Genomic DNA, 144,179 nt, shown 5'->3' on the forward strand with positions numbered 1-144,179 from the left:
GAACCGGTGAGCTGAATGGGGCGGCAGGGACCTTTCTCCCGCCGACGCCCCCACCCCACCCCAAAGGGTTAAAACCTCCTGCTGCTTCCCACTCTTCACCCCGCCCCATGACTAGGGATCCCCGCACTTTCCCCAAGATAACCCTAGTCTCTCACCTTCACCCTGCCTCAGCAACCTAAGCTCCCTGGGGATAGTTCTTTTTTTTAAAAAAGCTGCGCTAACCTCGGGGTAGAAGATAAAGGTTAGGAGGGATGGAGGCCGGGCAAGGGGTCCTCCACCTTTCTGATGACACTGGGGCTTGGCAGCAAACTCACCCCCTAGCCCGTCTTGCCTAATCCATCTTGCCCTTCTTGGCTGTTTCATTGTGTTTTGTTGGTTGCTGTTTTTAATTCTAAAAGGCACCACTAGGCCAGAGGGCAATGCTAACTTGGGGGCTAGGACACACAATTTTCTGGCTCTTGGATAAGGCTAGGATAAGTCTCTTCTTAAGCAAGGTTAACTTTGGGAGACACACCTGTGGGAGTTGGAATGGGGTAGGGTAAGAAATTTTCTCCTGGGAAACTAGTGGTGTTTGAGTCCCAAAGTGAATCCCAAAACATGTTACTACTTTGTCTCTTTCTGCAAATCCAGCCTTTAAATCTCAGAGTATATGTGAGCCTCAAAACCCAGAACTAGTTAAGGTGAATTGAGAAGGATCACAAAGTAGAGATTAGAGCTCACCTACCTTTTTCCTCAATCATTCTCTCCTGCAAATCTGCTTCCCATATCTTGAGGAAATAGAGAAATCCTCTATATTGCACTCCAGTGCAAATGTCTGTCTGATCAGTCAATCAAAAAAGCTTTTATTCGTTGCCTCATATCCTATTAGGCACCTTTGCCTAATCTTGCCTTTTCCCCCATTCACAGTTCTCACCTTATTCACCCCATATTAGGAGCAGCTGGGGTCACATTTTTGAGCTGGGAAGGGGAGAAGAAAGGTCAGTGACTTATTTGAGTTCTCTTGGGAACAATAGAATCCAGAAATTTCAGGCTGGTCTCTCCCTCTCTCCCTCTCTCCCTCTCTCCCTCTCTCCCCAGGGTCCAAAAAATGGGAGATCCCATACCAGGTGTGCCTAATAATTTGTTGTCAGCCCCTGGGGCCTGGAAAGTACCAGCTCTAAACTGGTATTCTAATCTCTAAACTAAGGCTCTTTGGGATAGGTAAGAACTAGCTTGAATACTAAACCCTCTCTCCGTGGTTCAAACTCAAACCTTCAGAAACTACTTGATGCCTAATCTGGATTTGGGAAGGCAAATAGTTGAGGTGTGCCTCTTGTCCTTTAGTAGTCTCCAGGAGGTGGCGGCCACTCAGGTTTGTTTTCTAGAAAGGAGAACACAACTTGGTCAATAGGTAAGAAGAGAAGGGGAATCCCCACATTTTTGGACGTAAGATTCAATGTTCCCTTTTGAATCTGACTTTTACTTTGGTATCTTTGTATGAAGGACGTGGTTCTCATCGTATCCCTATGTTCTCTGTAGGTTTATAGTGATGTGTACTTGAAACCCATAGAAAGGGCAAAGAACAGGGTGTACAATCTAGCATTGCACCGCATTTAGATAAGGAAGTGTCAAGGAGAGAAAGTCAGGAGGATAGAATACCTTATTGGGGAAAAGACTTTAGGAGAGTAAGGATTATGTTTTCCTTAAGCTATCCTGTGTGGATCCAAGCAAAGCAGGTAAAGAATCTGAAACTCTCATCCAGAGAGCTAAGACTAGGAAGCCTCTCCTTTGGCTTCAACTAATTTAATTCTATATGTAGAGTAGTAATTGGCTTTAGAACCCTCAGGATAAGGATAGGAGGGTCTGACTACTATAAGTTTTTTCTGGAAACATGGACCTGGAAGGCTCTGTTTACTATGCCTGTTCTTCCTTTATGAAGAAGAAATCAGCTTCTCTGGAAGATATTAGATAATGCAAACAGGGGAACTGAGTCACCCAGTTCTTCCTTTTCAGTAATTGCAATGCTATAATTGCATTTGGCCCTGCTTAGGTAGGTATGCCATCAGCTTGTCTCTTGGAGTAGTCCCAGACAACCAGATGGACCTGTTTTCTCAGGCATTGCCTCCACCGATGGGTAGAGTAACATAAGTCAGTGAAGATCGAGTTCAAGTTCTCAGCCTGAGTAGGCAATACTGTGGGTGATCCATCACACCAACTTGAAATAGCTGAAATATAAGAACTGATTTGTGAGAGGGATGCTGGCTATGAAAAAGTCCTGGTGAGCAAAATAATCCTTATGTCTGTGTAGGATTCTTAAAGGGAGTTTGGAGATGAAGCTTCAGAAAAAGCCTAGATGCATTAGGTTTTTCACTGGAAGAGACCTGAAAGTTCATATGGTCTAACCTCACTTTACTGATGAAGAAACAGAGGGAGGAAGTAATTTTTTCCAAAGTCACCCAGCTTGTAAGAGATAGAACTGGGATTCAAAATCATATCTTTTGACTACATATCCAGAAAAAAAAAAAAAAGGAAGGACAGGGGAGAAACATGTTAGGAGAATATGAAAAGGGGATAAAGAGAGGGGAGAAGCAGTTTGAGGGCAATGAAGATTGACAAAGGCCAGGATGGAAGGTATATTGGAAGTTTCTAGGAACTTAAAGCTGAGATTTATCCAATCCTGAATGGGATCTGGAATCAGCTTGGGAGACCCCTAAGGACCAGGGGGTTGGAGTGGCAGCCAAAGGTGGGGCAAGAGTGAACTGGATCCTCCATCCTTCCTGACCCTAAATCCACAAGAGCTGTACAAAAGCCAGAACCTTCCAGCTCCTAAGAACTGGAGGCTCTGGGCTGAGTGTTTTCCTTCCCTTCTAGCCTTTTAACCCATACCCCAGGAGCTAGAAGTCATAAGAACAAGATCCAGTGTATCCTCTTCTACATCTTCCTCTACATTTCCTGTGTTGCCTCCACCCAGCTCTGAATATCATTTGGGTTCCAAGTCCCTACATGCTCTTTCCACCTCTCACCTCCCTATCTCCCAGTCTGCTTCAAAATACTTTTTGGAGTAGTGATAGAACTCATTATTATATTATATTCCTCTACTCCACCTTCTGGAGTGGTAATAGAATTCATTATTATTTTATATTCTTTTACTTCACCTTCTGAAGTCAGTGATATAATTTATTCTATATGAATAAATTTTTTAAAATCCACCAAACACAATGAAGATATACTATAAATTGAGAAGTCCAAGAGGTAATCCTAGACATAGTAACTCCCTAACAAATACTATAGTAGATGCCACAATGATTAAAATGACTGGAAGAAATGAAACAAGATTTTTTTCAAAGTAAAATTTGAACTCTGGAGGAAAAAATTCCAATAATAATTTGGAATAAAAGGTGGAAAATCTTATCCATATAGTGGATTTCTTAAAAATAGATTCCTTGACTAATTGATGATTTTTTAAAAATTAATCAATTGAAACTTACTCATTAAAAAAGTAAAAGGTACAATCAGAATTCAGTGACATAAGAAAATACATACTTTTTTTTGATTTTATGGATTCTTTAATTTTGGAATCATGTATAATTAGCATATTCACTATAAGAACACAAATATGGCTACAAAAACTCCCAATCAGCACTATGTTGCTGAGAATTAATCGATATTTATGGAGGACTTTAAGGTTTGTACTTTACAAAAATCTTCATTTGATATTCATAATAACCCTCTGAGTTAATTATTATAGGTATTATCATTGACATTTTACAGAAGAAATTGAGGCTCAGATTCATCCAGTGATTTACTTAATAAACGTTTTGTACAGAATTCCATCATATACCTTCTGGACACACACACACACACAAACACACACACACACGGAATGGGCCACACTGAGTATTTTATCCATCTGTCTATAGTAGGAGATGACAAATTTTTTCAAAAAAAAGTTCAGTATGGAATTCTAGTTCCTGACCAAAAAACAGTGACAATTAGACCAGTCACTCACAAGAGCAATAATAGCACTTCCACTTCAAGAAACAGATGTCTAGAATTATTTTACATATATGTGTGTGTGTCTATATGTGTATATATATGCATACATAATATGTGTGTATATCCACATTTATGTTTAATGGTAGCTATTTTAGCATGTAAGTGAGACAGAAAAAAGGGGAAAAAGAAAAAGAAACTTACATAACTTTATTGCATATTAAAATGGAACAGTATATAAAAGATTTGTAGATCATTTTTTAAAAATGTACTTGTTATAATGGAAAAATTGTTTTATCCTTAAAATAAAATAAGTATTTTTTTAAAAAAGGAACAAAACACCTAATCCCTATCTTATAAAGCAAGAAAAAAAGACCCCAGAGACCAAGAGGAAGAAAGATGGAAATGGCTTCTTTGTTAGGACCAATAAAGCAATTCTATTATCTTCCCTCCTGAGGAAAACACATATTTTAATAATATTATATATTATTTAACAATTTCAAAAGATTGAAAAAGAAAAAATGTAAGCATCTGCTATCAAAAACAATTGACTCAGAAAATAAATCCTTTTTAAAAGCATCGGCTTCCCTGAAAAATCATGACCAAACAAAAAATCTGGTTGCTGTATTTCAAGAAAATCATCCCAGGGGCAGCTAGATGACAATGGATAGAGCACTGCCCTTAGAGTGAGAAAGGCCTGAGGTCAAATCCAGCCTCAGACACTTACTAGCTATGTGGCCCTGGGCAAGTTACTTAACCCCAATTGCCTCACAAAAACAAAAAAACAAAGAAAATTTTCTCAGTCTATTAGAACTAAAAAGACAAAGTGAAAGTAACATTGATATACTGAATGACAACTTGAAAGAAGTCCTAAACTGAAGATACCCTGGAATGTCATAGCCATAATGTAAAGCCTAGTCAAAGGCAGCTAGAAAGAGTTCAAGTACCAAGGAACTAGTTACAAGGACAGACGACTATGCAACCAGGAAAATCTTGGAATTTGATATCTAAAAAGACAAAAGCTAAAGACTTAAAAAATAAAAATAAGAATAACAATCTACAAAACTGAATAAAATCCTATGAAGGTGAGAAGGAAAAAAATAACTTTTAACAGAAAACTTTCAAGCCGCCTTAATGAAAACATAGAAAATTTTAAATGCAAACATAAAGTCAAGATAAATTTAGAAAGGTAAATGCATTTCACAAATTTGGAAAAAGTTAAAATGATGAAGTGATCACATTCTAATTGGAAAAGAAGGGAGTGCCTCTTCAGAATTTTAGTGCCTTTACAAGTCACAGCGGGAGCTAAGTAACTTACATATGGACCCAGAATATTTTTTTCCTGTTCTGTTTTGTTGACATTCAAGAGAAAAGAAAAAGAAGTAAAGAGAAATATACTAGAAAACCAGTGAGATAGAAAGAGGAGGAACTACTTTTCTTAATTGGAATGTTTGAGAAAAAAGAATTCAAACATGAAGGAAGAGGAACATGAGAGCAAGAATCTTGTTATACCTCAACTATATCTTATATTGATTAGAACACATACATATACACACAGAATTTGGATGAGAAATATATTAAACTCAACAAGAAAAGAGAGGAAGAATAGTGAAAGGGATTTAAAAGGAAGGGTAAAACTGAGAAGGGAATAGTCAAAACCAAAACAAACCAATTCCTCTAATATCTTTCTATGAGCTTTTATATATGTCACATATCCATTTGGTACTTATTGTTATATATTATGTGAGATGTTGCTTTAAATAAGCCACTGAGTGTTACAGCAAATTTCTACCAGACTGCTTTCCAGTTTTCAAACAGTTTTTGTTAGTGAGTTCTTATCCCAATAGTTAGAATCCTTAGATTTACTAAACACGATATAATTATGTTCAGTGTCTTTTGAGTTTTATGTACCTGGCTTGTTCTACTGATCAACTTTTCTATTTTTTTTTAACCATTATCAGATAGATTTGATAATTACTGTTTTGTGGTATAGTTTGAGATGTACTGCTATGTCCCCTCCCTTCTCATTTTTTCCCATTATTTTCCTTGAGATTTTTTACTTGTTATTAATTTTGTCAGAATTTTTAAAAAAGTAGTTAGAGACAATCTTCACAGCAAAGGCTGATATACATATATATTATAACTGATTGACTAAACTATTTCAATATGTAGATGGTCAAAGGACATGAACAAAGTTTTTAAAAGAACGGCAAGATATCAACAGCATATAGATGCTCCAAATTGCTAATAATAGAAATATTAATCAAAACAACTCAGAGGTCCTACTTCAAACCTATTATATTGGGAAATATAACAAAAAAAGAATAATGATAATAGTTGAGGACCTGTGAGAGGATAAATTGATGTATAATTGATGGAGCTGTGAATTGTTCCTTCCATTTTGGAAACAATAGCAAAAAGTCACTATGCATACCCTTTGATCCAAAGATACCATTACAAACAGTTCTTACTTTATGTAAATTTACATTATGCAAATTTAACTTTATGTAAATAATTCTGAAAGAAATCCTTATTCCAAAAAAAAAAAACAAAAAACCCCAAACCCCTAATCAGTACCATTTCCTCTCTCCCACCCCCATCAAAAGGAAAAACAAATAAACCAACCAGCCTCCAAGTGAAATTAATATATAGGTAAGTGATGAGGTTACCACCTTGGCTACAACCAGATCAGGAACTTAGTTAGAGACTTCCATCACTCAAAAAGACCTTTTTCAAACTCTACCAGTCCTGAGGGCCCAGCCCCCACCTGTCTTTCCACAGTCCTGCCCAACCTGTCACCCATGTTGTTCTGTCTATGTGCCTCTCCTACCTCCACATATCTGTCCCCTTCTTGTTCTTCCACTGCTGTGTTGTTTTATCTTCTCAGTTTTCAGACCCCCACATGTCATCCTTGCTTTTCTTCCTCCTTCCCTTCCCTATATGCCCCCCATAATTGTTTTAAGTAGAGGTCTGTGGAATGATCCACTTATATAAAGCAAGAACTGTTTGTACTGTTCTTTTGTCTTTTTTTTTAAAGGATCAACGAAAAGAACCATATATGTGAAAATATTTGTAGCAGCACTTTTAGTTTTAGTAAAAAACTGGAAACAAAATGGATATTTATTAGCTGATGAATGGTTGAACAAAAGTTAGCATAGGAATATGATGAAATATTATTGTGATATAAGAAAAACAAAGAGGGCAAATTCAGAGAATTCTAGGAAAATTTGATAGAGTCGGGAATTGATGCAGTGAGGTACAATAAGTACAAAATTGTAAAAAGAAAACCCCTGGGAAAGACTTGAAAAGCTATGATATCGATGTGATGACCAGACATCTCTTCAGAGGACTGATGATGAAATTTTGTCTTCTGACTTTTTATAATTGAGATGATTGACTAGAGCACAAAAAGAGATTTACTTTTTAAGACATGGATAGTGTATAGATCTGTTTTGCTTTACTCATTTGTTACAAGAGGGACTTTTTGGAAGGGGGGCATAAGGAGAAGTGAGACTGAAACCAAAACTCTGTGTGTGTGTATATGTGTATGTGTGTTTATGTGTGTGTTTATGTTTATACAGGTAGTTCAGAAGGAGCTACATTAAGAAATAGTGTTGGAACTACAATGAATTTAATATATACCTTAAAAATTGTGCATAATATTGCTATTATTTGTATGGTGCTTTAAAGTTTGTCAGGTATTTTATAAATATCATTTCATTTTATCTTCACAACTCTTGAAGGAAGGACTATTATTATCATCCCTTTTTACAGATGAAGAAACTGAGGCAGACCAAAGTTCATAATTTCACAACTTGTTCATAGTTTTCACAACTACTAAGTCTCTTAGCCTGGAACTGTACTATCTAGTCATTTATGCCATGTTGTTCCATCATTTTCCAGTTGTGTCCAGTTCTTCATGATCCTATTTGGTATTTTCTTGGTAGAAATACTGGGAATTTGCCATTTCCTTCTCCAATTCATTTTTACAGATGGGAAAATTGAAGCAAATAGTTTTAAGTAACTTACCAGGGTAACACAGCCAGTATCTGAGGCCACATTTGAACTTTCTGACTCCTGGCCTAGTATTGTAATTTATTCACTGTGCCACCTATCTGATCTTTATTTTTCTACTCTTATTTATATAAAAAAATTTATATTTGCTAAGGTTTGTCAAGTTTATATATTAAATAAAAACTATAATAAAAAGGAGAGGGAAAGAAAAAGGGGCAGAGAAGGTAGATCAGAGAAGCTGAAATATTAAAGAAAGGTAGGGCTGAGTTTATAGACAGGCTAGAGTAAACCTGATTAACAATCAGGGCAGGAACAGAGCAGGGATCAGCTGATGGCCCTTGACCTTTCAAATTTGCTGAGGAAACAAATCCTAAAGTAAGTGAAGGGAGAGTGAATGCCAAAGAGTAGTCTGCTCCAGTCACTGGTCCTTGGGATGGGGATAGCTATGGGGGATGAGGGGAAGAGGAATGGAAGGGCCTGTAAATTAGAAGCCAGGAGAATTTGGTAATGAACCGATCACAGACACACGTACTCACTCACCTGAATTGTGGAGAACTTAAGATGTGCATTGGGCCGATGGTATGGATATTGTATCTTCTTATCACTTCCAGGATCAAATAAAAAATGTTCTGTTTGGCTTTCAAAGACCTTAGTCCCCTTAGTCTTTTGCCTTTCTCAGTATCTACAATGCTTATCATGGTGTCTGATACACTGTAGGGGCTTAATGCTTACTCTCTGAGATAGTGTTGGTCAAAAAGTAACAGATTTGAAGATCTCAGAATATTTAAAGAGCTTCAGGATAAGTGGTATCTATTCCCTCTTGTCTCACTTGTAAAGTGAGATAAGTGCTGAACTGGGACTTTATGGGACTCAGAAGTTCTGAATTCAAATTCCAACTCTGTCACTTAGCACCACTCAATGAGGAATCCTGACTACTAACTTCTTGGATTCCTCCTTTGTAAAAATGAGGGTATTGAACTAAATGATCTCGGAGATCCCTTCTGGGCTCTTCCATAAAAGCTATAACCCTAATATGTTTGTGCTCTACTCAGACATACATCTGGTATCTTTAACACAATGTCTTATATATGTAGGCATTAATAAGTGTCTTGAATTACATGTTGTCACAGATCATCATGAACATAATTTTTGTACACATCTATAATCTCATCTAGCAATGCATCTGGTTCAGCAAAGTTTGTTGAATAAATAAATGACATGTAAATTCACAATGTATTTTTGGGCAATGGGATATAGAGTGACAAAAGAATAATAAAAACTGGCATTTATTTAACCCTAAGGGTTACACATATATTTAACCTATTTCAAACCTATTGCTTTGTCTTAGGGAGGACAGAGGTAAGTGGGAGAGGGAGAAAATTTTAGAACATAAGAGTTTTATAAAAATGAATGTTGAAAACTATCTTTACATGTATTTGGACAAATAAGACTTTAAAAAAAGTTACACAAAGCTTTATAAATATTCTCTCCTTTGATTCTTACAACATCCTGTTTAAGGTCCAGTTTTAGGCATTAATGAATTATGTTTTAAGAGTGATGTGGAATCTTGGAAGAAAGAGGGTGAATTGGAGAGTATTTCAGTTTTAAACCTTATTAGAATTCAAGTAGAATCAGAAAAGAGTTTAGAGGTTCTATAGTAGAATAAAGAAGGAAACTGAGGCTTTGGGAATACATGCTTTATGGAAGTGGGGGGGGGAGAAGTTTGATGAAGTTGTCACATAGCTAGTGAGTGGCAAAACCAGGAGTTTTAAAAGGTTGGTAAGTACCCATTATAGGAGTAATTTTAAAATTGGTTTTCCCTGGCATTCTCAAGATAAATAAGGGTGAATTTTACAGCTATAGTTGACTTGCTTTAGCAAATACCTGGAAGTGAAAGTATAATGTGCTTTAGCATAATGAAAGCCTGGAGGTTTATTTTGCTTCCTTGCACACTTGTGGGCTTGGGTTCAGGAGTGTGGTAGAGTGAGTGCCCCTTTCCCTGTTAACTCCAGGGTAGTCTGAAGTCAAAAGACTTATACTCAAATCTCCCCTCTGTTTCTTACAACCCATGCACCCATAAGCAAATGCTTTCTGCTCAGGTGACTTCTCCATTAAATGATAGCGTTGGTCATGATTTCTTTTCAGCTCTAAACTTTTGGGAGGAGAGATGGGTAGAGCACGTAACAACCTTAAAGGGCCCCATTCATCCCCCTGACATTCCTGTTCCCACTCATTCTCTACAGCCTCTCCCTTATCTCTTCCTGTTTACCTGGCTCCAGGAAATCAAAACAGAATTGGGAGTGCCACTTTCTCTGAGGGTGGTAAGCCCTTAGGGGAATCTGGGTGGCCCTATATACTAGGGCTAGAAGGAAGGACAGGTTTCTATTGAGGTGGGGGGGATCAATCATGCTCTTCCTTTGAATATGGCCAATGGCCAATAGGAAGGGCAAGCTGCTCAGGCCTCCACCGACCTGGCTCCTGACCTCTTCTTTTTCCTCCCAGACCCTAGTGAGTCCTGTAGGAGAGAATGCATCAGGCCCAAGAGCAGACAGAGAGCAGCTGGTCTTGGGTGGTGCTGCTGGCCACCGTGGTAACACAAGCCTGACACTGGCTTCCCAACTTGTATTGGTATCTTCTTCACTGACCTCCAACATGATTTCCAAGCCAGCAATAGCGAGACATCCTGGTTTCCCTCCATCCAGATTTCATTACTTCATGCTGGAGGTGAGTTCCCTTGCAAGGGGGCGGGACTGGAAACATAGAGACACAGACAGACCATGAACCTAAAGAAGTGGGGTCAGGGGCTTCATGCTCATTTGAGTCCACACTCCTAGGACCAAAGAGTTAGAGCTAAAAAATGACTCTTAGAAATAAGTTAAATTAACTCCATCTTTATATTCAAGTAAGACCTGAAGTCTAATTACTTGCCTAAGATCACACAGCTGGTTAGTGGGATGAAATACAGAATCATAGAATGTGAGAGCAAGAAGGGACCTTAAACCAACTAGATACATGAATTAGGAATACTTGCGAATACCTTTATATATATGTATATGTATATATATATATATGTATATGTATATATATATGTGTATATATATATGTATATGTATATATATGTGTATATATATATATGTATATATATATATATATATATAATATATATATATAAATCTCGTTTGCTTTTCACAGAAACCTTGCATATCAATATTTTAATTGTCCTTTTACAAATAAGCAGGCTAAGTGACTTGTCCAAGATCATTTAGCTTGTAAGAAGCAGAGCTGGGCTTTGACCCGAAGTCCAGTCTAGTCATCTTTCTCCTCAGGATCTGGTGCTAAACTTTCTGGCAAAGGTCCAAAGATCCTTTTTCTTTCTTTGTTTTTCATTTTAATACTTTATTCCCTCCCACACTTAGTAAAGACAATTTTTAATATTTATTTTTTAAAATTGTGAGTTCCAAATTCCATTGCTCTCTCCATTCTCTCTCTAATTGAGAAGGTAAGCAATTTGATATGTTAAAAATGGGGGAATCATGCAAAACATTTTTTTCCAAATTAGTCATGTTATAAAAGAAAACAGACCAAAAAAAAGAAAAGAAAAAAGAAAAAAATAATCTTTTTTTTTTTTTTAATGTGCTTTTATCTGCATTCAGACCCCATCAATTCTTTCTCTGGACATGGATAGCATTTTTCATTATAAGGATTTTGAAGTTGGATCACTGTATCGTTGAAAAGAGCTAAGTCATTCATAGATTATCATAAAATAATATTGATGTTACTGTGTATAGTTTTCTGGTTCTGCTCATTTCATTTTGCATCAGTTCATATAAATCTTTCCAAGTTTTTCTAATCATTTCTTATATCACAGTAGCATTTCATCACAATCACATAACACAATTTGTCTAGCTATTCCCCAGTTGATGAACATCCTCTCAATTTCCAACTCTTTGCTACCAGTAAAAGAACTGCTATAAATATTTTTGTGCCTATAGGTCTTTTCCATTTTTGTTTTTGATCTCTTTGGGATACAAACCTAATTATAAGTGATATTACTAGCCTAAGATCCTTTTTCAGCTTTTATCTCCTTGCCCTGCCCTCACTAGAAAAAAAATTCCATAAAATATCTTCAAGGAAAGACATTACAACACCGAGACATTTTTGCGGTGGAGCACTATGACCATGGAACATGGCATATAATCATAGATTTGGCTGGTTGGGGTTTTTTTTGGTTTTTTGTTTGTTTGTTTTTTTACTGCTCTGTTTTTTTCTCTTTTTTTATTATAAAGAAAGGATGTTGGAAAATTAAAATATCAAAAACAAGAAATTTCAATAAAAATTGAGAGACAAAATTTTAAAAATTTAACCTCCTATTTTTTTTATTTAGAATTTTTTCCCCACAGTATATATGCATGGGTAATTTTTTTATACTATTATGCCTTGTATTCATTTTTCCAAATTATTCCCCCCCTCCACTGCCTCCCCCCGATGACAGGCAATCCCATTTTACATGTGTTACAATATAACCTAGAAACAATATATGTGTGTAAATACCATTTTCTTGTTGCACATTAAGTATTAGATTCCAAAGGTATAAGTAACCTGGGTAGATAGACAGTAGTGCTAACAATTTACATTCACTTCCCAGTGTTCCTTCTCTGGGTGTAGTTGTTTCTGTCCATCATTGATCAATTAACTTCCTATTTTTTAAAATATGACACATTAAAGTTCCAAATCCAGATTTTTTCAAATGCAATACTTGATCTGGGCTTTCTATTGACATTCTATCAGGCTCTCTTGCCCACCTTTAACAGATACAGATGATTCTTTCTCTCTATTAGACTGGGTTGGTTTTGGGCTAGAGGCAATTAGCGGCATTGCTCAATGCTACTGAGTCTTGTGATTTAGAGGACTGGACACTGGAACTGATTCTCTACTGAAATCGGGGTGCCATAGATATCACCAGATTTAGTCATAGAGTACTTGCCAATATGCTGTAATTAATTTTTTCAATAGTAATTCATTTTTTCCAAATACATGTAAAGATATGTTCATTTTTATAAAATTTTGTGTTCTAAATTTTTCTCCCTCCTCCCAAGATAGCAACCAATCTGATATAGATTAAATATGTACAATCCTTTTAAATATATCTCCATATTTATCATGTTGTATAAGAAAAATCAGACCAAAAGGGGAAAAAATGAAAAAAAGAAAAACAACCAACAAAAAAGGCAAAAATAGTATGTTTCAGTCCTCATTCAGTTTCCATAATTCTCTCTCTGGATACATCCTAAATCTATTGGAATTGCCTTAAATCACTACATTGCTGAGAAGAGTAAAGTCCAACACAATTTGTTATCACAAAACATGTGACTAAGTGTTCTCTTAGTTCTGCTCACTTCATTTGCTAAATAATTATTCTGAAGATTCTCCAGTTGCCTACAATATCACTGAATTTGGAAGTCACAAAACCTAAATTCAATTTTCAATCTGCCATGTACTACTTTGAGTAATGTCTTAATGTCTTTGGGTCTTAGTTTTCTCCTCTGAAAATTTAGGAAATTAGATTAGATGGTCTGTCTCTAAGGTCCCTTCAAGTGCTATTTCTTTGAACTGGACCTTTGAGCTTATGATCCTTTTGTCCCTTGAAGTGTTCCCAGAATTATCTGTAGTCAGGGATGAGGCAGTTTATTTCAGGAGGAGGTGAGAGCCTCCCAGGAAGTAATTACTATGACTGTTCTGCATACAATGAGAATTCTTATCAGTGTAGGAAGAAATAGTACATAAACACATGAAATAGTACATAAACACATGAAATAAATGGAGCTAAGAAATACAGTTCTCTTTGGTACTTTTTGGAGAGCTAGGGAGATGGAAGAAAGGAAATAAGCATTTAAGTGTGGGCTATGTGCCAGGTATTAGCTTAAATGCTTTTCTAAAAGTTATTTCATTTGATCTTCATAACAACCTTGGGAATTAGGTGTTATTATGTCCATTTTACAGTTGAAGAAATTAAGGCATAGAAGTTAAGTAAGTTGCCCAGGTTCCCACAGCTATTAAGTATCTTGGTTAGGTTTAAATGTGGTCCTTTCTCCTAACACCAGGATAGCATTCTACTACTTCTGCTAGTTGCCTCTCAGCTTAGATGTTTGTTATTGTTCTGTTGCATCTAATTCTTCATGATCCCATTTAGGGTTTTCTTGGCAAAATGGTTTGCCATTTCCTTCTCTAGCTCTTAAAACAACAGATGAGGAACTGAGGCAAATAATGTTAAAAACAGGTCATACAGCTAGTAAGTGATTGAGAGCAGATTTGAATTCAGGAAAATGTCTTTCTGACTCAGGCTGGGCACTCTGTCCACTACAACAGCTAATTGCCCCAACTTAGCTTTGTGACCTCCTTCCTGATCTCAGGCAATTCTAAGAAGTTTCCAGGGAAGAACAGGGCAAGAAGCCAGGATCTTCAGAATGTCTAACTGCCAGCTCTTTTTTTGTTTTCATTTTTTAAAAATATTTTAAGTTTCAAATTTTCTCCATCTCACTATCCCTTCTCCTACCCATTGAGAAGGTAAGAAATATAATACTTATTTTATATGTATATATATATAATCCAAAATAGATTTCTACATTAGCCACATGAATAACTTTATTTTTGGTTCTTCCCAATGGAGGAATCGGGGTTGGTATGAAATAAAAAATATACCTAGAAAGCAAACAAATATGAATAAGATCTGATACAGGCAATTTTATTCCCATGCAGACTGAGAATGCCAAGCAGTAAAGAATCACAGAATAATAATAGTCTTTCAAGAGTCTTCATTAAGACATTTGCAACATTGCTACTTATGAACTATTTCACATTTTACCTCCACTGTTTATAGACTCATTAGTCCTAAGTGAACTCTTTAATTATTTCCTAAAACTGTTTCTTTGTCTATGTGAGACATTCTCTCTTGGCTGGCTGGTCAACTTCTACTTATTTATGTCCCAAGTGCTCTAAAAACTGGTACCTTAATGCCCCGGTGCTTAGGAAAGAGCCAACTGTTTTTGGAGATCTCACAAGTCCATATACCAAAGTAGAGAAGATACAAAGAAAGAGGCAAACACATCCCAAATAGATGTTTCTCTAAGAGACTATAAGCTTACAGTTTTCCATCTTGTAGATGAAAGGCATCTCTGAGCTAAGAGTCATCCTTACATCTGGCAGCCAGCAGAAATAGGAGCCCATAGAGTTAGGGATTATCCCTTTAGTGGGAGTTCCAGTACAGCAGCCAATTAAGAGTCATCACAACTGACAACAATCAGAGAAAATCCTCAATGAGAAGAGTGAGGAGCCCCTCCATCACGCATTCCCACTTTACATTGCTGTACAAAGTGCTTTGCAAACTATAAAACACTATATAAATTTCAATTATGATTGGTTTAATCTACTTCCCAGAATTCTTTTGAGGATCAAATAAAATAATATATAAAGCATTTAATGATGGGAATAAGAACTCTATTTGTGATTTCATTAATATGAGAACTTTCAGATGAAGAAATTCCTTCAATTCAAGTTAGCATCTTCTCTACAAATTGTAGCCTTAGAGAGTTACTTAGACCTCAGAGAGGCTAAGTGACTTACCCTTATGTCTCAGAAGCAAGACTTGAACACAGCTATTCCTGGACTGGAGGCTGACTCCCTGTTTACTATGATAGACTGCTTCTCATAACTTTATAGTATGATAGATTTATTTAGGCTTTTACAAATGTAAACCATTTCTCCCTCTCACATCCTGAAATCCGCCTTTGCTGGGACTGTTCTTTTCCTTAGTGGTCCCTAGAGGTTCCCTCAGTAGCTGTTTCCTGGCAAAAGTATTGGTTTCAGTTTTTGTCTTAATAATCTCCTCCTAGAAGGGGATGCCTCATGCCTGACCTCAGGCAATTCTAGGAGGTCTCTATGAAAGAGAAGGGCAAGCAGCCAGGATCTTCAGAATGCCTGAGAAGGAAATCACAGCCCTCTTTCCCCTTTCAGTCTGCATACATGCTACCTCCTTCAGCTTGGCTCTAAAGAATGAGAAGGATAACTGAGGCAGGTTCAGGTTTCTTCTCCCTCCCTTTTTTCCCCTCTCACTTGGACCAGAGCATGTTATACTGGTTCCCCCGGCTGTCTTCCAATAACCAGGGAATGTTTGCCTTGCTTTCTCATGAGATTTGTTGTGGAGAAGTGGATTATCAGAGCTGGCAGAGAGATGGGAACAGATACTGCTTGTTCTTGGCCTATCCTCTAGCAGCCGGGGTAAAGACCTTAGTCCAGGGAGTCTCTTGGCAGGAGAAGAGATGACTTTCTGACCCCTTATACAAAGGAATGATGGCTGGGAGAGTAGACTGAGGGTCAAAAAGCCTTGGATTCACAAGTCTCACTTCTGACATATATTAACTTCATACTAAAAGTATACATATTGATGTTTCCATAAATACTTAACAGTAGATGCAACACTGGACTTGGCATTAGAAAAACCTAAGTTCAATTCTTCCCTTGGATGCTTACTAGTTTTGGGCTTCCTGAGCAAATCACTTAATCTCTGTATGCTTTAGTTCCTTCATCTGTAAACTGAGGATTATAATAACATCTCTTTTATAAGATTGTTGTGAAGATCAACTAAAATATCTGTTCAGCCTTTAGCACAATGTTGGGCATCTATATAACAGATCCTTAAGAGATTCTTATTCCTTCCCCTTCTAATCAGATGTAAATTACTTGGAGGTTAAATGTTGTTTTGTTTTTGTATTTTTCTTCCTAGCACATATGCCCAGAACATAATAGCTATTTAATAAGTGTTTGTGGAATGTTGAATTAATTAGTGGGGAACAAACTGATTGACTTATTCCACTGCCCCAGAAATACACATTTAGCTCTCTGAATACATGTTACAATTGGTATGTATACAACAATCAGGTTTATTATATTCATCCCCCTATATAGCCTTCCATACATTTTATAAAACCCAATTTATACACATTTTTATATTTCTCTTAATACTTTTAAGTTTTCATTGAAATTTTAATTTTTATATCTCCTACATTTCTCAATCTATTCCTCCTCATGCCAGAAAAACATCTCTAATACTAAAAAATAAAAAAGATTTTTAAAAATTGGTTCAACTAAACTAACCCATACATGAACCAAATCAGATGTTACAGGTATCCATATCCATAATTCCCTAACTCTGCAAATCAAGGAAAGAAGGCCTGATAATTATAACTTTATAGCATCCCATTTTTTATTTTATTGTTGATCTTTTTCCATTTACGTTGTTATAGCAATTGTATACATTGTTTTCCTAGTTCTTGTACTTTGCATCAATCTGACAGCACAATAATTGGTGCTTCTCAACTTGTTCCACCATCTCCTTTGTTTCCAGATCTTTGCTACTGCAAAAAGTGCTACAGTAACTATTTTGGAACATATGAGATGTAGTTTTTTAAATTACTGACCTCCTTGAGGGAAGATGTCTAGCACCAGCATCTCTGGATCCAAATTGACGTTTTAGTAATTTAGCATAATCCTAAATTGCTTTCTAGAATGATTGGACCAATTCATAGTACTTTGACCAGTGTTAGACAGCTCTTTACTTTTACGGACTTTTCCATTCATTTTATCATTTAATTCTGTGAACAATCCTATGTAGTAGATAAGTATTATTTTCCCTGTTTAACAGATGAGGAAATGAAGTAGCTCAGGGAATTCACCTAACTTCCCCAAAGTCATAGAGCTAATAAATTACAGATTCAAACCTCAGATTTGCGATTACAACTTTGTGCTCTCTCTGTTATTGTACATATATACCCTTCTTTTTTCCTCCTACAATCACATATGATTGATTACATACATACACCCATATTATCATGTCTATATACCCATACCCTCTTATACATATTCATACATAATCTCTCACATTCACATACACATTCCCAATTCACCTCTAATCTTATACATTTATAACCCATACTTTCTCACATTACCAGGTCACTGGGAAAGGTAACATTTGAGAAAGCCCTGAGTCATAGTAAGAACAGGAACTGGATGGCTGGAAGCTGTATGAGGTGGGGTTGGAGGTGCTGTCCTGGTTAAATGTTCTACAGCAGATAGTCTATGGTAGATAAATAGATAGATCATTTCCTGATCTCTATGTCTTAGATTGGGGGATGTCCCCATTGGATAGAGAAAAAACTGGATAAAGGAATAAGTTAGAAGATTTCCCCTTAAGAATATGTTAAAGCATTTAATCAATCCTTGTTCCAGAGTTCCATGTTTGAAGATTACTTACATAAATACTTTTAATCATTAACTCCATGCAACCTAATAAGCTGTGTAGGACACAAGAACAGATAGCCTTAGAGAATAGAACTAAAAATAATTGCAAAGCAGCAGCTTTAGACTTTATAAAAGGAAAAACTTCCTAAAAGAGCTGAATGAAAACAACAAATAATAACAAAACAATAATTTGCATTTATGTAGTGCTTTAAGATTTGCAAAAAACCTTAAGTCATTTTATCCTCACATTAATCCTATGAAATAAATACTATTATTATCCTCATTTTACAGCTGGGGAAACTGAGGCAAACAAAGGTTAATTGACTTGCCCAAACTAGAAACTAGAAAAATATCTGAAACTGAATTTAAATTCAGATCTTCCTGACCCCATATCCTACACTCTATTTACTGTAGCACTTAGGTGCTTTGTGGTAGGATAGGCTGTTTCAGCATGATTTCAGGAATGTTGCAGAAAGGATTTCTGTTCAGGGAAATGGAAGATGCTAAGATTCCTTCCAGTCTGGAGTTTATATATTCCTATGGGGTGGGTTAGGATGAAAGAGGTCCCTTTGATTCAAATATGCCCTTTCAAGAATGTTACAGAAAGGATTTTGGTTCAGGAAAACATCAGACTGTGAGATTCTTTTCCACTTGGACCTTGTCTGATCCTATGGAAGGGGATTGGATGAAGGAGCTCCCTTTGGTCCCAATGTATCCTCCTAGGATGCTCTACAGAACTTCAGGCTCTTCCTCTGGCTCCATCCCTAACCTGCCCCACTCTCTTTTTGGTTTCACCTCCCCCAGGGCCCATTTGCAGTATGCTGGTGGAGCGCTTTGGTTGCCGTGTGACAGTGATGCTAGGGGGAGTCCTGGCCAGCTCAGGCATGGTGGCCAGCTCCTTCTCCCGCTCCCTTAGCCAGCTCTACATCACAGCCGGATTCATCACAGGTGATAGCCATCAACTGCCTTTTCTCTTTCTCCCCCTAACCTCCTAAGCCCAGGGTTTGGTGGGATGGGGATTTGGAGGAGCAATGGCAGGAGATGGAAGGGAAGATGGTGGATCTGAGAAGTGTGGTTGGGGAGAGAAACAGATGGGCAGGTTGTTTGAAGGCAGGGGTGCTGTGTTGTTCTGGCTTGCTCCAGAAGTGATCTCTGGCTTGTTCCCAGGGGGCTGCCTCTGTCATGGGCTAGAGGCCATGCCAAGTCTTAACTGGACTAGCTAAGTGGGTGGGGAAAGGGGCAAAACTGCCACTTTAAGGAATTGTTGGTGTGGGGAATGGACCTCAACTCTCATCAAAGCTTGAGAAGACATAAGTGGATGGATCACTGAGATGGCGTCTTTTCCTTCCCCCTTCCTTCCCCTGCAGGCCTAGGGATGTCCTTCAGCTTTCAGGCAGGCATCACAGTGTTGGGATACTACTTCTCCTACCACCGGACACTGGCCAATGCACTGGCCTCAGCTGGGGTCTCCATTGGTATAACGCTCTGGCCCCTGCTTTCCCGCTACCTCTTGGAGTCCTTCGGATGGAGAGGCACCTTCTTGATCTTTGGAGGGGTCTTCCTTCATTGCTGCATCTGTGGGGCTGTCATGAGGCCTGTGGCACGTAAGGCTGAGTCAGCCTACCCCCTACCCAACAAGGTCCCTGAACCAGGCTGTCTGTTGACTTGTGGCCAGGCTGTGCGGCGACATCTGGCCTTTGACGTCTTCCTTCAGAACCAGGGCTACCGCTTCTATACCCTGGGTGTAGTGTGGATGCTGATGGGCTTCACAGTACCCCACATCTTCCTGGTACCCTTTGCCTTGAGCCATGACGTGGAAGAACACAAGGCTGCTTTGCTTATCTCCATCATTGGCTTCAGCAACATATTCATTAGACCCATGATTGGGGTAGTCGCTGGCCGGTCAATGTTTTCAGGTCACCGTGTGTTCCTTTTCGCCCTGGCAGTCTTGTTAAATGGGCTGAGCAACCTCATTTGCGTTATCTCAGCCAGCTTCACTGTGCTAGTTTTTTATTGCTTGGTGTACAGCGTCTCCATGAGCGGCATCGGGGCTCTCGTCTTCCAGGTGCTCATGGATATAGTGCCCATGAACAGATTCTCCAGTGCCTTGGGTCTCTTCACCATCCTTGAAAGTTTCACCATCCTTGTATCTCCTCCATTGGCTGGTGAGGATAGGGAGGCTGCCAGTTGGGGAAGGAGGCTGGGGCTGGTATCTGGGAAGGGGAATTCACCCTGGGAGGGGAAAAAAAGAAGGTATAGGTAAGTGTGGTATCATGGAAAGAACACTGGATTTGTTTTGGATATTTACCATCTTTGTAATCCCAGGCAAATCATTTAATCTCTCTTAAACCTATGTTCCTCATCTACAAAAATGAGATAAGTAAACTAGATGGCATCTAAGGCCTCTTTCAAATCTAAATATTATGAGCCTATGGCTAAGTCCCCCAGTGAAGGGAAATTGCCATATATCACTCAGACTGACTTAAGTTGATGACATAGTAGGAAAAGCATGGAATTTGAGTCCAAAGACTGGGCTGAGATCCAAGTAGCTAGCTGTATGACCTAGAACAAATTTTATTTCCTCAACTATAAACTGCTGATGGTATCATTTGCCTTGGATATTTCCCAGGATTGTGGTGAGAATCACTCTTTGTAAATGGGAAAATGCTATGTCAGTTGTGTGGTTTTTCATCATGACCTAGGAACCTGTCAGGGAAGAGGAGTCTCAGAAATAGCTCATAAGGTCCCTGCATCCCTCACCTCTCTCAACTTGGCTTCCCTGTCCCATGCAGGTCTACTTTTGGACACTACTGGCAACTTCAGCTATATTTTCTACATGTCCAGCTTCTTCCTCATCTCAGCTGCATTCTTCATAGGACTCAGCTTCTTCATCATCCTGAAGAAGAAAAAGAAAGAGAAGCAAATAATGGACACAGTCCATGAGGAGCCTATTGTAGAAAAGGAGCTTAACCTGAGAAACACAGAGGAGCCTGTGACTCAGTCACACTCAACAGTTACATATGTGACCTATGTGACAAGCGTCTGAGCCAAGGAACTCTAGAGGGCAAAGACCATAAGTTCTTTCTAATTTCAGGTCCTTCTGTTCTAGCCTTCATTTTTTCATGTCTCTCTGGTTTCACCCCACTCAAGGCCCATTGAAGCACTAGCTTCTTGAGCTCACTTACCCTGTGATCAGAAGGTTCCTCTCCCCTCAAAGAGGTCAGAAAGAGGAACTTATTGTATGTTTTCCCAGTCCCCTGTCTCTTCCACCTCTTGGGAAACAAGAATTCTCAGAACTAGGAGAGGCTATGAACAGCATTGGGAAGAGGGAACCAGATTTATTCTAGCAGAGACCAAGAAAAACAGTATGTTTGAATTACATGAATTACACCCAAAGACATTGTTTCCTGGAGCAGCTGGCTATAAAACTCGTTGAACTAATGGGGTGGATTAATGAAGCACAGAAAATAGGTGTGGGGTAAGTGCTATTCCCCTTACCTTGTTTCTTCTTTTTTTTTTTTTTTCTCCACTTGGCTGGAGCAGTCTGGGTGGAATTTTTTTTGTTGACTTGACTGGATTAAGTTTCCAAAAAGAAGCTTTCTCAGGGACCTTTAAGAATTGATTTTCTTTGCATGACCTGAACTTACTCTCTGTTCTGCTGCACACAGGCAGGGATGGAGTGCCATGGCCCTGATTCTGCTCAGCAGGAGTGAGTCAGTGCCCTCATTGGCACCCTCTATCATCATCAAGTAAATGTGGACTTACTCTGGATCTTTCTGCTTCCCTGTGCTAAAATCCCACCTATCTGTGCCATAAGGCAGGGATGCTTCAGGCACAAACCTTTGTATTGAACTATTTTTCCTGATAGGGCAGAAGGAAATTCAGATTCATAGAATATTTGTCAAGTGCCCATTGTATTTACCATCATGGAAAATATAAAGATGAGTTTAAAAAAAAAACAAAACTGTCAGAACTTAGGAACTCATGATCTAATAGTAGGGGAGGCTGGGAGTCTGGCATGAGCCATCAGGCAGATAAATTTGCTGCTAAGTACCAGGCCTTACAAAGGTTTTTTTGTCCCCTCCCCTTCAAGGTTTGGAGGCAGCTAGGTGGCTTAATCAATGGAGTACCAGATCTGGAATCAGGAAGACTGAGTTGAAATCCAGCCTCAGACACTTAATTGTGTGACCCCAGGTACTTAAGTCTATTTGCCTTAATCCAGTAGAGAAGGAATCACAAACCACTCTAGTATCTTTGCCAAGAAAACTCTATCAACAAAATGGTGTAAGCGGTTCAGAAAGAATTGGTGTGACTGAACAACAGCCCTTACCAGGGGGAACAGCCCAAAGGCTTAATAGAAATCATAGTTTACTTGCACAAAAGTCTCTTTCTCCAACCTTTAAACCCTAGGTCATTGCTTTCCTCACCAACATTCCTGACTCCACTCCCACCCTCACTTTCTCATGGGGACAACAATGCCAGGGCAAGATAAGGACCAAGGACAGAGAATCAGTTTGCATAGTGAGAAGCTCTATAAGGTGGGGGAAGGTGACTTGCAGAAGGAAGTAATTTAATTTTGGAGCCACTTCCTCAAATTCCATTATTATCTCAATTTTCCTGGGGATTTCATAACTGTGGTTCAGTACCACTTCACATTTAATCTGGATCACTTGTCTTTTCACCCACAACAAAGATCTAGAGGATCTAAAACAGAAAGGTGGGAGATTCTTGATCCTTCAATGTCCTCTCTTTTGAGTGATAAGATCCAAGTGGTATATTAATCCCCTGAAGAGGCCAGCCCCAGTAGTTGCAAGAGAACCGTGTCTTTTGGCAAGAATAAGGCTACACTTGATTTGAAGGAGTGGAAAGGACAAAGCAATGGTCTTGGTCCAATGGTCTATAGCTGTAGAACAGATTTTGAGATTCTCATTGGGTAATATGTGCAGAGTTCTCTTCTCAACCTTATGCTAAGAGGGTGACTTTGTCAACCTACCTGTCTCATGGATAAATTGGATGATCTATTGGAGTCTGTTTCTTTATCTGTCCCTGATATACTTAGTAGTATACAACTGTATCAGATAAAAGAGAAATGATCGAAGGAGGCATCATCATTCAATGGGAAGAGGTCTAGCCTGAAAATCAAGGTGTAATTCTGATTCTGTCTGTTAGTGTGTGATTGTGGGCAACTTCTTTTAATGAGAATATTGGAGTTGATCTCCTTTCCAATTCTAAAGTTCATTGTGAGGAAAGCTTCTATATCCCCTTAGATTTGCACCCATTCTTACTAAACATTTTTTGGGTCCAGATATATACACATGAAACTCACAGACTATTTAACTTTGGTTCCCTCTGCCCCATTGTAAAACAAGGGAGGATGAGCCCCCAAAAAGTACCCAAATTTTAGACAGCTAGGTGAAGTGTGTGTTACCTAATTGTCAGGAAGATGCATAAAAACAGATTTAATCTGGATTTCATGTCTTACCACCCAACCCCTTGCTCATATGCTACTAGACTGGCTGCTGAAGCAAATAGGATTCTATGGAAAAATCATTCTTCAATGAACATTATCTTTTACTAAATTGTAAGTTTCTTGAGAGCAGGGACTGTCTTGTACATCTCATTTTTATCCGTAAGTGAGAATTTACTGGTTTCCAAACACTTTCTTCACATGAACCTTGGGAGGTAGACAGGGCAAGGATAATTCTCCCCCTGAGCCCTAGAGAAGGAAAAATAGCTTGTCAAGGTTTTGAATCCAGGTCTTCTGTCTAAAATCAAGTGTTTGCTGCTATACTATGTTGTCTTTCTTTTTTTTTTCTTTTTTCATTATAAGTAAGGGCTTTGGGGAAACAAGGCAAGGCAGTTAGGGTTAAGTGATTTGCCTTGGGTCACACAGTTAGGAAGTGTTAAATATCTGAGATCAGATTTGAACTCAAGTACTCCTGACTCCAGAGCTGGACTATGCACTGTGCTATCTAGCTGCCCCTTGTCTTCTTAATATTATCTGTACACAGTCCTGCTCATAAGATATTCTTGTTACACATTTATTGAATGAGTCAATCAGCAAGGGTTTATGAAGCACTTGCTATTTGTCAGGCACTGGGATAAGTAGTAGATATACAAAGACAAAGCACAAGAGTCCCTGCCCAGAAGCTTACATTCTCTATTTGGGGAGACATAGAAATAGATACAAAATTTTTTTTAAAGCAGACCAGTGATTTTATTTTTAGAAGGAATTCTTGATAAGGAACCTACTCCTACATATGCAGGTCAAAATCTATTCTGCAACTTAGTGTTAATGAGCTATCTAGAGATACTTAGAGGTTGTGACTTGCTGAAGGTCATATAGTGTGTATAAGAAGAGGACCTGAATCCAAGGCTTCCTAACTCTTAAGACCATCTCTCCAAACTCTTCTGATCATGTAACACATATCAAGAATTTGAGCACAATTCTAATATATGTATATTATTTATAATAATAACATGTACTACTAAATTAATAATTGTGTGTATTACATAACATACACAAAATAGAAATTTTTAAATGAGTAAATAAAATATTTTCAATATGACTTCATTATTAATGAGCTAAATACCTTTTTCATTGTCATGATAAATATTAATATTAATGTTATATTAATTAAACAGGTTTTTAAGTGTTCACTATGTCAGGAAATATGTTCAGTACTGGGGTTACTAAGAAAGGTACAATATGATTGATTGAATATGCTTCATTAAACATAAAAATCTTATGATACAGCAGTTCAAAGGTCTTGATATAAGTACAGTTTATTTGGATATTCTAAATGGCTGAAAAAAAATACTTCACAAGAATATATATGGCTTCAAATTCAAGAAACACATTGTTGACTACACTTACTAAATCATGATCTTCATTTTTCAGTCCTTCCACCAGTGATAAGCAGTGGTTTTTGTTGAATATAAACCAGCAAATTTCTTTCTTAATATCAATCTCACAAACTAATTGCATTTTTCTACTTTTAGCAAATAGATTCAAAATCCACTAAAAGTCTTCATTAGGAAAATTTTTTAATAGTTCAGAATATTTCCAATTTTAAAAAAAAAAATTTAAATGTACAGATACAAGCATAGCCCCTGCATTGTGATATACATGTTACACTCAAGCAGATGCTATCACCACAAGCACCAGTTCATGATGGAGTATGTTGGGGGATTTCTGGGAAGAGGGAGCTGAAGAAAATAAACTTAAGAATTTAATCTCCATCTTGAAACCAGCAGGGGCAAGCCAAAATTGAACCAGGTGTTGAATCAAAGGGTTTGTGCTCTCTTGCTTCTCCTTTTTGAGATGAACAGACTGTCATATTGCCACTACTATTGCTGCAGTTGTTTTGGGTGGACAAAAGTGGGGTTAAGAGACTGCCTGACAGCTAAAATTTAAGACTGGCAAAATGGTAAAATGTTTTCATCCCTACTATTTTGTGGTGGGAATGGGAATAACATCCTATAGTTGCTCAGCCCTTACCTCCTTTCCATGAGGGGTTTAAAGAATTAAAATCAGCAGCAGCCATTTTTGCTCTGCAGCTAGCAGCATATACATCTGCTTCATTCTATCCAAATGAACTGTTCTCCCCTTTGCCCACTCTCCTTTCATTGGTACTTTTTATTCTTCTTCATGTAAAAGAAAACCTGGCCGTCATTAGCCCATGTTGTGTGATTAGTGCTAGGGTGAATAGAGATTTGAGGAAAGATGTAGATCTAGTTAGAGAGAGAGAAAAAACATTTCAATTCACTTGTTAGGTGCAGAGTAGGAGAGAAGAGCAAACTGAATACCTGGGGAACTTACAATTAAGTTTCATCGAGATAATATTCCTAAACCAGCCAGCACAAGTTTATTATAAAGGGCAAGACTGGAGTCAAGCCAATCCATTAGTTTAGATTCAGTGTTGGAACAAAATGAGTCATTTGACAGTGAAACACATGATCTATTTAGCCACAGCATACATCCAAAGAATATTCACCAGCTAGTACAGCGCTGAATTTGGGGAGGTGGGACTTTCTCCAGTCTGTATGGAAGTGTACCTAGTCGGGGAAGGGTGTGGTGAATTATGGTGTTAGACATTTTCCAAGTCTGAAGGGTACCAACTCCATCTGGATGAACCTTCTTATGCCCTTAGATGACCTGGGAGCCACATTGTCTGTCCAGCTAGAGGTCAACAGAAACAAAGGCTTGAGCTTTAAGCCCCCTGGCTGTAATGTTCTCCTACAGCAGGTTAATATTATAGATGTAAATTGACCACCCAGACCTGATTTTAAAGGCCTTGAAGCAGAGGCATGTTCTGGAAAAGAAGGGGAGTTCTTCATTACTAGGTATACCTTACACATGGTATTCTTTTCCAGTGCTTACCTACACATAGAATTCTTCCTATTAAACCTGCAACAATGCCCATGTTTTCTTGTAAAATGATACAGCAGGAGATACTCCTCTTATTTTCCTTATGCCTTTTATATGTATAATACACATTCCACGAAGGGTTAGTGCCCAGCTTCTGAGGGCTCCGCCAAGTAGTCTTTCAGCTTTACAGGACAAGATTTGCATCCTATTAACTCTATTCTGGGGCAGCCTCTTGTATTTGTTACGGGGTGAATATAACTTTTTTTTTTCTATTTCCTTACTTTTTTTTTTTTTTTTTTTTTGAGAGGTAACATACCTAGTTCATTTGCAGAAGGAAGAGATTAAGTACCTCTTAAGATGTGGTCAAGGAAAAGGTGTGTAAAGTGAGGCAAAGAGGTCAAGGACAAGAACTGGGGAAAGCCCATCAGATTTGGAGATTAAGAGCGCATTAGAAACTTTGAAAAGAACAGTTTAAGTAGAAAAAATAGTCAGACATAATGGGGTTGGCAGCCTGGGAGACTGGGAAGATGATCGTGCTCTAAGAGAAACAAGGATGCTCAGAGAGGTAGGTCGGCAATACAATAAGATATCAAATGCATAGCTACGTTACATTCAGGCTATATTAATTCATCCTATATTAGTTTCCCCCCTCCCCCCCAAAAAAAGGCAAAGGGAGAAAGGGAGACTTTGCCCTGGATGGCAGAGCCACCTGCTGAAGGGATGTGGGGGCGGGAGTGCGGAGCGCACAGCCCCAGGTGTAGGTTATGGCCGCTCTGATTAAGTAGGACATACTGGCTGCAGGCCGGGAACAATGGAACAGGACCTGTTAGGCTTCCTAACCTCTGATGGGTTTTGTCCCACCCTCAGTCAGACGTCATTGTTCTAGACTATTCTGCCAGCTCTAGGTCAAGCTTGCCCTCATACAAAATAAAGAACATGTAGTGGAAAGAGGAAGAAGCTAATGGAATCAGGGTTCACGTAGAATAATGTGCTTGGAGTGAGAGCGGAAGGAAACTAGGCCTGAGGAAGGCGAAAGTGAGCGGGGAGACAAAGGAGGCTCCAAGAAAAACGGAGGTCTGTGTGTAGAGGCAAGGGAGTCGAGACTGAATAAATAACAGGTTATGCAGCGCTTTCCAATGATTAATTTCATTTGAGATTAACATTTGGTAATTAACTAATCCCGACAAGAATCCTGGGAGTTAGGCGCTGTTATCCTTCAGTCTGAGCCCCCCCAAGGCGCCGGGCTCTCGGTCTCGCGTCTGGTCCAGCCTAGCAATCCCGTGCTTTTCTCCCTCAGCTATTGCCGCGTTCTCCACCACACGGACGCCCTTCCTCCCCCTGGCATCTGCAAAGGGCGGTGCTTGGTCACACCCCTTCCGCCCGGCTGGGCTTGGCCACACCCCTTCCGCCCGGCTGGGGGCGGAGTCAGCGCCGCCTTCCGCTCGGGAGGGACGGAGATGCGGCGAGGGTGTGGTAGGTGCTGAGGGTTAGGGGCCGTAGATGGCGGGCCCCTGCGTCTGCTTCGCTTGTCCCTAGATCAGTCCCGAAGCGACCAATGCCGGGGACCCTCTGACTCTGAAACCCGTTGCTTCTGCCCATGCTCCTGCTTGAGTGTCCCTGCCCCCTCCCCCGTGGCGAGATTTAAAGAAATCGAGTCACGGTTCTATTGTGTGTTGCTTTGCTCTTTATGAGACTCTGTGGGCCGGGAAAAGAGATTTCCCCAGAACGCTGGCTCCTGGAGCACCCATGTTCAATCAGTCAGTCACCCAGCCTTTATTGTGCTCCTGCTGTATGCCTCCCGCTGGGAATAATACAGAGCGGGGGAAGTCCCTCAAGAGTTTACCAAAAAAAAGTGGGGTGCTGGAGATGGAAAAGATGTACAAAAAAAAGTGGGGTTCTGGAGATGGAAAATAAGTGTATGCAAAATAATTAACAAGGGAGAGGGGAGTCAGTAAAGGGATCCTACAGGAGTTTTGAAGGAAATAAGTACAAGCCAAGTTAATAAGCAGTTAGTAAGCACGCATTGTATGCCAAGCACTGTGCTAAGTACTATGAAGGTAATTCCCGGCGAGACTCGGGGATACAGCGTGCGAATGACTTCGTACAAACGAGTTTTATGCGGAGTGAACTGGAGATGGTTGCAGAAGGCATCAGCACTAGAGGGCCCAGGAAAGGATTTTTGAACAAAGTGGAATTTTAGTGCCAGGAAGTCAGGAGACAGAAATAAAGGGGTGGGGGTGGGGGGATGTACCAGGCATTGGTGGCTCCAATCAATGGAAAATGCATTGAGAAAAAGGAATGTTAAGGGGCCAACGTCTTTGAATTACAAGGTGATGGGGGGAGGGGAGGAGAACAAGGCTGAGTCAGAGGAGAGAAAGGTACCGAGGAGAGACGTACTCCATTAGTTGATGTGTTGAAAATCACTAGATTGGACCTCAGCTCCCCCACTATCTGTGGCCCTCTATAGGAAGCAGAAAAATCCAGAACACTCCTTATTGATCGGCCCTCACCTTATCAACAAAAGAAGGAAGATGCATTTTTTCATCTTTTTTCAGGGGCCATCATAATTGTGCAAAATTGAGTTTCATTTAATTGTTCTTTCTGTTTATATTGTTGTAGTGGTTATTTACATTAACTTCTTGGTACAGTGCTTATATACATGTTTGCATTTAAGACAGAAATCTGTAAGGTAGAATATGTTGAATCATAATATCAGCATTGTTGAAAAATGTTGGTTTTTAGGTCAGGTTTTCTTTTAGAGAGCAAGCTTGTGGTGGCAAACCTTGTTTCCACATATAATCCAGATCATTTTCTTAGTCTTAGTCAATTCTGGTTCATCTGCCATGTCAGTCTGGGTTGTATGTACAAAGGGACCAACGTACTGTGTATGTCACTGCATAAGAGCCTGGAGGAGAAGCTATCATCTTTCCTATTTTCCTTCATGATGTTTTCTGTATGTCTTTATAGATTATCTGCCTATGTAACTCTGCTGCTCATTCACAAACACTTTGGCCATGAATGCAAAGCCGGGAGGACGGCTACAATATCTGCAGGCATTGGTCACTGAGTTCCAGGAAACAACAAAACAAGGTGAGGGGGTTCTCTCAGCGTCAGGTTCTTTGTCTTGAGCTGGTATCCTTTGTTTCCTACTCCCTTCAGAAAAACACAATTTACCTGCCATTTATTGTTTTAATGTTTTTGTTACAAATTAGACCTCTTTGTTGTTCTTTGTTCTCACAGAGGATCAAAATGACATCATTATGTTGAGGTCAAGATACAGTGTGTCTGACTTGATCAGACTAATATAAGTTTGAGAAGCTTTACCACGGGTCGTGTGGAGCGCATGGAACATTTGGAGTGGAGATGTTTCTAAATCAATGTGTCTCATTGAGATGCATACTGGAGCACAATATTAGAGTGCAGGGCCTGTGTGTCAGACTTGTTCAAATCAGACTTGTTTACTTGCTTGTGTAATCCCAGGCAAACCACTTAATCCTGTTCATCTCAGTTTCCTTATCTGTAAAATAAATTGGAAAAGGAAATGGCAAAACCACTTTAATAGCTTGGCCTAGAAAACCCCAAATGGGGTCATGAAAGAGTTGGATGTGACTGAACAAGAAATACAAACTAGACAATACCGAATGACCTAGCAACTCCTTAAAATATAAGCTGAAATAGGAGTATCAAACTGCTTTAGAGTAAGTTTGTTACTAGAAACTCCCTACAGCAATGAAATCCCTATCCCTTATTTTATTTTATTTTATTTTAATAATAGCTTTTTATTTTCAAAATATAGGCAAAGACAGTTTTCAAAATGCATCCTTGTATTCTTTCTCTCTCCCTTCTCCCACCCTCCAGACAGCAAGTAATCCAATATATGTTAAATGTGCAATTCTTCTATACATATTTCCAAAATTATCATGCTGTACAAGAAAAATCAGTACAAAAAGGGAAAAAAACGAGAAAGAAAATAAAAAGCAAACAAGCAACAAAAAAGGTGAAAATACTATGTTGTGATCCACATTTAGTCCCCACAGTCCTTTCTCTGGATGCAGATGACCCCCCTATCACAAGACCATTGGAACTGGCCTGAATCACCTCATTGTTGAAAAAAACCACGTCCATCAGAATTGATCATCACATATCTTGTTGCTATATACAATGTTCTCTTGATTCTACTCATTTTACTTAGCATCAGTTCATGCAAGTCTCTTCAGATTTTTCTGAAATCATTCTGCTGATGGTTTCTTATAGAACAATAATATTCCATTACATTCATAAATCATAACTTATTCAGCCATTTTCCACTTGATGGGCATCCACTCAGTTTCCAGTTTCTTGCCATTACAGAAAGAGCTGCCACAAACATTTTTGCACATACGAGTCCCTTTCCCTCCATTAAGATCTCTTTGGGATATAAACCCAGTAGAAACACTGCTGGATCAAAGGGTTTGCACAGATTGATAGCCCTTTGATCATAGTTTCAAATTACTCTCCAGAATGGTTGCCTCTCCCTTATTTTGAAATAAGGAAGTATATGTATATATAAAACATCAACAGTGTTATGTTTATTACACAATTTTAATCCATCAGAAAGACAAATCTCCACTAATGGGGACATCACCTTTTTAATATTTTGCTAGGTGTTTTTTTTCTTCTCAACCAAAATTATGTCTTTAAGTTAAAAAAACAGAAATAGAAAGCAATAGCAACATACTCTTCTGACAAATTAGTTTCTCTCATTATGTGTTTTATTTTTTCCATCATTACCTATTGCCTCATTTCATTTTTTCCATTGTTAAAAGATTCTGGAAATTATCTTCTTGGATAAGTAAGCATATCACTTAAAATTAGTCAGCTAGACTGCTCTGAAGTAAAAGGGGAAAAAAACCTGAGGGAATCACAGAACCTGAGGGTAAAAGAGACCTCAGCAATTCTTTAATCTAACCCCAACACCAAAGAAATCCTCACTCTTATCATATTTAACAAATGCTCACCCAGGCTCCATTTGAAGACCTTCAGGCAGGGAGAATCTGGTATCTCTCAAGTTGTGGCTCTCTTCAACAATGAGATGATTCAAACCAGTTCCATTTGTTCAGTGATGAAGAGAGCCATCTACAACCAGAGAGAGAACCGTGGGAGCTGAGTGTAGATCACAACATAGCATTCTCACTCTTTCTGTTGTTGTTTGCTTGTATTTTGTTTTTTTCCCCAGTTTTTTTCCCTTCTTGATCTGATTTTTCTTGTGCAGCAAAATAACTATATAAATATGTATACATATTGGATTTAACATATATTTTAACATATTTAACATGTATTGGACTACCTGCCATCTAGGCTAGGGGAGGGGATGGGGAGAAGAAGGGGATAATTTGGAACAGAAGGCTTTGCAAGGGTCAGTGTTATAAAATTATCCATGCATATGATTTGTAAATAAAAAGCTTTAATAAAAAAATTGTAATTAAAAAAAATATATATTGGGGGCAGCTAAGTGGCTCAGTGGATAGAGCACCAGCCTTGAATTCAGGAGGACCCCAGTTCAAATCTGGTCTCAGATCAGGTCTTCCTAGCTGTGTGACCCTGGGCAAGTCACTTAACCCCAGCCTGGGGGGGGGGGGAATATATATATATATATATATATATATATATATATATATATATATATATATATATATATATATCTCCCAAGGGAGGCCATATCACTTGGGGGTGACTCTTATTGTTTTTTTTTTTAATTGGTCCCCTTGCAATTTCCACTTTTTTTCTCTCTTAAATTGAATTTGTAGCCTTTCATGTACTTGAATCATGCCTGGCCTTCCATTCTCCCAACCACCATTTCTTTTCTGCTTCTCTCCCAAATCTTCTTCACTTTAAATATGTCAGGTTCCATATGTCATGGACTCAGTTCCTTTCATCATCCTGCTGCCCTTCTCTGGTCACTTTTCAGTTTATTGATGTCCCTCTTAAAACAGAGTACCCAGAAATTAATGCTCTGGAACATTTCTGGATTACTCCAGATAAGTCTGACAAAGACAGACTAGAATTACACCATCACCTTCCTGATTATGGGAACTTTGCCCTAATTAAAGCAGCCTAAGATCACATTAAGATTTTTTTGGTTGCTGACTCAAACCACATGTATACTAATAACCCCCTAGATCTTTTCCAAACTGCTGTCTAACAGTGCCTCCCTGTATTGAAGTTCATTTTTTTTTATATCCAAATTATCTTACATTTATCTTTATTAAATTCCATCTTATTAATAAGTTTATTAAAGAGCCCAATGCTCTAGCTTGTCAAGATTTCTTTCTGGATCCTGACTCTTATCCATTCTACCTTAGTGTTACTGACAAATTTTTGAGGCTATCGTCTAAGATTTTTTCCAAATAATTTGACAAGCACAGACTCCTGTGGTATTCCACTGGATATCCTGCCATGTTTTCATTGAAACATTAGCCCTAGTCTTTGAATTTGGCTATCTAACTAGTTCTGAAATCATTTATATTATCTAATTCATATCTTTCCATCTTTTCCACAAAAATAGTATGAGATATTTTATCAAAATCTTTGCTAAATACAGCATCTGCTCCTACATTCCCCCTCATTTCTCAGTTTAATAATCCTGACAAAAAGGAGATGCATGAACTGTTCTTAACAAAGCCAATGCTATTATCTCATTAGAATCTCATGATGGACCCATGCAGTAATACTTCAGGTGTCACTACCCCATTTTACTAATAAGAAGATGACTTCAGAGAGGCTAATTGACTAACCCTTAGTCACAAAGCCAGTACAATATCAATCAGAAGTGAGATCTGAACCCAGCCTTTTTGTTATTTCAGGTGTTGTCCACTACCCACTATACTATCTTTTAAAATAAGATATTTAACTACTTAAGACCAAATATGCCTGAATGTTTCTTAAATTCATAAGACAAAGATTTACGGTCTAGAGGCCCAGGAACTCTGGGTTAGGAACTCAAATTAGCTGCAATGATCAGAATAAATAACTTGGACATCAGACTTGGGAGCAGGTCATATGGCCACTCCAGTGAAATTAGAAAAATCTTTAGATGACAGCCCCTAGTAAAGTGTTTGACATGCCATGGTTACTTAACAAAGGCTTGTTGGGGCAGCTAGGTAGCACAGTGGATAGAGCACTAGCCCTGAAGTCAGGAGGACCTGAGTTTAAATCTGATCTCAAACACATAACACTTCCTGGCTGTGTGACCCTGGGCAAGTCACTTAACCCCAATTGCCTCAGCAAAACAAAACAAAGGCTTGTTGAATGAAGCTGAGCTGAATTAAATTTTAGGACCTGCCCTGCCTGAGAAGCTTTGTGAACCACAGTTTGCTAATGCCATTCAGAATTCCACATTCATTTATTTCATAAAAAGCCTGCTAACCCTTTTTTAAAAAAACCAAAACCCAAAAACTGAAGCCAATGCTGGCTTTTTATAATCACTAGTTCACTTCTAGATGTTCATCAACCATCTCCTTTAATGAACTGAGCTAGGTTTTTCTCAACAATTGAAATTGAGCTCACTAGTCTATATTTTGAATGCTTTGTCTTCCTTTTCTTGAAAATGGAGATGACATTTTCCCTTTTTACCAAATCCATGGACTCTCTCAGTTTTCAAGATCTTTCAGATAACATGAGTAACTCTGTGATCATATCTGCAACTATTTTCAGGACATGAGGATGTAGGTAGTTCATCTGGGTCAGGTGAATTTTCTTTAAGGCATTTTTTTGCTATTTCCTTAATTATCTTGGGGATCGACTTCATGTTAATTAATTTTGTTTTGACATTTCCACCAGAAAGGGAGTATTGTTATCAACATGCCATCTACCCCAAGTAGCAGCTTTATGCCTTTTTGGATCCTTTTCCCCTAGGAGAGCTAAAATGCACCTTTTTTTGTTGTGTTTAATCGCCATAGGTAGCTTCAGTTCATTTTGAGCTTTAGCATATTCTTGTCATTATTATTGGTTTTTCTACAGAACCATGCTATTTTCTTATATTAATTCTCTGTTATTTGTCATTGTTTCCATCTTCTATAAATTTATCCTTTAAATTTAAGTTGGTTGGTGATTTCCCTTCTGTAATCATGTCAGTCTCTTCAGACAAATCCTATTTTTCCTTCTCATTACAATTGTTTCTCTTTTGGGGTTTCAGAATTTCATTCTTTTTTTTTTCTTTTCTTCTTCTTCTTCTTTTTTTTTATTTAATAGTTTTTATTTACCAGATACATTCATGGGTAATTTTACAACATTGACAATTGCCAAATCTTTTGTTCTAATTTTTCCTCTCCTTCCCCCCACTCCCCAGATGGCAGGTTGACCCATACTTGTTAAATATGTTAAAGTATAAATTAAATACAATATATGTATACATGTCCAAACAGTTGTTTTGCTGTACAAAAAGCATCGGATTTTGAAATAATGTACAATTAGCCTGTGACGGAAATCAAAAATGCAGGCGGACAAAAATAGAGGAATTGGGAATTCTATGTAGTAGTTCATAGTCATCTCCCAGAGTTCTTTCACTGGGTTTAGCTGGTTCAGTTCATTTCTGCTCTATTGGAATTGATTTGGTTCATCTCATTGTTGGAGAGGGCCTCATCCATCAGAATTGATTATCATATAGTATTGTTGTTGAAGTATATGATGATCTCCTAGTTCTGCTCATTTCACTGAGCATTGGTTCATGTAAGTCTCTCCAGGCCTTTCTGAAATCATTCTGTTGGTCATTTCTTATAGAACAATAATATTCCATAATATTCATATACCATAATTTATTCAGCCATTCTCCAATTGATGAGCATCCACTTAGTTTCCAGTTTCTGGCCACTACAAAGAGGACTGCCACAAACCAGAATTTCATTCTTAATTATCTCCCTTCTCCTTTCCAAATTCCTTCCTTTGGAACATTTTGAACCAGGAGATCCCATTTCTCTCTTCTTGGGACTTTTTGAAATCTTCTTTCTGATAATCTAGGATAGACAATGCTAGGTTTCTTCTCCATTACAAACTTAAGAAAGGAGTGGTTACTTCTCTCCCGGATTCCCATCATTTCTATCCCAACAACCTGGTTCTCTCCATTAGTGAGATTTAGATCCAGAAAAGAATTTCTCTTAATTGGTTCCTCCATTTTTTGAAAGACAGAATTCACAAAAACAAGTTAAGAAATTAATAGCATCTCTGCCTTTGGCAGAGAGAAAAGTTCCTTTTAAGGTCCTTTTAGCAGGGGTCATTTATATCTACATGAATGACTAGAAGTGCATAGTTGTCATCTATTTTGACAAATCTTGGCAGGATCCCTTTTGTGTTCATGCTTCAGGAAAACAACATACCTTTCTGTTGTTTTTAGGCTAACAAATATCCAGCCCCAGTTCCTGTGAGCAGGGAATTACTAGTTACTATGACTCTTTTAACTTTTTTCACTGTCTCTCATAATATCATCTGCCTAGAGCTGTGCTTCTTTGGAGGACAAGCAACTTTGTTTTCCTCAAAGCATCCACTTATCCTTTCAGAAAAAGCATCAAATCTTTTTAAGTCCTAATGGTAGAGCTCTTCTTTTCCTATTTAATGCTCTTTCATCTTCCATTATCCTTAGTAAGATGTCCAATATGTCAATAATGAATGTCATATCCCTTCTTTTACCATTGGAATCTTCGGTTTCCCTTGGAAACCCTTTATTTAGAAGCAATTTTCTAATTCCATCACCCTTTCCTATAGGTGGTAGATCAACCTTTGATTGATATTCAGAAAACCGTACCATAACTGTGGCAGAACTACAGACATTGCACATTTGAGTAGTTACATCATTGTACAGGTCATCTCACCATATTGATTGAGATTTTCATTCTCATTCTCATTCTTTTCTTTTTTTTTTTTTCCTGAGACAATTAGGGGTAAGTGATTTGCCCAGGGTCACACAGCTAGGAACCCGTAAGTATCTTAGACTAGATTTGAATTCTGGTCCTCCTGAATTCAGGGCTGGTGCTCTACCCACTGCACTACTTAGCTGCGCCTTTCAGACTCATTCTTTTGAATGTTTGAGTGTTTAAACCTCAACCTTAGACTTAAACCTCAACCTTAGACCTTGGCTAGAACTTTTTATAGCTAATTATTACCCCCCCTTTTTTAAGAGCTTTTTATTTTCAAAATATATGCAAAAATAGTTTTCAACATTCAATCTGGCAAAACTTTGTGTTCCAAATTTTTTCTCCCTCCCTTTCCCCCATCCCTTCCCTTAGACAGCAAGTAATCCAAAGTTAAACATGTATAATTCTTCTATACATAATTCCATAATTATTGTGCTGTACAAGAAAAGTCAGATCAAAAAAGGAAAAAATGAGGAAGAAAATCAAAAACAAGCAAACAACAACAAAAAAGATAGAAATATTATTTTGTAATCCACATCCACTGCATAGTCCATTCTCTTGATACAGATGGCATCACAAGATCATTGGAACTTGAATCACCTCATTGTTGAAAAGAGGCAAGTCCATCAGAATTGATCATCACATAATCTTCTTGTTGCTGTGAACAATGTTCTCTTGGTTCTACTCACTTCACTTAAGCATCAATTCATGCAAGTCTCTCCAGGCCTTTCTGAAATCATCCTACTAATGGTTTCTTATAGAACAATAATATTTTATAACATTCATATACTATAACTTATTAAGCCATTTTCCAACTGATGGGCATCTATTCGGTTGCTAGTTCCTTGCCACTACAAAGAAGGTTGCCACAAACATTTTTGCATACATGGGTCCCTTTTCCTTCTTTAGGAATATAGGCCTAATAGAAACTCTGCTGGATCAATGCACAGTTTGATAGCACTTTTAGTGTAGTTCCATATTGCTCTCCAGAATGATTAGATCACTTCACAACTCCACCAACAATGAATTGACTTTCCAGTTTTCCCACATCCCCTCCCAATATTCACCATTATCTTTTCCTGTCATCTTAGAGGTGGGTAGTGGTATCTCAAAGTTGTCTTAATTTGCATTTCTCTGATTAGTAGTTAATTATCACCTCTTAATAACAGTGACATTTCCTTTCAGGAGACAAAGTCCCTGCCCTTTCCCTTCTTCTTCTTCTGTCTCAAGTCATAGTGCCTCTTATCCACTCTGGATTCTGATGTTTCTTTTCCATTACAGAAGCCAAGGAACAGGTCCTGGCCAATCTTGCAAACTTTGCCTTTGACCCCAACAACTACCAGTATCTCCGGGACCTGCAAGTATTGGACTTATTCCTTGATGTACTGAGCGAGGACAGCGATACTTTAGTGGAATTTGCCTTAGGTAAATGGTCTGTGGGATTGGGTAGTGGAAGAATTAATTTTGCCTTGTAATTTTGTACTCTCCCCCCCTACTTTGGAAGATCTTTAAGATCTTTTCTGCCCAGGCTATTAAGCCGGAATAATTTGCTAGTGACAATAATGCATCATCTGCTGGAAATACATCATCTCCTTAAGACAGCCATGCATTAATTCTCTCTGCAACCTATTGTGGAGATGATAATTGCCCAGTCTGCAAGAAAATTCACTGAGGCAGAGCTGAGCCAAAGACACTCTATTAAAGGGTCTATAGTCCCCTCTAATGAAGTAGGCTCCAAACCTTTCTCACTTGGTAAACAAGTGATGAACATTACATTAAAGTTTGAGCCTATTATAAGGGCCTGCTATAAGAGCCTATCTTATCTAATTATCCCTATAGGATTTATGTAAAATCTCAAACTGGTTAATACTGTTTGGAATAGAGTAGGGGTCCAAATTAATCTTACACTAATAGGATGGGATCTATTGACTTCATTTTTCTCACCTGTGGGATGTGTACATAATACCTGCTCATCTTGTCTTAAAAAGATAGAGTAAGAATAAAATGTTTGAATAATGGATAGTGTGCCATAATTTAAAAAAAGAGGTGGCCTAAAAATCAAAAGACCTGGGTTCAAATACTGTCTTTGACACATATAGCTGTGTAAATATAGTCAAGTAACTTAATATATCAGTATTTCAGACATGCTAAATTGTAGTTGGGTTGCCAGCCTGCAATTGTGGAGGGATTTTCCACATGAGGAAATTTCTCCAAATAATGAAATTATAGCATGTTTATTTTATTAAACTATTTTTCTTCCCTTTTTTTCTTTCTTCTTTTAAGAGATGCCTATCCAGGGAGAGGAGGGGCGGGGAGAGAAATAGAACAAAAACAGTCAATAAAATTTTAAAAAGAAAGAAAGAATAAGAAGTCACAGGTCTAGACCAAAAAAATTATCAAAAAGCATAAAAGTACTACACAAATGCTCAGTGTTAATGAATAATATGTGTTCATATAGCACTTCAATATTTCCAAAGCCCTTTGGAGCAATGTCCACTGATATTGGAAAAAAGGGTTGTGGTAAAGTTGTAAAGGGCTTTAAAAGTGAGACAGAAATATTTATATTAGAGGCAATGGGACCTGTGTCCCCCAAGCCTGGCTTGTAGTTTACTAAATAGGGGAGTGACATATTCAGATCTTTGCATAAGGAAAATTGCTTTGGCAGCAATGTGAAGGATTGAAGTGGGAAGAGAACTGAGACAAATCAATTGGGAAGTGTTGCCCCATTCTAGGTGAAAGATGATGGAGGCCAGAACTAATAGCAATAGAAATAATACTAATAGCAGTAATAATAATAATAATTGATGTGGAGTGAAAGAGACCTAAAATCTTATGCCTCCTTAAGGCATAAAAATCACTTGTGAATTTTTTTTTTTTTTTTGGTGAGGCAATTGAGGTTAAGTGACTTGCCCAGTATTACTTGTAGTTAGTGCCAAATGTTTGAGGCTAAATTTGAACTCAGATCCTGTACTCTCCACTGCACCACCAGCTGCTCCTGCCCCCCCCAATAAATTCTTTTTTTTTCCCCCTGAGGCAATTGGAGTAGCCTAGGGTCACACAGCTAGGAAGTGTTAAGTGTCTAAAGCCATATTTGAATTCAGATCCCTCTGACATCAGGGCTGATGCTCTATCCACTGTGCCACCCCCATAAATTCTTAAAGGCCATGCCAGCCCACCATAAACTCACAAAGGAGAAGCTCATCACCGAGCAGCTGGAGAATAATGGATTTCATCCACAGAAAATCTCAAATACCATCTGTTAACTCACACAGCTGCTATCATGTTTTTGGGAGACACAGATCTTTAGAGCAGTGAAGCAGGTAGCATAAAGGAGCTAGGATCTACCCATCCATCTATTGATCACTCTCTGCTACCTTGTGTCATACTAGCAAACTTGAATCAAATAATGATTTTTTAAATTTTTTTTTCAATCAGCAAAGATTTTTCCTTTCTTCTGCCCACTTCTCCTTCCATGCAAAAGGAGGGGGGGAAAAAAGCCTCCTACCAAGATGTATTACCAAGCAAAATTTCTACATATTCAAAAGGAAACTAAATAATTGATCTTCCTAGTGTACTCCTTTTCCTTTTCTCCTCCCTCTCCATCATTTATTTATTTATTTTTGCCCATCACGGTTAAATGACTTGTCCAGGGACACACAACTAGTATGTATATGCTGCAGAATATGAACCAAGGTCTTCCTAATTCAAGTCCAACCATCTCTTTACTCTGTCACCCTTCCTTTCAGTAAAGAGAATAATAAAGGGGAATAAGCATTTACTAAGCACCACTGTATGCCAGGCACTATGCTAAACTCTTTAGAAATCTTACTATATTTGGTCCTCAAAACAGTCCCATGAAATAGGTGCAATTATTATTCTCATTTTCTAGTTGAAGACACTGAGGCAGACAGAGTTAAATGATTTGCCAAGGACTGTATAGCTAATAAATATCTTGGGTTGGATTTGATCTCAGAGATTTCTGAGTCCAGACCTGGTACTCTAACCACTGTATCACTTTGCTGCCTCTCTAGGGATTCCTATGGCCATTAGGCACCTTAATCTGAACCACTTGAAGTAATAGCTTATTCTGTATTCTATCACTTAATGTTTTTATAACACTCTTTGGCTTACGCTGTTTTTATACTTTTAAAAAAGAATTTAAATGTACACTCCAGCTAGGTAGTGCAGTGGATAGAGTCCTGGGTCTGGAGTCAGGAAGTCCTGAGTTCAAATCTGGCCTCAAACATTTACTAGCTGTGTGGCCCAGGGCCTGTTTATCTCAGGTTCCTCATGTGTAAAATGAGCTGGAAAAGGAAATGGAAAACCATTCCAGTGTCTTTACTAAGAAAACCCCAACTGGGATCACAAAGAGTCAGACATGACTAAAAATGACTGAACAACAAGAAAACATACCCTTCACCATTGGATATTAAAATTCTTCCATAGCACATGGTAGATAATGTTTGAGAGTTGCTGTGGCTGAAAAATTCACTAAGTTGGTCCCAATGCAGTGGGATATAAAGTACCTTTAAATGTTCCAGTTTTGTGTAGTTGATTCATTTGTGCATAAATAAAAATTACAGAAGGGCACCTTATCATCTAAGAAATGACTTGGGATATAGAAAAGTCTTAATCCATGATTGATGGACTACCTTGTGTTTCTAGATAATGATGGAGTACTCACCTGATATAATTGTTGTGAGGTAAGATCAGATGAAATGATGTATTGTCAAGCATTTTGCAGACCTTAAGGTGCCATGTGAAGGTGAGCTTTTATTTAGGACACATCCTTAACAACAGAAGGACAACTAGATGGAAAGAAAGTTCTGAGTTAAAATGCTACCTCACAGACTTTTGCTAGTTATGTGACCCTGGGCAAGTCACTTCACCTTTATGTGTCTCAGTTTTTTCATCTGTAAAATGAGGGTACACATAAGACCTATTACCTCTCAGAGTTGTGAGCATAAAATGAGATTTATTATTGTTATTTCTTCTTCATTAATAATAATTATTAATTGATCCAAGCTTACTAATCAGCTATGGAACGACATAGCCATAGAATCAATTGCCATACCAACCCACAGGGTCTAACATAGGGCTCAACAGCCATTAGTAAAGTCAAGTAATTTTATATATATATATATATATATATATGTACATATATATATATATATATCAGTCTAGTTAAATCAGTGTAGTTTTTGATCTTCTATGGAAGGTGTCTCTGAGTAAGTCACAGAGTGTGATTAGTTTGGAAGCTCTCCCAAAAATAGTTGTGATTTCCCAAATCATCCCATTCTGGAGAATTGGGTAAATACCTATCAAATAGATATTCTGTCATGTCTGACTCTTTGCCACCCCATTTGGGGTTTTCTTGACAAAGATACAGGAGAGGTTTGCTGTTTCCTTCTCGAGCTTATTTTAAAGATGGGAAAACTGAAGCAAATGGGTGAAGTGACTTTCCCAGGGTCACACAGCTGTTGCTCATTCTTCATTCTCAAATGGAACCAATGATATCACAAGCATGATGCTTTGACTTAAGTATCTAAGGCCAGAATTGGACTCACAACTATAGATTGGCCAGTAGATAAACCAGGTCCTGTCCAGTTCTTAGAACTGCCAGCAGATGGTGCTGCTGACACGCCTGACAGCTGGGAGCCAGGCCCTTGGAGGATAGACTCTAGCTATTCTTTCACAGGTGCCCATTGATTCAGTTTCAGTCTCTGGCTGGAGGGAATAGCGTAGTTTAGCTTTGACTCAAGGAAGGGCCTTTTGGACCTTGTATCTAAGTCTGAACAAATTTCATTAGGACTTTACAGCAAATAAGCAAGGTGCCATCAATCAGTTTTAAGTCAGGCAATTGACTGTCCATTAAAATTGATGGGGAATAAATCCAACTCTCCTGTTCATGGTAGACATTAAATACACAAGCACTAGGGATAAAACATGTGGCCATTAAATTTTGGTGTCAGCACAAATATAAGGTGTCCGATTTTTCACTTGTAATTCTAACATCTCTGCCCGAGGGACATAAAACCTAATTCCTGCCCCAGAGTAGTTCATGTTCTATACTAAGAGGAAATGGCATATACACAGATAAGTAAATGCAAAAATGTATCCTAAATAAATACAAAGAGATTTCAGTGGCAAAGGGTTTGAAGATAAAATAGACAGGGGACCAGATATTTTCAATTAAGGCTAGCATTCTTACTCTGGAATCCATGAACTTTTGAAAATGTATATTTTAATACTGCTTACTGAATGCATATACATGTATGTGTCTGGATACATATATATGTATGTTTACATATATATGTATCCAGACACATACAGAGCTGTATTTTGATATAATGGGTTTCCTTTGTAATACATAGGATCCTATGTATTTTAAAAATATTATTCTGAGAAAGGGCCTACAGGTTTCAAACCAGATTAACCACTGATGGGATCTATGACCCCAGAAAAGTTACGAATCTAATGTAGGACCTGTACTTTTTTTGTTTTGTGTAAAATATTCATGGTAAATATTGTTTTTCTTTGAAGATATTTGTATCACTTAGACCCAGGACCCAATTATGCTTTATATTTTTTGTTACTTTTCTTTTATCTTAGATTTCTAGTTTATAAGTGATGAGGTCTTGAATTAAGTAGGTGAGGTTGACAGAGAAAACCTGAAGTATTGATAGAATTACTCCCTGAGGCAAACAGGGAAGGGTACTAATGGGGATCAGTTTCACAGCCTCACTTTTCTAAGTCCAGTAAGAAACCTAGTTAGATCAAACCCTTGAGATTAAATTTCCCTTATAAATCTGTCCATAGCCATCACCATCTTTGCTGAACCCCTTTGGCTTAAACACTCTCTTCTTGGTGTCTTTCTCCTTTGGTATCCTCCATTCTTCATGGTGTCTTTTTTCTCATCCCCTTATACCTCAAAGTGCCTTTCTCCTTCTTCTAGCTAACTCTTTTAGGGGCTAAACTCCTCTATGGATTCAACTTGTCAGTTAAGGATATCTCATGGGTAACTCTTTTCTTCTGGTTAATTGTGAATTCTACTAGGGAATTTGTCTTTTCCATCATTAATTGCTAAAACCCCCTTTCTGTCTAATTATATGTTCTCCCTACTCTATTTCATATTCCTGGTGTCGATTGTATCTCATTTTGTCTGTAACTTTGTAACTTCTTCTAAATACTGCTTACTGAAAGCATGTATATAGATGTCTATAGCCATACACTCACAGAACTATGTATGGATTTTTTTTTTTATTCTTATTTACTTTTGTCAAAGAGTCCTTGTGACGTCTTCACGTGACCAAAACCCAATGTTCGGTGCCTATGTGAGTTTCAACATTTGGAACCACCCTGAACACATTTGACTAGAAGTTGCTCTCCTAAATGGATGGTGTAGTCCCTGGGTTCCTTTAATTATTTTTCTGTCATAGACTCCTTTGGCAGTCTATTGAAAACTATGGATCCCTTCTCAGAATGTTTTTAAACACTTAAGATAAAATATGTGGTAGCTAGGTGGCACTGGCCTGGAGAGAGGAAGACCTGAATTCAAATTCAGTGCTTGTTATATGATCCTGGACAAGTCACTTAGCTCTTTTATCTCAGTATCCTCATCTAGAAAATGAGCTAGAGAAGGAAATGGCAAACAAGTCTAATATTTTTTCCAAGAAATCCCAAATGAAGTCATGAAGAGTCATTTTGTACCAAAATGACTAAAGAACAACAAAGTTATCAGAATATATATTTTTTAAAATTGAAGTTCAAGGATAGCAGGCTAAGAACCTTTGAATCCAAACCCTCCCTTCCCTCATTTTATAAGTCCCATGGTTTGTGACTTACCCAGAGTGAAACAAATAAATGGTAGTCATCACAAGGAAGGATTCAACATAGAAGTCCAAAGAAGTCTATCACAATTTAACCACCAGTCATCCCTCAGTTGTAGACTCATGGGCTAGTTTTGGACTCTTAGAAATAAGGTTTCTATGAATCCTTTTGTACTGGGTCTTTTTTATTCTAGATGAGTCCCTTAGGACAAATTCTTAGCAGTTAGTTCTTCATGATTAGTTTTTTAGTTCTTTTTGTGTTATTTCTTTTTGCTTTCCCAAAGGCTTGCATTGATTCATCATCCCACAAGCAGTGTAATTTGTGTCTATTTCTCCACCACTCCCTTGGAACTGAGTTGTATGATGTATAACTGTTCTTGCCAATTAAATGAATGTAAAGTGGTTTCCCAGAGAGCTTTTAATTTGCATTTCTCATGATATTGGGAATCCTTAAACTGTATTTTTTTCCCAAAGACAATATAAAAATGCCCTTTTTGGGGTACAGAACAAAAATAAGCCTAACAATTTATCTTTAGCAAAGACGGTGCATTTATTAGAATCTGTTTCAAGCCCTTAGACAGCAGATTAAAATAATATATCTGGCAAGAATCTTCTTGATTTTGAAGTTTTCCAACTAAGTTTATGTTTGAGCCGTCATAATTCAGGGGTGTTTGATTAGTCTGAATTCAATTTCTATTTGTCAGTCATTTGGTATTTATTAAGCATCTACTACTTGATGTAGCTGAAGAAGCACCAAATGTTGTTATTTAGGTACCAGATAATGTGCTTTAGGAGAAGTGCCAAAAGTTGGAGACCAGACATGTAAAGAATTCACAATGGTCATTCTATTTGACAAAAAGCAAGTTTATTTAGAGAAGAGGCTACAGACAAAATGAAGGAATATGGTAGACACCAAGGGTGGTAAATATGAAATAAAGTGAAGATATATAAAAGACAAGTTCCTCAGTAGAACTCACAATCACCCAGTAGAAAGGGAATACCCATGAGGTTGGAGCATATCCTTAGCTGCCAGGCTAAATCCTGAAATGGACTTAGCACCCTAAAAGCATAGTGGAGTTAGGGGAGATACCATTTGGCATGGGGAGGGGTAAAAGGAAAGACACTCACAGAGTGTCAGTGGTAAACTGATCCCAAAGAAGGTAGTGAATATGGCATGGCCATAAGTAAATTTTATAGGGAAAATTTAATCTCAGGGACATGACTGGGATTTCTGACAGGACATGGCAAGGTGAGGCTGCCCAAGGCCTCTACAGAGGGTAGGTCTCAAGCACTGGACATAATTTGTATTTCTGACCAGATGACTTTCCCAGAGAGTAGGACCATGGAGTCAAATCTCTATCAGTGCCTTCTCCCTGTCTAATACAGGGATCAATTCTTCAGTTTCTCTCTGCTCAACTACACCCAACATTTAGGCCTCATCACTACTATGCTAAACAAGCAGCTAGGTGGCACAGTAAATATGGCAACAGGCCTGGAGTCAGGAAGGCTTATCTTCTGCATTCAAATCCAACCTCAGACACTTGTTAGAATTTGTGTGACTCTGGGTAAGGCACTTACTCCTGTTTGCCCCTGTTTCTTCAGCTATAAAATGAGCTGGAAAAGGAAATGGTAAACCTTTCCAGTGTTTCAGCCAAGAAAACCCCAGAGGAGGATGACTGCATGACCAATAAATTGTGGAGGAGCTACACAGAAAGACAAGACAGTTCCCAGTCTCCTCAAGGAGCTCCCAATCTAATGTATTTCTTAAAACAATACTCTAGTTTTCCTTTTAGTTATTATTTAGTCATCCTGCTAATTGAAATGACACTAAAGATGAGTTTGTTAGCCTTATTTCCCAACTACACAGTACCCAAACTGTATAACTTACCATCTAGACCTCTGGGCTTTCAGGCCTAATCTGAAAATTAGTCCTCCTGGAATAGAAATTGTCTTGCTATTCTTTTTAAATCCGGCAGTACTGACCCTTCTGTACATAGTAAGACCTTAATAAATAATTATTCATTTATTCAATTTATCCTTGTATGCTGGAAGGGACTGATTTTGGAATCAAGGTAATGTAAACCTTAAACGAACTTATTCTCAGAAATTGCTAAAAATCAATTATAATCAGGTCAATTTCCCAGACTGTCTGGTTAAGCACAAAATGTCTGGTTAAGCACAAAAAATTGGAGCTCATTTGGCTTTTCCTTGTTAGTAATTCTTCTTCCCTGAGACTATCTTGATTAGCATATCTTTAGACAATTCGGAATCTGGCCAGCCATGTGGATTCTACCTGGCTCTTTCTTGATCCCTCCCAGACCTCTCCCCAAGTCCTCCCAAATTCCTCCTTGCTCTCTAGATCCTGTCCCCCATTTCTTCCATTTCTCCTGAGCTATAAAAAGTCTTGTTCTCATTCATTTATGGCTCTGCTCTATCTTTGCATGACCTGTGTAACCTGTGATGTGTTCAGAGTAGCAATTCCTAGTTCCAAATGATGTATTTGGGGTTTAGCACCAGATGATGAGATTAATGTAGACACCAAATGTTGGGGTTTGGGCATGTTAAGAATTCACAGAGGTCATTCTCTTTGGCCAAAGGTAGGTTTATTTAGGAGAAAAGATTATAGACAGAATGAAAAAGTACAATAGACACCAGGAATGGTAAATATGAAATAGATTTGGAGAGCATATAATTAGGCAAGAAAAGGGTTTTAACGATTAATGACGAAAAAAGGCAAGCTCCTTAGTGAAACTTGATGTGATCTGTGATGTAGAGTTTGGCTGTGACCCAAAGGAGGGCAGCGTCTAGGGGATAGTCCATAAGTATATTTTTTAGGGAAAATTTAACTTCAGGCACATGATTGGGATCTCTAACAGGGCAAGACAAGATGAGACTGATGAGGTTTAGTTTTGGGGTTCCCCTTGGACAGGGAACCAAATGATGAGGTCTAGATTTAGGGAACCAAAATGAGATTAGAGTTTCTAGTGGTCAGGGAGTTAAATGATAAGGTCTAGTGGCAGGTTTGGGGTTCAGAGAACCAAATGGAGAGGTTTGGCTCTCTTGCACCCCCTTGGGATTCAGTACAAGGGTAGGGAGCTTTGGGGAACCCCCTTCTGGTGGGTGCAAAGATCCTTTGTAAAGCAATTTACAAACCCGAAAATCTATATTGATAAAAAGAGGTTTATTATAGACATTGGAAGTAAAGTTTCTAGTAGAGAAATCCTGACAGGCATAAAGTCTCATTAGGGAAATAGATGAGGATAAAGAGAGGGTAACACTGAAAGAGAATGTGTGGTACGGAAATGGTGAAGGGTCACCATTTAATAAAAAAGCTGGAGAGAGCTCTAGAGAAAAGCAAAGTTTATTGTACTTCTCGCGAGAAGGGCGTCCCACTCTTCGAGTAGACTATCGAAGAGAGGAAGCGCCTCCTGTGGGCAGGACAGCACCTTTAATCCCTAACGCAAAACGCCCCCTCCCACCACTGACCCTCATCCTCATTGGCTGAGAGTCTTACATTCTAAACGCGAGATCTACCCATGAAATTGAACTTGACCAATAAGTACATAGTTGCCCATATTTGGATGAAATAGGGAGATAGCATAGGAGGGGAAGGCAATGTCCTTTACTTGAACTTCAAAGTCCTTCAGGCCTACTAGAATTCTGAAGTAGATGAAGCCTTACTCGATTTTCACAACTGTCTTGAGAGATCTCACCTTATCTCATTCAGTCCCTCCTCTTATTTGTACATTGAGATCTCTTCAAATTTTTGTAACATAACCTCACATTCCCTATCAAATTCCTTGTTTCCTTCTGGTTCTTGTTGCCACTGTTTTACTGGCTCCCATCCTTGTCCTTTTAATACCCTCAATCTAACAGACCCCTCAGCTTTTTCCTCTAGCCTAACCATTCCAGATAATGAATTTCGGACAATTCTGGTTATTAATCTGATCAAACAGGGGATGCAGATAGGGAGTAATATAACACCACTAAGAGCTATAAGGCCAAACCAAAGGAGCTGCTTCCACCAGCTTTCCCCAAACCAGGACCACCAAGAAGTACTGAATGGTGAGGTCCATGTCTGTACAGGAACATGAGCAAGCTTCCTAATGTTCTTAGTGATTTCTTTCACTAGATTACCATTGTTACCAATCTTTATACAACATGTGGATAAATTTAGTTTAGCACAAACTCTCCCTTCCTCAGCCAACAAATAATCCAGCACAAGTCTATGTTGTAAAATAGCCTCTCTGGTTTGAGTAGCTTCATCAGCCAAAAGATGTAATGCCTCAGCTGTCTGATTGGTGATAATCTCTACAACTGCCTGAAGCCTAATTATCCTGTTCAACATCTATATTGGAGTTCTATATCCCCAACTTCCATCTTGAGCCCAGGTCGCTGGCCCATACTCTTTGACTATTCTTTCTGGAGGCCAGGCCTCACCCCAACCATTTGCATCTCCAGTCCAAGTGATGGAGGTATCTAAACTCCGTTTCTCCCTTCCCAAATCATCATACAACTGAATCCCTAAATACTGGTTTGCCTGTTCGGGAAGAAAGAAAACTTTTGGCCTTATTAGTCCAATATAACAATTCTCTGTCCAATTGAGAGGCAGGTGATTATAGGCAGTTAAACCACAGATCCAATAATGACCCTTTAGAGCAGGTTGTTCCCTTGGAAATGTCTGAGCTGTTCCTTGTAAAAGGATAATATTGTTGGTCTCTCGTCCCTAGGGGGCTTCCCCCACAAAGGGGTCATACTGGCATTTCCATAAACCTTGCTCTTTTCTCCAACTACAATTGGCAACTGGCCACTGGCCTGTTAGATTAGAGGTACTCCAAAATGTGGAAAACAGAGTCCCATGTTGCCCGGGTGTCCCTGGGGTGACATTATACCAAGCCCATTGGTAACTGCACCCAATGTATATGTTCCCTTTCCTCTTATTCTCTTTTATACATCTCAATACATCCCATTCTACTTCACTACACTCAGCAGTAGTGACTTGTTGATAGCAATATCCCTGCTCTCCTATTTCTGGGAGAACATCAAGGTACAGTCTTTCTAGTCCTTCCTCAATTGAGGATTCCTCCCCGTATCCCGCCAATATTTAGACATTTTTGTACAATTGTCTTTGGCCTCAGGTCTGTTCTCGAATAGGTCCACTCACAAACACTATTTCCCAGCTTCAAACCTCGCCCTGTCTGATTTAAGCAGTATTTCCCTTTCCTATCTTCTGTCAATGACCACTGATGTTTCTCTTCTCAATTCTGGAAACCGGTCCCATTATGAATTTGGGATCTGTTGCTAAGGATCCAGGCTGGGCTTAAGGGGACAGGTACCTATGGCCATTGTTTGATTGTTGGGATCCACCACAGATCCAACAATTCGTTAAGTTAAATGTTCTCCCTATATTCTGCATGAGCAGGAGAAATTGGTTCTCATCTCTATGTCATAAGGAAATAGATAAACCCAAAGCTTAGGGAGAGCCTCATAATGTTCAACTATTATAACACCGTGTTGTTAAGGTGAACTTCCCAAAGGAAAATATATCAAATCACAAACAGGCAAAGAGACCCAAAGTAAGGAAAGTCATACAGTTACAATTCCCATTCAGTGGAGGTCCCCTCCTCTTATGTAATTGGAGGTCTCCCCTGTCTTCAACTGTCCACTCTGATAAAGGTGGCGCCACAGGTCCTTTTGTCCTGGTGTGGTGTGTCCAGCCTCATTCCTGGGTGCGAATCGCAGTATCTGAAGTCAGTATCACTTGGTAGGGTCCGTCCCAGCACGGAGTCAGCTTCTCGTCCTTCCAGGAACGGATCAGCACCCAATCACCAACCTGAATTCTATGAACAGGGAAACCTAGGGGAGGAGTCTGAGCTATTAGCCCTTTTTGTTGAAGTCCTTGCAAATGTTCCAGCAATGATTTAACATATCTCTTAACAAACAAATCCTTAGTTTCTAAAATAGGGTCCCAGTCTCCCTTAGGATAAGCCTGGAAAGGATGACCATACAATAATTCATAAGGTGAAAGCCCAATATCTCTACGTGGCTTGGTCCTGATTCTAACCAGAGTGAGAGGAAGGCATTTCGTCCAAGGTAGTTGGGTCTCTAAAGAAAACTTAGTCAACTGCCGTTTTATTTCTTGGTTCATCCTTTCTACTTTCCCAGAAGAGGGAGGATGCCAAGGGGTATGGAGATCCCAAGTGATTTCTAAGGCCCTAATCAGATTCTGCAATACCTGGGCAGAAAAATGTGTTCCCTGACCCGAGTCTATCCTCTCCACCATTCCATATCTAGGAATAATTTGTTCTAATAAGACCTTACTTACTGTCGAGGCAGTTGCTCGGCCTGACGGGAATGCCTCCACCCATGAGGTCAGATGGTCCACTATGACCAGCAAGAACTCGACCCACTGGTGGCAGCTCAGTAAAGTCCACCTGGATGCTTTGGAATGGTCTGATTCCAGGAGGTCGTCCCCCTTTTGGAAGCTGGCATTGAGCAGCCCTGTTAGTCCTTTGACAAACAAGACAACCGTCCACCAGTTGTGGAGCCATAGTATATAGGCCGGGGGAAACATACCTTGTCAGTATAGCATCACACAGGTTTTGGACATCCCAATGACTGCCCTGGTGCAGTTGCTGAAGGACTTGCCTCAGACTTGCTTTGGTCAGTACCTCTCTGCCGTCAGGTAAGAGCCATCGTCCTTCCGAGTTCTCAACTGCTCCGAGAGTTGAGGCTTTCTCTTTTTCCTCCTGAGTAAAACTAGGAGAGGGTAGACTAGGGGGAAGTACAGGTATCAAAGCCATTATATGAGAAATATCCTGGTCTCCGGCTCCCTTGGCCTCCCGGTCTGCTAATCTATTTCCCCTTACCTCAAAAGAATTTCCCATCTGATGTCCCTTTACATGTATTACTGCTATATTCCTAGGAGTCAGAATATTTTCTAGTATCTTTCTGACTAGTGTATGATGAACCAGTTCTTTACCTTTACTGTTTACATATCCTCTTTCCTCCCAAATCCTCCCAAATACATGCACCACACCCCAGGCATATTTAGAATCAGTATATATATTCCCAACTTGGTCACACAATAATTTTAACGCTTGATTTAAAGTATACAATTCACAGCAATTCACAAGTTTGAGCAGACCAATGGGCAGGTAGACTGTCCTTGGTAACAGTGGAAGTTCTAACAAACCCATTTCTTTTCCCATTTACCATCCTAGAAGAACCATACATAAATTCTAAACAAATATTTATCATAACCTTGTGTTGATAACAATAAGGAATTTGTCCCAATGAGTTTATATCCAAGTAGATCTTTCATAAGTGAACATTATTCATACAAATCAGTTTGTTTTTAAAAACATCCAATGCAAATACAATCATATACAGAATGTCTAATTCCACACAAGAGAATTCAAGAAGTTTTGATAATAGATTCCCATTAACTTGTAATGGGAGAGACATTCTGCTATTCTGAAACATAAGGTCTTATCAAGTATTCTGATAGAGGCGGGGGGGGGGGGTTTGCAGAACTAAGAGGCAGGGAAACTGAGGCAGGACTGAGTCAGGACAATAATTCAAAGTTAAAACATAAGCTAGCCAATCATAGTCTAGCAAATTTTCAGCTAGAGTCCCCTGTAAAGGCCTTTTGTCTCTGCAGCCTTCTCCAAACCCAGCATCTGCTAAAATCAGGTGTGTCTAGCTAGTGGACAGGTAAAGAGCTTTTTCAACTTTTTGCAGCCTCTCCCTTATCTGTAGAGACAAGAGACCTTTTGTCAATCGCAGCAATTCTTAAAAGAATTGTGCCGAGCATAGAGCTCTAACAACGATCCAGGCCAGAAGCAGCCTGGATGTCCGGTGCAAAAAAAGAAAAAAAAATCTTTTACCTTTTCCAGAGTTCCATTCAGTACCCAAATTATGTCTATTTTCGAGGTCCTTCATCAGGGAACCAAAATGATGAGGTAAGCAAAGAGTAAGTAATTTCCAATTAGGCCTGAACTGAAATAAGACATCAGTTTTTCCCAATTTTCTGACCAGTTGAAATCTCAGTTTCCCTTCCCCCCCCTGTTTACAGAAATTATCAGATTATACACAACAGACTAGTAAATGTCCCAAAATAGCAATAGTCATACAGTTTTATACAGCAATAGTTCTGTTCTCCAGGGGACAAAAAGGAAGCAGGATTAAAATTATGATCTTGGATTATGGAGCATTCTTTTCTAATAGTATTGCCTCATGTTTCAACACTCTGGAATCTGTGAGCCATCTCCCAGCCCTCTAGATTTAATATTGTTCTAACTTGAATACCCCTTCATTTCATCTTCTCTGCATATTTAATAGGGGATTGAGTGTCAAAAGTTCTTTCCCCACCATGATCATGCAAGACATGAAAAACGCATCTGAATATAGATCTATAGTCAGGAACTTGGGATTGGGGTTCCAGAGATTGCCAGCTTCGTCTCAAAAAGAAAGGCATAGCTCAGTTACAAATTACCCAATACCTCTAGCAAACATACCATCGAAGTAGGGAGATACGACCACAACCTCCCCCAAGTAAGCTACCAGCATTGTTTTAAAAACCTATGTTTTAACTTAAAATCCCAATCACAGCTTTAAATTCCCAATAATATAAAACTACTTTGCTATCATATTTAAAACAATGAACTTCACTAAATAGCAGTTTCTTTCCCCCAGCCCACGTGGCCCTGCTGCAGTCAGGACACGTGGGAGGAAGAGGAAGGAAGCCACCATCTTCACTGGCTCAATCCCACATACTTCCCCATGTACAGGGTTTCTGATCCCCAATGGGATCTACTAACAGCTATTTCTGGTCAGCTGGAAAGACCCCTGCTTCAAAAGACCTAGTTCTCCTCCCTGCCCGAAGGGCCCTGGAAGGGCTAATGGAATTAAATCCTCTCAGGTCCTTCTTTCAGGTACCATTTAATCCTTTTGGCACCACCAGTCTGCAACAAAACAACAATACCTTATCCGCTTTTTCTTGCTTTTTATTTTTCCTCATATTTTGGCAGTTTGTTCCAATTACTTAATTTATCTCCCAAGGGAATATCTACCGGTATTTTCTGATATTTTTCTCATTTCTCTCCGCGAGGGCTGGCTGGGACTAGGCCACACCCATTGAATTTGGAAGGAGTTTAACAGACTCCTAAACGCCCAAACACGCTAACCGTCACCGGTTAACTCAGTCACCCAGGAAGGCCTAGCTCTCTTCCTGTCTACCGTCTACAGCCCCCTCCAGAACCTATAACTAGACTCAAGGGGCTTCACAGGACGCTTACCTCTGGGTTGCTGCGCAACAAATTACTTGACTGATCTGTCCTCCACCAACCGGTTGGGATTTTCACCGCGGAGTTTCCGTTGCTTTTCTCTGAGTTTCTCCACTTCGGGTCCACTCTACGTCAGGGAGCAAGGAGAAGCCCCTGGAAGCTGGCGGGCTGCCTAAATCAAGGCAGGGCGCCATCCCACTAGCACCCAGGAGTTCACTTACTCACCGAGTAAAGGATCCCGGACGAGCCCCCAAACTGTGTGGTACGGAAATGGTGAAGGGTCACCATTTAATAAAAAAGCTGGAGAGAGCTCTAGAGAAAAGCAAAGTTTATTGTACTTCTCGCGAGAAGGGCGTCCCACTCTTCGAGTAGACTATCGAAGAGAGGAAGCGCCTCCTGTGGGCAGGACAGCACCTTTAATCCCTAACGCAAAACGCCCCCTCCCACCACTGACCCTCATCCTCATTGGCTGAGAGTCTTACATTCTAAACGCGAGATCTACCCATGAAATTGAACTTGACCAATAAGTACATAGTTGCCCATATTTGGATGAAATAGGGAGATAGCATAGGAGGGGAAGGCAATGTCCTTTACTTGAACTTCAAAGTCCTTCAGGCCTACTAGAATTCTGAAGTAGATGAAGCCTTACTCGATTTTCACAACTGTCTTGAGAGATCTCACCTTATCTCATTCAAGAATATTATTCCAGTGGGCAGAGGTTTCCTTGGCATAACATGGCATGTTTAGAACCTCTGCAAAGAGAGGATTTTAGATTGGCTCTTTTTAAGCCTGAGCTACAAGCTGGGGCTTGCTCTTGATGGGGCTGGGTACAGCTTGAGTTGAATTGAATAGTAGATCTTCATTTGAATAGGGTTGGAATTCTTTAGCTCTGGACTGAACCAACCCTGCCTAGATAAACCACTTTATCTGATTCCCTGGGGTGGTCTCTCACTGAGGCAGAGTTAAGGAGGTTTTCTCCTTCAAGGAGCTTCAAAGTGCTTTACTTCATGGCTCATTCCCAAAGTCAGAGAAAGAGAAAGAGAGTTTGGGGGCTCCCTTCTTCAAGACTACTTGAGATCTCTGCAGAGGGTGGGTCTCAGGAGTTTGGCATAACTTGGATTTCAGACTGGACAACCTCCTTGGAGGATGGGACCATGGAGCTAAAATGTTCCTCTGCTTATCTCAGGGATCAGTTCTGTAGTTTCTCTTGATCCAAAATGCCATTCAGGACCTCATCATAACTCACAGTTAACCAGGAGAAAGGATATATTTCATGAGGTTAGAATATGCCCTTAACTGATAGGCTCAATCCTTAGAGGAGTTTAGCATTCTAAAAGAATTAGAAGAAAATCACCATAAGGTATGGGGTGGGGGAAGGAGATAGCATCAAGAGGCAGAGTATTGTGGTAAACTTAACCCAAAGGGATTCAGTAAAGATGGCATGAGCCATGGACAGATTTATAGGAAAAAATTTAACCTCAGAAGTTTGACATAATTTGGATTTTTGACTGGATATTGACGACCAACTGATTGAACTGATCCCCATCAGTGCCCTTCCCTACTTGCCTCAGGGAGTAATTTTATAAGTATTTCAGGCTTTCTCTACCAACCCACCTATTTACTCAGGATCTCATCACTATGACATGAATTCTTAGTCTCGAATAAACTACTATACTCTTCCAAATCTATTTCATTTTATCACTTAGTACCTGGTACCATTTCAAAGGGACCTAAAATGAAATCCTGGCTTTATTTTTTAGTAAGTTTATGACCATGAGCAAATCATTTAATAATAGCTAACTTTTTACATAGGGCTTTTTTTTTTTAATGAAAAAAATCAGTGTGCATTTATTAAATACTATGTGCATATAGTACTTTAACATTTGCAAAATGCTTTGCAAATACTATCTCATCTGATCCACACAACAGCCCTGGGAGACTATGCCTCTTTCTCTCTTCTGAAACTGCCATGACCCTGATTCAGGCATTTCTTTCCTCACAGCTAGACTATTTGCCATAGTTTGCTCACGGTTCTGTCTGCCATAACTCTCTCTCTCCACTCTAATCTTTCCTCCTCTAGCAACTCAGTGATTTTTCCTAAAGTGATCTTACTATGTCACTCCCCCGTTCAATAAATTCCTTTTACTCCCTATCACCTCGAGGATCAAATGCAAAATCCCTGTTTGGCATTCAAGGCCCTTCATAATTTAGCCTCCCCATCCACAAAACAAACATTCTTTGATTGGTGATAATGGCTTTTTTTTTTTTTTTTTCCATTGCTCAAGGAAAACACTCCATCTTTAGGCTCCAGGCTCTTTCACTAGATATGTGTTCCATGACTGTTATATTCCTTATTCATCTCAGTCTCTTAGCTTCCCTGGCTTCCTTCAAATCCCAGTTAAAATCTTATTTTACAGGAAGTCTTTCCCAACCTCTCTTAATTCCAGTGCCTTTTCTCTGTTCATTATTTCCTTTTTATGCTGTACATTTTTTTATTCTGCTTATTTGTACATAGTTATTTCCATATTATCTCCTGTCGATTGAAATTAAAGCCAAATTAAAAGGCATGATTCTGAGCATAATCAGTAAATTGGATCAGTGGCCCCTCTCTCATCCACCAAAGACCCTGAGTGAGGGCTGACAGGGTCTTTTATAACAATTAGCAAGACAACAAAGCAAAATCTCCAGTGCCAGAAGTGTGTCTTCTTTTGATTGGTCTGACATTACATCATCACAATTCCCATTGGTAGACAGTTTAATAAGGAGGTAGGTTTCAGCTCCTCCCATTATTTCCTTTTTAGGAGAAGGGAGTAATCTTCAGGTGATAGCGTCAGTGTGCAGACTTACTGGTGTAGTCGGCCACCAGCTGGCACTGCTTTGATTAAATCAACTTGAATTTGAGTTATGGGTAATGGGAGGAGATTACCAAAGAAATTAAATTCTGGATTAATGGGTAGAGGGTGAGATTACTAAATAAGGATACAGATTCAATTCACGATAGAATTAGGTAATTACAAGACAAAAGCTTGACCTTTAATTTGGTGTTTCTCCTGGTTGTAAGTGAGGAGTGGAGTAAGGTAAAGTATCGATTTGGACTTGTAGGGGTGTAATCAAATCAAATCAAAGAATGGCAAAAAATAAATTTCTGTTAAATTAAGTTTTGTATCAAAAAGTTGCCTTAAAATTGAATTAAAATCAATTTTCAATTGTACTCTCTCACTAGACTGAATTCCTTGAGGTCAGGGACTATCTTTTGCCTTTATTTCCCCAGTACATAGCACAGTGCTTGTTGGTCTGTATTAGACACTTAATAAATGTTTATTGATTGACTGAGATAGGTATTATTATTTCCATTTTACCTTTTTTTCCCTTTTTTTTCCTTTTCCTTTTTTCTGCTGAGGCAATTGGGGTTAAGTGACTTGCCCAGGGTCACACATCTAGGAAGTGTTAAGTGTCTGAGGTCACATTTGAATTCAGGTCCTTCTGACTTCAAGGCTGGTGCTCTATCCACTTGCTCCACCTATCTGTCCCCTCCATTTTACTTTTGAGGAAACCAAGGCAGACTGGTTAAATTATATATACAGGATTGAATACTTACTATATCTCTAAATCTAGATTTTAATTTAGGGCTTCTTGGACTTCCAGGTAAAGTGTTCTCTTCATTATGACACTCAGTTGTCCTTCTAAACTTCTATTTTTTTTATTGTAAAATAGAGATAATAGTATTTGAGCTACCTACCACATAGGATTCTTATAAGTAAAACTGTTGTGGGCCAAGCCTGACCCAGACCAGGGTTCAGGATTGAAACAAAACAAGTTACTCATAGTCCATATGATTTTTAAAAATGAATTTACTTACACTGCATGAAAAGTATGTTCTGCATTGATTCAGTTGAGTGTCACTTCCTGGCCTCCATGCTGGCTGTGATCTGTTATGTGTGAAGTCTGAGAGAGAAGCTCTGACTCCTTGTATATTTTTATACATGTACATATGTGTTTATATTCTTATTTATACCTTTATTGTTTATTAATTATAAATATATATTTATTATATTAAATATTGTGTTACATAAAATAAATGTCATATTAAATATATATTAATATAGTTATATTATTTATACATATACATACATAAAGAAAGATTCTTAGTTTTTATACTCAGGTCATTAGAAAGGGAACTCAGTGGTCCAAATCCCTGGATGAATTAAGCCTTAAGAATAGTTAAGATACCTTTTAAGGAAACACTTAGCCTGGCATGTGGTTGGGGTAGATGTTTCTCCTTTGACAAAAATGCTTTGTAAATCAAACTCTACATCAGTGTAAGCTATTGTTATCCTTCTTTCACTTATGACCTCTGTGTTCCAGTTTTAAGATTAGATCTCTTTTTATGTCCCAGAAGTTTGGGGTTTTTGTCTTTTAAGAACTGTCCATAGTTTAGAACCAGAGAATAGAATCTTGTCTCCTCAGAGGAGCTCTCCAAGGTCCCTGCCAGCTCTAAACTTTCAAACCCTTAAGAAGTCACCCAGGCCTCCTCATTCCTTTCTGGGTTTAAGAAAGCTGGGAGTTCATCCTGTCAACTGTTAGTCACTGTGTCTAAATGACTGAATACAAAATTGTAATGAGTAGCTACAGATGCTTTTCAACAGCAAAAGATGAGCTTAGATGAATTTTTTTAAATTATGCAAATTCACACCTCAATTTTCCAAAACTTTTTCTAAATTATCCCTTCTTTGGACTTTTCTGTTATTTATCTTTCCTTTTGGAATAATTACATTTCCTATTTTGCTATTCTTTTGCTATTTGACTGTGCCAATTGTAACAGGAAGACTGTCCCTGAACTTATAACCTTGGCTTGACTTATCTCACCAGAGTTCTGGTTTCAGAAGATGATGACTGTGATTAATGAGACTACTTTCCTCTTGGAGCTAGAATGGAAGAAAAATGGTTAATCTGTTCTGTATTATGAGCACAGGTCTGCCAGAAGCTAACTTTTCATTCATTGAACATGAATCTAAATTCAAGCATTAATCTTCTATAGAGAGATATGCAAAGTGGTGGAGTCACCTCATTTCTAACATGTCTATTTTTTGTTATTGTTGTTGTTTTTTGCTGAAGCATCTAGGATTAAGTGATTTACCAGGAAGTCTTTGCTAGGAAGTGTTAAATGTCTGAGGTCATATTTGAACTCAGGTCCTCCTGACTTCAGAGCTGGTGCTCTATCCACTGTGTCACCTAGCTGCCCCTCATAAGTGATTTTCAAGTAACATTTATAGGAATCTTGAATAAGGAAGATTTCATAAATATGCTTACACAGTTCAAAGTTAATTTTTTATTTCATATAACAGTACAGTAGTCGTGCTAGAGGGAGAATGACCCTAATTCACCTCACATCTCCCTTTGGCCACTTCCCTCAAGAATTCTCTCACAGCTGGTCACAAATGATCTAAATTAATACAGGGGAACTTTCAATACTCTAATCCCTTCAGAAAGTATTGAAAGAGGGTCCTGCCATAGGGTAGATCATTAAACAGGAAAGAGAAGGCAATGATCTTAACTAAATCTAGGAATTTCTCATTCTAAGATTGATTACTACCTTTATGCCATTTTCCAGGGTTTCCTTCTTAACCTTTTACATAATTCCTATAAGAAAAAAGGTTAGGCCCAAGAGAAAGAATTTTAGTGCAAAGTATTTCCTAAGAGGTTTGATGCAATATTAATAAAGTTTCCTTAGAAAATCTAGATAGAATTTTATTTTTTAATAAAGCTTTTTATTTTCAAAACATATGCATAGATGTTGAAACATCCTTGCAAAACCTTGTGCTCCAATTTTCTTCCCTTTCCTCCCATCCCCTCCCCTAGATGGCAAGTAATCCAATATTTGTTAAACATGGTAAAAATATGTTAAATCCAATATATGCATACATATATAAATATTTGAACTAAAAATTATTTTTATATGCTTCCAAGGTATATGGTGCTCTAGGCAAGCAATTTCAGAATGGGAGGTATTGTTTAGTAACCACAGCTGTTAATCAATATACTGTATACTTTGCAGTTCATTTTTTGTTGTTTGAGAGACAGTTGGGTTAAGTGATTTGCCCAGGGTCACACAGCTAGTGTTAAATGTCTGGAAGCAAACTTGAACTCAGGTCCTCCGGACTTCAGGGCCAATGCTCTACCCACTGCTCCATCTAGCTGCCCCATTTACTACATACTTGGTTGTCCATAGACTGGAATTAGTCTGTGCAATGTGGTCTCAAAGACAGCTGGAGGCCAGGGCAAAGCAAATTATTCCTCCCCAGGCAGTGTCTGGGAGAGTTCTTCAAATGAGTTATATTGCTATAGCAAGGTTGTAGTTTTTTGGAAAAGAAACAATGTTACATTGGGGGGAGCAGTAGAGGTAAGAAGTGATTGAATAAGAGAGCTGAGTGGCCGGCATTCAAGAAAGAAGAAACAAGCAACTTTGATGGGAGTAGGAAGTGAATGCAACCCAGACCGTTTGGGGCTAACATCTGGAAGAAAGCAGACCAAAGCAGCTAAGTGGTAAAGTGGATGGAAGTCTGGAACACCCAGAATCAGGAAGGCTTGAGTTCAAATCCAGCCCTGGATACTTGTCAGACAGTAAACATTTACTGAGTGCCTACTATGTGCCAGATATTGTGGGCATTGCACTCTGAACCAGGAATACAAAGAGAGGCAAAAGACAGTCCAAACCTTCACAAAACTCAGACTAATGAGGGGGACAACTATGGTTATGGTTGTTCATCAGTTGTATTTAACACTTCGTGACCCCATTTGGGTTTTCTTGGGCAAAGATACTGTAGTGGCTTGCCATTTCCTTCTCCAGCTCATTTTTTACAGATGAGACAACTGAGTTAGGTGATTTACCCAGGGTCACACAGCTAGTATATGAGGCTCTATTTGAACTCAGGTCTTCCTGACTCCAGGCCTGGAGTTCTATCCACTGCACTACCTAGTTGCCTAATAACTGTGTATAGACAAGCTATATATAAGTTAAATAGTAATTAAAGAGACAAGGCACTAGAATTAAGAGAAACTGAGAAAAGTTTCCTGTAGAAGGTAGGATTTGAAGAAAGCCAAGAGGCAGAGATGAGGAGCAAGATCATGCATGAGTAGCAGCCAGTGAAAATGTCCCAAATGAGGACTAGTCAAGTGATTCTGAACAAGTCACTTAATCTCTGTTTGCCTCAATTTCCTTATTTGTAGAAAGAGCATAATTACAGGCATCTGCATTTTAGGGTTGTTGCTGGGATCAGATGAGATAGTGTTTGTAAAACATTTTGCAAACCTTAAAGCCCTATATACATGCTAGTTATTAAGATGGGGGTTGGTTTTTCAATTTGTTGCCTGTATGTTTGTTATCCTCTCTTAAAAGTGTTTGGAGAGGGAAATAGTGTTATATAATTTTTTTTAAATCAGATTGAGGAAACTAAGACTCTGAAAGCTGAATGGACTTGGCAGAAGTTCCTTAGCACATGAACAGCAGAGCCAGAATTTGAATCCAGGTCTCTGGATCCTGTTCTTTCCTTCCAATGCTCTTGTCAAACCTAATCCTTCGATTCTGATCCTAACAAAAAAAAAGCCAGAAATAGAGATATTTAGGCATAGTTTGAAAATACCCAGGAGTATTGTTTGGTTATAAAACTTACAGTAGGTAGAAGGAAATAAAGATGAGGTTAGCTTGGGTCTGGTGGAGGAGCCTTGGAGGGTTGAGTTCAGAAGCTTTCACCGTATTCATTTGGCAGTGGGGAAGGAAGCCAGTGGAGGGTTTCGAGTGGCTGGGGTGAGGAGGTGGGTTATATGATGTTGGAAGTGGCTCAAGTTCAACAAATTCTTGTTTTAGGATCCATGTTGGGATGAAATGAGGTACTCTCAGTACTGTTTGTGGCAATTTACTTTGCCTAATAGAACTGGGACATGTAACTTTCCGGGGTGAAACATTTTTGGGTCCTTAGATGAAACTTTGGTTTCCCCACTTCCATCCATGGGCCAGTGGGCCCCAAAAGCCATCCATCCAAAAAGCAGAAGCCATATCATAGAAGTGGGAACAAATCAGGTCCAAGGTGACAGCTTTGTCTCCTTTTGGTAAAGCTAATCCATGTGCTAGAAAGGTTGTGAAAAACTACCAACAGATATTATTCCATCACACGTAATCATATTGGGAATGAAAAGAACCAATGAGCTTATCATTTCTGCTCTACAAATGAGACAGAAAATAGGAACTTTAGTGAGGACTCCAAGAGAAATTGGATTGGTGAGGAAGAGACAAGGCAGATGCTTATGGGTAAAGTAGGATGATGTCATGTTCAGCTGCTTTTTTGACTGGGTATAGTCAAGGTAGAAGGGAGGATATGGATTTAGCCACACCTGGGTCTAAACTCTAATCAAGAACCAAAAAACACGAACATCATTGCACTTATTTTTTTTCCTATGAATTTCTAGTAAAAGTTCCATTTGGAACTTTATTTTTTTTAATTCCTTTTTTTTAAAGGGGACTGAAAGACATGGCTTTTTCTCATACTTTTGTTAAATAGGTTTATTTACACACTACTTGTAGGGGGAAAAGAAGGTTCAGAACAGTCAGAAATAGAAATTCCAGGAGAGAAAAAGTCAAGACTTAAATGATGAAAGTTAGTCTTCCTGCCTTGCTTGTCTTCTAACAGGATCCTCTCATATCCTGAGGTTCAGTATTAGAATGGACTCTTCTTTTATGTTTGATCTTTCCACCTCTCTCGCATGGGCCCTCCAGGACCTCAGAAATCATCAAAAATGGGGTAGACAGGAAGGTAGTGATTTTACCCTCAGTGGATTTTTTCAAGTAGAAACGGAATTTTCTTTAAAAAGATATCCAAAATGACAGAGTCCCCAAAGTCCTTAAAATGAGTTCATCATTCCTTAACAGGTATGCAGTGGTGGGGATTTATTTTGGGATAGGATTGGTCTAGAATGGGCAGTTAGGTGGCAGAGTGGGTGAACTGGCTAAAGAAAGGGAGTCTTCCTGAATTCAAATTTGGCCTTGCACACTTACTAGCTGTTTGACCTTGGGCAAGTCATTTTATCATTTGCCTCAGTTTCTCATGTGTAATGAGATGGAGAAAGAAATAGCAAATCATTCCAGTATCTCTCCCAAGCAAACCCCAAATGGGGTCATGAAGAGTCAGACATGACTGAAAACAAACTGAACTAGAATGCCATAGAGTTTTCTTCCATCTCTCAAATTCTGTGATATGATTCTACAAATAATTTTTAGAACTGCAGAAATGTGACATCCTCCTCATTCTTGTCTCCCCACCTCTCCACACCCCTCACTAGGATTATGGTACAAAGATCAACAAGATGCTTGACTTGTTTTGTCCTGTAGGTGGCCTCTGCAACCTGTGCCTGGATAAAGTCAACAAAGAGTATATCCTACATATGGGAGGCATCAAACCCATCATCAACTGTTTGTCCAGTTCCAATGAGGAGACAGTAATGTCGGCAGTCACAACACTCATGTACTTGAGCACTCCCCAGTCCATTGAAGAACTCACAGCCCTGCCTGTGGTAGAATGCATGCTACGCTTCTCCCTCTCTGCAAATAAGAGACTTAGCAATCTGGCTACGATCTTCCTGGAAGACTACTGCTCCCCTAGCCAGGTGGAGAAAGCCCAGAATCTCAGTGCACATAGTGCTGTGGGCATCCCACTCCCAAAAGACTGATACTGTGCCAGAGAAGTAGTGTCCATCTTCAGGAACCATGACTTATCAGTCAGGCCCATATTATTGATGGAAAGAATTGTTAGAAGGATAATGTCAGTAAGGGAAATTCAATCTGGGAAAAAGATCAGTTTAAGCCAGTTAGAGGGACAAAATATCACAAGATTTTTCAGAAGCGTCCCATCAAACCATAAAGCAACTGGAGGGGTAGGAAGGAAAAGTTTTGGAAGAGGAATCTCAGGACAAAGTATATGACTATCTTGAGGTCTGTGCCGTTGTCTGGCAATTGGTAGCAGTCAAGGGTTTCATATCTTTCGGGCTGGGGAATTATGTTCCCTTATAATTTGCAAGGTATAACTACAAAGCACTGAGACTATCAAAAATAGTTTTGTTACTCTAATTAAATAGGTGTAATAATGTATAAAAAGGAACCAACCAGGATCCAAATCCTAATTCCAGCTCTGCTTGATTACCAGCCACATGATCTTCATTAAACAGAGCATTTAACATCTGTGAGTCTTAATTTTTTTCATATACAAAATAGGCATATCATTGTGAGGATCAAATGAGATTGTGTCCAAGAACATGTAGGATGATCAGTTATCATACCAGAGATTTAAACCACTCTTTATCCTCCAACCACCATCTTCTTTAGGCTCCACCCCCTCATCTTGATGTAAAAATCAACTTTATTTAATGGAACCTTTGGCTCTTTAGGAATGGATAAATCTCAAGTCATGTGGGCACCAAAGACATAGGGGAAGAAGGTTATTAAGCATGTTACATGTTTATAAGACTATTATCTAAAATGAATTGCTAGATGTTTGCATAATCATTACCTGTGCTAGTTTTCAGTGAGAGTTGAGGCCATAGGTGACTATGTATTTCTATCTCTTTTAAATAAATTCATTTTCATTGATGTTTCTTAGTTGTTCTTGCTCAGTCATGTCGAATTCTTTGTGAATCCATTTGGAATTTTCTTGGCCAAGACATTGAACTGGTTTACCATTTCCTCCTTCAGCTCAGTTACAGGTAAGGAAACTGAGATAAATTGGGTGAAGTCACTTGCCCAGGTTAACACTGTTAATGAGGCCAGATTTAAACTCAAGAAGTCTTCCTGACTTTAGGCTCAGCACTCTGTCCACTGCGCCACATAACTGCAATCCTTCCCAATTCCCCTATACTCAGGGAACCATTCAGCCCTTCCTTCTAACAAAGAACTTAAAAAAAAAAAAAAAAAAAAAAAAAGGCAAACCAACCAACACTTCAGCTCAACTTTATCTGAGACACTATAAACAATATTCCGTTCCCATATTCTCCCAGCCCTGCAATAAAAGATGAGAACTTTGTTTCTTTTCTGTACTTTCATCTGCAGAAGGCTTTCAGGAGCCCAAGATTTGGTGCTCATGTCTATCTGTATGTTAAGGGGTAAAGAATCATAGGATAAAGGCAGCATTTAAGACAACAAGAAAATGAATGGATGAATGTACTGGAAGAGAACTATTAGGCATTCTACCCCCTTCACTGTTTCAAATAGACACAGCAGACCTCAGAGTCAAAATGTTTTATTAACAATGTATAAACCCACAGTCCCATGTGGTTACTGTGATACTAGTACAATTATTTCTGGAGGTATTCAATGGTTGGGACTGTGCTGGGGAGGTTACCCTTACAAATCTGTTCCCTGGCTGATCTGCTCTCCTGTTTAAAGTCACTCTTCCCTATGTGGGCTGATGTGGCTTACAGAGCCCCATATATTCCTACTGAAGATGCCTTTTCAATCTTGCTCTGGTCTTACTTTCCGCTTACTATCTAAGATGGCTCTCCAGTTGTCACTCCAGGAATGAAGTCTTCTTTTGGAGGGGGATAGGTTCAGATGTTGGTTGTGGCAACAAGTAAACAAGATATGCTCCCAGCTTGGGTTTTCTTCTTGGCCTAGAGCAGGAAGAAAATGGAGTCACACAGTATTTTTCTAATAACAGTCAATAAAAAACTTCATCTACTTGCACTGCATCTTGAAAAATTCTAAGGAACGTGTCCCAACCTTTAATAGTATCCTTGTCATCAATGAGCAGGTCCGCGGCCACTACCGTCTTATCCCTGGTCATGATTATTCGTTCCACAAATTCAGGACCTAGGTACTTGTTCACCCAGTGGTACTGTTGTAATGGAGAGGAGTGGGTAGTCAGCCATATTCTGACACTCAAGCTTTGACTTCCTTCCAGTGAGCTGGGATGCCAAGGCAAATGGAATAGATAACTGGTAGTTTTGCAAAATTGTAAAAAAAAACTGGCTAGTAACCTGACTAGGTAGCCGAGAATATATAATAGCCCCTTTCTCCCCTTTCCCTCCCCCCATTCCTCCTATTCCTCCGTATCCAAGATATGCCTGGTGGGAAATGTTTCAATTCAGGGTTTAGAAAACTTGGTTCACCCACCCATTATATAGGTCTCTAAATTCTAAAACATGCTAATCCAACAAAGTCCTACCTTCTCACTAACGCAGTAACCGTACTTTTGCAGCGGGCTTGTGCAAATGAAGACTTCAGTGCTGCAAAATAAAGATCCTTTTGAGAAACGGGGCCCCCAAGAACTGATTCTGTTTCAATATTCCCTCCCTCCACCTCCCCACCCATTTCCTTACTCCTTCATGCATTTCATTTCCTGCATGGCTTGCAAGGCTCCAGGGATGGGCTCCAGCTCTAGGAAAAACCCTGGCGCTTCATACACACTTGCCACTTTGTCCTGAAAGACACAATGTTCCAGCTCGCCTCCTCACCCAGCCTGCGGCTCTCACTCAGGCAAACCAGGGCAACCAGACAAAGGAACGCCAGTGGGACAACTGGCCGGCCCCCGAGCTTCCGAAAGTTCCGCAGAGGAGGGCAAGGTGCAAGTTCGGAAGAGCCGAGTCCTCAGTGCCCCGGAAGGGCTCGGTCGCTCCCGCGCTCCCGGGGCTCAGCCCGAACCATACTGCCTAGGGGAGGAAGGGAGGTAGTGTGAGCCCCGCCGGGGTTTCCCTAGGCTCGGAGCCGGCCCGGCCCGGTCCCTCTTACCGCAAGGTCGGGCCGCAGGGCTCCGTACTGCTCCCGGGCCGAAAAGCCTCTCCGCTCTTCCAGGGTCACGTAGGGTTCCTGGGGGAAGCGGAGCCGAAAGCCTCGCAGGAGGCCGCCCTCGAAGTCGGCCAGCACACCGTCCATGTCCACTAGCACCCTTAAAGGAGTATTTCTCGACAGCTCCATGGTCCCGGAGTGCCGCGAACCCGGAACAGCCGAGGCCGCAAAGGTGGGGCGGGGCCTGGAGAGGCGGGGGTCATCTTCCACTCCCCGGAACCTCCGGGGGCCGCCCTTCGAGGTAACTACGTCTCCGCCGCGTGGCTAATGAGGGGCTAATTGGTCCCACAAACTTCCTCAGGGCACCACCACCCCCACCGCACCCCCCCCCCCCCCCCGTCCCGGAGGCAGAGCACTTTTAACTTGGGAAGCCCGGCGACTGCGGCAACTAATTTCCAGGTTTAGCGAGGTGGCGCAGTGGACATATATGCATAATCACAAGATTCCTCTTCCTTAATTCAAATCTGGCCTCAGATACAAGCTCCGGGCAAGACACTTCGCCCTGTTTGCCTCAGTTTCCTCATCTGCAAAATGAGCTGTAGAAGGAAATATCAGACTGTTCCAATAGTCTCGGCCAAGGAAATCTCAGATGGGGCCAATAAAAGTCAGATAATTGAACACAAAAGGGCCAGGAGCCCTCCATTGTGTGTGTGTGTGTAGGGTGTAGGGTGTATAGCCTTCCTTGGAAAGCCACCTTTCTTTTTCTGTAAGCAGAGGATTAAAAACATCGTCCCTTCCTTAAGGATGTCATGGTGCAGCGGGGGAAAAACCTTGGGGAGGGGAGGACCCCACATCTGACCACGGCTGGACCTGTAATGTTACCATTCTAAAGGGCTTCTGCAGCTGTCAATCTTCAGATAGATACTGAATGGACTCCAGTATTTTCTTCTTTTTCGAGTGTGGGAATTTGTTTTGTGATTATGCATATGTGTAATGGACTTTTTCTAGCCTTCTCAATGAGTGGGGGAGGGAGAATATTCAGAATGCTTCAGCTCAATAAAACTGACTTCTCACTACTGGGCGTTTTCTCTGGTTCTCTGATTACTGAGCTCCTTGGCTTCCTTTAAGTCCCAAATAAAACCCATCTTCTACAGGAACCTTTTTTAATTCTAGTGATAACCTATTAATTATTTCCTATTCCTCCTGTGTATAGCTTGCTTTTTAATGTTTACTTGTCTTTCCCATTAGACTATAACAACTCCTTGAGGGCAGGGACTATTCTTGTCATTTTTTTGGTAACCTCAGCACTCAGAACATAGTTGGCACTTAACATTTGACCTTACTGAAAATAAATTTGAATTTTTTTATTAAATAAAGGGCTGGACTAGAAATGACATCTGAGGTCCCTTCCAGCTCTACATCTCTGCTCCTAAGCAGGAAGGCAGGAGTCAAAGGCAAAGCAAAGGGAGGTAATCAGACTCTGAAGATAAATTTAAAGTCTTCTTGGAAATTAGCCCTTCTCTTAGCTTTTGGATGGGGAAGGGGAACTCTTGATACCTTTTTTTTTGGCGATCATTTTTCACATGCTTAAAACAACTTATCAGTGTTTTAAAACGTAAACTAACAAGTCTGATTCAGCCTGACTTTGTTAAAGGTATATACAAAAGGTGAAAATTGTAGTTTCACATTGTTCAATAAATAAAATGGTTTGCAGTGTTTGCAAGAGAGTAAAGTGTGGTCAGTATTTGATGAGACATCGTTCCAAATAAGCATTCTCAAGCAAGGCAAGAACCCTAGAGCCAAGAATAAACATAAATCTGAAATTCTTGAAGACAGTTCTTGTGCTAAAATAAAATCCAGTGGAACTGGAGGGAGAAAAACTTGGAACACAAGGTTTTGCAAGGATGAATGTTGAAAAGTATTTTTGTATATATTGGGGGGGAGCTATTATTATAAATAAAATAAAATCTGTGTGGTTTATCTCCAAGCCATATAAAACTTCCAATAGTAGTTATTTGTTGTGTATAGTCAGTTATGTCAGACTCTTCCTGACCTCATTTGAAGTTTTCTTGGCAAGTGTGGTTTGCCATTTCTTTCTCCAGCTCATTTTACAGATTTTTGAGACAAACAGGGTTAAATGATTTTGGCCAGGGTCACACACCTATTAAGTCTCTGAAGCTGGGTTTGAATTTGGGTCTTCCCTTCTCCATGTCTGGGGCACTATCAACTTCGAAATCTATTCCATCTAATGCTAATAGCATAGTTTCCCTCTTCTCTTCTTCAAAAGCTTCCTTTCTTAATATGGCCCAAATTAAGACCAGCCAGTTTCTAAATGTGGGCATCATTTTATTAGGCCTTAACTTCGATCATTTTCCATCATTTAGTGGTTAATGAAGGATCAACCCTTTGAATGGCCTAAACCTTTTGTTTTTCTATTTTCTGGCCTTCAGCTATGGCACATTGATATCAAAAGAATGTTTGTCTAGCAGGTCTGCTAAAAATGTTTTAGGGAGTTAGTGTTTGATGCCATTTCTTGAGTTTTAAAAGTTAACACCAAAGAGGAAAACCCAAGTGTAAGTTGTAAAAATAAGTAAATAAAGAAATGAAAATTTTATAGGTTTAGAGAAAAACCAAAACATGTAATAGAGTAAAAATCTTCCTCTTATCCCCATCCCCAAAAAAACAAACACAGGACACAAAGCTTCAAAACTTCTCTGTTGTTTACTTTAAACAGCCCAGATTAATGAAATTACAACACATTTTAAAGATGAGACTTTCACTTCATGGTCAAGCACCAGCATGATCATGCACACAGCACTGAGTCATTTTGTAGGGAAAATACCCCTGCAGGATACATTCCTTGATCAATACTCCCTTTCTGTATGATTCACTCCCCTTCCTCTACTGTTTTTAAATCCAGCTAAATTCAATTGGACACTCAACTCCTTCCCCAGTCTTAGGCTCAGCTTGTCAGACATCAGTTTTACGTCAGGTTTAATTCCTATGTTCAAAATCTAAAGACAGTTTCTCTGCTTTCCAGTCAGCAAGGCATATGAGGCCCAGGGCTCTTTACAGGTACGTATGGCACAGTCAAGTGTGGACACTTGTAGCAAAGGCTATTTACAGGATAAATTAGATTGAAACCAAAGAGACAGTCTTAGATGAAGTCAACTTTGAGTTTCAGGGCCTGAGAAGAACTGTACCTTCAGACTGTTTACATGGATTTATTGAGCCTTGATTGATCAGTATAGCTGATCAAAAATGGAGTTTAAAAAACCATCTAGGTACAAAAAATTCTAACACATTTTGAACTGAGCTTTTAGTTCTTGAAAACACATTACTAAGCTTCATAAAGTGTTCCCTCAGCAATCTACTACAGAGAACACATGCCATGGCCTGCAGACCTGGACAAAAGGGGAAATTACTTGTTTAAAAAAAAAAAAAAAAAAAAAAAAAAGGCAGTAGTACATAAAGTGCTTTTTTTAATGAAAGAAATTTTAAAGAGATGTACAGTCAGGCTCAAGTTGTGCAGTTCACAAGCATGGAGGGGAGGAAAAAAAAAATCATATTTAACCAAGGACTAAGCTGGACTTGCCACCAGGTGGATTTCTTCTGGATGGTGCTGGTGCTGATGCAACTGGGCTGGGAACAGGTGCAGCAGGCACAGATTTCTCTTCATTCTGTCCCAGGTCAACTTGTAAGTCTGCCTCCACATTTTCTAGCATGATAAAAAATCAAGTTAAATACTCTTCCTTTTTTCTGTTTTCCAGACCTTTTTTTTCTCCCTTGAAGAAATATCACTTTGGATACATAAATTTTAAACAATGCAAAATCCACCTCCCACTTAGTTCAAAATGTAAATTCTTTGGAATCAATGTTTTCCAAGTTTAAACATTTGCTTACAGACAGGAAGTTAAATGGATGGTATGCCTAACTCTCAACTAGCCAACTGTTCTTAATGAAACAATCTTTCAAGTAAAAATTGATTCCACTGTACCTAGAGAATATGGTCTTAAAATCCCTCATTTTTGCATAAAAAGATGATCTTTATTAGAAAGTTTTGCTTTTTTAAAAAATAGTGTTAGAAGTTTATTATACTGGGAAATGAGTGTGGATCACAACATAGCATTTGCATTCTTTCTGTTGTTCTTTGCTTGCATTCTCCCCCCTCCCCTCCCCCCCCCCCCCGTTACTTTTACCTTCTTTCTAAATCCGATTTTTCTTGTGCAACAAGATAACTGTATAAATATGTAGACATATATTGTATTTAACATATACTTTAACATGTTTAACATGTACGGGATTGCCTGCCATCTAGAGGAGGGGGTGGAGGGAAGGAGGGTAAAAGTTGGAACACAAGTGTTTGCAAGGGTCAATGCTGAAAAATTACCCATGCATATGTTTTGTCAATAAAAAGCTATAATAATAATTTTAAAAGAAGTTATTATAGTTTACAATATGCTTTTTTAATTTTCACTCCAACTGGGGCAGCTAGGTGGCACAGTGGATGAAGTACCAGCGCTGAATTCAGGAGGACCCGAGTTCAAATCTGGTCTCAGACACTTAACACTTCCTAGTTGTGTGACCCTGGGCAAGTCAACTTAACCCCAGCCTCAGGAAAAAAAAAATTTTTTTCACTCCAACAAAGAGTGATTTCATCATTTAATCACATATTTTAGTTTCACACCCTAAATGATTTTGGAAGATATTAACTATAGCAACGCATTGTTGTATAAAACAAATTGTAAAGTCAAAACAGGTTAATTCAGCTATGTTTACAAATCAACACAACTATGAAAAAAAATTTTTTTAAAGTCCTGAAGATATAAAATAGGTCTAAAATTGCTTCACTATATTTTTTTTGGATGAAGCCACTCCCAAAAATTTGGGCAAATTTTCTTGCTAAAATTCAAGAACAGGCACTACATTACTGCAAGGTATGAAATATGGAGGCAAACTTATCGACATAAATTTTGCTTTGCTTTAGCAGAAACATGAACAGAAAAATCCAATAAAACTTAAGTCAAATGAGGTAAATTAAGTAGGCACAAGAATGTTTTCTAGTCAAAGTTGTTAAGGACCTTAAGAAATCATCACATTGTGTCTTCATTTTACTGAGATTATAAATCAGGAGCAGGGTTGGCTGAGTATTTTCTTCAAAGGCACCCTTTCTTGGTATCAACTCAAGGAGAATCTGCAATCAGCCCCACACCATAGGTTACAGAAAGGCTTCCCAAAACTCTTTATCAAGTCTGTTAAAAGCTTTTTTAAAGAGCTAAGTCACTCATAATTAGGTATGATGCTTTACTTTAGCCAGGAGTCTCATAGTAAAAAGTATATATATTTTATTTATATTTAAATTATCTGGTAAAAGAGTATTTACTTAATATTGCCTTGAATAGAGTACCTAAGTAAAAAAAAATTAAAACTAATTTGCACAATGAAGGGATATTGGTTTCTCTAGAAATTGTACTCCAGAAATTGAACATTAATCACTGATAAGAAAAATGTAAATGAAAACAACTCTGAGGTACCACATCAAAACTATTAGGATCAAAAGGAATATGGCAAATGTTGGAGAGGATATGGGAAAATTTTGACACTAATGAATTCTAGAGAACCAACCATTCTACAGAATTCGGAACTATATCCAAAAAGCTATTAAAAAATACCACAACTAGTCTGTATTCCAAAAAGATTTAAAAAAAAAAAAAAAAAAAAAAAAAAAGGAAAAGAACCTTATGTCCAAAAATATTTATAGTAACTCTTTCTGAAGTGGTAAAGAATTAGAAACTGATGAGGTGCCCATCAATTGGGGAATGGCCAAACAAGTTGTGATGAAATAGTATTGCTTTAAGAAATGAAGAGCAGGATGGTTTCAAAAAACTATAAAACTTACATGAACTGATGCAAAAGTGAAGTGAGCAGAAAAGGAAACTATTATATACAGTAACTGCAACACAGTAACCATAAATGGCTTAGTTATTCTTAGCAATACAAAGATCCAAAACAATTCCAAAGGACTTATGAATAATATTATCCACCTCCAAACAAAGAACTGATGGGAGTCCGAATGCAGATGGAAATATACTTTTTTATACTTTATTTTTCTTAGTTTTTTTTTTTTTTGGTAGAGTGAGGGGGTGTAGAGATCTATATTTTATAATAAAACTAATATAGGAATATGTTTTACATGAGTGCACATGTATAACTTATATTATATTGGTTGCCTTCTCAATGTGGGGAAACAATAGGAAAGGAGAGAATTTGAGATTCAAAATTTTTAAAAACATGACAAAAATTTTTAAAATATTTTTAAAAAATAAAATAATATTTCTACTATACTTAAGATTTAGAAGTTTCAAAATTTTGGACAGGGCTCTAACAGGAGAGGACAATTATCTTCTCTAAAATCTTAGTTTAAAAATTTTAAAATACAAGAATGCTAAAGGGGAAAACTTTTTCTAAAATAAAAACTATTTTATAACTTCCAAAAAATGATAGAATCTCAATGACTTGTATTTAATGTTTTGAATTCTGAATACTGAATTCAACATTCTGAATACTCCATAAAAGTGACTGATAACCCAACAAATATGAAATTTTCCTATTATTGAAATCAAGCAATAATCTCATAAAATGCCTTCCAACATTGTAGCTCTGGACTAGGCCTACAGCAAAAATACATCCATTTCATTTGTTACAATCAACAGTTAGCCAATGTCTTGTTATTGCACAAATCATATATAGCTATAGCTTTTCCCATTTTAACTTTTTTGTTTAATTTTATTATGAACTTGACAAACATAAAACATCAACATTTAATTACAAAATGAATAAAGAAAATGGGACTGCCTATGTGAAAATGAAGTCATCATTATGAAAAGCTTTTTTTTTCTTTCCTATTTCAAATTTATCACAGTAGTTCCAACTTTTTCTGTGTATTTTTTTTATGTCTCATTAATGGTTTTTAGTATTACTTAATCCTATTTTAGTATTATTTATTAATACTATTACTATCACTAATTATCTACTTCCCTCCCCCACTTACACAAAAAGCCCACCCTTCTAACAAACATAGTGATAAAAAACAATTCCAAACTTTGGCCCTGCCTGAAAATATATGTCTATACTCTACACCTCTAATCTACTATCACTTGGTCAAGAGGTGGGAAACATGACAAATCATCAGACAGGCTAGAGGTCATGATTAGTTTTTGTATTGATCAGAAATCTTATGTCTCACAATTGTTTTCCTTCACAATGTTATTGTATACATTTTTCTCCTGAATCTGTCTTTTCATTCATATATAATTTATACAGCTATTTCCTTGCTGATGGAGGAATTACCAATTTGATTTTTAGTTATTGGCTACAACAAATAGAACTGCTATGAGTAGTATATAAAACTACCTTTCTTTACATTTCACTTATTTGTGTCTTACGACATTTTTATATGGTTTTTGATAGCTTGCTTTTTCTTCTCAAAACTCTGTTAATATCTTTTGAGCATCTATTTATAGCTTTTGCTCTTTATCAGAGAAATTTGCTACCAAGTTTTCTTTTTTCTAAGTTAGCTTTCTTTTCTTTCTGCATTTTCTTTATGTAAAGACTTTTTTCAATTTCAAATAATCAAAGCTACATATATTCTTATAGTTGTTATGGGCATCTCCTTCCATTCTCTAATTTGTGATGCAACTTTTTATCTCTAAGTTATGTGTCTATGTTGAAAGATGTGAGATTTAAACTTGAGTTCTGCAAGCCTGAGATTCCACCTCACCCCTATCAAATGGGCAAGGATGACAAAAAAAGGAACATGACAAATGTGGATGGGGCTAAGAGAAAATAAGCGTGCAAGTGCATTGCTGGTGAAACTATGGCATGATTCAGGCATTCTGGAAAACAATTTGGAATATTCCCAAAATATCACTAAAGTGTACATAATATCCTATGACCATGTAACAGATACCATATGTAGGTTTATACCCCAAAGAGATCAACAGAAAGGATATTCATTAATTAATGTCTTATAGCAAAGAACTAGAAACTAAGTGAATGTCTATCAATTAGGAATTAATTTTTAAAATTATGATGTCTTATTGTAAAGATTCAGAGAAACATGAGGAGGCAAAGAGGTGATAAAATAAAGACTAAGGCAGGCACACACATTTCTAAACATAGCAGATATGTGGATCTGTTTAGTATGACTGTGTGATCTTGTTACAAAGTATATATATCAAGAGCAGAGGAAGTTATACAACTTTTTAATTTGAGGATGGGTCTAATAATGACAATGCCAAAAAAGAAAGAAAAGCACTGAGGAAGCATTTTTTTTTATAAATTAACAGAAGAGAATAAAAGACAGTTCAGAGGGAAAGTAAAATGGGAATTTATGTGTTGAATTTTAGTATATGTTTTAAGGAGTCATGATTTCAAGATAAGCCAGTTATCAATTCAAGATCTTAAGCTGAAGTTGATCTAACACAGCCTACCCACTCAGCACTATAAAGAACTTCTGAAAATCTGAATCAATTGGTTCATGTTCAATACTTCATTGTTTGTTTGGATTGCACAGTTAATGAATACATCTGAAGCACAGAGAATCAAGCTACAGTTCTACAATGGCAGCTTTCACTTCTTTTGGTCAATTTTGGAATGTATCATTTATTTCTTCCCCCAGTCTTAGGCCTGTTTTATATCAAAAGAAGAACATGGTCTTTATAAAGACAGAACCAACGTTCCACATAAGCTTTTTATATAAAGGCATAAGCCTTGAGATCTAAATGTTTATTTGTCCAACTGGAAATTCTACTTATTCTTTCTTCTCTAGTACACTAATACTAAGTAGATAATAAAGACTTGGGGGGAGGGGGAAGAGAAGTGGGAGAAGGAGGGTTGAGAAGAGAATATAAGGGCCACTAAATCTTAGATCTAGAAAAAATTCAATCATCTGTTCTGTTTGGAGTCCAAAGCAATGTCTAAATCATTCGAGAGACACAAATGTATATTCTCTTAAAGAGACCATAAGTAGAGACTACTAGTTTAAACATTATGAGTCATTTTTTTCATATTTAACCAAAATCTCTTCAAGATCCTCTTTTTTGGGAAATGGGGCATAAGATGGAAGAGAGTAAAAAAGGGAAGTATGTAATGATTAAAGTAACATATTAAAATAAATTTCTGAAAAGATACCTCTAAAATTTGACTCCCAGAGTCCAAATAGCCTAAGAGATATTTTCACAGGCAGAGTCAAACATACATCTCAATGTAAATGGAAAATATATAAATATAAGTAGCTAGGAGCTCAGAATGTTTAGGTGGCTCATCTCATATAAGCATAAAGAGAAAAACATACTGTGTAGTTTGACATTTAATTTATCTATGAGGGAAGAGCTGGGGAATAAGAATAGCAAATGGGGGAGGAGGGAAAATTCAACTGATTTGGTTAGATATTTAACAGAAATTTCATAACTAAAATACTAACTTTTTAGTAAATACAATCATAAATTATTCCATGCTCTGTAACTAAGAAGGATCACAAGTTAGTAATTGTAAACGTTAAATATGATATAAAGGTTAACTATGATTATGATGGAGATTAGCTAAACCAGTATATTAGGAGTTTAAAGTACTATGCCAAAATATGCAAATCAAGAGATATATATCACTGGACTGGTTTTACTATGTAAATTCTAAAACTGATACCAAAAAAATCATATTACTCTTAGAGCTTCCCTTCAATACTCTTCTACCATACCAGGAATTTCAGTTAATATTGATCAATTTAGAATTCTTTATAAGGAAATTCAGTTACTGCAATCACCAGGAAGACATTGATAATAATTTCATCTATAACAAAGGCCCACATGAACAATGTCATACACTGATATATTTTTCTAGCAAAAACTACCACAAAACTATGTAGGAGGGGTAATCTGGCCTATCAAAAGAAACTTAAGCCTGATCTAAAGAAACAATAATAATATTTTTCTACCACTTCTTTATATTCAAATTTTAAGGCTTAAAAGGCTAGATTTTACATTATTTAAAGTACTTGTCCTTTTGTAGCCAAAGGAGAGATACCATTTTATTGGTCCAGAATGAGGATTAGAGAATTCTCACAGTATTATTTCAGTTTAAAATAATATTTAAGTGCCCAATGCACTCACTAGGCACTTAAAAAACATAAGAACAGCAGTCTGTTATTTTTACTTTATCAAAATCACTAAACAATCCATCAGCAATAAGATAGTCTCTTCACCTCAATCTCACACATGTAAATCTTTAGACCAATAAAGAAATGACTGAATGCTAATTTCTAAGAATGGTTTCAGAGAACTGAACCATGTTCAAATTTAAAGAATTGACTTAATTCTTTACCAAAGAAACTGTGCTTGTGTGGGTAATTATTTGTGGGTGATTATTTTGTGCTCAAAAAGTTTTAGTTTCAAAATAAGAAATATATTTATAACAGTGACTCATAACTAAGAAAAGACATTGATCAGACACTGAGACTGCCATATTCTTACAGATGGCAGTTATTTTAAAAAATTATCAGTATTGATTGATATTTTTATTCTTCTCATTAAAACCAGGTTTGATATTTGTCAAATTAGGTTTCAATTTATATACTTAGCACCCAACTCTAAAGGTCAACATTCATGAAACAGTAGGTAAAATTCTCTTACTGAAAAATCACAAAAGTCCTATACCAGTAAGCCTTAAAAATTTGTTTACTGAACTTGAAAAGAAGTATACCTACTAATGAAACAAAGACAAAAGTAATCTAAATTTCAGGACTTGTGGATTTGGTTGGGAGAAAGGGAGGTTACTGGGGTTTTTGTTCATTTGTTTGCCTTTCTGGGGCTCGTTTTAATGCATTTTTTTTTTTTAAAGAAAGTTTCCATTTTTTCCTTTTTAAACAAAAATGCCCAGTAATTACCATTGCTCATTAAGACATGAAATATAACAGCATAATACTTTCAAAGCTGGGCACAATAGAGCACAGTTCCTGGTCCATAGTGAGATTGAGTCAGTCCCTAATATTTTTCTTCTCCATTCTCTGGCGAATAGTTAAACATTTAACTTTTACAACAATTAACAATTACAGAAGGAACCAGTTTTATGCCCAACATATTTATTCTATCAACCTCATTTTCTCCAGAACAACTAGTCTAAAACAATACCCCTTATATGTGTTTTAAAAAAACCCACATATAAAACAGAAACAAACTAGTTGGACTCACCATGCACATCACCTTCTCCCTACAAAGGGAAAGAAAAGAAAAAATAAGACTTTGTATTTAGCACTTGACAATACAGATACAAGTGAACTCAGCAGCCAGTTGCTTAGAAATTCTGTTTTACTTAAAGACTATCTGGAAGACAGTGGCTACAAAAAATTTTTTGACCTAATATCCAATTGAGTTTTGGCATAAAAGAAGCTAGCTGGAATGATAAGGATGTTAGTATTTTTAGTTTCTGTTAAAAACAATCACTAAATCCAGAAATCAATTCAAGAGGCAATTCTTATTTTAAGACTTCTATCTTTAATGTCTTCTAACAATAAAGAAAACTCTAGATATAGTAAAGCTTTTAAAAATCGTTCAGTCCTAATCTTTGGGTGAGGTGATCCGTGTTCTATAAGTTCTCTTTTATCTTTTTAAAAACTCATTTTTTCAACCAGAGAAATTACAATTGTGTACATCTATATGACAAATAACTTCTACCTTTAACCAATCAACAGAGCTAAACTGAACATTTTTTATGAATGATCTTACTATCAAGTTAATTAACATTGTGGCTTACAGTCAGTTAGTTGCAGGTTGGTCTATTTTTTTTTTTTTTTAAACCTTGAACTCTTATCAGAGTGTGAAATTAATAAACTCATTTATCCCAACCTCTTGAAAGAGTCTAGGATAGTCCAATGAAGAAGCTCCTCCAGATTCAGCTTCCTCAGCAATGATCTGAGACCTTTTGATAATTTTTAAGTAGTAAAAGAATAGAGATTCAGTTTTTTGAGGTGTTTTCCTGTCATGTACATCACTGTTTAGCTAGAGCAGATATGCACATTGTATCTTCAATAAGGGTTAAGACCACACCAAACAATTAGAAATTTATTTGCCAAAAAGTTAAAAACTAGCTTTCCCCCAATTCTATATGTAGTGGTAACCAGCAGGCCTGAAGAATAACACACCTTAGAAACCTAGTTTCTCACTTTAGTTTTCCTCATCTTTAAAGTGACTGAGTTGAACAGAGTCTAGGCTTTTAAAGCATTATAAATAACAGAAGACATTTTTGGTTTAAGAGAGAAATTCAAGTATGTGCTAAGAGCTCAGCCTCAAAAGCCCAAGGGGTCTTGATTCTCTTGTACGGGCTATAAAAAGTAGTGCCATGTGAATTTGTTGGGTGTGAGATATGTAAAGCAATTCACGAATATTAATGCACTATGTAGCTGTTAGTTATTATTTAAATTTTTGTGTTGTTTTTTAATCCCAAAGCATTCTTTTTTGCATAATTTGCCATACTAACCTTTGGACCTAAAAAATCTCCAGAACCTGCTTCAGAAGAATTTCTTCTTTGGAGTCCAGATAGTTCAGAATTATCCCTACTCGAGTGAGCACCTAAAAATAAGAGTTAAGTCTTAAAATTCAACAGTGTAATGACTAAAAAGGAAACAGTACAGTTATAAAAGAGTCTTGAAAAACTTTTATCAATTTGTCCAAAGGATAGTAACTATTTTTAGGTAGTATCTTCACTAATAAAAAATTAAAACTTTCCATTTTATGGGTTTTATGTTTTCCTCATGAACACTACACAGTTAAGATCATTTAAGTAGGGAATATATCACTTTTGAAAGGTAAGATGAGTTCATGCAAATGAGGAATACCTGCTGACTTGGCCCAAGAAGGTTGATTTTCTTCAGCTGTTCCAAAAATATTAGATGCCATTTTATTCTTTCTTACTGGTTGTTCTGTAGGCTCATCAAAGCCCAAAGTAAAATTAGATCCACCACCTGGAGGACGTAACACCCTAGAAATAAAGGAACAAAGCTTCATCAATAGCCTAATAGTTTTACAAATTTTTATTTTAAAAAAAAAAAAAAAAGAAAAGAAAAGAAAAAAAGAAAGAAAATAAGAAAAGAAGGCCAGGGGTTTAAAAAAAACTTTCCAAGAAAGAAATGCAGATAGGACTGCTAAGGAAAACTGAACTCACAGTTCATAAAATAAAAGCTCTGTTGGAAGCCTTGGTAAACCAACACTCAAATTTCCACAGAAAACTAAAACTACCTGGGCACAATTGAGTACTTTTACTAAGAAGCTTGTACTACCAGTTTCTTGGTTTACAAAATGGATTTTATAGTGGAAAAAACTTTAGTCTCCAAAGTGATCCATTTTTAACTAATTTCTAAGAAACTAAATAAGGAAATGATAGGAATGAATTTTTTACCAGTTATTGAAGCTTATGAAATTATGGTAGAAAATAAGGCAATCTTTTCAATCTCAGCATTATCTAAAATGTTTACACATAACATCAATGTTGTTGCCCATAACCTCTAATGAAAATTATCAACTAAGCAAAAAGGCAAATACATTTAACTCAAAAGCTAAGAATTATTCTGAAGTATCATGAAGATGCTGAAAATTCAGAATTTTTTCTGAAATTCTACTGGTTCCTTTGTTTTTGTCATTATTATTGTCAATTTCAGTCAAGTCCAACTCTTCCTTGACTCCATTTAGGATTTTCTGAACAATCCACCAAAATGCCAGACATGATCTTAAATTTTAGGCTCAATATTTTGTAGTAGCAAAGAAATAAAAACAGACTATGTGCCTATCAGTTGAGGAATGGCTACAAGAAAAATGGCATACGAGTAAAATAAATTTCTATTCTGTAGTAAGGAATAATAAGTGAAGAACTCAAAGAAACATGGGGGGAAGTTTAACAATGCAATAAAATAAGCAGAACCAAAAGAAAATTATATGGTTGCCTATAGTAATATAAATGAAGAGATGACTAAAAAAAAAAAAAAAAAACCAGTGAAGGTCCTTGGGAACAAAGGAAAAAACCTCCAATCCTTATAACAGAGGTAATGACCTAGCTACTAGGACAGAATGTTGCATGCATTGTCAGATGTGTTAATATAGCAGATTGTTTTGGCTTTAATGTTACTTTTTTTGGGAGTGGGATGGACTTTCTCATACCACTGCAAATGACTAATATAAAATTTAACTTAAATCATTTTCCCTATTCTAAGAGGTTGTAAACTAAACAGTCCCTTCCATTGCTAAGATTTAGATTAATTCTTCGTTATCATTATTACTAATGGATAAGAAGTTGATCTTCCCCCCATTTTTCACCAACTCTGTCCATCACACAGTTCAAATATATAAAAAGAACTAAGAAATTTGGGGACAAACACTTCACAGTTAAGGTAAATCCCATTTATGATCTCCTATTGAAGAGGGTGTGATACTGGGTAAGAATGGATCTGTGGTTCCTTTCTGTCTTTGTCTCTCTTTCTTCCCTCCAAAGTGCCAAGGCCGGATTCGTGAAGAAAGAATTTACCTACTCAAATCTGTGACAAGAAAGATTTTATTGATTAGGAAAAGAACACCAAGAAGTCTTGGCAGGCAATATCTCCCATATTGCAAGGAATAGAATTTTGGAGCTTCATTTTATATACAACAGGATAATAGAACAGGATTTGTATCTAATAAGACTGTTCTGCTTCCATAGGATATGGAAAAGTTTGTATAACAAAGGAGTTTCTCCCCAGACTGTTAAGTTTGTATAAGAAAGGAATTTTTCTCTAGAAGATGTCATTTGCATACTAGGCAGTCAGCTTTCACCGCTTCACTATTACTCAGTTCTGTTTAGATTTACAGCACTAAATTCTGTTTACATGCTGCCCTATATATTTTATCCATCATTGCTGTAGCCTAAAATACAATTCAGAAATACTGGTTCCCCATTTTGGTTTCTAGAAGAAAAGCTTTGTTTGTTTGGGTTCCAGGTCCCACTTTTCCAAACCAAAACTCTTTTTTCCTTCAATTCCATCAGGCTCAGCTAATTTTCTAAGTCCACATAGGGGATCTTTTACTCCTCCCTACTTGGTTTTCTATAGCTTCCAAGTGCTGCCCTAGCCAGTGGATAGCCACTATTCAAGCCTCTAGGCACAACCCCCTTTCTCCCCCCTACACACTGGAAAGTCTTCCTACATGTTTTAGTAAAAGGAGAAAAATCACCATAAACTCCCTCTTTTCCCCAATTTTCCATCTCAAAAGCCCAAGATCTTATCCCCAAGTCAATCTTTTACTCTGAAGAGACAAGACTAACCTCTTAACAAGTACATTTCTGATTGCATCCTCTCTAGCAGTTCCTACAATTCTAATTATCTTTCCTTATTAGTCCTTTTTAGCTTGCATAAAGACCCAAATCTGCCCCAAGCCCTCACTAGATGATACCATTTCCCTCTTCTCTTTCAAAGTAAAAAACTCACAGAAAAAGCAATTTATACTTATTGCCTCCTAATTCAACTGAAATCTGATGGACTTTTCTTCATCCTTCTTGACCTCTCTGCAACATTTGACATTGCTAACCTCTTGGAAACTTTTCTGGGTTTTGTGGCACTGCTTTCTAGATTCTCCTCCCATTTCCCTAATCATCCCCTTCTTAGTCTTCTTTGCTAGTTCATTATCCACATAAGATCTTCAATTTGATTATACCCCAAGGCCCTTTCTATACTCTAAACTCCCATGGGTTTAATTATATTCTTCCCACAGATAGTTCTCAGATTTAGAGACTTCCTGAACTCTACTTCATCACTAACAACCTAGAGGACATTTCCCATTTCCAGCATGTCCAAAACAGAACTTGTTCTCTTTTCCCTCCCCCAAGCCTCATGCAAACTTCTCTTTCTATCAAGGATATCCTTCTCCTTCCAGTAACAAAGAGTCACAACCCTGACCCCTTACTTCACATACTCATGCTGAGTTTTGTCAATTCTGCCTGAACACTTAGAAACTGTCCTGTTATAATTACAAAATCACCAACCTGTTTGCCTTTACACTCATGACCTCTTACTTGGACTAATGATGTACCCTCCTAACTGGTCTCCCTGTTTTAGCACTCTTCTCTTTCCAATTCATATTCCATAAAGCTACCAAAATAATTTTTCTAAAATACAAGCACTTCCAGCTCAATGAATTCCAATGACTACCTATTACCTCTAAGGTCAAATACAAAATCCTCTTATTTAGGCATAATACATCGGTCCCCTTCTAGCCAACTGGTCTTCTTACTGTTCTTCACACACCACATTCTGTATTCTGGTTCTAAATCCTTGCACAGTTTGTACTCTTCCCCATCATACTTGGAATACACTCTTTTCCATATCTTTTACCTATTAGAATTCTTGGGCTCAGTGATCCCAGATACTAGCATTTTTGTCCCTACAATTTACCTTAATTTATTTTATGTATAATTTGTATTATGTATGTGTACATACACACACACTATCTATCCTCCAATACACTGTGTAAGCTCTCTGAGGACAGAACTATTTCACCTTTTTCCTTTATACTCCAGTGCCTGACACACAGAATGCACTTAATACATGTTTGTTGAATATTAAAAGAGACTCCAACAGACTCCTCCAGCTAAACATCAGCTATAATATTTGAGCTTAACTCTAGCAGACTCCAAGCCCAGCACTTACACTCACTATACTCTCAACTGTGTGAGCCATGGACAAGTCACAACAGAGTCAGTTTCCTCATTAATAAAATGGGGATATCTGCACAAGCCTGATTAAGGAAAGTGCTTTATAAGTCATACAAGAACTAAGTGCTAAGGTATTATCCATACCATATATTATGCCACTAGATTTAAAATAAAAGGACCCCAGCCAGTTTTCTCATCTGCAAAATGTGGTTGGGTTAAATAGCTTCTAAGATCTCTTCTAACTCTAAATCTATGATCTTATCAACTAAACTTCTTGAATTATTCTAGTCAATTAGCTTCAATCCACCACCCCTTCACTTTTAGGGTTGGAAAGCTTCTTTTAACTAAGAAGAAAGACACAATAAACTATTTGTATATTAAATGCATTCAGAACTGAGACACTGAGGAGTTTTATTTTTTCTTGTTTTTCTTAAATCTTGTCCATCCTGATTTTATATTTATTTTTAATATTCATTTTAAAATATTGAGTTCCAAACTCTCTCCCTCCCTCTAACTCCCCCATTATCCATTAAGAAGGCTAGCAATATTATACCTGATTTATATTGTAAAACAACATTTTTAAAAAGTTTTAAAAAAGCAAAAGCTTTGTCCCATCCTAAAGGTCTGTGTTCTTTCTACAACTGCCAACATCATGGCCTCCCAACAACAGTGTAAGCTGTGGATGACATTTACAGCAACAAGTAGACAGTCTCTAAACAAAGATTGAGGAGATTTAAAAATCAAATAACCTCTGTTTAAAATGTAGAGGATACTGTCTCCTTGGACAATACAGCTACAAACTAATTCAGTAGCAAACATTTAAGGAAGTATATTAATACTATGTCCATTTATCTGTGGTAGAATGCATTAAAAAAAAAAAATTATTCTCCAACCTAACCTCTTTAAAATCATTTTACTTTTACCAAGGAGGGAGAACCCAAAACCAATTATGTAGAGCAGAGGTTCTTAACTTTATTGTGTCACAGATCTCTCCCTTTTGGCAGCTAGTAAAGACTATGGACCTTTCTCAGAATAATATATACTTTATGTATATAAAATGCTTAAGATTACAAAGGAAACAATTTGTAGTTAAAATTATTTTAAATAAACAAACTTCCTAGACCTCAGGTTAAGAACCCTTGATATTGTACAAATCTGGCAAAGATGAGTGAAGGAAGTTCCGGAAACACAGGAAATAGAACTAACGGTGAAAGTAAGAATAATAGTGTCATGATGAATTATGAAAATCATAGCTTCCATGGCAATTTAATGGTAATTAGACAATAAAAACTTTCAATAAAACTCAGCATCTAAAATGTTTTGCAAAGAAAAATAAAAGTATGTATGAGCCTTGGTGTTATATGTATGCCACATCATTAATTCCAAAAGATGACCTGAAAATTCCAAATTTTACAATCTCATTCTAACCATTTCGGACACCTGAGCAGAAAATTGATGAAATAACAAGGAAACATAAAACCAAGACTTGGCTTCCTTCCTAAAAGTACCCTTTCAAAAAGTTAATTTGTATTTAATTACATTTCAGTTTAAAGATGACAAGGCAAGAAGTAAGCAACATTTTCTAAGTTTCACCTAATAAATGTTGCTTACTTTTCCCCAATAGACTATTGTAATTGCTTAAAAAAAAAATCTTGTCCATCCTGATTTTATATTTATTTTTAATATTCACTTTTAAATACTGGGTTGCAAATTCTCTCCCTCTCTCTAGCTCTTCCACTACCCATTAATAAGGCTAGCAATATAATACCTGATTTATATTGTAAAACAAAGCTTTATTTCAGGTAAATTCAAAAATGTCACCAACGACATGATTTACAGACACTCCCTGAAAAAGACTCCCGTATCTCAGCTTGCTTTTTGTTCAAGTACTCTATCTAACCCCTTTCCCATCCTCTGCCTCCTTCGCCCCACAAAATGGCTCCCTATGTAACATTTCCCTAGGACCCCAATACCAGGTACTTGCCAAGATAGTACTGATAGAGTGATCTACGGGAGAACTGAGGCACCTTCAAGCAAAGTAGAATCTAAGCCTCCTCCAATCTAGGAGGAGCATGCTTCTTTCACACTGGCTGGAATACACTTAAAGCCACAGTGTCCGATTAGCTTAAACAATGTAGACACCTTAAAGAAAGCCAGAATCCCACCAATATTTCCAGGAAGTTAAGGGCCTAAAGGGTTTCAGAAAGGACCCCATAAATCCCCACTTCCCCCAAAACCACCAGGCTGGGTTAAGGAGAAATTGACAACTCAGCCTCCCAGCCAGCCAAGAAGCTCCTTCCCAGGTGGAGCGGCTACACTAGAGACAATGGATGTGCCTCCAGCCCCACCCAAGTGCTAGAGGCTACTGCAACCGGGAAGCGGGAGAAAGAACTCCCGGGAGAAACGCGAAAGGGGATAAGCAGGAAGAGGAAGGAATAAAAGGGTGAAGTCTAAATCCAAGGGCCCCGGAGAGCGCCCCTCAGGCTCCCACTTCTCAGGTGGGCTCGGACTGGGGCGGAGGTGGGTGGGGTAGAGAGCCTTCCTTTGTCAAAGGGAAGCTTACTTACTTTCTCGAGCCTCTCCCATCCAGTCCTGCGAGGAGGCAGTGGGTTACACCCAGACACTAGAGCATCCTCCCCGCAGTGACGGAGGAGGAGGGGGTTGGATGCACCAGCCACGGGCTCGGCTTAGGGCGTGGGGGGCGAGGGGCAAGGCAAGAGCCACAAATCGGGGCTCTTACAGACTATGACAGACAGGTAACCCAGGCTGGGATCGGGGCTGAGCTTGATCGCGGAATGAGTGTGTGCGTGTAAGGGGTTGGGGAGGGTCTCCAGGATTCCCTCACCGCTTCCCCAAGAAAGCTATTCCCCTCCCCCCCCCCCCGCCGCCCTTTTACAAAGCTCCGGCCGGCCCTGGCTAGGGCAGCGGGTGAGGATCGCGAGCCCCGGCGTCCACGTCCCGGCACAAGAGCCGGGCGGGGCGACCAGCGCCAGCTCGGCCCCTCACACAAAGAAGCCCTGCCTCGCTCCCTCTTTCTTTATCTCCCCCGGGGGGCCCACTCCATCAGCCCCAGAAAGAAGCAGGGGGAACAGGACGCCGACCAACTGCCAAAGGCGGCGGCCACGCGAGGAATCCCAGCGCTCCACCCACGCCTTCTATCGGAGCCCGAGCCGGCCGGACTGGGGAATGGGGTCCGAGACTCGGGCCTCCGCCCCCTCCCCTCCCCCTAAGTGAGGATCCTCCTCCTCTTCCTCCTCCTCTTACCGGGAGCTATTTCTGCCATTGGGGTCGACGCCCTTGAAGGTGGTGGTGGTGGTCATAGCGAAGCCGGATCCGGACCCGGGATGGGAGGACGGACAGGCGAATAGACAGAGAACAGCGGCGCTCTCGGACAAAGTCCAACTGAGCACACTCACAGTCACACACAGAGAGGTACACAAACACAAAAACCCACCCTCTACCTCTCTGCTCCCCGGCCACTCTTTTTATAGGAGTTCGAGACCCCGCCTCTTCCTTATCCGGGATTGGCTCATTCAAACCAGTTGTTTCATTTCCATTGGTTCGATAGACTGCCAGACAGTCTCAATGCGGCGGTGCAAGAAACTAAGTAGGCCCGCCCCCTTCCGAAGCTAAGAGGTGGTGCTGCAGGGCCCGCCTCCCTCCCCGAAATCCGTGGAGGTGATTGGCCAAAGAAGAGCTCTGGCCCATACTAACTATAAGTTAAACTCCCTGTCAGTTATAAGGTTGTAGAATAAAGAGAGCTACTAGCTTTCTCACGGAGGCGAGGGTTTAAAAAAAAAAAAAGGAAGAAAGAAAAGAAAAAGCGAAGAAAGGAAGAGGGAAAAAAAGACTTCGTTCTTATTTCAACAATTTCGCGTTTGAAAAACAGTCTTATTATCTTAATTTTTTTTTATATTCTCTAGCTTCATTTGGATTCAATATACTTATTAAGCACCTACTGAGTGTAAAGACTGTGCTAGGTGCTTGAGGGAATATCCTTGATCTTATAATCTTTTCTCTCCCAAAGAAATGCTAAAGAAGGGAAAGGGACCTGTATGTGCCAAAATGTTTGTGGCAGCCCTCTTTGTGGTGGCCAGAAACTGGAAAATCCATCAATTGGAGAATGGTTAGGTAAATTGTGGTATATGAAGGTTATGGAATATTATTGTTCTGTAAGAAATGACCAGCAGGAGGAATACAGAGAGGCTTGGAGAGACTTACATCAACTGATGCGGAGTGAAAAAAACAGAACCAGGAGATCACTGTACACTTCAACAACAATGCTGTATGAGGACATATTCTGATGGAAGTGGAAATCTTCAACAAAGAGAAGATCTAATTCAGTTGCAATTGAACAATGATGGACAGAATCAGCCACACCCAGAGAAGGAACACTGGGAAATGAATGTGGACTACTTGCATTTTTGTTTTTCTTCCCAGGTTATTTTCACCTTCCGAATCCAATTCTTCCTGTGCAACAACAACAACAACAACAAGAAAATTTGGTTCTGCACATATATATTGTACCAAGGATATACTATAACATATTTAATATTATGGAAATGCCTGCCATCTAGGGGAGAGGGTGGAGGGAAGGAGGGGAAAATTCGGAACAGAAGGGAGTGCAAGGGATAATGTTGTAAAAAATTACCATGCATATGTACTGTCAAAAATATATTATAATTATAAAATTAATATAAAAAAGGAAAAAAAATTAAAATAAAATGTCTTTTCTCACTTCTCATCTTTCTTGAGTATTTAGCAATATAGAGCACTCTCTTCCCCTGGACATTCTTTCCTTTGTGAGTCTCAGTACTGCTCCTACCTCTTTAACCACTCCCTCCTTAGTCTCCTCCATGGCCTTTTCTCTGTCCCCTCTCATTCATTGTGGGAGTCCCCCTAAGCTTTATCTTGTGCCATTTTCTCTTTTCTCTGCGCAAGCATGGAGATGATTCCTAGATCCATAAATCCCAGCCCAGTCTCTTTCCTGAGCTCCGGTCTGCATCACCAACTATTGCTCCCTGGAAAATGGATATAGTCAAGTCAGACTCATTATCAAAAACAGTTCATCTTTGTTTTCTAACCCATTTCTCTTCCAAAATGCCTTATTATTATGAAAGGACCTACTATCCTCCTGGTCACTTAGGTTTTCTCAACCTCAGTGTCAGCCACTCTCACTCTCATCCCATATATCAACTCCATCAAATCTTGCCTCTAGAATATCTCTCCATTCAAATGGGAATCACCCTAGTTCAGGCTGGCTTCACTTCTCACCTCAGCTACTTAAATAGCCTCCTAACCAATCTCCCTACCTCTTTTTCTCCATTCCTATCTGTCCTCTAAAGCTGCCAAAGAGATATATCTAAAGTGTAGGTCAGATATATGTGCCAAAATGTTTGTGGCAGCTCTTTTTGTTGTAGCTAGAAACTGGAAGATGAATGGATGTCCATCAGTTGGAGAATGGTTGGGTAAATTGTGGTATATGAAAGTTATGGAATATTATTGCTCGGTAAGAAATGACCAGCAGGAGGAATACAGAGAGGCCTGGAGAGACTTAAATCAACTGATGCTGAGTGAAATGAGCAGAACCAGAAGATCACTGTACACTTCAACAACAATACTGTATGAGGATGTATTCTGATGGAAGTGGAAATCTTCAACATAAAGAAGATCCAACTCACTTCCAGTTGATCAATGATGGACAGAGGTAGCTACACCCAGAGAAGAAACACTGGGAGGGGAATGTAAATTGTTAGCACTAATATCTGTCTGCCCAGGTTGCATGTACCTTCGGATTCTAATGTTTATTGTGCAACAAGAAAATGATATTCACACACATGTATTGTACTTAGACTATATTGTAACACATGTAAAATGTATGGTATTGCCTGTCGTCGGGGGGAGGGAATAGAGGGAGGGGGGGTAATTTGGAAAAATGAATACAAGGGATAATATTATAAAATATATATATATATATATATATATAATAAAAAAAAAAAAAAAAGAAAAAAAAAATAAAGTGTAGGTCAGATCCATATCTGTCCTTGTGACTCAATAAACTAGGATTTGTTTCTAGGATAAAATATAAATTCTTTTGTTAGGCTTTTAAAACTCTTCACAATCTGGCTCTATATGGACTTTATAACCTCATTACATATCTCTTTAAACAACAACAATCTGTTAAATAAAAATTTTCTGCAAAAGTCGTATAATGTGGAGGTAGAGCATGAGGGAGGGTAACTAATTGTCACAATCGGTAGAGTGCTGGGCTTGAAGTTAGAAGACCTCTTCCTGGGTTCAAATGTAACCTCAGACACTTATTACATGAGTGACCCTGGGCAAGTCACTTAACCCTGCTTGCCTCAGTTACCTCATCTGTACAATGAGTGAGAGAAGGAAATATTCCAGTATCTCTATCAAAGAAATCACATACAGGTCCTTTTCCCTTCTTTAAGATCTCTTTGGGATATAAGCCCAGTACTAACACTGCTGGATCAAAGGGTATGCACAGTTTGATAACTTTTTGAGCATAGTTCCAAATTGCTCTCCAGAATGGCTGGATGTAGTCACAATTCCACCAACAATGTATCAGTGTCCCTGTTTTCTCACATCCCCTCCAATATTCTGCATTATCTTTCCCTGTCATTCTAGCCAATCTGACAGGTGTGTAGTGGTATCTCAGAGTTGTCTTAATTTGCATTTCTCTGATTAATAATGACTTGAAGCATCTTTTCATATGGCTAGAAATTTTTCTTCGTCTGAGAATTGTCTGTTCATATCCTTTGACCATTTATCAATTGGAGAATGGCTGAATAAATTGTGGTATATGAATATTATGGAATATTATTGTTCTGTAAGAAATGACCAACAGGATGATTTCAGAAAGGCCTGGAGAGATTTACATGAACTGATGCCGAGTGAAATGAGCAGGACCAGAAGTAGGATCATGAGATTGCTGTATACTGCAACAACAATACTATATGATGATCAATTCTGATGGACGTGGCCCTCTTCAACAATGAGACGAACCAAATCAGTTCCAATAGAGCAGTAATTAACTGAACCAGCTACACCCAGCGAAAGAACTCTGGAAGATGACTATGAACCATTACATAGAATTACCAATCCCTCTATTTTTGTCTGCCTGCATTTTTTATTTCCTTCACAGGCTAGTTGTACACTATTTCAAAATCCAATTCTTTTTGTACAGCAAAATAACTATTTGGGCATGTATACATATGTTGTATTTAATTTATACTTTAACATATTTAACATGCATTGGTCAACCTGCCATCTGGAGGAGAGGGTGGGGGGAAAGGGGAAAAAATGGAACAAAAGGTTTGGCAATTGTCAATTCTGTAAAATTACCCATGCATATGTCTGGTAAATAAAAAGCTATAATAAAAATTAAAAAAAAAAAAGAAATCACAAATGGGGTCACAAAGAGGTAGACCTGAAAATGACTAAACAACAGCAAAGAACATAGGATATTTCAATATTATTGGGAAATATCAGACTTTCTTGTACCACAGACTTTTCAACTAAAAGAAGAATTTTTCATTTTTTAGTGATAATATTAAAGATGGCTAGGATCATTTTCCCATCCCACCCTCAATAAATTTGCCTTATATTTTATTTTATATATGTTATTTATGTACATGTTGTCTTCTTTGGTAGAAAGTAAACTCCCTAGAAGCAGGAACTATTTCAGTTTCTTCTTTGTCCAGCACCTAGTACAATACTTGGAATGGAGTAGGCACTTAATAAATTCTTGTGGATAAATTGATTGGTCAAGCAAATTCATTTCATAACAAAATTTTCCTCCTGAAATTTGAATATTTGGTGGATAGTTGGATTAGATTTAGAATAAGGCCAAAGTCTTATTCAACTGGTAGGATTATAGATTTAGAGCTAAAAATGTCCTAAGGGTCATTTAGTCTAATTTCTTATTTTTTGGATGAATAATTTTTCTGGGCCAGGAAAGATTATTAGGCATTCTACTGCACCATACTATCCTTTCCATTCACCTCTGCCATTTACTGTTGTATTGGTCTTTACTTCCCCTACCACAACTCCCAATTCCCCGTTTCCTCATTTATAAAGCCACCAGATCTAAGACCCCCTCCAATTCTGAATCCTATGATGCTTTCTTTGTACATTCTGAATCTTTCAAAGCCCTTCTAGTAATGTGGATATAATAAAGACTTATAAGTACTTGAAAAGGGAACAAAAAAGGGAGAAAAAGCCAACTTCCATGTTATACTGTCTATGACTTTTCATTCTTAAGGGTTCTCTACCCTTAACTACCATTCATCCCACCTAATAAATAAGATTGGAAAGGAAGAATCCTTCATATTAATTTGGCAAGGACTTATATATGAATGCTAATACCCAAACATAACAGATGTAGAATTGAACAAAATAGCAATTTTCTGGGAAGCCTAAAGTGACTGTCCTGCTCATAATAAGACTGAGCTAATGAAGCCAAAGTCATACATTTGATTTCACAACTAAAGAATGAGCTTTAAGAGATCTTAGAAATTATCCAATCTAAATTCTTCTTTTTATAGGAAAAGAAACTGAGCTCAAGATCGGTGACTCCAAAGTTCCATAGAATAGTGGCAGAGTCAGCACCATCCTGTCTCAGAGTGTCTTTCCATTATAGCTGCCATTCCTTGCCCAAACTTTTCCCTTGGATCAGTTGTCTCAAAAATCTATTTCCTTGGTTACAAGAGAGACTAGATAACAAAATAGTACTTGGTTTTATACTGAATAAATGAAACTGCAAATCATCACGGTATGATGGAAAAGAGCAGTGATTTGCTTATTGAGAACTTCGGCTTAAGTTACTGGCTCTCCCACTAGCTACTCTGCTAGTTTAACAATTTAGTCCATCTCTTCTCTATAAAATGAGAAATTAGACTAGATGATTTCTAAGATCTCTCCCAGCTTTGATTTCCTATGTTAAAATATCAAAATGCAAAATACATTTCTACCACCAGGAAAATAATTCAGATCAAGTAATACCACATTTATATAAGAAGTCCATTTTATTACAACTACTCTTAAACCATAATTTATTAAGCACCTGCTGTGTGATCAGGTAGACAGAATGAAAAATTGGAGGCACTGAAAATCAGAAGTAGGAGAGAAATTGGAAATCCTCCAGAATTGTTCTTCCTCTAAAAGAATGTGGGGAATGGGAATTCTTCATAGTACTTAGAAAAGATCTGACATTTTCACTCTAATATTTAGATGTAACAGATGATGTGTAGCTGACAAAAATAGCAGTTATTTTAGTTTGGGAACCCTAACAAGCCTCAGTTATGCCTTAGTAACAGGGAATGGCCTCAAACTTATTCTTAAGACAGCCTCTGAACAGCCCAAACTCTTGCAGCTGTTGGTATCCTTTAAGCATGACTTAATTCCACCTGTTGGGGGTAAATAGATCCCCATGACAAATGCAAAAATATTTGGAGCTTCTGAGGATGGCTTACTGCCATATCAGAGCCTGCAGCAAATATCAGATGTAAAAGTAGAATAGACACATCTCAGGATGAGGCATTTCCCTCCCTTAATCCTATTCTCTGTCCTACTTACAATATTTCCAGAATGATTGCATTACAATTCCAAGGTTTTATGAAATTAGATGAGAACATTTGAGCCACAGAAGTGGTTTTAAATACTAGATTTCGGTACTTACAAATATGTGAGCAATTACATTATTTATTATTCTGTTAGAATGTCATCTTCTAAAGAGCAAGAAACTTAAGTTTATCAGTATGCCCAGGACACTACTCATTTTTATTAAAATCTTATTGCTTATCAGATTCAATATGGTATAGTGGACAACAGCAAATAACTAAGTTTTCTCACAGTTACTCTCAACAAGGATTAAGGAAAAAAAAAAAAAAGCACCACACTGAATCATTAAAAACAAATCCTAGGCGAAAAGCTAGTAAGTGTGTTTTTCCAGTATAGATCTGCAGAAAAAAGATAACTAGAAAAGCCTGACCTGAGACTAGAACACAAGGAAACATCTTGCAAAACAGGAATGAACCAAGGAACTTTGGAAAGTGCATTTGTGCTCCCCTACTGGAAAAAGAAAAGGATCCAGTTGGAAAAGCCAGATCTGGCAGAATTGGGCAAAGAATCTTCTCAACACAAGAACCAGGGATAAAAGAGAGAAACAAAAGCTTACAAGTTTGTATTCTGGAGTGAGCCAGAGACCAGAGGTAGACTAGAGATAAGGCCATGTTGCTCTAACCCTAAAATGAAGTCAGCAACCTGCAAAGCCCAGACCAGGAGGGCAGTGATAAAAGCATGCCTTAAATCAGATCATACCCTAGGGTTCTGAAAATTGACTATCCTCTAGTCTATACTGACTTTAAAATTCTTGAAGAACACAGTACTCAGTACTGAAGGAAGCAAAGGTAAGACACCAGATAATACAAATCAGGGACAAATTGGGATCTATCATTCCTTCCAGAAGTGAACAGAGCTTTGTTCTTATAAAATATTCTAACCTGGGGTGTAAGGCTAGAAAAAATAGTAAAACAAAACACACACACACACACACACACACACACACAATAATGATAATAATAATAATAAAGATATGCTACAAATAGTTGAGATAGTTAAGATACAAACCCAGAAGAAATAGTTTAATAATTAAATAATTCGAATACCAAGGAGTCACAGTCATTATCACATAAAATTTGGCAGCTGTCACTTTAAAGAAGAAGAGAGCTTGGAATATGATATGCCAAAAGGCAAAAGAAGAATTACAACCAAGAATAACCTATCTAATAAAATTGAATAAAATCCTACAAGAAAAAAAAAAAAAAAGAACCCTATGAGTAAGAGGACTTCTCTTCTTTCTACTGAAAAGATCTGAGCTAAGTAGAAACTTTGAAATGCAAATGCAAGAGTCAAGAAAGACATAGAAAGGTAGATATATCTGAAAATTTTATGGGGACTCTACAGTGAATGATGCATTTTTTGTAGTCTAATCTTCTGAAAATCATAATATCTTCACCGATCATATTTTACTTAAAGATACCATATACAATTAATACAGTCAAAATGATCAAAATAATTTAGTATTGCTTTTAAAAATAGATAAATCAATCTCTGGAGACAAGCTACGTATACAATATATGGAAGTAAAATGACATAATAGCATGATATTCAATAAAGTCAAATAATTAAACCTACTCTGGTCAATATTTGCTATTTAACAAAAACTGTCAGGAAAAGTAAAAATGGGTCAACAAAAATTAGGTTTAAATAAACATCTCACATCAAAATAAGCTCCAAAAAGATACATGACTCAGATATAAACAAATGAGAAGAGCAAGAAAGAAAATGCCAGTCCCACCCATTGATACAGAAAGAGCTCAGGGATAAAGATTACAGAAGAAAACAACAGCTTATTGAAAAGTTTTTGCATAAACAAGATCAATTTAATTAATATTTGAAGAGAAACCATTAACTCGGAAAAATCTTTGCAACAGATTTTTATGCTAAAGAACCCATATCTAATATCTACAAGGAAGTGATTCAAATATGTACTAACAAGAAACATTCCCCAATAAATAAATGGTAAATAGGACATGGACAGGCAGTTTCAAGGGGAGAAACCTAAGGCATCAAAACACCACATAAAAGAATGCTCCAGATTATAACTAATTAGAAAAATGAAAATTAAAGCAATTCTGAAGTTCCACCAAAAAGGAAAAAGACAAATATAGGAGAGGCTGTGGGAAAGCAGGAATATTAGTGTACTGTTGGTGGAACTATACATTGGTATAGTCAGTTTGGAAAGTAATTTGAAACTATGCCAGTCACTGAACTATGCATATACTTTGACTCAATATCATTATTAATGGCTTTAACTTGAAAAAAATAAAAGAAATAGGAAAAGATCTTATAGGAGCAAAAATGTTTATAACAAGTTCTTTTTCTGGTAGCAAAGAACTGGAAACTTTGGGGGTACCCATCAAGTGGGGATCAAATGAACAAATTATGGTATATGAATAGAATAAAAATAGTATTGTGCTGTAAGAAATGAAGAAAGGAATGGTTTCAGAGAAACCTGAGACTTGTAAGAACTAATGCACAAATCATTATTGATCAGAGAAATGCAAATTAAGACATGCCACTACACATCTGTCAGATTGGCTAAGATGACAGGAACAAATAATGATGAATGTTGGAGGGGATGTGGGAAAACTGGGACACTGATGCATTGTTGGTGGAGTTGTGAAAGAATCCAACCATTCTGGAGAGCAATCTGGAATCATGCCCCAAAAGTTATCAAAATGTGTATACCCTTTGATCCAGCAGTGCTATTACTGGGCTTATATCCCAAGGAAATGGAAGGAAGGGAAAGGGACCTGTATGTGCCAAAATGTTTGTGGCAGTTCTTTTTGTAGTGGCTAGAAACTGGAAAATGAATGGATGCTCATTAATTGGAGAATGGTTGGGTAAATTATGGTATATGAATGTAATGGAATATTATTGTTCTGTAAGAAATGGCCAACAGGAGGAATACAGAGAGGCTTGGAGAGACTTACATCAACTGATGCTGAGTGAAATGAGCAGAACCAGGAGATCATTATACACTTCAACAACAATGCTGTATGAGGATGTATTCTGATGGAAGTGGATATCTTCAACATAGAGAAGAGCTAATCCAATTCCAATTGATCAAAGATGGACAGAATCAGCTACACCCAGAGAAGGAACACTGGGAAATAAGTGTAAAGTGTTAGCATTTTTTTTTTGTTTTTCTCCCAGGTTATTTTTACCTTCTTAATCCAATTCTTCCTTTGCAACAACAACAACAACAAAATTCGGTTCTGCACATATATATTGTACCTAGGATATACTATAACATATTTAATATGTATGGGAATGCCTGCCATCTAGGGGAGGGGGGTGGAGAGAAAGAGGGGGAAAATTCGGAACAGAAGGGAGTACAAGGGATAATGTTGTAAAAAAATTACCTACCTAAAAATGTTGTCAAAAAAATGTTATAATTATAAAATTAATTTAAAAAAAGAACTGATGCAGAGTGACGTGAACAGACCTGCAAGAACAATTTATGCTATAACAAATACATTATAAAAATGAGCAATTTTGTATTTCCTCTTTCTTTCTTTCTTTTTTTTCCCCCCTGAGGCTTTTGAGGTTAAGTGACTTGCTCAGGGTCACATAACCAGGCAGAGTTAATGTTTGAGGTCAGATTTGAATTCAGGTCCTCTTGACTTCAGGGTTGGTATTCTATCCACTACATCAACTAGCTGTCCATAAAATGAGCCATTTTGAAAGATTATTATCAACACAATTATAAATCAGGATTTCAGACTGAGGATGAAAGATATTATCCACTGTTAGGATTCTTACAAGGTGCTAAATCCGTTGTCTAATTTAGCATAGTACTTAAAAAAATCTCTAGTTCAGAGTTCACACCTTTCACACCTCTAAGAGAGCATACTTTTAAGGAGCTCCCACAAGACCAGGGAATACCCACAAGCCCATTCTCTGGGAGGATATAACCCACAATCCCACACTCTGGGAGGCAGAGGCAGAGTCATTCCCACTTCGACGTTGGTGCTGGCTGGAGACATTCTGACAAGAGCTCATCAGGGAAGCAAGGAGAGAGATAGGCCTCTATTAAAGCTAGCCAAACCCTAAGTGAAGGAGACAAGATTTGAAGGAGAAAATAAAGGATCTAGAGATAAGATAAGATTCGGAAAGAGACAGTAAAGAAAAAAAATAAATTAAAAAAAAAAAAAAAAAAGAGAGAGAGAGAGACAGTAAAGGACTTTAACTCCTGGCTGCATTTTGGGATTACTGAACTGAAAGGAAGTCTGCCTCCAGAAGCTCCACAAGAAACCTCCTCCAAGAGAACGACTACAATCTAGAGAAACAGAACATCACAATCCACCTTCTAACAGAATGATAATCAATTAAATAAATAACATTAAAACACACATTTTTGGATATTGAAAATATAGGATTTTAATTTTTTACTCAGCAATCCTAATAGTGGATCTATATCCCCAAAGAAACCAAAGAAAGAAAAAGGTCCAATATGTACAAAAATATTTATAGTAGCTCCTTATCTTGTATCAAAGAACTAGAAACAAAGAAGTTTCTGAACTATTGGGAAATGGCTAACATATCATATATATATAATAGAACATTTCTAGAGTACTAATGTGCTCTAAGAAATGATTAAATGGATAGTTTCAGAGAAACATGGTAAGATTTATAATTTGATACAGAATTAAGTGAACAGAAAAAGAATAATCTATACAGAAACAATAACAGTAAAGAAAAAAACAAATTGAAAGACTTAAGACCTCTAATCAAGACAGTGACAAACTACAACTTAAAAACCACTGAAGAAAACTGGAAAGGGAAACAGAGATAAACATCTTTGAAGATAATAACTAGAATTTAATGTATACCTTTTTAAAAAACCACATTGTGTATTATTATAGATATTTGTAGATTTATATAAAAATCATCTTTTTATGTTTTACTGTGGGAAAATTTATTTTTTTATTTTACTTTTTGAATCTGGAATAAAAGTTGAATCCTACTGATTTTTAACATTTAAAATTTTTATCCTACTGTGCTTTTAACATAGTAGGTATTTAATAAGAATTTAATATTTGATGGGATACTGTTGTGCTATAAATGAAGTAGATGGTAAGAAATGTATGAACTGATACAGAATGAAGTAGTACTAGAAGAACAATTTGTAAAATGATAACAATATAAAGAAAAACAACTTTAAAAGACTTAGGAACTTTTTGATTTGACCAAACATAATCCCAGAGAGCCAACAATGAAAAATATCCTATCCAGATAGAAATGGGATAGAATGAATCTTTTTTTTTTTTTTTAAACAGGACAAATGGGGGAATTTATTTAATTTGACTATACTTGTTTGTAGCAGGCTTTGTATTTTCTTGCTTTCTCAAGGTGTAGGAATGGGAAGAAGAGAGAATTATCAAAAAGAAGATAATTTAGACTTGAAAAATGAAATAAAATATAATTTTTAAAAAAAAGACAGAAAAAGAGAATATGAATGGTTTATTGGATTGGATTGAATTGAATGCCAAGATTATCATTTTCCTACTATACTATACTAATTCTCTAAGCACTATTTGGCACTCAATGGGATCATTGCCAGTCATATTGACCTTTGTCTTGCCATATGGATTTCGATGCTTCTGAAGGAAAGAGTCAGGCTGACAATTTTGTGAAGCTCTCTCCCATTCATGTACAAATCAAAACATCACATTTGTGATGTAATTGATTATTTTCAAGAATAAAAGACAAACAGCAAGCACTTAATAGTGTGTAATATAATAATGCTTTATGACATTTCTTGTATTGTTATTTAATTCTTCATGTGCTTTTGCCTGGTTTCCCCACCCATAACTTTTTAGCTTTCCTTTTTTTCATTTTTCCTTAGGAAGCAGCTAGGTGGCATAGTGGATAGAGTATCAGCCCTGAAGTAAGGAAGAATCATCTTCCTGAGTTCAAATCTAACCTCAGACATTTATTGGCTGTGTGATCCTGGGCAAAATACTTAACTCTGTTTGCCTAAGTTTGCCTCATCTGTAAAATGAGCTTGGGAAGGAAATAGCAAATTCCTGAATCTCTGCCAAGAAAACCCCAAATGGGATCATGAAGAATCAGATAATACTGAAAAACAACTTAATAAAGCACACAGTGGGCAATGAAGAAGCAATTATTTAAAAGTTAATTGACTAGGATGGCTCCAATAAAATAAAACAAATTATTAGTAATCAATTCTATTTGAGAAACATCCTATTCAATTAGGTTATTTTGGCTATGTCATTACGTTTATTAAACCCACAGAAATAAATTCTTAAGCCTTAGCTATCAAATCAAGTAATTCACAAAACATTTTAAGATGCACAAAGACAGTATCCTCTTGAACTATTATGGTATTTATAAAGGCAATGGCTAGCAGCAGAGCTTAATACCTTTGTCAATTCTGATATTACATTTATGTACATGGTTATAAAAATGCTAAACTATGATCCATTGCTGTTGTTATTCAGTCATTTTCAGTCATGCTTGCTCTTCATGACCACATTTGGGATTTTCTTAGCAAAGATACGGGATTCTTTGCTCTTTCCTTTTCACCTCATTTTACAGTTGAGGAAACTGAGGCAAACAGAATTAAATGACTTGTCCAGAGTCACAAAATAGTCTTGAGGCCAGATTTGAACTCAAAAAGATGAATCTTTCAATACATCAAGGGTCTATGATTTTGCCAGTATGGTCATTCTATCAAAGAGTTCAGAATCCTTCTATAAATTTAAAAATTATCTTGCAATGTCTCTAGTGAAAATTAAGCAAACAAAAAGTCTTATTAATTTACACTTAATAGTAGGACTTGTAGTAATCCTTTCTCATTTTACCAAGACTGATCTTTGTTAGATGGAAATACGAATCTGCCATGGAGGCCCCACTAAATCCTTATTCTAGCAGCATTTTGTTGTGATGTGGAAGTGATCTTAGCTTTTCAAAGAACATGCCAGAAAAACTGGAGCTCTGGTAACGGGAAAGATTTTTAATAAATCACTACATTCATTTGCCAGGATTATCCTCTCCAGCTCTAAGCAGGTTGGACACTGACCAAGCACCATTTCTGTTATGTCAATACCTCTGCTGAAAAACACCATATTCCAACATGATTTATGAAGAAGAGTTAAATTAGAAAAAGCAGTATGACATTAAAAAGACCATACCAGGGTGGTACATTTCACACAAGAACAATAAAAATACTGAAAGCTTCTGGGATAACCAATCCCTATAACTATGTGTTCTAATCTTGTAACATTGTTAACAATATGATGATGATCATGATAATAATATCAACAACTACAATAACAGCTTATATTTGTATGGCATTTTGTTGTTACATCTATATCTGATCAAATAATTCAAGGATCCTTTGAGGTATTTAAAGGAGGAAAGCAAGGAAAACATTTATAGTAATAGCAAATATGTATAAGATTCTTGGGCAAAATGTATCAAATACTGACAAAGTCACAGAGATCTACTTATTTTTAAAATATGTTTTATTCACATACTTTGTTTTTATATCATCTACATTTTTCAGTATATCCTGCTCTTCCTTCCCTCCCCCCAAAAAATCATCTCTTATAAAAAAGAATAAAAAAGAACAGGAAAAAGCAGTTCAGTAAAGCTTTTCAAGACATTAAAAAGTCTGACCCTGACCCTGACCCTATATGTTTGGCACAAAGTTGTATGAAGTATTCTTTCTTATCTTCAGAAAACCCATTTAAAAGATAACTACAAAAGAATTTTTTATTTTTTTATTTTTAAGTATTTTTATTTTCCCTAATTACATGTAAACCAATTTTTCTTACATTTGTTTTTAAAATTTTGAGTTCCAGTTTCTCTCTCTTCTTCCCCATACTCTTCCCCCTATTAAGAAGGCTCGTGAAATTGTGCTAAACATTTCCACCCAAGTCATCCTACAAAAGAAAACATTGCCCCCCCCAAAAAAAACCCTCAAGAAAAATCAAGACACAATTGATGAGAACTAGATAAGGAACACCTAAATGAAATTAGGTTTAATTGAGGTCTAATAGCAGGTTTGGGTACTGGAAGTAAGATTGAGTTAAATGAGGTCTAGTAGCAGTACAAGAGTCTTCTGTAAAGGAATGTACATACCTGAAAACCTAGATTGATAACAGAGATTTATTATGGGGTTTGGAAGTAAGGTTAAGAGGTAGAAAAACACCAGAGTCTAGGGTTGGTTCTGGTGGGCAGAAATCCTTGACAGGACCAGGGTAAGGATGCCATGTTTGAGATCTTTGCAAAGAGTGGACTCCAGTTTAGCCCTTTTTATAATAGGGGGGGCTTTGGATCATCTGAAGGGGCAAGTGGGTAGAGTCCCAGGTTGGCTTCCTGCTTGAGCTTCAGCCAGGGTTAGAATTTCAATAGAATTCAATGGGTTTTTAGATAAGAAGGAAACTGTTTGTGCTTGGGATGGGGCAGAGTCCCTGAGGCAGGGTCTAAGGAGATTTTAAGAGTTTTGGGGTTTTCTCATCACAACCACTTCTTTCTCTGGATATGGATAGCATTTTTCATCATAAATCTTCCAGAATAGTAATAGATCATTATGTTGCTGAGAATAACAAAGTCATTTTTGCTATTACTAGATACATACTACATTTCACTTTGCTTGAGCTCATGGAGAACTTTTCAGGTTTTTAATAGCATCCTACTAATTATTTCTTATAGAACAAGAATATTCCTTCATGATCCCATACCACAATTTATTCAGCCATTCTTGGCCTTGAGAAAAAGAACTGCTATATTTTAAAACATATAAGTTCTTTTCCTTTTAAAAAAAAAAAAATCTCTTTTGAGATTCATGCCTAGTGGTATGATTGTTAGATCAAAGGATATGCATGACAAAATAATTTTTATAGACATAAGGGAAGAATATAATAATTGGAGAGAATTTATTGTAAATGACTAGGTCAAGCCAATATAGTAAAGATAACTGTATCATCCAAAATATTCTATAGATTTAACATTAAATTTAGATTAATGTAGTTCTTTAACAGTCTTCTTATTAAAAAAAAATTTAGATTAATGTTAATTAAACATTAACATCAAATTATCAGTGAGATACTTTCTTAATTAATTTTAGATAGTTTATTTTTTAAATCCAAAAGTTTAAATTTTTAAAATTATATTATTTATTTTTATTTAATTTGTTAATAAAAGCTATGTCAGAAAGACAGATTATTAACAATAATGAGAAATAATAGAAATGAAAAGATAAAGAGAATTTAGACAGGACAGATTTTTTTCACTTTTTTCACTGGTTGGTTCAGGATTTTTCCTTTGTCCAGACTTCTGACTCTTTGGTAAAAAACCCAGAAATTACTTTGGCATATTTACCAATCGAGGGTCCTGATTCATCTCTCTGATATTGACAAGGGTTACAATCAAAACCATGGAATTTTGACGGCCTTTAGTAGGTAGAAAAATCACTAACATTCTGTACAGATTCTAAATCTCTGACCTGTTTTAAGTCCTGTGACTAGCCAAGCTAGTTATTCACTTCTCTTTATATGCAATTGATAGACATCAATTACAAACCAGGCAAAGTTTATAGGAGACAAAAATCAAGAAAGAGAAACAGTTTAAAGAAAAAAATTTTAAATCATTTGGAAAATGTATTTCTGCAACAACCACCAGGGAAGAGAATTAAATCTTTCCTATTATTTCATTGATCTGAAGGAAGATAACAGTCCATTTTAGCTATACACATTCTTTGTAGTTTGAATAGATGAAATGGATATCTGTAGCAACATCAATACCCTCCTTGTTATTTTCATTTCAATGAACCTACTGGAAAGTTTTTTTGTCACACTTAGTGCCATTGTACCACTTCCTGCTCACTACTATTGCCCACCTCTCTGATCTTGGCTGACTGGCTCTCCTCTCTGTCTCAGTCCAGCTAAAAACTAAAGCAACAGAAGTCCTCTCTGATTAGGAACTTATGATAGTTTCTCTCCAGTCTGCAGAAAGAAAAACAATGCTTTCCATATGGGATTGCAATTTATAGGATTAGGTTTTAGAATCATTTAGTCTTTCCCAAATTGAGAAGAAAATTAACTTAATCTTTTCAGAAACAAGCTTTTACTTATTTGATAGTATTGGCTAAACAAATTATGGCTTATGAATAGAATAGAATATATTATTGGGATATAAGAAATGATGAAGGGGAGAATGTCAGAGAAATCTGGTTAGACTTATATGAACTGATGCAGAGTGAAATTAACAGAACCAGAAGAACAATTTATATAATAATAACATTGTAAAGACAAACAATTCTGGAAGACTTAAGAACTCTGATCAATGAAATCATCAAACATAATTCCAGAAGACACACGATGAAATATGCTACCCACCTCTTGACAGAGAATTGACAGACTCAAAAGTATAGATCAAAACATATTTTTGACATTGTCTATAGTCAATATAAGAATTTGTTTTGCTTTATTATGAACATTTGTTATGAGTTCATTTTTCTTTTTATTTTTGATGTTCAGGGAGTTAAAAGAAAGAGAAGATAGATTTTTGTTCATTGAACAAAAATCAGTTTAATTGGTTATGGCATAAACTGAAAAAGTACAATCTAACCCATAAACCTTATCCTCAGTAAATCCTTTCTCCTCAGAAAAGAAGCAACACCTAAGCTAGTAGATAGAGAAAGAATGGTACCTGGGCTTACCATTCTATTATATCAGGAGTTAACATGAGGTCTATAAAATTGTTTTTCTATGATAATAATAATAATTGTATTATAATATAATTGTCAATGATTCCCTCCCCTCTGTAAAGTCTACATAAACCATATCAAAATTTCTTCACAGATCCAATTCCAGGAAAATTTTCTGTGAGCCTCCTAGTGGGAAGAGAGAGTAGCACCAGTCCACTCTCCTTACCCTGTCCAAAGTAAACATACATCCCTGCTGTTATTACTGTTTCTCTTTTGTTTATTTTTTCTTTATTCTTAGAGATGGACCAGATTACGCTGTGACCTTGTGAGTTTTTTAAAAAGTTAGAGAATGGAGTTATCAGTGATAGAATTCCATGTCAGTATTTACAAATCAATGAGAAGCCAAGCCCAGTGAAGGCAAACCCTGAAAGAATTCCTCTTCAGTCAGTAAACTTTTATTAAATTTTTACTGTGTACCAGGAATTTTTCTAAGGGCTATGGAGATAACTGTAACAAGTCTGTCCTGTTTATGTGTTTTGTATGTACCTCTCAGGTAGGCAAAAATAGATATCTCTTATCATTCCATCTTTCTACTTTTCTCCAAGGAAAATTTTAATTCTTTTCAGGAAGAAAAGAAGATTGAAGCCAAAAGGTGGCCCCTCTGCTTCCCTCAGAGGGTTAGAATTATATCTATCTGGCCTCAGACACTTAACACGTCCTAGCTGTGTGACCCTGGGCAAGTCACTTAACCCCAATTGCCTCAGCCAAAAAAAAAAAAAAAAGAAGAAGAAGAAGAAAGAAAGGAAGAAAAGAAAAAAGAATTATATCTATCTGCTCCTTTAAATATTTTTAGTCTAGGGACTAGCTTCTTAAACTGTGGTTCACAATAAAACAAACAAATAAACAAATAAATGAATAAATAAATAAATAAATGAGCAAGCAGGCAAATAAATAAACTGTTTCACTACCCCATATGGGGTCTCATAATTGAATGTAGAAGCTGTGAAATTATGATTTATTATCAGTAAATGTTTTGATTTGTGCACCTATTTTAAATACTTATATATACATATATGTCTATTAGGCAAAAAAGGATTGTGAATGGGAAAAATTTGAGAAACCTTGGTCTAGGGGATATAAATAGGACAGGTAGATAATGCAGTGGATAGAGTGTGAAAATTGGAGACAGAAAGACTCATATTCCTAAATTCAAGTCTGGCCTCAGATACTTACTAACTATATGACCCTGGGCAAATCTTATAACACTATTTATCTTATAACCCTAGTTTCCTCATTTATAAAAAAATGAGCTAGAGAAGGAAATAGCAAATCATGTCAAGTGTCTTGGCCTAGAAAATCCCAAATAGGCTCACAAAAAAAAAAAAAAAAAAAAAAGTTAGATGTGAGTGAAAAATAACAAAACAGGGAATATCATTTTTAGGTTCAGGCTAAATTCCTAATTTCTATTCTTAATTGTAAAGGAGTATCTCAGACTTACACCCAAGACTTGAATTCTTTTCTACCAAATGCCTGTTCTACAATGAACATACACATAGTAAATAAATCCATTTATTTAAGTATATATGTGTGTGTGTGTGTGTGTGTGTGTGTGTGTGTGTGTGTGTGTGTCAGACAATACAGATTGAAGGAGTTCTCCCACAAAAAGAGAAGTAACTCAGCTCAACCAAGAATCCAAGAATCTAGGCAAATTCCCTAAAGTCTCAAGTGGAGCAGCTGAAATAAAGACATGATCCAAATAATCTTTTCCCCAGAAACTTTCTCCCCTCATAGACCTGAAAGTAGGGTGGAATTTCCCTTAAGTTCTTTCAATACTGCAGGCCAGAACTCTGAAGAGACTGAATATCTCCTTTGTTCCACTCTCTCCAGTTTTGGCCCAACTCCAATGCAGGCACAGAGACTTAATCTCCCACCAATAAGGAGAGAGTATTTTGCTAAAGGATCCTGGGGCTTCATACTAAGAAAGGCAAAAGATAGTCCTTGCTTTCCAGGAGTTTTCAATCTAATGCATAGCAGTTGATCAAAGACAGTCAAGCAGGAGTAGTGACCTGAACTTGCTAAATTCAAGTAGGTTGGTTGTTGACCTTCATTCCAAAATGACATTACTATGTTCGAGTCAAGTTACAATGTGTTCAACTGTGGCTGATCAGATCAATATGGGCTCAGAATGCCCTGCTACCGGTTGGACACAAATAGTCCATATGAACATATGGATTAGGTTCTCTAATTTTATACATCTCTCATTTCTTTTGGGCTAATTCAATTCTGCTTTGCTCAGAGGACACAGTACCTTCTCTGATGAGGGCACCCCATGCTGGGCGATCCTGTACCAGTGCCTCCCATGTCATACAATTGATTCTAAAGTCCTTAAGAGATACTTTGAAAGAGTCCTTGGGTCACTTTTTCTGACTACCCTGTGAGCGCTTTCTCCATAAAATAATTTTTTGGCAAGTGTATATTTTGCATTCGAATAATGTGGCCAGCTGAACAGAGTTGCACTCTCTGCAGTAGAGTTGGAATGTTTGGCAGTCCAGATGATCTTCAGAATCTTCCTAAGACAATTCAAATGGAAGCTGATAGATGACTGTACAGGTTTACAGACATACAACTCAAGTAGACAAGACATATCATAGGATAAAGAGCTGGTCTTTAGGAGTGCTGAGACATAATCTTTTTATTATTTTTTTTATTTTTTGGTGAGGCAATCAGAGTTAAATGACTTGCCCAGGATAACATAGCTTATATCTGAATTTGGATTTGAACTCAGATTCTTCTGACTCTTGGGCTTAGTGCTCTATCCATTCTACTCCTGCCCCGAGGTTATTGATCCATGAAAAATCATGGAAGGAGGCTTGCCTGATTCACAGATGGCAACTGAAGACAGAGTTGTTGGCAGGAAACCAGCTTTTGGTGCCCTGGGCTATGCAGACAGTCAGTTTTGCATTGCCACAAAGCAAGAAAAATCGTCATTATAACAACTTGGCTCATGCTGTACATACATTGTTGTTTCCCTGACTAGCAACCTGATAGGACAACACAGGAGATACAGTTTCTTCACACTAACATTACGGGAGAAAAGCTATGGATATATGTTTTAGTAAAGTCTGGGATTAGATTGCTCTAATTAATTGCTCTTTTACTTGCATAAAGAAGAGGGGAAAAAAAAAAAAAACAGAGAATGGAGGGAAGGGGAAGGAGGAGCAGGGAGAGCAAGGGGAAGAAAAAGGAGCCAGAACAAGGCCAAATAATGGTGAAATAATTGGTGACCTTGTTGGAATCTCTACTTTCAAAAAATTCAATGATTCATATAGTTAGCAAAAGAGAAGAACAGAAGATGCAGGTTAAAATATGAAAAAAAAAAAGGTGAATATAATAAAAAGATTAAATGATAAAAAGGTTGGAATAGAACCTCTTGGAAAGTTATCAATTTATAACCCCTTTGATCATGTTCCCAGGGAAGAAATTTATGAAGATTTTGATACTCAGAACTTGATAAAAGAGTGTTTTTTAATATAAAAACTCCACCATTTAAAGAATGAGCCCAGAGAATTTACCTCATCATTTCCTGATTATCTGCTTTCCTGGATTTCATGATTTTTCAAACACTCTTCAAGATGAATTAACTCTGAAACTCTTACATCTTCAGATTATTTCTCACCAGGTTGCCCCTATCCCATCAGGCTTCTCTCTCCAACACCTGTTTTTTTAAACATATATGTGCATACATATATAGGGATTTTATATACACATGTATATATGTATATGTGTATGTGTGCATGTTTATTTATGTGTATATATTTGTATGTATATGAGGGGGGTGGGGAGGTAATTTTCCATCATGTTGTGTGTGAGGCCCCTGAGGACTGGACGAAACCTATTCCTTTCTTTGTTAATTTTTCCCCCGCCCTGAGGCTGGGGTTAAGTGACTTGCCCAGGGTCACACATCTAGGAAGTGTTAAGTGTTTGAGATCACATTTGAACTCTGATCCTCCTGAATTCAAGGCTGGTGCTCTATCCACTGCACCACCTAACTGCCCCTATTCCTTTCTTTGTATCTGCAGTATTTAACAGTGTCTTGCACATAGTAGATGTTTAATAAATATTTATTGTATCTGATGTAGAGTAAAGGAAGAAATCCATCTGAGTCCCAGTGGTTAGGGGAATGGAAAAGAAGCTGCGATTTTATTGTGGGAAAGCCACTGGCTGAGTCAGTGATTTTAGAATAACAAAGACAGAGCAATTTTTTCTTTGTGAAGCATCTATTCCAACATTTGCCAAATGGAGGAGGGACAGCCCTGTTATGCTGCATGTTGCATATACAGAGGGAGATGTGATTCTTGATTGGCTTAGAGAATACTGAGCTGCATACTTGCATAAGAGGACTTACTTCATTTGGTTGGAAGGATGCATCTAATGAGGAGCTGAAGGGGGGGGATAGGAAAATTCAGAGGGAGGTAAGAGGAGAGAGGGGGGTGGGGAGGGAGAGAAAAAGAGGAAGGAAGGTGGAAAGAGACATAAAGAGAGAAAGAGGGAAGGGGGAGAGAGAGAGACAGAGATACAGAGATACAAAGAGAGACATGGGGGAGATGGAGGGAAGGAAGAAGAGAGGGAAGCAGGAAAGATGTAAAGGAAGCAATGGAGAGAGAGAGAGAGAGAGAGAGAGAGAGAGAGAGAGAGAGAGAGAGAGAGAGAGAGAGAGAGAGAGAGAGAGAGAGAGACTTTTAAATATTGAACTGGAGACTTCAGACACAGATGAAAAAACTGGCCCAATGGGTCCCTTGACCTCCAGTGTCTGTAACTCTAGAGAATCTTGTATGACCCTTGGGAGAAATATAACATCCACTCCCACCAAGGTATAAGTGAGAAAAAAGAGTTTTATATACTGTGTGCTGCCAATATGTGGGTGGCAGCTAGGTGATGCAATAGTGTTCTGGGTCTGGAGAAAGGAATGTTCCTTTCCCTGAGTTAAAATCTGGTCTTAGACTCATTCATTTGCTAGATCTTGGGCAAATTACTTGATCCTATTTGCCTCAGTTTCCTCATTTGTATAATGAGTTGGAGAAGAAAATGACAAACACTCCAGTGTCTCTGCCCAAAAAACCCCCAAATGGGATCACAAAGAGTTAGTTGTACATGACTGAAAAGGAATGAACAACAAAACTTAATATGTGGAAGAAAACATAAATCCTAGTGTCCAAGAGAATACTAAGCAAGATAATACTAGCAAAGATAACTATTTTAAAAACTATTTACTTGATTCTAGAGACACTTTGCTTTGTCCCTCAAACTTTCTCCAGTTGGATCTTTTATTGAGATAATGCAGCATCACATTCAACATTTTTTTAACCAAATTTTCCTTCCCATATGAAGCAAAGAGTTGTCTCTCCTCTCCCTCACTTGGGTAGGACGGAGTGTCCCATTTCCATTGTTTAAAAAGATATGAAGAGCATCCAACTTGCCATGATAATTCTTGAATAATTAGAAAGACATACATCTTAATATTTGAAGCAGGGGCAGCTAGGTGATGCGGTGGATAGAGCACCAGCCCTGAATTCAGGAGGACCTGAGTTCAAATCTGGTCTCAGACACTTAACACTTCCTAGCTGTGTGTCCCTGGGTAAGTCACTTAACCCCAGCCTCAGGGGGGAAAATTTTTTTTTAAATTAATATTTGAAGCAGCCTAGAGGCCATGTTGTCCATTGCTATTGAATCATTCTTATAATCTAAAAACTAATTAGAATTAAAGATAAGTTTGCAAAGATTATTAGATGACAGATGAACTCATCAATGTGAAATTAGAAAATCAGAATGTTTCAAGGAAGAGATCCTAGAGTGACTAAGTAGCCAAAACCTTAAAGATTCTGAAAATATTTAGGAAGATGCCCCAAAGGCCTTAAAGACTGTTTCCAGAAGATATATTTCTGGGACCTACCCTTCCTTGAGTATAGGGAATATCAGCAGAAGGAAGAGCCAAGAGCAGTACTTTAGACCAGACCAGAATGCCTTATTGTACAAAAACAGACAGTGGGCTGGATTTGGTTCTCAGGCCATAATTTATTGACACCCCTAGCCCTACATAATGGGAGATTGTTGGTGGAATTGTGAATACATCCAGCCCTTCTGGAGAGCTATTTGGAGCTATGCTCAAAAAGTTATTAAACTGTGCATACCCTTTGATCCAGCAGTGCTACTACTGGGCTTATATCTCAAAGAGATACTAAAGAAGGGAAAGGAACCTGTATGTGCAAAAATATTTGTAGCAGCCCCCTTTGTAGTGGCCAGAAACTGAGTGGATGTCTATCAATTGGAGAATGGCTAAATAAATTGTGGTATATGAGTGTTATGGAATATTATTGTTCTGTAAGAAATGACCAGCAGGATGATTTCAGAAAGGCCTGAAAAGACTTACATCAACTGATGCTGAGTGAAATGAGCAGGATCAGGAGATCGTTGTATACTTCAACAACAACACTATATGATGATCAATTCTGATAGACGTGGCCCTCTTCAACAATAAGATAAACCAAATCAGTTCCAATAGAGCAGTAATGAACAGAACCATTTACACCTAGCAAAAAAACTCTGGGAGATGACTATGAACCACTACATAGAATTCCCAATCCCTCTATTTTTGTCCTCCTACATTTTTTATTTCCTTCACAGTCTAATTGTACAATATTTCAAAGTCTGATTCTTTTTGTGCAGCAAAATAACTATTTGGACATGTATACATATACTTTAACATATTTAACATGTATTGGTCTACCTGCCATCTGGGGGAGGGGGTGGGGGAAAGGAGGGGAAAAATTGGAACAAAAGGTTTTGCAATTGTCAATGCCGAAAAATTACCCATGCATATATCTTGTAAATAAAAAGCTATAATTAAAAAAAAAAAAGAAGAAAAAAATACATAATGGGACAAAACATCAGTCTCCTATCCCATGCAAGTGTGTAGGAGCAGTTGAGACCCGACTTAGGATAAAAAGTCTTAATTCAGAAGCTGGAAACATGAATAAACACAAGAAGACCCAAATGATAAAGAAATGCTATGGATCTAGACTGTTTAAGATGTGAAGGAAAAATAAGTTCATAGCAGCAATAAGTAAATAAAGATATTATTTGATCACAAAGTTTATTAGAATTTCTGAAGAGATTTAATAACAGATTTTTAAAAGGATATTATAAATTAAATAAGAACTTTAGATGAAAGAACTGGAAAGAGAATGAAAAGCTTAGTAATAGTAATTCTTAGTAATAGAACAATCTGAAAATTAGGCTAACCTAGCTATTTGGAAAAAAAAAAAATTGGAATCATAGCCAAAGGAGAGAAATAGATAAGAAGGAAGAGGAGAAGGAGGATGGGGAAGGGAAGGAAGAAAAGGGGAAAGAAGAGGAAGATGAGGAGGAGAAACAGAAGGAGGAAGAGGCTAAGAAATGGAGAATGAGGACCAGGAGAAAGAGGATGAAAATGAGTAAGAGGAGGAGGGAGAAAGACAGAGACAGAGAGAGAATGAGAAAGAAAGGCAGATAGGAAAGAAGGAAGGAAGGAATGGAAGGAGAGAGGGAGGAAAAGAGAGAGGGAGGGAGGAGGATCATCATTTTAAGTGCTCTCCAGTTCCTCCATATATAGAACAGTTCTTAAGAAGTGGGAATCCTTTTTTTTTTTTGCTAAGACATAAGGAGGAGATCCACACGCCCATGCCTTTTGTATCCTGAATCATAGTGACATGCTTATCAGGATAGTAGGAAAACTGAGGGTCTGACAACACTCCATATATATTATTAGAAGGACTGTCCATCATTAATCTAGATCTGATTTGTAGGGTTCCAAAAAGAAGGCATGAATTCATAAGTCACTGGGGGCAGATTTATTGGCACTTCATTGATACTTACCACAGTTGACAAGCAGTAATGAGGGGAATAAGATCCAGAAGCTAATACCGTGTTTCCCCGATAATAAGACCTATCCTGAAAATAAGACACCCACATACTCTTTAATATTCCGCTAAAATAAGCCCTCCCCCGAAAATAAGCCCTATCGAACTTACTATGAAAACGGTCATCATGGTGATCCCCTGCGCTATATGCTGCGTAGCGGTACCTTCAGTAAGCAGCGCCGCCCTCCCCTCCCGGGTGAAACGCACGTCGCGCTCCGAGCTGCATCCAATCAGAGCTGCAGCAGTGAGCGCGTCATCCTCTTCTTCCCTGGTGATTTGCTTGCTGGCGCTACTGAGAGCAGCGCCGCGGAGTAGAGCTGAGACAGGACCATCTAAAAACTCGGTAAGTTCAGTAAGCGATGGAGAATAAAATAAGCACTCAGGGGGCATGATGGAGGCTAAAAGGGGCATGATGGAGGCTAAAATGGGCATGATGGAGGATAAAAGGGGCATGATGGAGGCTAAAATGGGCATGATGGAGGATAAAAGGGGCATGATGAAGGATAAAATAAGCCCTCCCCTGAAAATAAGCCCTCTGGTGTTTTTTAGTCCCAAAAAAATAATAAGACAGTGTCTTATTATCGGGGAAACACGGTAACAAAGTGGTAGCAAGAGGTAGAATGCTATGACTCAGGGGGAGAAGCTTGGAGTAGCCCCTGGTAATGCTTACAGAAAAGAACAGAGTTTCTTTTGGCATAGCCAATAGTGGAATGGCTGCATGTGGACCTGGAGTCAGAGGTAGGAGCTCTTGCTTGGAAGAAAACTATGAGGATGGGGGTATTAGGGGTTATTATGGGTGGGGGCCAAGTTTTATCAGGGATAACAGGTTAAAATGTGGAATTCTGGTGGCTTCTTCCTGGGTTGATCAAGCTGGGAGTTTTCTAAGAGGGCCCAAGGCGAGGGGAATTCATTTGTATTTATTTTCCTGACCATCTGTCAGGTGGATGAGGTACCTTCACTTTCCTGGCTACCAGAAAGACTTATCACAACCTCCCAGAAGACCATGTAAGGAATAAGGTGTACTCTCCTAAATGCAGGAACAAGTAAGCCTATGTGCTGGGTAAAAGGATATATACAAAGATATCTGGAGGTTATTTTGGGGAGTACATGCTATTTATCACATGCTAATATCAAAAGACCAAGAAATTATATTTGCTTCAGTCGTTAAAAGATTTTTAGGGGCAGCACTAAGTGGCAGAGTGGATAGAGCACCAGCCCTGAAGTCAGGACACCTGAGTTCAAATCTGGCCTTAGATACTTAACACTTCCTGGCTATGTGACCCTGGACAAATAACTTAACCCCAATTGTCTCAGAGGGAAAAAAGTAAAAGATTTTTTAAAAATAACTGGACAGAAGTGAACAAAAAAAGGTCAAAGGGTACTACAGATAGGACAACTGTAAAGGTAACATTGAGTTTATTATTTACTTAAAAAGAAAGGCAAACTGAATATAATATTCATGGTTTCTTATTCAATCCACAGTTGTCTGCTCTACTCTGTAAATGGAAATGCTCTTTTTTTTTAATGTGTGTTTATTAAATTCAGGGAGTAGCTAGATAGGACAGTGAATAGAGTACCAGCCCTGAAGTCAGGAGGACTAGAGTTCAAATGTGACCTCAGACAATTTAACACTTAATTACTAGCTGTGTGACTTTGGGTAAGTCACTTAATACCAACTGCCTACCCCCCCCAAAAAAAAAAACCCAAAGAAATGAAATTCAGGATTTTAAAAGATAACAAAAGTGCACAGGATAAGAGATAGGCAAATATCTTGGTTTTTAAAAATAGAAGGGAAAATCTGTTAAGTATGGGCCAGTGAGCTTAATTTTAATTCCTGGTTAAATTCTATCATAGTTTATTAAATATATTATTAATAAACATGAGGTGAAGTGTTATCACAAAGAGTCAGTACAATTTCATTAGGCGCAATTCAGATGTTTTTGCATAGTAATAGCTAATATTTATATAGCATTTTAAAGTTTTACAAAAAGCTCTACAAATTTTAATTTTATTTTATCCTCACTTCACCCTGGGAAGGTAGATATTATTATCCCCATTTTATAAATAAGAAAACAGGCAGACAGAGATTAAAGTGATTTCCCCAAAGTTACACAGCTAGGAAATATCTGAAACTGGATTTGAACTCAGAACTTCCTGATTCCAGTGTTTTATCCATTGTGTCACCTAGTTGCCATCATCTCACACTTTTTATAATTGTATTTTTGCTTTATTTTAGCAAAGTACTCTCGGGATAGGAGATGGTTTATTGGGAAGTGAATGTTGTAGCAAAACAGTACATATGTAGAAAGATAGTGCAAAAACTAACCCCCTTTCCTTTTTTACAGGGTTACTAGAATAATAGATCAAAGGAATGTTGCAGATATAATTTGTTAAACGTTTTACCAAAATCTAGACATAATATCTCCTGCTGTAATTGTGGACAAAAGAGATTTGTTTGCCAGAATAGTACAGTTAAGTATAGTCAGAAATAATTGAATAACAAATTAGTTGTCTATAAACATTTTAGTAAGAGGCTTCTCTGTGCCAGGGACTGAGCTAATTGCTAACCAGACCTGGAATAGGCTGGAAAGACTAGGAGAGTGTCCAAGGGTGGGAATCCTTGTTTCAGTGCTGTTTTAATATTTTTATCAATGACCTGGGCAAGCCTACAGAATGCATGCCGATAAAATTACTGTTTTAATTCCTCAGAGACTGTAGTATTTTATGATTTAAGCAACATCAAAGAAATATTCAGGATTAGAAGGATTTTTATATTAGGGAACAGTTTATATTGAAATCACTGAGATATTTCCCAGATACAATCCAGCCTATTTTCTTCTTTCTCTTCAATTCTGGGCCCAGCTCACCATCCATCTGCAGGGTCTAATCAAAGAGAGATGCTGATGAATTTAATAGGCTGCTCAACCAACTGCAAGTCATATTTTGAACAATAGGAACAGTGTAAACAACACATTTGGACTCTTACATCTTAGGTTTTTCTGTGCTAATATGAGGAGAAAACAAAGACAGGGAATTTGTGGAAGGCTTTTTTATACAGAAATATGGAGCATCATGGATAAATTATCAAAAGAAATGATCTATGCCCAAAGGAATATAAAATCATGTATTTATGGGATATATCCTTTGATCTTACAATACCATTATTAGGCATAATAAAAAAAAAGATAATTTGTTTTAAAAGGAAAAGAACTATATATACAAAAATCTTTATAGCAGTTTTTTTTTCCTCAGAGCAAAAAACTGGAAAATGAGGGGATACCCATCAATTGTAAATTCTGGTATATGATTATGATACAATATTATTGTTCTATGAGTGATGGTGAATAGGATGCTCACAGAGGAACCTGGAAAGTCCTCCATGAATTAAGCAAAGTGAAATGCACTATGTACAAAGTAATAGCAAAGTTGTGGGATGATCAGCTGTGGGGTGACTTTGTTATTCTCAGCAATGCAATAATTCAGGACTATCCCAACATATATTGAAAAATGCTATCCATAACCAAAGAAGGAAGTGATTGTGTCTGAATGAAGATTAAAGCATACTTTTTTTTTTAACTTTATTTTTCTTGAGATTTTTTTTGGGGGTAGAGGATTATATTTTCTTTTGCAACATGATTTTTATGGAAATGTTTTTGGTAACTTCACATGTGCCTTCTCAGTGGCAGTGGGGATAGAGAGGAAGGGAGAGAACCTGAAACTCGAAGAGTTTTTAAAATAAATATAAAAAATTTGTTTTACACATAACTGGGGAAAATAAAAATATTGAATTAAGAAAAAGGAAAAATGAAGGGAAAAAGGTGGGACAAACCAAAGGTCTCTCTGAATTTCCAGCTGGTAGTCTGACCCTGGAGTAGCAAAATTCTACAGGACAACTGAAAAACCATTCAACTTGCCATGATAACTCTAACATTCAGAAGAACATACATCTTCATGTATAAAGCAGCCAAGAAGCTATATCTATTATTACTAAACATTCTTACAATCTGAAGCTATTTGGAATTAAACATAAGTATGCAAAGATTATGAGATAGCTAGGTGGTTCAGTGGATAGTGTGCTGGGCTTGGAGTCTCAAAGACCTGTGTTCAAATCTAATCTCAGATGGATGTTAGCTGTGGTACTCTTGGCAAATCATTTAACCTCTCTGTTTGCCTTAATTCATTAGAGAAGGAAATGGCAAACTACTGCGGCATCTTTGCCAAGAAAAATGTAGACTATTCACATGGAGTCAGGACACACAACACCTGCCTTCTTGTCTGTCCTTCTTGGCTGCTAGTCCCAAACAGCCAGTGCTTGCTTTGTTTACTTTTTAACTATATTAATTTGCATTCTGTAGATCCATGTGTCTGATAAATGCAAAATCTTATAGTTTCCTTTGTATGATTAATGCCAGAAGTGATAGAGATTTAGAAAGAGATTTTTGATTCTGAAGAACAGGAGATATTATCTCTTTTTCATTATGAAATGAGGTATGGATAGAAGAATAGGAAAACATGCCATTTGTATTTTCTCATAAGCAATAGAGAAAATCACAATTGTGTTTCCCTAGACCTAATATAGATAAGTCCTAGAAGAGGACACAGATATCAGAAAGGCTTAATTTTACCTGAAATGATTTGGGGGAATCTTGAGGCTCCTACATACATGGGAACTCAGGACAAGAGTATCTCCCAGAAATCTCAATAAAACAAATCTTATTTACATGCAGGTCTACTTATGTGCAGGGTGCTTTGTAGATGGGAATTAACTTTGAGATTATTTTCTCCTGTTGCTTTATCACATTTTATTGGGGCTTTTAAAGGTAATTTTAATCTGTTCTTATTACTGATAGTTTCAGTGATAGGTTTGAGTTTTGTGCTGATTTTCCAGCTGCCTAAAATATTTTTTTTTCATTTTTATGTGTCAGATGTTCAATTTTAAATAACCTTAATACTTATTTACTTTTTTTTTACAGTTATATTTTAAAAGCTGGGGGTTTTTTTGTTCTTGTTTTTAGTTTTGATTCATATCCCAGAAGTGGTTCAATAATCTATAATTTGACCAAAACCTAAAACAAACAAAAAAATAAATCTAACAAATAAAGATTAGAAACACTCTGAGATAAACTTGGTTCATAAGACTTCTGCTAAATGTGAAGAGGCAGCAGCTTCCCATGTGAAGAGATGATTTTGCTTTACAGGACAGGCAAACATCCATAGTCTCAAATCTCAAGAGCAGTTAGATTTCACAGACCACTGTAAATTGTTCTCTTATCATTTAGAAACCTTAAAAAAACAAAACACAAATGCCCAGTAACAGACAGATGACCAGGCTAAATACTTATTTGCCTAAGTATTTAGGATATAATGATTACGTATAATAAGATTGGAAATAGCAAGATATGAGATAATTGAATTGCATTAACAAATCTATTGACCATTGCTCTGATCATAGAAATCAGTTACAGGAGGAAAAAAAATGCCTAACATAACATAAGCAGTTAAAACTTAACTTTCAAACACATACAGGATAAAATAGCTTTAACCCAGTTTTATTCCAATTAATTGTCACACTAATTGTCAGAGGGTGGAGCTTTAAAACTCCCATAGCATTAACTAATTAACTATAAGCCCCCAAAATTTTACCTCCAATAACAAATCCCATTAATCAAATTTCAGATAAATCCTAAACAGATATTTACCATAACCTCATATTCGTAGCAGTAAGATATTTGTCCCAGTAAGTTCACAACTTAAAGAAATTATTCCCTTCAAAACCTGTAAGATTCACACTATAGTAAACAGCTAAATGACTCCAGAAAACCCGCACATATCCAGCAGAGGTGGATTTAAAATATAACTTATGTTAACAAATAAACTGAATCAAACCAAATATAGTTTTTTTATAAAAGTTTTTTTTTTTCTTCTGCCTGAGTGTTCTTCTGATAGCAATTAGCATCTTTTCTGTCCAGGCAGAACTTTTATGGCCCAGCCCAAGCTAAGCTTGAATTTTATTGTTCTTTCCCTTCCTCTCTAAATAAAGCAGGCTGCTTTTTTTTCTGCCATTCCTAAAATAATAATTTTTTTTCTTTTTCCTCTTTAGTAATAAAGGTTTCATTATTCAAAGTCCAAGATTTTATCCTCAGAATAAACAAATCTATTTCCCACAATTTCAGAATCACCTTAAAATTCCTAATCAAATGTTTTCTCCTGAAATCAAAATGTTTTGATCAGATGAGGTTTTATTGCCCTTTACTTTAGCAGGCTTTGAAAACCTACTTTCAGGGAAAAACATTCCTGTCAGTTTAAAATATCCAAATTACTTACAAATTAGTATAACAGGTTAAAAAGTTTAAAATCACAAGCAAATTCCCAAATTTCTTAATCATTGTTCTTAAACTTTAACAGAGCTTTTAAATAAACAGAACAGACAAATCACACAGAACATAGAACACACATCACACAGACACAAGACTGAACAATTACAACAAAACATTAAAACATACAGACTAAAGGCTTTTCCCCAGGAATAGCCCTGAGGGAAGTTTGTTTCAGCTTGAGATTCTTCCCTCCCAGAATCCAGACTTCTTTAAACTTCCAAACCCCATTTGGTGCCTTTCTCTGCCTTCACAGAGAATGCCTAGATGTAACCAGAACCAAGATTTTGCCTGGAGGCAACCAAAATCAGAACCAGACCTAGTTGGTGTCAGAACACTCAGCCAGATTTATACTCTAGAATACCCAGAGTTGTGCCACTGGCACACAGAACCAGATATGTATCTTAAAAGACACTCAGAACAGAGGATATCTTCCAGTGTCCCGGAATGATATCCTTCTCAGACTTTAATGCCCATCGGCATTTTATTTTTCTGAGAATCCAGATGCTAGCGTAGACAGACAGATAAACAGATCAAATGTCCTAAAACAGACATTCAGACTTACTCTCCCATGGCTGAAATGAAGGTGTCCACCATTGGGCATGGCTGCAACTAAAAACTGCTCTCTTCCCTGGAGACTCTGGAAACAAAGAACTCCAGGCCAAGAACTCAGATCTCTAGCCACCCCAAAGCCCAAGGCAGAGAGACCTGAAGGTTTCTAATATTTACTCCCATTCTCAGTTCCTAATATCACAGTGGAACCTCCAAATGTAATTCCAGAGAAACTGAGGCGGGATAGAGATTAGAGAGTATTTTAATATTTTATTTGAAAGGGAGAGATTTACTGGGAACCAATGGATCCATGGTTTGGACCCAGGGCTGAATGAGACTATCGTCTCCAAGAATCCAGCATCCAGCCCGCAGCCAGCAGCTAATGCAAGTTCTTAATGGCATATTTATACACAGTAGCTAAACAAAGGCAGGGGAGGTAGGGGGAGGAGTCCAAACTCTGGTGAGTGGGAATCTCCAGGCAGGAACCATCAACTCAACTCTGATAGCTGAGAATTCTAACAAGCTGGAAATTAAGAAAGTGTCTGACTACAGACACAAAGTCTGTAGTTTCTGAGTTTGCACATTGACAATTTATAATTTTAGAGCAAATAGTCCTGAGTTATATCGGTCTTCATGAACCAGAGCGGTTGGAGTTGCCACTAAGGGGATTGAGGCAAAACAATTAAGGGAAACTGAGGCAGAACCAATTAGAGAAACTGAATCAGGACAAAGAGAACTGTGGCACAATAGTACAAAAATATTTTTAGCAGCGATTTTTGTGGTGGTTAAGAATTCGAAATTGAGGAAATGTCTACCAATTGGGATATGGCTGAACAAGTTATGTATATGATTGTAATGGAATATTATTGTGGTATAAGAAATCATGAGCAGGGTGATTTCAGAAAAACTTGGAACGACTTACATGAATTGATGCAAAGCTGAGTGAGCAAAACCAGAAGATTACACACATTAACAGCAATATTGTACAAAAAGCAACTGTGAATGATGTGGCTATTCTCAACAATACAATGATACAGGGCAATTCCTGGACTCATAATAAAAAATGCTATTCACTTTCAGAGAACTGATAAAATCTGAATGCAGATCAAAGCATAATATTTTTCATTTTTTTCATTTTTATGGATTTTTTCCTATATTTTCTTTCACAACATGACTAATGTAGAAATATTATTTTCATCATTACATATGTACAAGCCATATCTAATTGCTTGCTACTTCAGGGAGAGGGGGAAGGAAAGAGGAAGAAAATTTGTAAGTCAAAAAAAATTTTTAAATAAATGCTGAAAATTTATTTTATGTGTAATTGGAAAAAATAAAATATTAAAGTAAAAAAAATTATTTTTATGAATTCAAGTCCTACTTCCAAGAACCAATTAAATAGTAAGGATAATTCCATTGTCTTTTAGGGGAAAATGTAGGGCAGATGTTCCACTTACTTCATCCCATCCCTTGACAGCAAGGAAGCAGGGGATCCTGCATTTAAATGACTTTAGGGCCATTACATAACAACTTTGACCTCAGGGACTCTAGAAACCTAGCATAAGAAGCTCTAAAGGAACTAAGTGCAACTCAAAGAAAATTAAAAATGAAAAAATTTCGAAATGATAGCAATGTGGAAATGAGTTTGTTTTTACCAGACTGTGTAGCTTTGTATGTAGGGATTTAAAAATTTGATCAATAGTGGAAGTAGTAGGAAGGGAAGTGGTAGAGGGATATGGTAGGAGGGACAGATTAATTTTTTAATTGTTAATTTAAAAATAACAGAAATAAACTATTTTTTTCTTTTTTTATTATAGCTTTTTATTGACAGAATATATGCATGGGTAATTTTTCAACATTGTTCCTTGCACTCACTTCTGTTCCAACTCTTCACTTCCCTCCCTTCACCCCCTCCCCTAGATGGCAGGCAGTCTCATATATGTTAAACATGTTAAAGTATATCTTAAATATAATATATGTGTACAGATCCGTACAGTTCTCTTGTTGCACAAGAAAAATCAGATTCAGAAGGTAAAAATAACCTGGGAAGAAAAAGAAAAAGAAAAAAATTCATATTCAATTCCCAGTGTTTCTTTCTCTGGGTGTAGCTGATTCTGTCCATCATTGATCAATTGGATCTGAGTTAGATCTTCTCTTTGTTGAAGATATCACTTTCATCAGAATTGATTCTCATATAGTATTGTTGTTGAAGTGTATAATGATCTCCTGCTTCTGCTCATTTCACTTAGCATCAGTTGATGTAAGTCTCTCCAAGCTTCTCTGTATTCATCCTGCTGGTCATTTCTTACACAATAATAATATTCCATAACCTTCATATACCACAATTTACTCAGTCATTGTTCAATTGATGGGCATCCATTCAATTTCCAGTTTCTTGCCACTACAAAAAGAGCTGCCACAAACATTTTGGCACATACAGGTTCCTTTCCCTTCTTTAATATTTCTTTGGTATATAAGCCAAGTAGTAACATTGCTACATTAAAGAGTATGCACACTTTGATGACTTTGTGAGCATAATTCCAGATTGCTCTCCAGAACAGTTGGATTCTTTCACCACTCCACCAACAATGCATCAGTGTCCCAGTTTTCCCACATCCCCTCCAACATTCATCATTATTTGTTCCTGTCATCTTGGCCAATGACAGGTGTGTAGTGGTATCTCAGAGTTGTCTTAATTTGCATTTTTCTGATCAATAGTGACTTGGAACACTCTTTCATATGAGTGGAAATAGTTTCAATTTCTTCGTCTGAGAATTGTCTGTTCATATCCTTTGACCATTTATCAACTGGAGAATGGCTTGATTTCTTATAAATTAGAGTCAGTTCTCTATATATTTTGGAAAAGAGGCCTTTAACAGAACCTTTAAATGTAAAAATGTTTTCCCAGTTTATTGCTTCCCTTCTTGTTTGCATTAGTTTTGAATAAGCTATTTCTTTTTTAAAAAATAGTTTATTCAAAAGAAACGATAACAAATAACATAGAAAACCTTTTGAAAGAGTACCAAAGGGCTCCAGAGAACAAAATCCAGAAATCTCAGGCTATACCTTGTCCCTTCAGAAAGACCAAGTCTTGGATTTCAATCACATGTAGTATGTGATGCCAAACAAATTCCAAATCTGGATATCCAAAATCTAGATAAAAGCAGGCTTGTATCTTTACTGAATATTCAGGAGTCACAATGAACAGAAGCAGTACTAGTGATATCAAAGCCAGAGCTTAGAGAACACTTATAAGCACAATTACTAATTTTCATTTCAGTCACATACAGTTAGTTAGGAGATTGTTATCCTATTTGCATGCAGGATCATCCTAATGTCAGAATTGATACTGAGTCTCAATCTAGATTGCCACCCAAGCAGTGTTTCCCCAGTACATCAAAAACTTTCCCCTTCCTGGTGGTTGAGAGTGGGGAGAAAGGATACCAAATAGTCCTCAAATATTAAGACAACTATTGTCTTGAGGACTGTCTTGTAATGCCAGAGAAACTGAGGCAATATAGAGATTAGAGAGTTTTTAATATTTTTATTTGAGAGGGAGAGACTGTGCTGGGGGGCAAGGGCTGATGTCTCAAATCATCCAGCAATGAATGTGAGTTTCCCATGAAATATATATACACATGACTCTTAAGCTATCAGGGCAGAGTCCAAGGCAGGGGGGTGGAGTCCAAACTCTGATGAGCAGGAATCTTCAAGAAGGGACCATCAATCTGGTTCTGACAGGTTGGGGGAGGGGGGATAAGACCATAAATCCTTACAAATTGGGAGTAAAGGACATAGTAGAATTAGAGCCAGGAAGTCTGAAGAGATAGAGGTAGACCATGCCAATTAGGTATCTGAGATAGGATATCAGGAGTTTTATCTTTGGAATGACAGAGTGGCCAAACCCTGATTATCTCAGTCCTTATGAGCAGGGAGGTATTGCAACCAGTGGGATTTAGGCAGAATAATACAAGGAACTAAGGCAAGACAATTAGGGAAACTGAGGCAGAACAATAAAAGGGAATTGTGGCACAACAGTCTCAGTTTCCGTAGGATCTGGGTTCATATGCAGAAGCCCTTTTAGCACTAACCAATAAGCCAATCTCTTGTTCTTTCTATCATTCCCTGGGGAAAAAAAACCTATTCTTTGAACATTCAGTACTGTGGGTATGGCCTCAGTCACACTGAGACCTCTTGAAGACAGCCTAAAAAAGCTAATTTCTTCCACTGCATTCAGAGCTATCTCCAGTCAACAAGATTTATATTTGGCTGGCCACTGGATTCAATGGCTCTGGGAGGGAAAGTGAGGCAGATGACCTTGCCCAGCCCTCCCTCACCTAAAACCAATTCACTTGCTTGTCATGGTATCACCTCCCAGATGTCATGGTCCTCTTCAAAACCAAAGGACAATAATCTTGTGATGAAGAGAGCCATCTACACCCAGAGAGAGGACTGTGGGAACTGAGTATAGATCACAACATAGCATTTTTACTCTTTCTGTTGTTGTTTACTTGCATTTTGTTTTCTTTCTCAGTTTTTTTTCTCTTCTTGATCCTATTTTTCTTGTGCAGCAAGATAATTGTATAAATATGTATACATATATTGAACTCAACATATTTTTAACATATTTGACATGTATTTCATTACTTGCCATCTAGGGGAGGGGGAAGGGGAAAGGAGGGGAAAATTTAAAACAAAAAGTTTTGCAAGGGTCAGTGTTGAAAATTACCCATGCATGTTTTGTAAATTAAAAACTAAGAAAAACCACCAAAAAAACCAAAACAAAATAACATCAAAACAACAACTGTACTGGTAGAAATGTGGGGAGGTCTTATTAAATCTAGAATATAAAAAGGAAAGACTATGGGCATGTCTTTACTATTGCCTGTGGTGGTGGTTCTTGCATTTCTATATCCTCCATTGGAAACTTGTGGTGACCCCTCTGCCAGGCTCCCAATGCTGACACTGCCCTTCAATCATGACCAGAGAGTTTCTACTGCTTCCATTCTCCCAGAGTTTATTGTATCAAAGTCAAGGCATCACTAGATCTAGTTGGTCCATCAAATCAATAAGGTCAGCAATCAGAGGAAGGAGAGAGAAAAAAAATGTAAATCAAAATATTATAAAATTTTAAAAACTAATAAAATTTTCAAATAAATAAAGACCAACAGACCAAAAACAACCAACTGATATAAACAGTTGACAAAATCAGGAACAACTATATGCAATGGCTTGGAGTTTTGGCCAATCAGGCAAAAGCTTGGGCTCTTTCTATTAGTGGTCATTCTCTCCAATGAAGTCTTTCATTTGTCCATTAGATCCAATCAAAGAATCTAGGAATTTCTACCAATCTCTTGAATTTATGAGGCTGCCCTCAAAGATGGAAGCGTTCATTTAGGGATTATATCTCACAGAGATGAGGTGTTCAGGGGGGAAAAAAACCATGAAGAGGAGGAATTTGTTTTAGTCTCAGATTTAACTAGGCCGGATCATAGTTTCTGGATATTATGTATGAGCGGTTCTTTTCTGCAGGGTAGAAGACACCTACGGGCTGCACTGGAAGTCACAGCAAGTTGCATGCCACATGTTTCAGAGTAAAAGTGGAAATAGATTCTCCTGTTAAATTTTTAACATTTTTGTTTGCCCAATGATAGTTGTGAGAAAATGCTAATCAAGACTTTTTCATTTTTTAATTTTTGATCTGATTTTTCTTTTACAGTATAATTGTGGAAATTTGTACAGAATTGTATGCACTTGTTTAACCTATATTGAGTATTATTTTTTAAAGTTTTTTAATTTTTTTCAATTTTTCCTGAGGCTAGGGTTAAGTGACTTGCCTAGGATCACACAGCTAGGAAGTGTTAAGTGTCTGAGATCAGATTTGAACTCGGGTACTCCTGAATTCAGGGCTGGTGCTCTATCCACTGCGCCACCTAGCTGCACCTAAAGTATTTTTAAGTATTAAAATACTTGCTATCTAAGGGAGGGGATGGGGAAAAGAGAGGGAGAAAAAATTTGGAATACAAAGTTATTGCAAGGATGAATGTTGAAAATTATCTTTGCATATGTTTTGAAAATAAAATGCTATTACTTAAAAAAAAAGATAGAGCATAAATTCCACAGCATAAGGTCTCATTTTCTACATATAACACGGTTGCTGGCCCTGTCAGATCGAGGGTCTCCAAGCACGGATATCCAATTTGTATATTGGGTTTATTTATGCAAACACTAATGGTTTGAACTTTGCTTCTCTCACACAACTGAATCTTGAGGGACCTTTTAGGGACCAACTAGCTTACTTGATTGAGGTCAGATACTGCTCCCATCTCAGCTGTTCAAGAGAACCATTTCTCAAAAGATAAGATGTGAACTTAATAGAAAATTTTCAAAACAAATTTTCAAATTCAGGGAAGAAATCCAAATTAAGAAATGAAAATTTGCAAACTCATCAGGAACATTGTAACATTTTATGACCAAATATCTTACCAAATGTTTCTTTTTGGCTTTAATATAAAAAATGAAACTAAATCTGCCACTTTTTATCTCTAAGGAAAACCTTACCCATCTTGCCACTTTTGTCTTTTGGTTTAATTTACATTTTGAGAATGTAAGGATATAATGGAGTTCCTCCAATAGTTCAAACTATATTTGTTTGAAAAAGATCTCACATTTAGGGGATATCTAAATTAATGTTTAAATTAATCTACAAGATGGCCAAAACCCATGATTCTTAACACTTTTTTTTTCTATGATCACAGAAGCAAAGGCTCTAAGGAGTCATTTTGTATTTTTATTTAATGGGTTGCCATGTCTGAAGAATTCATTTAGTAACCTAATTATTGATGATGAGTGAGCAGCTAAGTGATACCTCTGATACAGTATTAGGCCTAGAGTTAGGAAGACCTAAGTTCAAATGAAACCTCAGACACTTGCTAGGTGAGTGACACTGGACAAGTTGCTTAACCCTGTTTGCCTTGGTTTCCTCAACTGTAAAAGTGAGCTAGAAAAGGAAATGGTAAATAATTTGGGGACATGAAGAATGGGACACACTGAAATGACAAAGAGTTCCACTGGAACTATAACAATCGTATATGAACCAATATTTTTTCAACATCACAAAAATAAAGCTCATTTCTACTTAGTAAAAATCAATGTGCTTTAAACCTTTAATAAACTGTTGTATGAGTCCAGAAGACCTGGGTACAAATTTTACCTACCATTAATACTTTTTAGATAATATAACCAGAGCAAGTTATTTAGCCTTTGTGTGACTGTCTCCTTATTTGTAAAATGGATATTTTATTTATACAGTAGATGGTGCAGGGCTTGGTAACTTCAAATCCCATCACGGCCATGATAGCTATGACCTTCTGCATGTCATAACAGGTTGAAGTTTGTTTCTTCATCTGAAAATGAGGATAATAGCCTTAACTTCATAAGGCCTAACTCAATGTGGGGATCTCAAGGATGAAAATAATGTGCGGAGAGTACCTTTGTACATATTTATTTTATGGGAGCTACTATTACTTAATCTCAAAGGGTTATGAGGCTCAAGTAAGAAAATATTTTGCAATGACAATTACTTTTATTTTTTTTAAGTATACATTTTATTTTTACATCCACTGAATAGTGATATTCATATATATATGAACATGAACAGAGGAAATCGCCCATACAAGCTATAGCAACAAAACATGAAATTGTAAATTATATCCCTTATATTTTTCATAGATCACTAAACCACTCCAAATGATACAGATTTTTATTTTAACATAGAAATACCCACTTAGTTTTTCTGATCCTCCTGGGCTCTAACTTTGTATCACACCAATAAGATAGAAGCTCCTTGAGATCAAGAGCTATTTTGGGTCTTTGTATTTTCCAGTGTCTGGCAATTAATAGGCATTTAATAAATGATCCTGTTTATCAATATATTTTAATCTATTATTTTTCACTTTCTCCTTAAAAATTTGCTGACCTTAGAAAAACAACTGGAGTTAATTTAACTCATTTGTACACATCTCCAATCCTGCAAAGTTTTCTGGGGAACTGAGGGGAATTATATTTTTCAATACATTGTCCCTACTTTGAACTGAAGAGTCTTAACCAAGTCAATTGTTCTTAAATAGCCTCCTAAATGGTATATGAAGAGCTCTGAGCAGTATATTCACTGCAAGTCTTGAAAGACCCAAAATTAGTGTTTAAGGAGAACTTAGTGTCATACCATTCAGCAGATGGGCCTGGAGAACCCAATTATCCCCCGTATAAAGTTTTGTAAATTCAATGCACATTTTACATTTTCAGTACATGATTCTTGGAGACTCAGCCCGATTGACAACATCATAGTTGCTGGATATATAGTTTATTTTGTAATCCCACTGGATTAGTGGAGGCTTCCATCTTTGAGCCATTGATAGAACTTCAGGTACTTGCTCAGAAGCATAATGGTCACAAGTATCAAGTTCCCAAAGTGAGGCATCTAATAACAAGTGCTCTTTTCTCCTCACTGATATTCTACTTTAGCATCAGAACCAATTCTGGCTTCTCTGGTTGTTTTAGGCATGGGAAAGGAACAAAGTGAGACATTCATATACAGCATAACACGTAATGGATTAAGTCTGCCTAATAATAACAGCAAAGAAATATTTAGCAAGCTATCTCTATATATGCATGTATGTATGTATCATTGGTTCAGGTGGCTATAGACCATGACCATGATAGTCACATCCAGGCAGAAAAGGGTTTTTGACTTTTGTAGCCACAAAGATTCTGAAGACCAATTAAGTTGAGAGTTTCATTGTTTTTTTGGAGAAAAGACTCATGAAGAGCAGTTCCTAAACACATGGCATTTAAGATCGTGCTACACAATTTGGCTTCACTCTACTTTTTCAGCCTTATTTTGCACCATTCTATACTCCAATTAAATTGGATTATAGCCTCTTGTCCAATCTTTGGCTCCTACCTCTTAATTTACACATGCTGATTCCCATGTCTAAAATGCATTCGGGAAGCTAGGTGGCGCAGTGGATGGAGCACCAATCCTGAAGTCAGAAGTTCAAATACTTCCTAGTTGTGTGACCCTGGCCAGTCACTTAACCCCAATTGCTTCTGCCAAAAAACAGTAAAAAAATAGATTCTCCTCATAATTTGGCTGGATGACAACTACCATGACACATTCCCTTACTATACTACCCAGAAGTGACAACTCCCTTTGATTCTCTTGTATACTAATTTGACCTCTTCTATACATTTATTAATGCTCTATTGTGTTCTATATAATCCTGTATTGGGGCTAACACCAAGTAAATATACTTGCTAATTAACAAAGATCCTTAAAGATGAATGGTTTTTTTTTTTCATCTTTGTGTCTGTATATCCTTGATTCATGTTTGTTTCAGAAAGATTTTACATAGATGAGAGGTTAGGCCAAGAGTTTGGTACTTCCTAATATCATGTTCTCATTTGTCTTTTTAAACTATGAGTTTTTGGCATTTTCCCTTCTTTTAGATCCCTTATAACTTGGTTTTCTTTTTCATGAATCTCTAACACTGTCTTCCTCCCTTCCCAATTTTTGTTCTCTTTAGTTCTATTTTATCCCTCACCTGGAAATTGGGATTGGGATGGTAACTGTCCAAACATGATGGTTTTGTTGTCTCTCATGGTGGAAAAAAAAGCTTAAACACACATTTTGGAAAGATAGGGGAAGGAGAGATGTTCCACTGTTGCCTATTTTCATACTTAAAAATAATAACCTCGTCTTGGTTCTCCTCAACCAAGGGAATCCTAATGGACTTAGGATGGAAATGCCAATTATATTCAGAGAGAGAACTATGGCAACTAGATGTGAATTGAGGAACAGTATTTTCAACTTGTTTTTCTGTCCTTTCTCATGGTTTCCCTCCACCTTCCCTTTTTGGTCTGATTTTTCTTGTACAGCATGACAAATATGAAAATATGTTTATCATATTTAACATATGAAATTGCTTGCTGTCTTGGGGAGAGGGAAGGTAAAAAAGAAAAATTTAGAACAAAGTTTTACAAAAGAAAACTATCTTTACAATGTATTTGGAAAAATAAAATACGATTGAAAAATAACCTGGCTTACTAAGGATCTCTTGCCAAGCTTGCTTTAAATTGATTTTACCCTTCAGTGTTTGTCTGCTTTATTTTGACTTGTATTTTATTCAATAAATAGATTTGATTGGGTACTATTGGGATATAGTTTGTTTTACTTTGTTAACCTATACAAAAAAAACATCAAATGGCCCTATTATTTAGATCTTATTTTTGTAATTTTATACTTACTCTGATCCAAAATCTCGTGCATTTTGAGATAAGTTATTGCCCAAACAACTAATGATCAATATTTTAAATTGTTCCTTTCTTACAATGTTTTCATGACTTTTAATACCAGAAAACACAGATTCTTTTTATAGGTTAACTTTGTACCCTAAGGAACTCTGATTAATTTAATTGTCTACACAAAGTTCCTGGTTAAAATGGTTAGATTTCCTATTTATGTTTTCATGTTATCCAAAAACACTAATATTTAACCATTTTGTTTAAAATGTTAATTCCTTTGTTTGATATTTTTAGAATTTCCAAGTAATGTTAAATAAAAAATGATTTCCTACCTATTAAAAAAAAAGTTTAAAATTACCAACAAAAATGAAATCACTAAATAAACATACAAAATAACTTAAAACTTTATGTAAAATCTCCAATATTTAAACAAGGTTAAGACCAAATTAACCAGCAAACAAGAAATCTTAAGAAAAATTTGTTTATCTTCTTTAGTTAAGTCAACACCTACTCTACTTACTGGCTCAGACTATACAATAACAAATGGACAAACAAATGTGACAGATATAAGAACTCTGATCAACTACCATTGCAAAGGAGTGATGATGTTTCATGCTATCTATATGTGATAAAAAGAAATAAGATACAGAATTGTGAGATACATTTTTTGAACATAATTGATTCAAAATTTTGTTTTGCTTGACTGCTTATTTTCTGAGTTTTTCCTACTAATTGGGGGAAGGAGAAAATAAATGTTTGCCAATTAGGGGAAAAAAAAACAAACTATTACAGAATAATCTGCCATTCTTGGAGATAGTTTGGTTAATTACCCACTATTAAGTTCCTCCAGTTCATAGCCCAACTATAAACAAAAGTTACATAAACTTTTACAGAATCCCTCCCCCATTCTGTAAAGTGACAAGAAATGAAATAGTATTGTCTGTTAACCTGCACATGCACAAAGCCTCTCAAAAACCTTTCACCTTGTATTAATTCTTGATAAGAAATTCAGACCCTAGCTCAATTTGAGAGTTCCTTTAAAACCAAAATCATAGCTAAGTTTTCTTCATCTTTCTCAACTACAATATGTACTTACTAGTTTTATCTTATCTTTTTTAACCTCTGCAACTCCAAAAAAGTCAATTGGTAAATGTAGCCTCTTGCCAAAACATGTTTGTATCATTTCTGATAGAGTTATGTGTATGAACACATGCACTATAAAAAAAAAAAAAGTTACATTGGCTGCACTGAAATTTCTGTTTGTGTCTTGTTTTCCTATTGCATTCATTACTGTAACCGAAATACACACGAGGGGCTCTCTTTGGGGACACTAAGCTAAAGTTCTTGATTTCTTAATACTTGTCAAAGTATGTTCTTAATTGACCTTTTCTCAAAGTTTCAGCCCTTTTTTACACTGAAAAATGTTTCTGCAACATCTGAACAACTATGCAAACTTTCTAGTTCCAGGTACAACAGGAAGACATTTTGATGAAATAGTCTGCCTGAACTTCTTACAAAAACTTTTTTAAAAATGCAAACAAGTTCCAAAGCCTTGCTAGAATTTACAATTTCTAAATATGCAATACATATTGGTAACTTATAACAAATGTGGGACAATCCCCACTTTTCAATGGCATCTGCTGATTATCTTAGGCCACTCAAATCTTGTTTTTTACTGTTCTCTTGACCCAATGCACCCAAATCACCATATAGTATACCTTTATCCACATAGACTGAGCTAAAGCGAGCAACATTAATTTTGCTTTCTGATACCATGTAAGGGGACCCATTAGTCTAGTACATCACTCCATCGCACAGCTCCAACTTCTGCCATTGTCTCAACAGTAGGTGACTTCCTAGAGTATGGTACTGAGTCCTTTAGTTTCACCTCCTTATTTCTTGGTTTGTATTACTGCTTACATACGATCCCCATCAGTCATCTGTTCTGAGAAATAGGGTTGGTTCAATAAAACAAAGTTTACAGGCACTAGAGGTATGATAAAAAGTCTTTCAGCTATACTTGTTTCTTGACTAATTTCCCTGTGTTCCCTGGTAGATGGTATTTTTCAATAAGTCAATATTGTTATCCATCTCTAAACAAACAGCATCTAACTTGATATTGTTTGGTTGATATTTAGTGCCATAGCCAAAGTCTGAACAGCCCACTTCAAAGCTAAGAACTCCAATTTATATATGAAATTACGACTTTGATTTATCAGTAATGTTTGGTTTGCATATCTATTTTATATGCTTATATATTCAGGATCATGTAAAAATTTCTTGGGGATAGGTGGGATATGCTAAGAGGTTGAGTTTGTGAGTGAAAAAAGTATGAGAAGCCTTGCTCTGGATATAGGCATTCAAGTTTCTGATGACCACTGCCTTACTTAGTAAAAAAACATAGCTTCAGGAGTTACAGTAGAAGTCTAAAACTTTTCAGGCCCTCACAACTACCTCTTGCATGGAAAATTAATAATCTCCTAAGTATTCTCCTTGCCTTAAGCCTCTCTCTGTTCCAATCCAACTTTCGTATCACTTAGCATTAGCTTTAATAGTCTACCATTAACATTTGTCTTCCACGTCACACTATTGATTTTTCTCTGAATTAGAATTCCAGCAAAACAATCAGCTCTTTCCCCCAAGAATCATTTTATCATGCTTTCCCCCACATTGTATTTGTATAGTTGAGTTTTGGAGCCCAAGTATTTAACTAGATTCATAAGGACAAAATGGTTACATGATATTCCATTGAGAGAAACAGAAGTCACAGTTCTTAACTCTACAATCACATAGACTATCTATTCTAAATGACTGCCAAAAATGATATAGTAACCTTATATATAACTTAGAACTTTTTACTAGCCAAATAAGTTCTAAGTTTAGAACTAAACTGTAATTTGAAAAATACTTTTATAGAAAATACAATGCATGCTTCATAAATCAAAGGGAAACCTCCCATCCTTTTACTGACAAAACTTAAAATATCTTATTATTGGTCAAGGCTAAAACTATAAAGACACAAACTCAAAAACATCACACTCAAAGAAAAGAAACAAAACTGTGTACCAACACAATTTTTTTGTGGTTTGAACTTACTGAATTCCTTTTGTAATTTTAATTTCATTAACTTGGAAAAAAAAAAGAAAGATTGGGTTAGATTGTATAACAAAAGTAGAGAATAGGTTTAATATCTGTACTTTGATCCATTGCTACAATTGTAACAATTTATTTTCTTCCAGGTTACATTGTGGAATTAAAATGTTTACAGATATATTAGAATAAACCTGGTAAGGATTAAATTTAATAAGTTTTTATAAATACCTGGTTCTTTTCCAAGTATGTGTCAAGATCAAATTGTTGCCTATAACCTATGAAAGGAGGAGGAAGGAGAAACAGTGACAGCTCAGAATAAAAATTGTATCCCTCTTAGAAATCACTAATTTCTTACCAATCACAAATCTTTATGTCACAACGATTTAACATTGTTCCAGCTAATATTATTTTCAATAATACAATTTGATAAGAAGCTCTTCTTGCACTAAACCCCTCCCTTCTGATCATGACATGGGTAGAGGAACACTAGGTCAGGCAAATCCCACAAAGATAGAAAGGTTTTAAGTTCAGATCTGGTGAAAGTCTCTACATATGCACATCTATTTGCATAAATTTAGGTAAATTCAGAAACTTATAACCAGACTGACCAAAGAATTCTCCAAAATCACTCACTAAGTCAGAGATGGAGAACAATCTCCACTAGGGGGAGATCTTTAGAGAGTTGTGGATCCTACAGTATTAGCTTTTTTCCTTTGCCAATACTGCAAGCAGGAAAATGTCACCTCCTCCCTACCCCTGCTTCAGTTAATTTTAGGTCAAGTATCTCTAGACAAAGAATTTTCAAAATAGAAAAATAAGAAGTTAGAAATGTATTGCCATCACCATAATTTTTTTAAAACAAATGAAATTTGGAGTTACTATTTCAGTCTAGAATTATATACTTACAAGTCCCCAAATCTCATCTTGTGGGACACAACTTCTTGTGGAACTGGTACCACTTACTTTCTTCCTCAGTTCTTCTGAAGCTAAACCTTCCACTGAATAATAAGCACAAGAGAGCCATACATTTCATTGCACACCATATTTCATTTTCTTCCTTTAATCTTCACATATTCTTTGAATTTCTGAAATTAATGCAAAACTGAGCATACAAGAAAATAAAATCCATTTACTATATTAATTATTAATGCCAACAGAAATGTCAAATCACTGATTGTTAATTTTTTAAGTAAATAAAATAAGTTTTAATTATGTAACCTTTCTCTCCTAGCATGTTAAACTGTTTCTCTACATCACCATTTCTTAACAGTTTCTTGAGAATAATTAAAGAAAACAGTTTATTTTAAACAAGAAGTTTATTTAAACAACAAGATGTTTGACTTGAAGGGAAAACTATCTAGGATCATTTTTTTATAGTAATTTATCCCTACTGAGAGACAGAGATTGCCCTACATGTAACAGCTACGTACAAAAAAGTTATAAAATCGTCCTTGGTTTTACAATGATAAAAGAAAAACATTGAAATTATCCAATCAAACAAGGTATGCAAGGATTTTTTTGTGGGTTTTTTTTTTGTTGTTAAACAGTGAGAGCAAAATAACTTACTGGAATATAAAGATAAAGTTGAATGAGCATGCCACTAATGGAGAAAAGGGATATTTTCACAGAACCAGTTTGTTTTTTCCCCTCCCCATCTCCATTTGATGTTGATCAAAACATACCATCGGCCATTTAGTTTAAAAAAAAAAAAAAAAAAAAAAATACGCATTATGCCTGTGCACATACACCAGTTACTTTATGTACAATATAGGAATGGGGGAAGGGATAAAGAAGAGAGAAAACTATACTGCAGTAGTCAGGATGTGGATGAACCAAATCTTGGTTTTCTAATTGTGAATGTATTGTTTTCCTTGGGAGCACAGTTCTGGAGTAGAGTTGCATGTTCTCTTTAGTAAATGCCTCCTGTCTGCTGCTGGAATACATCAATTGTATCTTCATCCTCCATTTCCAACTACAGCACAAGAGAAAAAGAAAACTTTTTAGCTCCACTTATTATTTTTATTAATTTTTTTTAATATTTCAAATTTATAATATTGTGGTCTGGTTGTTGGCTGTTCTTTAGAATTATAGGCCCTCCCTTTAACCTAGATTTGCAAAATTCTTCACCTTAGGAATCTAATTACCTATGCTTATTGTCAATTCAGCAAACTAGACTTTTTTTCATATTTATCCCAAATTGCACTACCAACAAAAATACTATATTATATGAAGTTATGATAATCTTCTTTTCAAGGCCTCAAAGAACTTAAGTTCACCAAAACTGTTCCTAAGGGATAAGGCATTAAACAGCTAACGATTATAATTGAAATTATATATAGGGGAAGGGATGTTGGAGGCAGGTAGGAAACTCAAATTGGGCAAAATTTATGAAAAAACTATGTCACTGTCTTTTTTTTTTTGTTTTCAACGTATGCATTTATCTCACTTCTAAATACTGTTTAAACTGAATGAGAATTTGCTACTACGTATATATAAAAGCTTATTAACATGTACTATACAAACATATTTAGTTCAACATGCAATGTATAAAATCACAGAAATATGAAAGTTTTTGTTGGTTTTTTTTTTTAACATGACATGAATGTAACTTGATTCATAGCATTTAAAACTACTAGGGTCCTTGCATTTCAAAAAAAAAAAAAAAAAAAAAAAAAAAAAAAAAAACCCTGCAAAAATTTGACAGTATACCTGAAATCCCAAAAAGAGTTCTTATATCTCTTTCAAGATTAGAGTAGAAAATGAATGACTGAGTTGTTACTACTAAAAATAACTAAAAAAAGTTGCTACTACTAAAGTGGAAGAATACAAAATATATTTTTTCTTTTATCAGAAGTATTATGGATAATTCCAAAAACCAATACTGTTCTTGAAGGCATGAGAGCAAAACTCTAATTAATTGGAACGCATTTCCATTTCATTAAACACCTCTCACTAAATTACAGATTTGTTTTTGATGATTAAATTTTATAGTAGTCATAAGATTAAACATTTAAAATTGAAATTCTCAAGATATAAACACAACAGAAATCGAGAGATTTACTCTAGACAGACCTTCTACCATGCCATTAAAATACATTATAAAATTTTAGAAGTGAAATATTTCTATACCTTTACATGTGTTTTCTGGTAAAAGTACCCAATTTTCATTTTTCTTCCAGAAGAAAATTCAGCTTCTTGTGGCTAACTACAAGATTTTCTTTTAAAAAAAAAATCAGCAAATACTAAAGATCCTAAAATATTTTTCCTTCAATCATTATTTCAAATATCAAAGATATTCAAAATTCTTTTAGTCAACTATGTTGGTTTTACTTTAGTTTTAATCAGGTAGATTTTTAGATTTAATCAGGTACAACTATGAGAAAAAGAGGCAGACAGACAGTCAAGGGTAAGGACAGAATATATTAAGCAGCCTAAGAATAAAAAGGCAGTTAGGATTCAGATTGCAGGACCCAAAGTTAAAGAAGCTTTATCTAGCAGGAACTGCAAAGTGGTTTCCCCCCCCTCAAAGCAATAACCAGCCCCATAATGAAAAAGCAGTACTGTGTACAAAAGGAGAAAACATTAGGAATTATTAGCTTGAACTCAGGTTCAAGCTCAGATACTCCTGTGTGAAATAAGGAAAATCAACTTCTGAGCAGAAGTTTTTTCACATATAAGATGCTGATACTTGAAAATATTTTGTATATCTTAAAATGCTATGTAATAAAAGCTATTATTAACGTGTTTAGAGGGTGCATTGGGAAGATTACTATAGCAGTGATGTGTAGGATGAATTAGTTCAATAATAGACATGGGTGCCTAGTTAGATAACTTACAGTAAGTCCAATGTTAAGTATTTGAGGGCCTGAATTATAATGGTGGCAGTACAAATGGAGAGATGACAGATGAGAGAAATGGATGCGTTATTACTGAGATTCTGACAAAACTTCCAGGTATAAGAAATTAGAAGTAGAAGTAAAAGATGAGATCACAATAAGAACATGGGTTCCTGGAACTTAAGTTAAAAAAAAAAACAAAAAACAAAAAACAGGCTATTATAAACCAGGTACTATATTAAAAGTTTTGCTTTACTTCTTAAAAAAATTATATGAAATTCAAATTCTAGAAATGATAAAGAAAAAATCTTACTTGTGCAGGTGTGTCTGTTTCATTGATTGGTTGTCCATCAAATCGGAATCTGATCTGCCTCATTGACAAACCCTGAACAAAGACAAAAAGGAGGTTACAATATGACTACCATTTGTATTGCTACATGAAGGCAGACCCTAACTTTAGATATATGCAATCTGACTCAATTTATGTACTTAGGCTTTTAGATTTTAAAAATATTAGTATTTTGAGAATCAGTATATAATAGTAGGCAGAGGTTTAAATCCCCTTGGTCTCTGACACTAGTTACATGACCATGATGGTCAAATTTCTCCTAGCCACAAGCAACTCTTTTTTGTCTTTTAAGTTCCAGAACCAGTACATAATTTGAGAATATACACTACTAGAAGAAAAGTAGGTTATTTGCTTATCAATCACTTGCATAGCCTATCCAAATAGTTCTTACCACTACTCCAAAAAAACAAACAAACAAAAAAAAACCCCACCAAACCCTATTCCTTGTAAAGTCTGTTATCAAGTAATCAATCAATAAAACATCTGTGGTATTGATTTATTATCAGAACAAAATCACAAAAATTCTCAAAGCAAAGTTAACCAAGTCTAAATTTTCTTTTATTTAAATATAAAAATGAAATTCTAACTTTCTAGGAAAGCCAATAGAAGATACGTGGGATGTATACAAAATAAAACATCTAACATACTAGTCATTTGAATTTAAAAAGTTCGGAAATAAAAAATTGTCAATCTAATGTTTATTTACAGAATTACCAGCTCCAAGCATCCCTTTTAAAGATATTTAAAGCTAACTTAGTTGTCACAAATCAACTGAAGAGAGGAAAAGGGATAAAACTTGCTAAAATATAAGATAATCTTAATTTATATTGAATTAAACATTGATTAGTTATATGCAGAGTACTATACTAGGTGAAACAACAACAACAACAAAGTTTAGTTAAAAAATAAAATAAAGAAGTAGGAATCTATTAGAGGGGAATAAGCAGCAGCTTGACAAGTGGATTCAAATATATTAGTTGTGTGACCATGGGTTTTTCTGCTTAGTAAATTCTTCTGTGTCCTGAACTTCTTCAGTGTAAATTTGGATGTGTTTAACAATGTTAAAACATTTAATATATTCAAGACTACATTTCACACAGACAAACTACATTTAATTCAAAAGAATGAATTGGGAAGGAGGGAGTGAAGGAGCAGAGAAAAAGACTAATTAAAATCCAGATGGCCAAGGCTGGCACAGCAGAATGCTGGATGTAGGATGGTAGAGATCTTCATTTACTTCCTACTTCTGATGCTTACTGGTTTCAGTTAAGTCACTTAACTTCTCTGAGCTTTAATTTTCTCATCCATAAAATGGGAAACTTCATAGTATTAATCTCACAGGTGCAACTGCAATGTCAATATGTAAAGTCAAATCTCAGAGTGCTTATAATTATTATTTTTAAAAAGGTATCTTCCTCTATTTACTACTAATCCTATAAAAGAACAAACATTAAAAAGGGGGAGTGTGGAGATATTTGGATTCTTATCTCATCTCTGCCACTGATGATCTTTGATAAAGCATTTAACTTGTCTTGGTCCATTTTTCTCCTCTGTAAAATGAAGAAGTTGTTTTCTAGCTGATCTCTTAAATCACTTAACCCCAGCCTCAGAAAAAAAAAAAAAAAAAAGAGTAGACATCCATAACACATAACTAGAAAGTGCAACCTTCTGGTCATATGGGCAAGAATGACAGATAACAGATGGATAGCATAAATGCTACATTTACTCTAAGTTGGTGGTAGGCTGGGAAATACATTTACTCTATCCCCATGGTTTATATTGGTATAGAAACTTCTTCCACTGATACAAAAAATAGTTCTGGTAATGTATACTCAAAAGTTCTCTGGAGGACTAAGAGTTGCCATGATCACAGACCTAGCAGATGTCAAAGGTAATACTTTGCCCCAGATCTTCATGAGGGGGCCTGTATTTTGTCCAATATATTGGACTTCTTTACACTGCAGTAACATCCCCTAAATATATAAAGAGACAGAAATAGAATTCTAGAATATAAGGTATATTATAGAATATTATATATATATAATAGATATAGAATATCTAGAATATTAAGGTATATTAGAATATAAGGTAAATTAATCCTTTATAGAAGGTAAATTAATCCTTTATATCTCATCCAATCATTTATGAAACTTATCACCTACAGGGAATAAAAAAAACGAAAAGTTTTTAATATAATCCCTCATCTCTCAAACTTTACATTCTATACAAGACAACACGCACACACAAGTTAACTTTCGAAGAGAGAACAATGAAGAAAGGTAGATGACATTAGGGTTTAGTTTTGATGGAAATAAGGGATTTTAAAAAATGATGAAAAAGTGCATTTTCCAAGCACAGGGGAAATTCCACACATAAGACAGATAAGACATGGAAATCATGTAGAAAAAAGTTTGTTTAGAACAAAGAATATGTGAATGGAAGTATTATGTAATGTGGTTGGATAGGTAAATTGTAATCTAAATGCTTTAAATGCCATATAGAGGAGTTTGATATTTGACCATAGTATTAAAAAGAATCAAGGAAGTTTGAGGACATGGTCAAGCTTTGTGTGGAAAAATCTATATGGGAAAGAATAGAATGCTAAGCAATAATTATAATAATCCAAGTTAGAGGTTAAAAAAAAAAGGTCTGAAACATACAGATTGAGGATCAAAAATGACATTCAGTCTGCAATGTCCAATAGTCAGATATAAACCTAGAACTTGGCTAGGGCTAGATAGGTGAGAAACCATACAAATGAAAGAATGGAGGATTTATTGTCTTTGTCAGTGGAAGCGCTATTCACTTCAGAGAAATCATAAGTGCTTCTAAATAATTATTTTGTTTAGAATAAACTGAAACAGTAATAGATGACTTATACAGTGCTCAGAAGGGTTACAAAGTACACAAAATACATATTCTCTCATTTGATCCTCAACAGCTGTGAGATATGTGTATTTTTACATTTTACAGATGAAGCCAAATTAGTAGATTAGCCAAATTATTTACTACTATCTGATAGAAAATATAAATTTCTATTTGGCTATTTAAGTCCTATACAACTTGGCCCCAAACTTACCTTTCTGACATCCCTTATCGTCAAACTGACCATCTCTATACCTTGAAACTGAGCTCTCTCCCATGCTGGTAATATGCTCTCTTCACCTCTATTTTGTAGAATGTTCATCTTTCTTCAAGATGTACCTAAGCAGTATCTTTTAAGGGAATCTTTCCTGGTTTCCCTATGTGTTAAGTGGCTCTACCACCTTGTATTTATTCTCTATATCTCCTATTTAGACACATATACATCATCCTTGACAGAATGAGTTCCTGGAAACCACAAATCCAGGCCTTTCCTGACTCAACTACAACACATTACCTCTCAAAAAAAATATGAGTGTCTATTATGTGAACATTTTTGTTGCATCTGGCCTCCTCTTGAATCCCTAAGCCCACTCATCACATCACATACTGCCCAAACCTCAGCCTTGAATCACTCCCATTTGTTGCCTTTAGTCCTATATAAACAGTGTTAAATGAAAGAGAAAATCATGCAACTGCTCTGACTGGATCTACTGCAAATTTATGTTACACAACTCAACTGGGCCCTTGATGTTGTTAGGTAATTCTACAGCTCCCTTATCAATTTTCATTCCACTTTGCACAGTGATTCTTCCAAACTTTCTCATCCCTCTTCAAATTTTCCAAAGCCTCTAACTTTCTCAGTTGAGATCCTTGCCTTACAGTTTTCAGAAAATGGGGCCATTTCCTGAATTTTCTCTTAGAGAACTTAGATGCCTCCTGCCATTTTCTCCTCTTTCATTCCTATCTCATGTAAATAAGTAGGCTTACTCCTTACCAAGAGACAGGTGGTCCAATGGATAGAACTGTCATATCTGGCCTCACACATTAATAATTCCATGACCCTGGGCAAGTCATTTAACCCTGTTTGCCTCAGTTTTCTCATCTGTAAAATGAAATGGCAAACCCCAGTATCTTTGTCAAGAAAACCCTAAATAGGGTCACAAAGAAACATAACTGAAATGACTAAAAAACAAAAACCTCTCACTAAAGTCAAGTCCTCTACTTGTTCAAGTGATCCCATTGCCTTATGATATTGCCCTATCATATCAATTTCTACCTCTCCATTAGCTTATTCCCTCCTGCCTATAAACGATTATGTCTTCTCCATCCTGAAAAATCAAACCCCAAACTCTTATTTGATCTTTCCATCCCTAACTAATGTTTTCTATCTCTTCTGCCCTTTGTAACAATTCCTAGAAAAGGCCATCTAAAACAGGCCCTCCACTTTCTCTTCTTTTTAACCCCTTACAAATCAGCTTCCTGCCTTATTCCATTGAAACTGCTTTCTTCAAAGTTACCAATTATTTTACTTGCCAAGTTCAGTAGCCTTTTCTTAATCTTCAATCTCCTTGATCTCTGGGCAACTTTTGACACTGCCAAAACTCCCTTTACCTTTTATATTTTCAGGATAGCACTCACTCTCCTTATTTTCTGCCTGTTAAGACTCTCCTTCTCAATGTCCTTTCCTGTACCCTCATGCAGAATATGCCCTGTAATCAGACAAGGCTCTGGGTTCAGTCTTTGTAATGTTCTATTCTCTAAAGAATAATCTTCTCTGGGAGCAGGTTTCTTGGGGAGTTTCTAGAGGCAGCCTTAGTTTCAGTTCAGTTCAATAATCACCTCAAATTCAGCCATGAGTTAATGTCCATATCCTTTATTTTCTCCTTTTAAGTCTTATCTCCTTCCTGGGGGGGCCTGGTTAGCTTTCTTAGAGGCCTATCTCTCCTTGGTTCCTGAGAACTCTTGCAGCTAGTCCTTTGCCTCTGCCAGCTTCAGCCTCCAGCCAGCACAAGTTGGAATGAATCTGACTCCCCCCTCGGAGAGAATGGGCTTTCCTCCTTACATATGCTCTCTTAAAGGTGTGAATAAGTACTAAGTACATAATCATTGTCTCTATCAATTACAGTGACTTAGTACTAATAAGTCTTGGGCTCTCCTCTTTCTCCCTTATACTACTTTGATTGGTGATCTTATCAGCTCCAATTACCATCCCCCTGATAATGATTTTCAAATCTACCTGTCCAATTCCAATCTTACCTTTTGAACTGCCTTTCAGACATCTCAGACCAGATGTTCAGTGGATCTTAATATCAACACACCCAAAAACAAAATTTGTTATTTTTATTCTTAAACCTGACCTATCTTATCCCCTTCCTTATTACTCCAGGGGTTATGACCATCCTTTTAATTATTTGGGCTCAAAACCCAGGATTTATGCTTGACACCTTTCTATCTCTCACCTCTCATATTCAATCTGCTGCCAAGGCCTGCCAATTTCACCTCTGAAACATCTCTTCCTTAGCCTGATCAGTTTCCATGGCTTTAATTAACACAATGAAATCTCAAGCCCATCTATATTGCCCCAACTTCTCTGCTGACTTCCAATTTCTCATTTCCAATTGTCCTTTAGACTACCTGAACTGGTGGATGTCTGGCAAATACCTTAAAGTGAATATTTGCAAAACTGAACTCATTATCTTTCCCCCTAAACTCTCCTCTTTCTACCTACCTCTATTACTATAGAGAACAATACCACCCTCCTAGTTCCTCAAATTCACAACCTAGAACTGTTGTGATAGTCTGCTGGTGGGTCTCCTTGCCCTAAAGATCTCCTTAGTCCAATCTATACTCTATTCAGCTACTAAAGTGATTTTCCTAGAGTGAAGGTTTGATCATGTCACTCTACTTTATAAACTCCAGTGCCTGTTACCTTCTGAATCAAATCAAAATGCAGTTTGGCATCCAAAGCCTTTTACAATCTGGGACCAGTTCATTTTTCACATTTTACTCTCTGCTATGTTTGATCCAATAGTAGCTTCTTAGCTGTTCCATGAACAAAACATTCTATCTCTCAACATTTTCTCTGGCTATCTCCCATGCCAGCATTCTCTCCCCTCCCTTATTCTCCCAACTGCTTTTTATGGCTTCCTTTAAGTCCCATCTAAGTCATTTTTTTTTTTTAAAGAATTCCTCAATTCTAGTGCCTTCTCTTTGTTAATTCTATATATACCTTGCTTTGTATTTTGCATTTGTATTTCTACATTAGATTATAAGCATCTTGAGAAGGAACTGTTTTTTGCCTCTTTTTACATCCCCACTATTTAAGACACTGCCTAGCAGAGTAGGCTTTTAATAAATGTTACTGATTGCAAAGATAAGTTCTGAGAATCATATTAACACTAATGAAACATCAGAAATTGGGCCCTAAGCTAATCCAGTTTTTTGAATAAGATGCAAGTTTCTAAAAATTCAATACAGTGAATCTATTGTGTTTGAAACAGCCAATCAATTTATACAAATTCTCAAAATATATTTTACTAAAATTTCTTCAATTATGTAGAATTTAAGTTTCTATCATTTTAAAACTTTATTCCTAACAAAACCATCATATTACAGAATAAAAAAAAAAAAAACTTTTAATAGCTTCTGTTTTTCATACTTTTATTCAAATACTCATGTTATTTGGAGTATTTTAATCTCAACTCCATTTCCCAATTTGTCTAAGATTAACCCAAACTTTTATATTTTAAACTTCCCTTTAGAGACAAATTTATGAGTTCCTCCATCCCACCAAAATGATTTTCTCAACTTGTGGTCTTATTTATTATAGTAGACCATATTGGGAATATTTACCTTTTAAAAAAATGTGTTTTAAAGCAGGAAAAATCTACTTACCTGATTATCAATAATTTATTCCAAAAAAATGGACCCTGTATATTACTTTTGAGTTGTTGGTAAATTCATTATATAAAAGGGGCTCCTTGTTTTCCTCAGTAGAAATCACTAATGTGCTTCCAAGTACTAGGTTCAAATAATTTCATTCATTACTTTTTACACTTCCTCTTCTCTGCTCATAAGTTTTTGGATAAAAAATGTCTTTAAATTATCAGAAACTTCCTATTTGCTTTGCAGGGTTAAGCTGTTTTGATACCTTCAATATGAGTGAAAAGAAATGAAATCACACAATTTGCATGCTTAATGCCAAATGCAAATATGTCCTAAAGTTCACTTCTAAAACCTGTTTAAAGGAAAGCTAAATTTAAAATAAATCTTTTGCAAAAAATAACAGACAAGTATGAAATGGGTAGTAGGATGCCTGAAAATACTTGCAGTTCATTCTCCCTTTCTCTAATATAAAAAATAACTCATGTTAAAGCAAGTTATTTCATTTAATTTACTCCAATTATTAAAAATCATTAGAATAAAAGGATTTTAACATGTAGTGTTGTTAAAGGAATATATAATTTGAATTATATCTTTGAAACTTACAAAACAGTAAGTATATGGTACAAATGAATATTCATCATTTCAAAACTATTAAATATTAACAATGTACAATGCTAAAGATGTCATTTTATTGTCCTTAGTCTCTGCTCAAGTTTGATGTTTTTGCTAGATTTAGTCTGGAAGCCAATATACTCTCACCTGTCGTTCACAATAGGCTTTCATTAGTTTACTAAGTGGTGTGTGTCTCTTAATCTTAAATTGCACCACCGACCCATCTTGCCCTGCCACCTTCAAATTAATGTGGTCATTGTTTTCAGTCTTGACTCCTTCCTGTTGAGAGAAAAAAAAATAAAGTAGTATAACTTAAGGATGCTAAACACCTAAAGGTGTTTCAAAAAGCAACAAGTTTCACCATTTTGATTTTTAAAACAGATCTAAAACATGGAACTGACTGAAATGGGGTAAATGAGAAACTTGGTACCAATAAAACTAAATAACTCTCATAGTAACAAAATTTAATCCTATATGCAATAGTTTAGTAGGAAAAGTCATACCCACCCCTGCAACTTTTTATATTAAAAAAACAATTAGCATATGACCACCTTTCCTTAAAAAGATAAGCTCTTTTCAGAAAAATCACACTGAAAATAAACTACACCAAATATTATCATGTAGCTTTAGTTCTACATCCAATTTTTGCTGCACAATTTTCAGTTTTAAGTATATTTGGCACTCATTTTTTTCACTCATCTAGACAAAAGTCACCAGTTTAACAATGTATTCAAAATAAATACAAATTTAAGGGATTGTCCCTGGATTCAAAAGAAAAACTTAATACCTGACAATAAATATCTCAAAAGGCCTTTTCTTCAATATCCCCTTTTTTTGGAGGGTGAAGGATGGGGGGATTGGGATTGGAAAAGAAAGATGGATTTCC

General features: G+C 37.0%; 5 protein-coding genes across 8 annotated transcripts in view; 2 read left to right on the plus strand and 3 right to left on the minus strand.

The window, feature by feature from the left end:
• The first annotated feature begins 10,482 nt into the window (after positions 1-10,482).
• SLC16A5 (solute carrier family 16 member 5) lies at positions 10,483-21,325 on the plus strand. The gene is given in 5 exon segments (XM_074260734.1): positions 10,483-10,587; positions 10,589-10,710; positions 19,084-19,227; positions 19,647-20,444; positions 21,072-21,325. Coding segments are annotated over 5 exon segments (1,392 nt in total). The 5' UTR covers positions 10,483-10,513.
• Positions 21,326-21,401: 76 nt separating this feature from the next.
• ARMC7 (armadillo repeat containing 7) lies at positions 21,402-64,286 on the plus strand. Of its 2 annotated transcripts, none has more exons than XM_074260738.1 (4): positions 21,402-21,757; positions 29,618-29,740; positions 37,816-37,959; positions 63,033-64,286. In XM_074260738.1, exons 2-4 carry the CDS (start codon positions 29,665-29,667, stop codon positions 63,368-63,370), a joined length of 558 nt encoding a protein of 185 aa, XP_074116839.1. In that variant the 5' UTR covers positions 21,402-21,757; positions 29,618-29,664; the 3' UTR covers positions 63,371-64,286. The 2 variants fall into 2 exon arrangements, with proteins under 2 accessions (XP_074116839.1, XP_074116837.1); XM_074260736.1 differs by lacking the exon at positions 21,402-21,757 and adding an exon at positions 28,048-28,123.
• A 630-nt stretch (positions 64,287-64,916) lies between these two features.
• Positions 64,917-66,706, minus strand: NT5C (5', 3'-nucleotidase, cytosolic). Its single transcript, XM_074260735.1, has 5 exons — positions 66,420-66,706; positions 66,011-66,111; positions 65,857-65,917; positions 65,412-65,526; positions 64,917-65,302 (listed from the first exon to the last, which is right to left on the minus strand). The coding sequence occupies exons 1-5, from the start codon at positions 66,603-66,605 to the stop codon at positions 65,145-65,147; spliced, it is 621 nt and encodes a 206-aa protein (XP_074116836.1). The 5' UTR covers positions 66,606-66,706; the 3' UTR covers positions 64,917-65,144.
• Positions 66,707-69,118: 2,412 nt separating this feature from the next.
• JPT1 (Jupiter microtubule associated homolog 1) lies at positions 69,119-86,646 on the minus strand. Of its 3 annotated transcripts, none has more exons than XM_074260739.1 (5): positions 86,406-86,646; positions 79,306-79,448; positions 78,948-79,039; positions 77,663-77,681; positions 69,119-70,134 (listed from the first exon to the last, which is right to left on the minus strand). In XM_074260739.1, the coding sequence occupies exons 1-5, from the start codon at positions 86,459-86,461 to the stop codon at positions 69,986-69,988; spliced, it is 459 nt and encodes a 152-aa protein (XP_074116840.1). In that variant the 5' UTR covers positions 86,462-86,646; the 3' UTR covers positions 69,119-69,985. The 3 variants fall into 3 exon arrangements, with proteins under 3 accessions (XP_074116840.1, XP_074116842.1, XP_074116841.1); XM_074260741.1 differs by lacking the exon at positions 86,406-86,646 and adding an exon at positions 85,709-86,248; XM_074260740.1 differs by lacking the exon at positions 77,663-77,681 and having other exon boundaries at positions 78,939-79,039.
• Positions 86,647-133,043: 46,397 nt separating this feature from the next.
• Positions 133,044-144,179, minus strand: part of SUMO2 (small ubiquitin like modifier 2) — a 13,514-nt gene continuing 2,378 nt past the window's right edge. The window contains exons 2-4 of the mRNA XM_074260742.1: positions 143,441-143,572; positions 135,896-135,967; positions 133,044-133,718 (exon numbers count right to left, since the gene is read on the minus strand). Coding sequence (XP_074116843.1) covers positions 133,656-133,718; positions 135,896-135,967; positions 143,441-143,572 — 267 coding nt within the window. The 3' untranslated portion in view covers positions 133,044-133,655. The remainder of the gene's footprint in view (positions 133,719-135,895; positions 135,968-143,440; positions 143,573-144,179) is intronic.

The sequence above is a fragment of the Sminthopsis crassicaudata genome, chromosome 4 (assembly GCF_048593235.1).
Source record: "Sminthopsis crassicaudata isolate SCR6 chromosome 4, ASM4859323v1, whole genome shotgun sequence".
NCBI lineage: Eukaryota > Metazoa > Chordata > Mammalia > Dasyuromorphia > Dasyuridae > Sminthopsis > Sminthopsis crassicaudata.

Coding starts and splice junctions, on each gene's coding strand:
- NT5C (XM_074260735.1), bottom strand. CDS start 66,605: ATGGAGCTGTCGAGAAATACTCCTTTAAGGGTGCTAGTGGACATGGAC. Junction 65,527..65,856: donor GTTACTGCGTTAGTGAGAAG/GTAGGACTTTGT, acceptor CCATTACAACAG/TACCACTGGGTGAACAAGTA. Junction 65,303..65,411: donor TGACAAGGATACTATTAAAG/GTTGGGACACGT, acceptor TTCCTGCTCTAG/GCCAAGAAGAAAACCCAAGC.
- JPT1 (XM_074260739.1), bottom strand. CDS start 86,461: ATGACCACCACCACCACCTTCAAGGGCGTCGACCCCAATGGCAGAAAT. Junction 79,449..86,405: donor AATGGCAGAAATAGCTCCCG/GTAAGAGGAGGA, acceptor CTTTATTTCTAG/GGTGTTACGTCCTCCAGGTG. Junction 79,040..79,305: donor TTCTTGGGCCAAGTCAGCAG/GTATTCCTCATT, acceptor TCTTATTTTTAG/GTGCTCACTCGAGTAGGGAT.
- ARMC7 (XM_074260738.1), top strand. CDS start 29,665: ATGAATGCAAAGCCGGGAGGACGGCTACAATATCTGCAGGCATTGGTC. Junction 29,741..37,815: donor CCAGGAAACAACAAAACAAG/GTGAGGGGGTTC, acceptor TTTCCATTACAG/AAGCCAAGGAACAGGTCCTG. Junction 37,960..63,032: donor TTTAGTGGAATTTGCCTTAG/GTAAATGGTCTG, acceptor TTTGTCCTGTAG/GTGGCCTCTGCAACCTGTGC.